This window comes from Protopterus annectens, chromosome 13.part0 (assembly GCF_019279795.1).
Source record: "Protopterus annectens isolate FY-2018-M chromosome 13.part0, PAN1.0, whole genome shotgun sequence".
Classification (NCBI taxonomy): Eukaryota; Metazoa; Chordata; order Ceratodontiformes; family Protopteridae; genus Protopterus; species Protopterus annectens.
The window spans coordinates 63,012,860-63,157,038 of record NC_056747.1 but is presented as its reverse complement, the minus strand read 5'-3'; the positions used below and the strand labels follow the sequence as shown (position 1 = coordinate 63,157,038).

The window sequence follows — 144,179 nt, the reverse complement described above, 5'->3', positions numbered from 1 at the left end:
CAGTGGAGCGGCAGTCTCTGGGAGACATGTTTGTCTCTCCGACATGTTCTATTAATGTCACAGGCTGAGTTAAGGTCCCTAATGCGAGTGGCTCTTGTGCTGTTAGATTTGTGTATGTGAAGCATCAAGCCAGGGTCGGAGGCTGTCCTGTAGGCCAGGCACAACTCTCCTCAGCAGTCTATATGATGCAGAGTACAGTGACAGGGCTTTTAGTCTGTCCAGATATGTCATGGTTTGGAGGGCCTGTATTTTCTTGGTGAGAAACCTCTGTGGTCTCTCCAGCTGCTGCAGAGGTGTCTGTTGAGGCACAGTGCAAAAGGGAGCCTTGTACGCTATTAGTGGTCTGATGAGGGTTGAGTACCGTGGGGCTATAACATCCTTAGACCTGGATGTGGTGCCCTTACTTATGGAGGTGCACAATGTAGAATGCTTTCCTTACCATAGAGGAAACTTGATGGTCAAATTTCAGATTGCTATCTACCTGTGTTCCTAGGTCTCACACCACTGGGTTTGAGCTTAGGAGGGTGTTGTCATTGCTGTAGTTAGCGGGGAGTTCTACTTTGCCAAAGGGAATAATAGTGCACTTTTTGCATTTAGTTTTAGAATATGGCTTTGGCACCAGTCATTTGTCTGTGTTAGCCCTTCATGTAGTATACTAACATCACTGGGGGACTCAGTGATTGCACCCAATGTGCAATCATCAGCAAACTTGGTAAGCTGAAGGCCATCTAATTTAGTCTGGACTTCTGAGAAGTAGATTCCAAACAGTAAAAGACCCAGCACAGAACCTTGTGGTACACCACTAGTGACATGTCTACTGGTAGAGGTGGAGTCACCAACTTTGACAATATGTGTTCTGTAGGTGAGCCAGTTCACTACCCATCTAGTGATGTAAGGTTTAATCCCTAATTTTAAATTTCTTCAAATCGTTTGGGTTTTTAATACCATGACAGGAACGGACCCCACTCCTATGTCAAAGTATGATTAACATTCATGGACTTAGTATTGTTTAAGTCTTTGATGTCAGCCAGAAGTGCTGTTTGAAGCACCCACAATGTGCCCAGGAATGACTCCTTCTGCAATTCGTATGGAGTCACATGCATTGGTAACATATTTAAATATGATTGTAGATTATTTTTTATGAGACCCGTTGCTCCTGCTACTATTGGAATGGTCTGGGTATCTTTCTTATACATTGCTCTCATTTCTGTCTGCAAATCTTTATATGTTATGACTTTGTGTCTCTGTACGCAAGACACTGTAGTCACTGGGTGTAGCGATTTCAATGCTACTTTTGTCTTCTTTTCATGGACCACTATATCTGTTTTTCTTGCATCTTATCTTTTGAACTGTTGGTAATGGGTGATCCCACGTGATATAAACTTCATCATTTTCTATGATGCTTTGTGGCTCATGTTTCCAATGTTTTTTAGCTACTTCAATACCATAATGTTTGCACAATCCCAGTGCAACAGTGTTGCCACATTATTATGCCTTTCAGTATACAGTCCTTCTGCCATTAGTATGTCACAACCAGCAACGGGGTGTATGACTGTTTCCAATTCTGTTTTACAAAACCTACATTTGTCTGTTTCTTCCACATGTGCAGTGGACTTTATAAACCAACGTGTATGTAGCCCACTATCTTGGGCCACCAATATTAACCTTTCTTCTCCTGGTTTGAATTTGCCTCCTTAATCATTCCTGCGTTCGTTCCTAATCAGCATTAGGTTTTCCAGAAGTTTTCTCTACTTGCAACTGTATGCATTTTCCACATTTCTTGCCTTCTCATCTTGTCCTTCACCTTATATTCTTTCTTTTTGTTTTTTGGCATATTCAGTTGCTGCCTGATTTTTATCTACTGCTGGTTTGATTTCCATTCCTGCTTGATGCTGATATGCTTTTGCTAGACAAAGCAGGGATGTCATTTTAGATTTATTCTCCTCATGTTTCAAAACTTTCACTATGTTTTGTTTAATCCCGGAGAGCATTTTTCAGTGATATTTGAGTGGGGGATTGTGTCAAAAGCATTGACTAGGTCAAGATAGGAGGTATGCACTGTTTTACTTGATCTAAGGATGTGGTGACTTTCTTGAAGAAGTTCACCAGGTTTAATAAGCATGATCTACCATTATAGGTTTATAGGTTTATAGGTTAGTACTAGGCTAACTGCCCTTGCGAGCCATTTTAAGCCTGGCCAATTATCCCCTGTGAGATTCAAATCCTGTACTTTGTGTTTGTAAGGCAAACACCTTAACCATTATGCCATCCTCCCAACCCCTAATGTTGTGTTACTGCCAAGTCTTGAACCCAGAACACTATACACTACAGTCAGTGCAACATACCACTATGCTAAATCAGCAGGTTTATTAATGATGCCAGATTGGGTTGGGTGTAGAGTTTGAAGGTCGCCTATGTCCTTGTTGATAAGATCCATGATGATTCTTTCCATGGTCTTGTAGATGAGACTGGTTAGACTTATGAGTCTATAGTTCCCAGGGTCTGTTGATGGTCCCCCTTTGTGCAAGGGGGCTACTGTTGCTGTTCTTCACTCTGTTGGATCAAAGCCAGCTCTCAGGCTATGGTTAAAGAAAGCAGCAAGTGGTTTCACTAGGTCTTGTTTTAAATTGCTTAGTAAGCATCCTGGGGTGTTATGTGGTCCCACTGAGGCCGTGTTTTTGGCCTTGGAGAGCACATATAAGACCTGCTGTCTAGAGATACTAGGCAGAGGACTGTGCTGGGTATGCTTTGAGGTATGGCTGGTGGGGCCACAGGGAGTGACGTTTGCACCAAATCTCTTAGCAAGCACGTTGGGATTTCCTCCATTGCAGTATGAGTGGTACCATCTGTTACCAGTTCTGCACAAAGCTGGGCATTCCCGTTTAGGTTTTGGATATAATTAAAGAATGTTTTATGATATCCTTAGCTAGGGACACTATTTTGACTTCAAACTTGGCTGTAGAGGATTTCACAAGATTTCTGATTTGCTTATTTAAGGTGAGGAGAGAATTCTTCCTCTGCTGAGTCAGTTCCCTCTTATTCTTAGACATCAGTTTCTTCCTCTTGTTATATAACATGTTTATACTTGATGTCCACCTGGGTGGCTTGTTTTTTTGGGAGGACCTGGTTTTGATCTGGTCAGGTACAGATGAGTCTATACAGCTGCTTAAGTGTTTGTACATGGCATCTGAGTACACCTCTGCATAGTAGTCACTGTAAATGTGAGTGCGGGGGGTAGAAAACTTTTTATACTATAGCTTAGTAGTCTGAAGTTAGCTTTGGAAAAGTTTTTCAGTTTTTTTTTTTTATCCTGTGGGGGTGTCAGGTCCAATAGTTACTTCAAACGAGACAGTTATATGGTCCGACATTACCAGTTACCAGGGAAGACATCACACGGGGGAGTGCAGTGACACCTCATGTTGGTGAGTACTGTGTCTAGGACATTTGAGCCCCTTGTGGGTGTGCAGACTATCTGTTTGAGAGCATTTAAATTATCAAAGTCTATGAACATCTGGGTGATCATGTTTGCATTCATATATGTCACCCAGTTGATGGAAAGATAGTTGAAATCAACCATGACTAAGATATTGGGCTGTATGTTGAGTGATTCAATTAAGTCCATGTAGTGTGCTTTTCTTGGTTCATGGTGAGGGTACTATAGCTAACAATGATGTGGTAGGATATTTTGCTTAGAGTTAATTGGACATGGAGTAGTTTGAGAGAATCATACTGTTTGACCAGTCTCAAGGTGTACTTGGCTTTAATGAAGATGGATACCTCTCCACCTTGGGTTCTTTCATGCTCATTTTGAGGTCTGAATGTGTGGAAGGCATTGTAGCCTTGCATGACTGGGGTGCTCTCCATGGCCTTGAACCATGTCTCAGTGGCTGCACAGACATCAGCTTCTTCCAAGGTGAGGCGTGCTTGCAGGGAGTGCAGCTTCTTGTTTAGACTTCTGGCATTAAGCAGCAGAACCTTGAGTTTGCCTCAGGTGGATTTTGTTTTGTCGGAAATTTTGTTGTTTTCACATTGTCTAAAAAGACACAATGGGAGAGGCAAGCACCTTTGCCAGTATCTGAAAGCCTAGAGGGGACAGAAGCAGACCATCTTTAGCAAAGCAGTGTAGCCTGTCAACTATGCCATCACGGACTGACAGATACTGGATCTCCTTGGACTGACACCAGAAGCTAAGCCAATTGTTGAAGTCAATCATTTTCTGTTTATATTGTAGCATCGTGGGGAAGGTGGAATGTGGCTTAGGGCTAAGGGCATACCTGTCTAGGACACATAGTCTGAGAGTTCAGTCATGTCTGCCTTCATATAGTCGAGAGAGGTACATCTGAAGTCTTACTACAAAGTTCTCATCATTCATCATTCTCTTTCGGCTTTTCCTGTTAGGGGTCGCCACAGCGGATCATCTCTTTCCATTTCTTCCTATCCTCTGCATCTTGCTCTGTCACACCATGTCCTCTCACCACGTCCATAAACCTTATCTTAGGCCTTCCTCTATTCCTCTTACCTGGCAGCTCCATCCTTAGCATCTTTTTCCCAATATACCCATCATCCCTCCTCAGCACATGTCCAAACCAATGCAATCTCGTCTCTCTTGCTTTGTCTCCAAACTGTCCAACATGAGCTGACCCTCTAATATACCGATTCCTAATCCTATCCATCCTAGTCACACCGATTGCAAATCTTAACATCTTTAACTCTGCCACATCCAGCTCTGACTCCTGCCTTTTTGTCAATGCCACTGTCTCCAACCCATATAACATAGCTGGTCTCACTACACTCTTGTAGACCTTCCCTTTCACTCTTACTGATACCCGTCTGTCACAAATCACTCCTGACACTCGTCCCCACCCATTCCACCCTGCCTGTACTCTCTTCTTCACCTCTCTTCCACATTCACCATTACTCTGAACTGTTGATCCCAAGTACTTAAACTTGCCCACCTTTACCAACTCTACTCCATGCATCCTCACCATTCCTCTACCCTCCCTCTCATTTACACACATATATTCTGTCTTAGCCCTGCTGACCCTCATTCCTCTGCTCTCTAGAGCATATATCCACCTCTCCAGAGTCTCCTCAACCTGATTCCTACTCTCACTACAGATCACAATGTCATCTGCAAACATCATAGTCCACGGGCCTCCTGTCTGATCTCATCTGTCAACCTGTCCATCACCACTGCAAATAAGAAAGGACTCAGAGTTGATCCTTGATGTAATCCCACCTCCACCTTAAATGGATCTGTCACTCCCACTGCAGTCCTCACCACTGTCACACTACCCTCGTACATATCCTGTACCACTCTTACGTACTTCTCTGCTACTCCCGACTTCCTCATACAATACCACAACTCTTCTCTAGGCACCCTGTCATATGCTTTCTCCAAGTCTACAAAGACACAATGCAACTCCTTCTGACCTTCTCTGTATTTCTCCATCAACACTCTCAGAGCAAACATTGCATCTGTAGTGCTCTTTCCTGGCATGAAACCATACTGCTGATCACTAATCATCACCTCCCTTCTTAACCTTGCTTCCACTACTCTTTCCCATAACTTCAAGCTGTGACTAATCAGTTTTATCCCTCTGTAGTTACTGCAGCTCTGCACATCACCCTTATTCTTAAAGATAGGTACCAAAACACTTTTTCTCCACTCCTCAGGCATCCTCTGACTTTCCAAAATTTCATTAAACAATCTAGTTAGAAATTCCACTGCCATTTCTCCTAAGCACCTCCATGCTTCCATTGGTATGTCATCTGGGCCAACAGCCTTTCCATTCTTCATCCTCTTCATAGCTGCCCTTACTTCCTCCTTGCTAATCTGTTTCACTTCCTGATTCACTATCCCCACTTCATCCAACCTTCTCTCTCTCTCATTCTCTTCATTCATCAGCCTCTCAAAATACTCTTTCCATCTACTCAACACACTCTCCTCTCTTGTGAGTACCTTTCCCTCACTATCCTTTATCACCCTTACATGCTGCACATCTTTCCCAGCTCTGTCCCTCTGTCTAGCTAATCGGTACAAAGTTCTATACAATCCAAACCTGTCATCCTCACAGTAACTACTTATTACTAAATATAATTTTCTCTGAACCCTGAGTGTCCTCACAGGGGCAGACACACTAATATCATTTTGTTTTTCTTGAAAAGCTATTTATTATCTATAATGCACTGTGAGGATGTAAGTGATGAAATTGCAATGCCCTGTATCTATGTTGTCAGATCATAGTCCAATTTATTATGTAATCTACGCCAAATTTGAGAATCCTCAGTAAAAACATCAGTGAATTTTTTGCAGTGACTTTTGCAAATGTCTGTCACACCATTTATGAAAAGTTTATAAAAAGGTACAAAAATGACTGAGATAATATAATGTTTTTTTCAACAATGTTTTTTATTTTTAATAAGAACGATAACAATAGTAACATATTTACAAGGTTGGGTGGCACGATGCCAGGGTAATCCTATGGGCTAGGCTTGTAAAGGCTCCAGAGCATTAGCCTAGTACACATCTATGAACCTATGAACTTGAGAAGAGGAAGAAGAAATATATATATATATATATATATATATATATATATATATATATATATATATATATATATATATACAGAGTCCATAACAAAGTTAAACATTTGTATATGTTCAGGAAATCAATTAAAACTTTTGCAATAATAAATGTAACTTTTCCCAAGCAGTTAATTTGTGTTATGTTTTTTGTTTTGAGCTTTATATTAGAGATTTCTTTATCACATAGTACTGTGGCTAAATAAATACATTTATTTTTAAAAGAGAGTGGAGAGCTGGTTTTGCAATTTTTTGTTACAACTTTCCTTGCAACTACAAGAATTGACCATAATATATGCACTTGATTCTTGGGTATAACCTCTGGTATTGGATGTTAAATAGAATAAGAGAATTAGAAACCATACAATTGTCGTTCCATAAGGCTTTGCAGAAATTTCTGAATTCACTCCAAAATAGAGATAACATTGTACATACAACAATCATATGATACGAATCGGCATCTACTGCTTTGCATCTACAACATTTCATATCATTCTTTTTATACATTTTTGCAATTCTTTGTGTTGTGAAGTAGCACCTATGGAGAAATTTCCAAGTGTAAATCTTCCAAGTAGGGGGAGATTGTTGTTTTTTTTCTATTGCTCTTAGGAGGAGGAGTTTTTTATTATTATTAGTAGTGAATTCTTCTTTATTTATTTTAGTAGAATAATCACAGTAAGAGGCGTCTATAAAACTGAAATCAGATATAATGGTTTTATAGATTAAGGAAATAAATGGGGTGCCTTTTAAAGAGCCATTAATAATGTTAAACATTAGTTTCAGTATTTTAGGTGTATTAGTTTGTAATGTGAATATAATTTTGTTATAAATTAATTCTCTACATGTTTGTATATTTATCCAGTTGTTATTATGCAGGCTACACCTAGCAATTAAATAATTAGCTGGATGAATTTTATTTGTGGACAAAAATTGTTTCCAATGTAACAGATTACTCTCCTTGAATTCAAGCATTTTATTAATATCAAAGGTGATTAAACATTCGTTAGTGTAGGCAATTGGAAAGGCGGATATTAATAAGTTTTTTAATTAACTGGTTGGATTAGGTAAATCTTTTAAAATTGTTAGTATTAAGTTAATGAAAGAGCAGATTTTTTATTTCTTTTTATCTTTTATATATATTTTAATGACCATATAAAGATATTCCTATGTATTTTAATAAGAAGCTCAAGTAGCATTTTGCTATTAGTTAATACATTTTTTCTTGTATTCATTTTCAATATGAATTGTATGAGGAATTTATCCATAAAAAATTGTGTTAAAGACAGCAGCGTTTATATAAGTCAATGTTAGGAAAGCTAATGCCTCCTTTTTCCAACCTGTGGTGTGTCTTTGTAAAGATATCCTAGGATTTTGGGAGTGCCAGAGAAACTTTAATAGAATGTTATTGATCCTTTTTGAAACTTTCTTAGGTGGGGGAATGATCAGGGACTGGTTGATGTAAAGGATTTGGGGTAATAATATAATTTTAATTAACATTAGCCTGTCTTCAAAAGTAAAATAGAATCTATTCCAATTATCTATAAGATTAATGATTGAGTTTATTAAATTGTTGTAATTTGTGGAGACTGTTTCTTTGAAATTCAAATTGGAGACACTTAGATATTTAATTTGTGTAATATCCCAATTAAAGTGTTTGTAATTTCTCATTTTACTAGTGGCATTCTTGTTTATTAAAATGGTCTGGGTTTTGTTATGATTAAATTTTAATCCTGACAGATTTTCAAATAGGTCTAAAGAGTTAAGTATGTGATCTTAAGAAGTTTCAATGTCCCCACTAGTTAGTAATAGGTCATCGGCAAATAATTGAATCTTGGGGGATGGGTACTTATTTAGGTCATAACCTTTTATGTGTACATTATTTCTGATATAGTTAGCTAATGGTTCTACAGTAAGGGTGAAAATTAAGGGGAAAGAGGACAGCCTTTTTTTTTTTACCTTTCATGAGTTTAAAAGAAGAGGAAAGAAAAAAACCTATCTTTATGAAAGAGACAGAGTTTTCATAAAGCTTTCCAATTAGTTTTAGACAGTCTGAAGAAAATTTATATTGTTTCAGTACTCTAAATAAGTAAGGCCAGTTGAGTGAATCAAATGCTTTAGCTATATTGAGACTCATTTAATTAATGGTTAATTCATTTTTGTTTTTGTTTCCTATGTTTATTAAGGATAGCAGTCTTACTATGTTATCTTGAAATTTTCTATGCTTTATAAAACCTGTCTGGTCTTCCTCTATTAGGTTAGGTATAATGGTGTTAATTCTGTTTGCTATTATGGTCATAAAAATCTTATAGTCTATATTTAAAAGTGAGATGGGTGTATAAGAGGAACAGGAAGTAGGCTCTTTGTCTGGTTTAAGTATAGGTGAAACAAGAAAATATTTCCATGATGGCAGAATATTGAATGTATTTTTAACTTCATGAAATGTGTTTAATACGATTCTTAATATGTTATCAGGAAAGATTTTCTATATTTCAGGGATCAGGCCATCTAATCTTGGTGCTTTATTAGCTTTTAATTTACCTAATTGATCTTTTAATTCTTTAAACATAAAAGGTATATCAATTTTGGCAATATTTTCAGGGGATAGCGTCTTTGAAATATTATCTGTTAAAAATGTATCTAGAATTCTGCTATCAACTGGTTTAGGGATATTTATATTCTCACAATGTTTCTTGAAATAATGTAATATGTTCATGTTCAATACTTTTATTTTTTTCTTATTTTCTACATATATGATTTCTTTTATGTGATTTCTTTCATTTAAGCATTTTGAGCTTACTGCAATTTTGTGTAAGCTTGTAGGGTTAATTGAATATGAATATAGCTTAATTTTTTCTAAGTTTATAGATATTTTTTGCTGTAGAATGTTTTGATATTCTTTATTTAGTTTGTTTATCTAGGGCTATCTTATCATTAGATGTAAGATTTTGTTTTAGATTATCTATTTCGTTTTGAATATCATTTAATCTTTTATCCCATTCTTTTCTTTTTTGTAGGTACCAATTCTTGATCTTTCCGTATAACACAACCTTTAAGGTGCCCCATAAAACTGTGTTTGACACCTCTCCATTATTATTTATTTCCATGAATTGATTTATTTCAGTTAACATTCAGTCTTGAAAGCCTTTTATTTTTGTAATATAAGCTGGTATTCTTTGCCAATAATTTAAAACCTCTGTGTGGAAAGCTATATTAAAAGTAATGCCATTGTGATCCAATAGGGGGCAGTATATTAATAGAACATTTTTTTTATTGTAAAGAGCTAGATACTATAACTTTGCCAGTGATAGTTTGTGTCCCAAATCTATATAAGTAGTGGGAAAATTTTAGGGAAGAGGGTAGTTTTATATGATGTAGATTTTTAAAATTCCTTGTATTGATGTAGTTAAGTAAGTGCCTCGCTATAGGGGAAATTTTAAAGGGCTTAGTATTCGTTGTTTCACTAGAAGAAAGAATACAATTAAAGTCTCCTGCTAGTATCATCTCTCCTCTGGAATGTAGGGGTATAATGTCTAAATATTTCCTTACCATTTTTGTACCAATTCCAGGAATCCAGTAAGAGTTTATAAGGGTATAGTATTTTTTCTCAAGTTTAATTACTACTAATGCTAGCATTCCATCTTTGTCTAAGTATGAGTCTATGATTTCTCTTTAAAGCAGGACTAAAATTACCAAAATAAATCATAACCTTCCCTCAGATAATAATGTAGAAATAATTATGTCTAAACTGCAGCTTAACTCTCATAAATCAGTTAACATCATCTGCACCTACCTTCCCCCAGGTAAAAATATTGCAATACTAGAAGGCTTACTAAACTGGCTTTCTAAAAATCTCCCTCAGGAAACAATACTTCTAGGAGACTTTAATATTGACTGGAAATTATGTAGCCACACTAACCCAGCCACCCTGATCAACCTGTTTGGCTTCTCACAAGCTATAAACTCTCCAACTAGAACAAATAAACTTAATAATAAAGAAAGTATCCTGGACTGGATACTAACAAATAGCCCACAACAAAAATATACAACAGGAACCCTCCCAGACGACCTTAGTGACCACTCTCTAATATATATTATCAGACATAAAACAAGTTTAGCTATCCCTATTTCAGTCAGAACAGTCCGTACCAAAAACATTTTGACCACAAACTATTTCAAACTGAACTTACACAATGCAACTGGTCACCTCTTAAGTCTCTCCCTATAAATGAAGCAGTTAATTACTTCAATACCACTTTCCTGGCTATATTAGACCATCATGCCCCAATGCGCTCCATAAGAATGAAAACTAAACCAGCCAAATGGCTCTCAAATCATACTAAGAAACTAATCCTTAATAGAAACAAATCTTGGGCAAAATGGCGTATCACAAGGAATAATACTGATCACCAAACTTTTAGACAACAAAGAAACATAACAAAAAAAACTATCCTACAAGATAAAAAGAACTTTTATATTCAACTACAACAATCATCCCTTCAACAACCACAAAAGTTCTGGACTACTATTAACACACTACTATCACCAGGCAAAGTAGCCACACCTAATCCAATAGGCTCCAACCATGACTGTCCAACACAAACAGCAAATGCCTTTAATAATTTCTTTACTACCGCTATGCTAAATCTTGCAAATCAACAAAAACCTGATACTTCCAAATTGCCCACTCTGAGCTCCACCCCCCCTTCCATCTCGAACCTATACCCACCTCCTATATCTCCTCCTTACTTCAAAAATTAAAACCGACTACCCCCTCAGCTGATAAATTACCAGCAGAATACCTTCAAATAGGAGCCAAAGCTATTGCCTATCCCATCTCCATATTGATTAATAGAACCATAAAAGAAGGCACTATCCCATCTATCTGGAAAATCTCACACATTATTCCTCTTCACAAAGGAGGAGACTCAACTGATTTCTCCAACTATTGACCCATAGCTCTACTCTCTCCACTCGCTAAAATAATGGAGAAATGCATCCACAAACAATTACTAAACCACCTACTCCTCCATAATCTTCTAGCTAACTGTCAACATGGTTTCCGGACATTTCATAGTACCACCACAGCCCTGTTATCCTTTACTAACAGTATCAACAATAATCGCAATAAAAATATTCCTTCCTCAGCATTCTTTGTAGACCTTTCCAAAGCCTTTGACATGGTCAATCATCAGCTTCTCCTCCACCTTCTGAAGTTACTCTCTCGACAATCCTGCTATGAACTGGTTTACATCTTACCTGGAAAACCGAAAACAAGCGGTTCTCTGGCAAAACCATCTTTCAGACCTCCTTCCCACCTCCCTAGGTGTCCCTCAGGGCTCCATTTTAGGACCACTATTGTTTTCCATTTTCATAAATGACCTTCATCTTTCTACTCCACTCTCTACCTGCATTCAATATGCAGATGACTTTACCATAATCTCTTCTGGCACATCCCAAACTGATCTTCATCTCTCACACAAAAAGCTTTCACCACTATAGAACAATGGTTCTCTAACCATTGTCTTCTCCTTAACCCTAAAAAAACAAACTTTTGCTCTTTACACCTTCTTACTTGTCTCCCCCTCTTCATTTCACACTCATTTCCAGTAATGGTACCATTCTTTCACCAGACCCCACCACCAAACTCCTAGGTATTACTATTAACAATCATCTAAAGTTTGACAGTCAGATAAACACCGCAATAAAGAATGTTAACAGAAAACTCGGATCCCACTATAGAATTAAACCTTTCCTAACACCTGAAGCCAGAACCACAATATCTAGAACTCACCTAATCTCTACCCTATTATATGCTTCTCCCATATATACCAATCTTTCTAAAAATAACCTTAACAAACTAGCTAGATCATACAACAATATTGCCAGATTTGCTACAAACACTCCCTACAGGACTCATCACTGCCAGAACCTAAAACAACTAGGCTGGCTTGAATTACCTCACCAATTACAATTCAACCAACTTATAATTGCCCACAAAGCCCTATACCAACCCAACAACACACCAATTCTTACTACCTTCATAAGGTCATATAACAACCTGAGGAATCTATGTTCCGCTAACAAAATGTTGATTTACACTTTCTTATCATATAACTCAGCAGGCGACTCCATATTTTCTAACTCAGTTGGTAAAATATGGAATCAATTACCACAAGACCTTACAACCCTAACCTCTCTCCCACTATTTAAAACTAACCTAAAACATTTCCTCTCTAACCACTGGTTATGCTCTTGAACCAACCCTGACTAACTGTTATTCACTAATTTTCCTGTTTCATTTAAAACAGAATATTCTGAACTATAAACCTCTTTATGTAATTCACTACAAACTGATCTTTCCTCTTAATTTCTAACATTATCATTCCTGAGTAAAACTTTCCATGTTCGATTCTTTAACTAACTTTTTAACGGTGCTTTCTGTAAATTGTGTTTTGGTATTTTTAAATTTTTACAAATCAAAAAATGTAAATTGTAAATTTTTGTTAATCTGAGGATGCATCATTTTATATTAATGTTTATTTTCTAATAGTTGTACGATATATCTCTATGCTTTTTTCCAAGGATGTTTTTAATATGTTTTTAATATGTCTTTAAGATGTTTTTTTACTGGAGCTTTTCTCCTCGGGCCTCCACTGAAAATGGACATGTATCCAGTTGGATTAGCCCGGTCAACAAATGTAAAATAAATAAATAAAAATAAAAATTTCAGGGGTTCTCAAGAACCGCTTTTTCCAAAGAATTGACACGCCCCTTCTTTTGTGTTTAAATTGTGAACTAACTAATACTTTATCATTTTTTAACAAGAGCTTATTTAGGTTTTGTGGTATTAGCTGTGTCTCTTGAAGGAATATTATATCTGCCTTACGCAAGGAGAGGTATTTGTTAACACTTGCTCTCTCTTTATAGGATTATTTAGCCTGTTATAGACAAACATTTATATGTTAACATTATTTAAAGTATTGCATAGTGTGATGCCCGTGCACTGGCCCAGCAATCAAGGAGCCTCAATCCTCACCACTAACACCAGAGAGGGGCGTCCATATAGGGAAGGGATAATAAATACACACACAGTGAAATACAATTTCCCTTAAGAGCACACAGAGATCACCATCAGTCTGGGGCTGGTTTCAACCTTTCTCACCAGGTCCCCAATAAGACTCCCTACTGGCACAGCTATAGGGTCCAGATTTCAGCCTAGTGGCAAGCTAAAACCTCCAGCACCCTCTCTGTCCAACCAGTGCTTTGTTTCCCTGCCCAAGTAGCTGACACACACACACTTTGAGATAAGAGGTTTATACAACCACACAGACACTCCTGGGGAAGGTTGGCACACGTTCTCCAGCTGTGCCCATTTACCCAGACTGTACTGTAGAAATCACTGCCACCACCAAGCTAATATTTATCAGCAACTCAAAGGTCCTTATGAAAGGGTTCCAATTATACTGTGCAATATTATTATCCAAATGATAAGTGCAACCAAACAGTCAAGACTTATTTGGAGCGCTTGGTACAGTATCACTGTATACATGCAATGTACTCTTAAAGCTTAAATTATCTCTACACAAAACGGCCACAGTTGAAAAGTTTAAAAATATTTAATAATAAAAAAAAAAAACAAGACAATACTTCTTACTACACAGTGGTAGTCAAGAGTTCAGAGGTCACAGAGAAATACTTAAAATAATACAGTAGAAAAGTTCTGACATCACAGAAAAACTAGTCTAATCTTCCTATTTCCTAGCTATATATGTAAGAGAAAACACAAGTTCTAAAATCCTACTTACATGTAGACACAGGCAGAGTGGTGAGTTGGATGTTTTCAGGACAAAAGCTCTAATGCTGTCATTCTTTCTGTCCTTAAATTGATAACACAGTACCACTGATTCATTTCAGATTACATAATTTCTTTCTGGTTCCCAGAGGTTAATAGCCCCTTTAATCAATGCTATGGTGGTTGGTAATGATTTGCTATAAAACTCAAGACAGATGTCTAGCCACATTTAATAATGTAAAACACCAAAAACAAAGATTAAACTTAAGCTATTTTATGACACAAAATGACTCTTTGAGTGATTTAGAGAAGTTTAAAACCATAATACTTGTTTGCTCAGGGGCAATGTGTGGTCACAAAAGGTATATTTTGTGCATTTATTTAGAAGTATAACATTTGCTTATTAAGAGTCTCTCCTTAAATGTGGAATTACAACTCAAGATAGAAGCCACAGTAATATATAAATAGATACTATAAACAATATTTTACAAGATGATTAAACTAAGTGCAGTAAAAGGGCTACAGGGTTTTTCTCATATCTAAATCAGAAAATAATGGGCTATAGTTTTGTGAGTAAGACACTACATTTAGAGACAAGATAACATTGTGTTGGTAGTATACATTTATAATGGTTTCCTTCTTTTTTTTTCTTATTTAGATTGCAAATGTCTAAAGTAAATTCTAGCTAATGATTGTTAATATATAGTAAATGTGCATTAGCAAAATATATTTTAATGCTTGCCTTATTTCTAAAATTATAAATGCCAAGTAAAGTATAAGGAACAGAGTATTTTACCTTGTTTTTCTTGTAGATGTCTCTATGAGATCTAAAACAGCTATTTGCTGAAAATAAAAGGCAATCAAATATATTTTTATTTATCTCTAGATTTTTCTCTTCTTTCACAGACCAGTCAGATTTTGTTGCTTGTCTTTTTAATGTAGAAGTGGTATCCATCTGTTCTTCTGTATTTAGTAAGTTTTTCTTCTTTATGAAGGCATTTGCTTCCTCAAGGGTTTCGAAAGTTCTTTTTCCCACTGACAGGCAGAGTCTTATTTTGCCAGGGTATATCAATTGTGCCTTGATGCCAGCTTGTTTTAATGCTTTAATAAGGGGAATGAAAGTTTTCCTTTTTGAAAGGACAGCCGAGGAGTATTATATATCATTATCAGATCTAATTATCTGGTCATTTATTTTCAAGGGAGAGAGAGCCCAGGCAGATTCTAAGATGAGATCCTCGTCATCGCTGGATATAAGTTGTACAATAATTGATCTTGGGAAAGTGTTCTTGCTGCTAGATGGGACTGTATCTGTGGGCTGTTTTTATGCCAAAAGAGAGAGCCTCTGGCAGGTTTAAAGTTTTGGGAAGCCATACTGTTAAAAAGTTTACTACATCGTCTCCTTCCATTCCGTCCAGTATGCCATAAATTCTGATATTATTCCTTCTGGACTGATTTTCTAAGTCATCAGTTTTGTTGATAAGTCTATTATTTTGTTGCAGAAGGAGTTCATTGTTTTTGCCCCTTCTATTGGTCTACAGTCAATATCTGAAACTGACTCTTCTAGTGCTATCTGGATTTTTTTGTTGTTTTAAAATATCACTTAATATTTCCAATGTTAAGTTGTCAATCTCGCCTTCATTCTTGCTTGATGGGTTCGGAGCTGATCCCTCGGCTCCGACCACACGCTAACTCGCGAGAGTCCTCTTTACCAGCTCGAGGCAGCCCCATATCCCATGATGCAAGGCGGTAAGTACCCAGATCTCGTTTGCCGCTTCGCTTATGAGGTCCTCCTTTTACCAGCTCCTGGTAAGTGATTTACTACTTTGATATTTTAGCCCCTTTTTACTAAAAACCCTTTAATATTTAGTTTTAAGTTAATTTTAAAGATTTTCTGACAGAAAATTTCCGGTCTCTTCTTATTTTTTTAGTGAGACTTTACCCATCCCATCCCCCGTTAGGGTGTGTGTGTGTGTTTTCTAGTTATACCTTTTTGGTATATTTAATTTAATTTAATTCTTTGACTGGTGTGTGTGTGTGTTGTGTTACACCATGTCAAAAGAGAGGGTCTCAGGGCTTAAAGAAGTGTGACGTGCTGTCAGAAGATGTCTCTGACAGACGGTCACACTTCTTGCCTGTATTGCCTGGGGCCTCTTCACCTGCAGGACTCCTGTGCTATATGTCATTCCTTCAGCCAGAGAGTCCTGCAGGAAAGAAGAAACAAACTATTACTTTAGGGCCTTTAGCCGAGGGCTCTCTCCTAAGTCGTCGCCCATCTAAAACATTCTGGCTTAATAAGCCTTCGCACCGCTGGCTATCGGTGCCGATTTTTTCATCGACACTTCGTCGGCGTCGGGTCGTCCACCCACCACCATGGTGGCATTAGTCGTGTCGCCTCCCGGACGGTTCTCCTTATTGGCTTTTTTGTGGGCTGTCGCGCCGCTGGCCCGGATGCATCGGATACCTGTCCTCCGGCCCGTGTCGGCTCCCCGACAGGGTCTATAGTTTCATCGGTTCTTCCAGGAAGAGGTCGAGGTCTCTTTCTTGAGAGCCGACTCTTCGCCGCTTCTTCACCTCCTTTCGCGGAGCCAGCCAGGAGATCTTCAAAAATCATCCAGGCTTTCTGACCATGACTTAGAGAGTGGTCAGTAGATTACTTAAGTCACAGGCACTGGCCCAAATGTTACATAGTCCGTCTCAACAGGCGACTATGGTCCACACCCGTTACCGTCTCCCAACAGACGCACTATTGTCCACACATAGTTCCTCCTTCAACTCTACCCCAGAGATTGGAGTTGGAGTCTCGAATAGTTACTGGCTACGCTGGAGGACAGATACCCCTTCTGTTCCTTCAGCCTCTACTCGACCTTCCTTAGAGGGATTCGTGGCCGGGCTTTCATGGTCTCTCCCGGGGGGTGAGTGGCATCGACCCCTGTCCCAACCTCGCTTCTTGGAGCCTCGGCCTTGGTGCCTCCGGCTCCGGTACATCTGCCTCGGAGGCTACCCTTCGGTGGTCCCTGGAGTTCCTAGTTCTTCGGAACGGTTCTCTCGGACCTGCCTGGGAGCCACTGGTATCAGTCAGCAGTCTGTTCCCTTAGCTCCTCCCTCTATAGTGCCTGTTGACATCTCTGGCATTTCTCTTGCTACAGGTCCCAGAGATCCTCCGCCTCAGGTTTCCCCATTGTGATTTCCCCCCTCTTCGGATTCTCCTGATGTTTCGGGAGATCCTCCTAGGAAGAGGACTTGTAAGAGGAAACATGTAGACTCCCCGAGTCTATCACTTCAGATACTGACTTTGATGAGTCAGAGGGATCCCCTAGATCCCCTCTGAGGATGTCTCCTTCTCAGACATCCTACAACTCCTTAAACAGAGGGAAACTGGCCCACCAACAATCCCTCTGAGGATGAGTCAGTATACCTAGAGGCATTTCCTCCACCTCCTGGGTGTCTCCGCCTTTCACCCCTTATGCAGGTTATTGCCCGAAGCGTGGGCAGCTCCTGACTCTGTAGAGCCAGTCCCTAGGAGGCCTTCAAAATTTATCACTGCCCGATGTGACAGCAATTCCTCACTAAGGGTGTCCCCTGATGCCATGGGGTGGTGGCTGCTGCCACCAAGAAGGAACTTGTAGATCCTTCTGCACTCATTCCATCCTCCTAATAAGGACTCTAGGACCATGGATAGGTACGGTGGCGGATGTTTTCCTCAGCGACCTTTGCTATGCTCGCTGAATTACCTTTGTCACTTCACCAGACTCCAGAGGGATATCCTTAGGAGCTGGGTGAAGTAGTACAGGATCCTACAGCTGCAGGGGCTCAAGAAAAATTGCTTTCAGCTAGGAACCCTTAATTCCTTTGCAAACTCCTCCATGCGCTAATATCATATGCTGCTGATGGAGCGGGTAGAGCCGCAAGGTACAGGTGTGCTTCTAGACGCCAAGCCTGGATGCGGCTGTGTGACTTTGCAGATCCCTTTCCTTCACAAATTCTCCCTTTGATGGGTCAGCTTTGTTTGGCCCTCAGGTGAAGGAAACTTTGACCAGGTAGACTCTTTCTGCTGTAGGAGTCCGTTTTTCCACCCCTTCTAGACCTTACCCCAAAGGACAGAAAGGTGGCAAAATGTGGTTCTGCAAATCCCAAGGAGTCAAGCCGGATTCACGTGGTCAGTTTACCCCTAGAGGCAGAGGGGGTAACAACAACAGACGCCGCTCTAGAGGCAGAGGGGGTCCAAAAAACCAGGGAAACAGAGAGCCTCTTTCTGACAAGCCCTTTCAGCATCCCTGAGAAGTTGCCCGGCTGTCCCTCCTTGGAGGCAGTCAGGGGAAGATTATCACTGTACCCAGAAGCCTGGCATTCCCTCACTCAAGACAAATGGGTACAGTCGATCATATCCAAGGGTTACATAATTCCTTTCGAGGAAAGTCCTTTCCCCTCAAATTCCCTTCCAGATGTACCACCCGGTCTAAGGGAAATTGCAGAGTTAGAAGTCTCAAAACTACTGCAAAAAAGAGCCATTCAGACAGTTACAACAGACCATTCAGAGCCCGAATCTACTCAAGGTTCTTTTGGTCCCCAAAAGACGGAGACTGGAGACCAATATTGGATCTCAGCAGACTCAACAAGTCTGTGAGGAAGACAAGATTCGAATGGTCACTCTTCAGTCAATTCTGCCCTTCTTACAGAAGGACAACTGGATGTGCTCAATAGATCTTCAGGATGCGACTATCACATCAAAATTCACAGCAGGAGATTTCTCCGCTTGGGGGGGTCCAGTCATTTCAGTTCAGAGCCCTGCCCTTTGGTCTCACTACAGCCCCCAGAGTGTTCACCAAATGCATGGCAGTGGTCACGGCTCACCTGACAGGTGTTTCCGTGATCTCGAACTGGCTCCTTTCAGCCACCACCAGGCATCAGCTTATACAAGCCAGGATTACACAATAAGTCTTTGTTCTCATTTGGGCATCTCGATCAACTTCAAAAGTCATCCTTATCGCCCTGCCAGTCTATTACTTTCATAGGCGCAACTTTTAAACTGTTTCGATGTCAGCTACCCTTACAGATCAAAGAGTTTCAGACATTCAGAGTCATGTCAGGATCATTCTGGCCAACAAGAAAGTACAGGCCAGAATGGTTCTAAAGGTATTAGGCCTCATGGCTGCGGCCATTACTCTTCTTCCCCTGGCTCGATTCTACATCGTCTTCTTCAGTGGATGCTGTTCACACAGTGGTCGTATTCAACAACTTTCTATGCCACCAGATTCTGGTGACACAGACTTGCAAAGATCATCTTGCTTGGTGGATCACATCTCCTCAGGTTCACCAAGGCCCACTGTCACCACGGATGCCTCCCTGATCGGGTGGGGGTCATTATCAGGGCAGGATGGTTCATGGGACGTACCATCTGCACATAAATGTCCTGGAGATGAGAGCAGTGCTTTTAACGTTGCAAGCCCTCAACGACTTTCTTCCCGTAGGGACAATTGCAGTCCACACAGACAACATGTCTGTAGTTTGGTATATCAACAAACAGGGCGGAACCAAGTCCTACCCCTTGTGTCGAAGCGGCTCAGACTATGGCAATGGGCGATCTCCTCTCATCGGTTTCTGGTACCTGGGAAAACCAACATTGTAGCGGACAGATTGAGCAGAGCTATTCTCATGCCTCACGAGTGGTCTCTCAAGCAATCTATAGCGGAAGAGATATTTCTGGAATGGGGTCGTCCATGTTGCGATCTTTTTGCTACTCCCCAAAACAGCAAATGCCCAGACTTCTTCTGTCTCTTCCCTCTACCAGGCCATCCCCCCAGAGACGCTCTGACCCAGGATTGGCCCCAGGGACCTCTTTATGCTTTCCCTCCATTTCCTCTGATCCCTCAAGTTATCCAGAAAGCTACCGTTTTGAGAGCCAAATTGATTCTCATTGCCCCTTACTGGCCTCGACAAGTTTGGTTCCCGTTCCTCCATCATCACCTTTTGGTGCAGCCGTGGCATCTGGACCCAGTGCCAGATCTTCTGATTCACCAATCGGGTCAGCTGCACCGGTCCATCCCTTCTCTCAACCTCACAGCATGGTTGCTCCACTTCCTTCCTTAGCCAGGCTTCCTTTGATCTCTAACCCAGTTAGAGACATCATAAAATCAAGAAATATAGACAAACTTTAGAAACAGGAAAAACGACAGTGTAATAAAATAAACCCAACTATTTAATAGCATAGCTTGTCAGCGGAGGTAAGATCTATATTTCAAGACCGGTGCAATATTGCAGCTTTCATTTAAGCCAGGTGTATTAAAGGCATCCAATTTGAGCTGCCATTGCAATTCCAAAATTTCTAAAAGTAAAGAAATAGGACCTCCCCTGATGGATTTATGTTTACAATCGATGCCCATGAATACAAAACTGTGCCCTTGGTTAGAAGCAACATGCTTAGCAAGAGCATTTTCACATTTGTTATTCCTGATTGCATTTTTATTACACTGTCTTTATTATTTTGACTTTATAACCATTGCATAGTTTTGGTTAAAGAACAGTCTTGATACACAGTGTGATTTGTGTATATACATATATATCTTTCAGTTATACATAAATCTAAAACTGCTATAGGTAATGAATTTAAAACATGCATTATGAATTTAAGTAAAAAAAATTTTGTTAAACACTTTTTAAATAACAAACAAAAATTTTTTAAGAATGTTTTTTATAATATTTTTATAACATATTAATACTTTATTGATTAAGGTTTATATGTTTAAATAGCACTTTTATTGACTTGTGTTTGAAGATGTTGTAGCCATTAGCTTAATCAGCTTTTGAAATATGTATTTGTTGACATTTTAGCCATGCAAGGAAGTGATGTAACATTTTCCAGCTGATTTTAATTAGGCTGCCACTAGTATAAATTTTGTTTGGCCTGGCTTTTCTGTGTTTGTTTGCCTCTGATGAAGCTACATTTTCTTAGTAGCTTAAAACGCTTTTATGTGGATTATTAAATTGCGTTAAGGCTTTGGCTATTCAGACTGTTGTGCACTCCGTTTTTCAGTTAGAGACATCATAGTAGCTTCGTTAAAATCCTCTACCAGGAGGATTTATACAAGCAAATGGAAACGTTTCTCTTATTGGGCTAAGGCCAAGAATATTGATTCTTTCACTGCCCCTGTTCAGGCAGTCCTGGACTTCTTAGCAGAGATTTTCCATGCAGGCTCCTCTTCTTCCACAGTCAGAGTTCAATTGGCTGCTATCTCCAACTTTCATGTCGGGGTAGCAGATCATAATATTATGTCCCATAGGCTCTGCAGGGCCTTCTTGAAAGGAATTTTCCTACTAAAGCCTCCAATCAGGAATCCTCCTCCTCAGTGGGATCTAAATTTAGTGCTGACATCCTTGATTCTTCCCCCTTCGACCAGCTGTTTCTTGTTCCCTGAAATTTCTTTCTTGGAAAACTTTATTCCTAGTGGCTATTACATCAGCCAGGAGGGTGTCTGAACTTCATGCTCTATCGGTTCGACCCCCCCTATTTGGTTTTTCACAAAGACAGAGTACCTTTGAGAACTAATCCGACCTTTTGCCTAAGGTCGCTTCAAAGACCAATTTGAATCAATCCATTGATCTCGCTGTATTTTTCACAAACTATTCAGACAGAGCTGAACAAAAACTAGATTATCTTGATGTCCACAACTTAGATATTATTTGGACAGAACAAAAAATTTAGAAAATCTGATCAACTTTTTGTTTCCTATGCGGATAATAAAAAGACCTTCCTGTTTCCAAAGTGACCTTGTCCAGATGGCTTTCTTGTCATCTCTGAAATTTATCTGCTCAGGGGAAAACAGCTGTGCTCAAAACCTAATGCACATTCAACTAGGAGCTTAGCTACTTCAACAGCTTTTCAAGCTAGACTTCCTTTAGACACTATTTCCTCACACTTTTGTTTCCCATTACAAATTGGACTTGGCCTCCAGGGACAGAGCCAGTTTTGGCTCTACAGTCCTCAAGAGTCTGTTCCATTGAGCCACCCAGGATAGAGGTGCTAGGACGCGGTCCCCATCAAGCAAGAATGAAGGCGATTGACAACTTAACATTAAAGTTATATACCTACACCATGTTAGTTGTCTTCTCTCTCTTTTCTTCTCTCTCCCTTCCCCAGGCCTGGACAGACCTTGTTATAAGAAATTATTATGCTGAAGACCATTCAGACCTGGTCCTTCTTCCATCCTGTAAGTTTTCTTTCTTCCTTTGGGAAGTGTTTTATGCTTGGTGCTATTGCCCTTTGTCATCAAACGAGATCTGGGTACTTACCGCCTTGCATCATGGGATATGGGGCTGCCTCGAGCTGGTAAAAGTGACTCTCGAGCTTAGCAAGTGCCGAAGTGGGAGGATCGGCCGGCTCCGAACCCATCAAGCAAGAAAGAAGGCGAGAGAAGACAACTAACATGGAACGTTATGGTAGGTACATAACTTCTTATTTGTTTACTTGAATCTTCTTTAATTCTGTCCACTTTTTAAGTTCCAACTTGTACATTTTTTATGTTAAATCCTGGATGTTTTTAAGGATTGAATGTATTTCCTTTTTCATGGAGTTCTCCTGCTGAGTGGATTTGAGAAGACTCATCTTTTTTTCAGTTGTAGTTCTTCCTTTCTTCTTCTGTTGGTTTTGACAGGAAAATATAAAGTTTATGAGTTAAAAAACACACCAGTAGAAAGCTTACAAATTCCCAGTTGCAGATCAACTGTTTTAAAAGTGATTTTGGTTATTTTTGCAAATAATTCCTGTCAGAATAGTTATACCACTGCAGAGCAGAGAATTTGTGTTGCTTTCAGCTTTAAAACACATATATCTGACTCCAAAATCCTTCCACCAGGCTAACATTCTTCGCAATGACAGAAACCAAAAAAAGGAGGAGGTGTAGCCCTAGTTTATAAGGACTCCTTAACAATAAATAAACATCCAAAACCAGTCCCCACATTCAGTGATATGGAAATCCTAATAACATCCCTCCATATAAGCCCCAACAAACAGCTCTGTATCATCACCATCTATATCCCCCCTGGTCAAAACATCCTCCACTTAGAAGACTTCCTAAGTAGGATTAACCAAAATATCTCCCAGGAAACCATCATACTAGGAGATACTAACATCAGCTGGCAAAACCTAACCTCCAAAGCTCCTAATATTAGCATCAATCTCCATAGTTTTATACAACTTATCACAGACCTTACATGTGTACTAAACACCCGAGCTCAAGCTACACTAGATTGGATACTTGCATCCCACACTCACTACTACGCCAATACCAGTACCCTCCAAAATACTTTAAGTGACCACCTACCTGCATTCACCCATAGAACCCAACTACACATCCTCAAACCCACACACACAAATCTATTAGGAACCTTGCCAATTTTAACCAAAATATATTCATCAATACCTTGCAAGCTCAAAACTTGCCCCCACTAAAATCATTGCCCCTAGATAACGCTGTACGTTACTTCAGTAATATCTTTCTTAGTACATCATATAGCCAAGCACTTCTTTGTATAAACTGAACAAAACAAAACCATGCCCCCTGGTTAACTAAGTATACCAAACAAACCCTCCTATCTAGAGACAAAGCCTGGAAAACCTGGAAAAAATGTAGAATTATAGAAAATGAACAAAACTTCAAAAAAGTTAGAAATACTGCAAAAAACTTATAACTGATAAGAAGTCCTAGTTCTCTTCACAGCTATCTTCTCAAAGTAATAATCCAAATAAATTCTGGAAATCTGTATCCTACCTTCTTAACCCAGGCAACATTCAAACCGTATCACCCTCTCCAGACAAAGACTCTTACCAGATAGCACAAATACTTAACTCCCACTTCATTGAAACCATCCGCAAACTAATCAAGGGTCTATCCTCAAAAAACAACCCTAATATCAAAAGTACCACACAAACAGATGCCATATCCACCTCTATACACACTGCAGCCCCCTCTAATAATATACCACCCAACCCACCTTTCTCACTACAACCTATACCTACATCCCAAATTCTAAAACTCTTAACCAAACTCTGGTGATAACCGATAATTCTCCACTGATAACTTACCACCAGAATACTTACAACTTGCAGCCAGAGCCATAGCTTATCCTGTTATTATTCTCGTCAGTCATTCCATTGTTGAATCTTACATTTGTCAGCTGAGGTAAAAATCCATTATCACCCCACTACATAAATGGGGAAATGCTCACAATCTCTCAAGCTACTGGCCAGTCTCCATTCTCTCCCTGCTATCTAAAATCCTGGAAAAATGTTTACAAACCCAACTACTAAATCACCTTATTAACAACAAACTCCAACTCAACATGGCTTCCATCCAGGTCATAGCACAGTCACGGCTTTACTCTCCTTCACTGAAACTGTGAATGACGATCTTGATGCTGTACTCCTTTCTGACCTATCAAAAGCTTTCGACACAGTATCACACCCGAAGCTGTTGCAACACTTGGAGACACTTGGATTCTCTCAAAGGGTGGTTACCTGGTTCTCCTCCTACCTGAATGATAGACAGCAGTCAGCTGGCAAAACCAGTAATCAGAATACCTAGCTAACAACACAGGTGTTCCCCAAGGGTCCATTCTAGGACCATAATCTTTAATATATTCATTAATAATTTAAATAAAGCCACCCAACAAAGCATATTGATTCAATATGCTGATGATTCAACCATCATCTCCTCCTCCAACAATTTCACTAAGCTCCAGGCAGTCACCCAAGATGCTTTTTCCTCTGTAGGAACCTGGCTAAATGATGCCCAATTAATGCTGACCCCCCCAAAAAAAACAAAACTACTATTATTATTCTCATCAAAACCCCCAGGCGCACAATTCAAGGTACTTTCACATAACAAAACTAAAATAGAACAGGTGAAAAATGCAAAACTTTTAGGAATAACAATTGATGATGCACTCTCCTTTGAACAACATATACTGAATACAATAAGAAAAACCCATTTCAAACTAGTCAAACTATGCCAACATAAACTCTACCTCGACAAACAAACTAGGATAAAACTAGCCAATATCTTGCTTATCCCATCCCTCATGTATGGAAGCCCCATTTTCACCAATCTCCATACATCCCTCAATCATAAGCTGGAATCGTGGTACTACAAAATATCAAAATTTGCCTCCAGCATACCCAACCGCTTTCACCACTGCAACGCTATCTCAAACCTGTCCTGCCTAGAATTTTACCACTATCTCTACTATACTCAGTTAACTTTTCCCATAAGCTAATCTTCCAACCAAGTAGCAGTCCAGCACTCTAATCCATCTTCCACACATACACCCCCTACCCTAACCCTCCGCTCCTCAGACAGAACCCTTCTAAATGTTGCTAAACCCAATAAGAGAGCAGGACAATGCTTATATTTTCATAACATTGCCAAACTATGGAATAGCCTCCCCACATCTATCACTTAGCTTGACTCATTAGTAGTCTAAAACAACATTAAAAACCTACTTTTTAAACAATCCAAGTTGTACCTGTGAAATACGGTGTAAACCCAACCCCCTCTTAACTTCAATAAAGTAACCTACTCAACCCTATCTGATACCTCATCTGCAAGCAGTTTGACACACTCCTCTGAATTTACTATTTTATAATATGTATAAACTATACTAGGGTCATTGATTGCTCTCATATGGATGGAATAAATGTAAATATTTTTTTCTGTTATCAGAACGTTTATATGTTAGTAGCCATTTGCATATCTCGATCTTTGCACTGTTTCTGTCTCGGGTTCTCTTATATATTAATAACTGTCTACTATCTTATAACAGTGGATCTTATTGTACTGTTTCTGTACTGTTTATTTTGTATATTAATAACTGTGGATGTTTTCTCCCTGGGCCTTCACTGAAAATGGGTTCCTGACCCAGTGGACTTTCCTGGTCAACAAATGTCAGTAAATAAATAAATATAAATTTAGGTAGATCATTTGGTAAGACCTGGTTAATGCTGGAGTTTGGAGCAATTGCTGAGTTTGGCATGCAGGAGATGGACGAGAAGGGGTTGCACTAGGGCCCAGGGTTGACATTGTCACAGGGCATGTCTCATTGCACTTCCAGCCTCACTGTATAATATCATCTTGCCAGGTGGTTGGGCCTAAGATAAAAACATGGCATGCAGCCCAGCATATGCGATTCAGCCAGCTGCTACCTCTGCTTCCCTTTCCTAACTCACAGAGGGCTGAGGCAGTGTCAAACCCAGGGAGCAATACCGGCATTGTTGCTTAGCTGTGGGTCAGCAAGAGGCACACCAGGGACCCCCCCCCCAAAAAAAAAAAACAAAAAACCTCAGATAAGTTAGTCAAAGGTACTTTATACTTTTGTGCTTACATCATAAGTAACTTTGAAGTGAGACAATGAAAGAGGCAGTCTTAGTGCTTTCTGCATTGCTGTGCTGGATAGAAGGCAGTAAGTTGCATATATACGAAGAAATGGCATTCTGACTTCTGGGATCATTGAAAGAGACAGCTTTGCTGTCAGATGTGAGGGATTGATGGGGCTGGGAGTGCAGGGAACAGGTGAAAGGGTAGGTGCACTATTATGCTGTAGGGGTAGGTGTATGGTGGACATTGTCACAAGTGCAAAGTTCTGTAAAAGAATGGGAAGAAAATGTGTTGGATAGGGAGACAGCTGGTGTTAGAAAGGGTGATTGTGGTGTTCTCTGTGAGAAGAATGAATCATAAAGTGGCATATTTTATTAATAATAGCCTGATGCGCAGAAGTATTAATATCAGATTGAATATTAAAATGGAGACTCCATCCTGGGACAGGTATTATAACCCCTTACACAATACTTACTGTGCTGCACTTATGAAGGAAGGTATGGCCTTGTAGCGAGAGTTTAGCATAGGCTCATAGGTTCATAGATTAGAACTAGGCTAACTGTCTCTTTGGACATTTTAAGCCGAGCCAACTACCATACTGGGGATTTGACTTTTTTGTAAATAGATTAATTAGCAGTCACCACAACAATGGGAAAGTTCCATTCTCCAGTCAACAGACACCATCCCATTGAAAGAGATGGCAGTGAATAGACCAGTGATTAGCCCCTCCTTCCTGTTACTGGCAGTGAGTAACATGACACTGTATGAACAAGTACGGGAACCTTACACTTGAACGCATTCATGAAGAACATCTTTCATTCTGCTGACAAACTGTAGAGCTAATCCAGTGTTGGCACCTGGTGGGCAAAGTAACATTGTATCTTCTGACATAAATCTGTTAAGTACTTCAAACTTCATTGTGTACGTTCCATTAACTGCTGTCCACCCTTGCAGACAATGGCAGAGAACATATTTCAGTCTTTGTTGTACATTGGCCTATCAGAGCATCAAAAGGTAAAATACGTCATCATTACATTTTAAAAGCATATTTCAAGCATGTTTTTTAATGCTACTGCCATGAATGTAAACTGTGCCAAAAGGCTTTTGTAACACTGCGTCATGGTAATGTTAAAAAGCTGGAGTATCGGTAATATTTTTTAATGGACATTAATGAAGAAAGTATAACCCGAATTTACTGAAATACAATTGCTACAGCTGCAGTGTAGTAAATGAAGCATGGATTTATGTTTCAGCACTGGTATTAAATCAAATGGTTGCAGAAAGGGACACTTTAAAACCATCCATTTAAATGGTCATAAAATAGTTACTGCTCGGTTCGGCTGCGCTGAAGTGCTTGACTGAGCTCTATTTAATGTAGTTTTCAGAAGCAGATTTGCAGTGCTGACAGATCATAAAAAAATATTATTCACCTAATATTTGTAGCGACTTTATGGCCTGAGACCTAATATATAGCTTGGTTGCTGAGAACAGGTGTGCATTTCTACAGCTCTGACCATTGCTTTGCCAAGAATTCAGCTGGTGTACCTTCACTGATAGCAGAAAGCAACAGGGAAACTGACAACATGAATGGAATTGCATGACTTAATAGCACGAATGAAACAACTTACCCAACTTATAGACAAGCTTAGACATGGTACGATCCTGAGGGCAGAGGCATAGTGACATAAATCCATGGTGTCTGCTGTCAAATTTGTAATGTGCACTTGGAGGCAGATCTGCAAGCTAAGAAACAAGACACTGAGTCAGAGTGATAACAACTTATGACATGGTAGCAGTTGTCATAGGTTAGAGAAATGGAAATATTGTTTATTTATTTTGTTAACCTAGAGATCCCGTTAAAATCTTCAGAAGACACAATACAAGTAGTCAAGTCACATAAATACTGAATAATATTGATGAATTAAAATACAAAAATGTTAGGTAAAGTGCAACAGAAAGTAATGATCGAATAAAAAAATGAGTACAATGAGAACTGAAGTACGTATGACACAAAAAGTAAAAGGCGGCCTTTATGAGAACTGAAGCATGTATGACACAAAAAGTAAAGGGTGGCTTTTATGAGAACTGAAGTACGTATGACACAAAAAGTAAAGGGCGGCCTCTACGAGAACTGAAGTACGTATGACACAAAAAGTAAAGGGCGGCCTTTACGAGAACTGAAGCATGTATGACACAAAAAGTAAAGGGTGGCTTTTATGAGAACTGAAGTATGTATGACACAAAAAGTAAAGGGCGGCCTCTACGAGAACTGAAGTACGTATGACACAAAAAGTAAAGGGCGGCCTCTACGAGAACTGAAGTACGTATGACACAAAAAGTAAAGGGCGGCCTTTACGAGAACTGAAGCATGTATGATACAAAAAGTAAAGGGTGGCTTTTACGAGAACTGAAGTACGTATGACACAAAAAGTAAAGGGCGGCCTCTACGAGAACTGAAGTACGTATGACACAAAAAGTAAAGGGCGGCCTTTACGAGAACTGAAGTGTGTATGACACAAAAAGTAAAGGGCAGCCTTTATGAGAACTGAAGTACGTATGACACAAAAAGTAAAGGGTGGCCTTTACGAGAACTGAAGTATGTATGACACAAAATGTAAAGGGTGGCCTTTACGAGAACTGAAGTACATATGACACAAAAAGTAAAGGGCGGCCTTTACGAGAACTGAAGTATGTAAGACAGAAAAGGTAAAGGGCGGCCTTTACGTGAACTGAAGTAGTATGACACAAAAAGTAAAGGATGGCCTTTACGAGAACTGAAGTATGTATGACACAAAAAGTAAAGGGCAGCCTTTACGAGATGCCTTTATAAAGGAATGACAAGCCCTGTCGGTGGTATGAACTATATACAAATTGACAGTAATAGAGATCATGTTTTTTTAAACACCTTTATTAAATTAGTACTTGTGACACAGGCAAATCTAAATTTACACAACGGTATCAAACTGTATTAACAAGGTCATGTTTGCAAACATTATACTTTACGTATATTCCTATATATCATATAACCTAAGCAACATTACATAACTTATTCAAATCCTGCCCTTTTTTCTTTTTTTTTTTAAACAATTAACACTTTTATTAAACCATCATTTACAACATAGGTAATCATATATTTATATAAATAAAAACAAACCACACCTGGTTGCAAGCTTTTTACATCACAAACTACACTGACACACTCCCAGTTGCAAACATTATACATCACTTATAATCTACCCAATCATTTTCAGTCAAGCATTACATAGCTTATTTAAGTCCTGCCTTCTTTTAAACCTCATTCCCCCCCTGTATGTATTTTTCCGATAATTCCCATTTTTTTCCTATGTAGTTTGCTCCTACCCTTTTCTAAAGATCTCAGTTCCAGTTGTTTCATAATTATATTTACTACTTCTAATATTATGGTTTAGATTTTGATTTACATTTTCTAGTAATTGCTTTTTTGGCAGCCACCATAATTAAACACAGCAAGGCCTTACCATGTCTGGGCAATTCCAATTCTGTGTCATAGCTCAGAAAAATCATCTCGTTTGTCATACCAATCTGCCTCCTCAACAGCTTCAACAGTGTATCCCACAGGGAATTCTTAAGTCTGCCAACTCACCACATTCCCAGAAAATATGCTCCCATTTACCGCTTTCTTCCCCATCATACCGCCAACATTTGCTGTCTACCTGAGGAAAAATTCTCTGGAGTCTACTTGTGGTATAAAAATATCTATGTAAACATTTTCCAGCAAAAATCCTAAATCTTCCAGATTTTCTTGCATATGTGGGAGAGATACATGTATCTTCCCATTGTTTCTTTGTGAATTGTTTATCCAGTCTCTCTTCCCAGTTCTTTCTAACCTCCTCTAATTAATTCTTATAGTTATCATGGAATATTTTATATGCTCTACTAATTATTGCTTTTTTAATAGTAGCTCCTATTCTAGATTCTGCTAAAAACTTCACCAGTACTGGTCTTTCAATTAGGAGCCCCCTGTTTCTTTCTCTTTGCCTATACTCTGATATTAATCCTTGACAGGGAAGGCCATCTCTAATCTCAGTCCAAATACATTGTTGGTGTCTTCTCATTCTGTCATCGTTCCCTCTCTAGTTATTTGCTCCCAGTTTAATAGGGATCATGTTTTGCAGGAACCTATAACCATATAATAGACTAAAAGGAATCTCATAACATAGGAGGTGCAGTGGTAGTATTGTCACTTCACAGCAAGAGGTTCTCTGGTTCGATTCTCGGCTGGGGTGCCTTCTGTGCAGAGTCTAAATGTCCTCCCTGTGTTCGTGTGGATTTTCTCCAGGTGCTCCATTTTCCTTCCACATTACAAAGACATGCATCTGGAGCATTTCTCCCCGGGCCTCCACTGAAAATTGGCTTTGTTCCAAGTCGGACTTTCCTGGTTAACAAATGTTAAATAAATAAAAAATAAATAAATAAGAAGGAAGATAGGAAAAAGTAAAGGATAGTAAGGGAGAGTAATAAGGAAGAAGGAGGGATCCAAGCAGCATGAGAGGAAAAGAACTTGAATGATAAAGGAAAAAGAGGGAGAATATAAAAATAAAATTAACATCTGTTAAGTGGGGTAGAGCACGCATCCACATGTACCCTTTTCAGGCTCAGCCTGGGAACACACTCCAGTTAAGTGACTTGCCGACGGTCGCATAGTAGGCAAGTGGAGGCTGTGGGAATCATACCCATGACTGGTATTCCAGGGTCTAGGTATATCAGGTATAGTCATAAATCTCTGCCATAAAGTGTCAGGAAAAAGAGGTGCATAACCAAGGAGGAGTAGGTACAAAATTGCATTTTAGAAATGAACAACCATGAAAAGATGTAAACACATTTATATAAGGAAGGACTGCAACAGTCAACTAAGGGGACAGTTACAGGTCCAAACAGCATATGAGCGACAGATAATAACCATTTTGAACCTGACATAGCAGTATGTGGCACAGCTGAAGTGATTTGTTTCTACACTGATCCCAAAGAAAGAATCCCCATGCCTGTCTGAGGATGACTTTATCTGTACGAGTCAGGCACTGTAAGAACATAGACCCACTGCCGTCATGTGCCATATAAGGGTGTTATTCAAATATGGACATGTGTTAGAATCTTTGAATAAATTAAATAGATGCTTTGCCACATTTTGAAGTAGATTTGGTTTAAGAGCAAAGAAAATGCAACTAATTAAAGTACCTTAGTTTATGACAGTTGTGGAAACTAACAAGTAAGCCAACAACAAAGTGAGCTGTTCTTTTATAAGCTTATTCAGTTTTATGAAAAGTCATCAAGGGTATTTTGACTATGAAAAGTCTATATAAAAAGCTAGGGAGCAAAAATTCATAAGAAAAAACAAGGAATAAACAGGAAAACTTGATTAATTTAGAATGTTATTCCATAACTGACACTAACTTCATATAAAAGAGTATACAAGTAGTCAAGGCCAGCTGTAGGAGAATTGGTCCCCCAGGTGAGGGGCACCTCCTTCTGCCAACTCATCCCCTACACATATCCCCTATTACCCCTTGGTTCCCCCTACCCTGGCCTGACATCATCATCCAGGTTATGTTTATCTACCTTTCCATTTTGTCTTACTCTACAGTATTTTCCAGCATCATGTTAATACTCTCTAAGTAGTAATGATTGCAGAGTTACAGCTGTGGAGGAAATAACTTTATTAAGCTGTGAGTTCTGTGGAACTTCTAGGCCTCCAGCAGCCTCATGATGAGGTTGTAGATATTCTGAGGTGCATTTTAGAATTATGGTCTGAACAAAAAATGTGAACAAAGAAAGAAATCTGGTCTTATTTTTTTTTTTTCTTACAAAGGGAAAATAAGTTGTGTCTAGCAAAACAGCAGTTCGGAATAAACTGAGAAGACAAAAACTTGAGAGGATAACTAAATCATGTCTGGGAATAGTGCGTGCTTCCCTGACCTCTAGACGATAGTACTCTTCTATACATTCTTCTGGTTTTAGATTGGGATGAAGGTTTACATGATCATATTCATATATTTCATGACAAAACATGGCATTATAAATCAAAGCTTAGCAGTGCATAACTTTAAAATGCTATTTAAAGAAATAGAGTAATTTAAGTCTGGATATTCATTTGCATTACGTCTTAGCCGCAACAGCAATTTTCGATACTCAAGGGTAAATTTCCAGGCACCACCACATGGGATTTGTGTAACCTGCTCCAAAACTGTGAAAAAAAAAAAACGTGTTATTAGTGGAACAGTCTAACTTGTGCTTAAAAAGGGCATTACAAAGTTTCTTTGTCTTTATGTCATAATAATGTTGTTGTGTTCTTGTCCTTAGTTTTTGTTAAGTTTTGCTTAATGTAAAAGTAAAAACAAAACTCAAGGCTTAAATGACTGTTTCTTTAAATAGCATTTTAAAATTACATGTTGCTAAGCTTTGATTTGTAATGGCCAGATTTTGTCATTTTTTAAATAATATTCATCCATTTATTTATTTTATATATTTATTCATTTTGAAGGACGGTGCAGTGGTTCAGCGGTAGCATTGTTGCCTCACAGCAAGAGGTTCTCCGATTCGACTCTCGGCTGGAGTGCCTTCTGTGCAGAGTCTGCATGTCCTCCCTGCATTCGTGTGGGTTTCCTCCAGGTGTTCCGGTTTCCTCCCACGTTACAAAGATATGCGTCTGGAGTGTTTCTCCCCAGGTCTCCACTGAAAATTAGCTTTGTTCCAAGTTGGACTTTCCTGGTTAACAAATGTTAAATAAATAAATAAAAATAAAATAAACAAAATTCAGAATCATGGAAGAATTTTAAATATATATTTTAATAGTTTTATCTATGATAGTCTTAATTCAGATTAATTCTTTAAATATGTGTTGCATATTAATTAATTATTAATTTAAGTGTTGAAAGTAATAGGATGGATTTGGTCATATGATTTTGTATAATTTTGTATTTAAATGTGTCATTTATATTATTTTTCAGTTCTGATGAAGTCTTACAGGATGAAAGCACTCAACTCTTCTTATCAAAGTAGCTATTTAATTTGATTATCTGGCTCGTGCTTTGTGGTGTTTATTTCTAGTTGGCAATGCTTACTCACTGTGCCACTGTGACCGTGACTGTTTGCTTTCACACATGTCTCTTGCCAGATCATGGTGAAGAGTGTGATGGAAAGGGAAAGAAAGTATATAAAACTCATTACTCTTAAATACACTGCAAATACCCCAATACACACACTAGCATAAGCCGTAAGAGTTTTACATTAATTTCTGCAAATACAATGCAGTAGTGCTACTACTGCCACATCAGATCAGTGACTGCTGTTTACCAATGGCCAAACAATATCAGGGTAAGTCCGTTTTTTCAAAGATGGCCTCCAAACCCTTCAGTTACATTCACTTTATTTTGTATACCTCAGACTTCTGATTGTAGTAAAAAATGGTCATATTAATCAAGTGTTCCATTTTATTTCACACAAATGTATGCTGTTCTTCAAACCCAGGATAGTGACTGCCTAAAGTGAACAAACAACAAGAGGCTTAGTTACTTTCATCTACAGAGAGTTCACACCGTCATCCAGCAGTTGTAGCAACTCCTGTGTGCACTTCAGATCTCTAATTGTGATATTGAGCAAGTTGCAGTAGTCATTGTTCTCCACAGACATCTCCAGCAATTAAATCTAATTAGTCTGTATTTGTCTCAGGTGTCTGATTAACAAATATATGCTCTTTCAACCTCTTTGTGAAAGAATCAGAGACAAAGCCAAAATATATTGGGTACAGATTTTAACTATTGCTCTTGCATACTTAGAGAGTTGCTAGAATAATAAGCATCCATAACAAGCATGTTCTGAGACTCCATAGGATGCATTTTCTGAGACTCCATAGCATGCATTTTTTGAGACTCCATAGCATGCATTTTCTGAAGGATACGAAATCAAAAAAACTCTGTCATTATTTAGTAACTGCAACCCTGTGATTTACCAGAAAACCACAAAATTAATAATGAGCAAGCTTAAAGTATGATACAGACTCCTAAGCAACAGACTTTCATAGCTCTTAAATTCTTTGCTTAAGAATAAAAAAAAAAAAGACAGAACAATGGAGCGGTGAGAAAGGCCCAAAATTAGAGTCAAGTTTTAAATGCTAATCCAATTCACCTAGAAAAGTTATTATATCAACATACTTTGCATTAACGTATTTTCTGAGCAGTAAGAAGTGTGAAACTCTAATACTATATATATATATATATATATATATATATATATATATATATATATATATACATACTATACTATATAATAATAATTATTGAATGACTGTATCCAAAGAATCAAAAATTTTATAAGGTGCAGGGTGGGGCAAAAATCTGAAACAATAAATGAAAGGCAGAAGATTGCCCCTAGCTAAGGGGCGCCTGACATACCTGCCTAGTTCGCCTGTGCTTAAGGGCAGCTATGAATGTATTGTTTTAAAACACACCCTTGAGTACCTCACAGCTGGCCTGATATTTCCACATAAACATTCCAGCATAACCTTTGTTTTTAGTTTTAAAATGCAAAGAAGAGTTTTCTCCTAGCGTAGCATCATGACAGGAGTTTCCTGGACTCAGCTTTGATGACCAAGCACCTTTTTGTGATTCATGTCACTGGAGTAGGGGAGTGGGGGGCTTGCTGTAATTCTATGAGTTGCTTTATTATTAAGAATCACTGGATGCTTCTCAGTGAATATAAGGTAAAGGATCAGATGAGAAAGCAAGAAATGTGGAAAATGCTTAAATACTGGAAAAGCAAGGCGGGGGAGAGAATGGGTGTACATCTCGACCTAGGAATGTATAAGTAAATGGTGGCAACAGCGTGTTGTGCTATATCGTTTATGAACATGGAAAAGTGAAAGAAAGTAGTAGCTCGACCTCTGCAGGTGATGGTCTGAGATCTTACCTTAGAATAGTGATAGATTAGTGAATTGTGTGAGTTGGCAGGCCAGCTTCACTTACTCTAGTCAGTAGTTAATGTCTGACAGTGTCAGAGGCGTTAGACTAGCATAGGAGCAGAGAACCAAAACATGGCCAAGATTTATCTGTGAATGTATGGATTTTGGGAAATCCACAAGAATGTTGTTAACTCAATGGCCGGGGTGAAAACCATGCTGTATGCTAGCCAGCAAACTTTTTATCAGTGAGTTTAAAGACCTGGAGGTATATTTTTGTCACCTTTTGAGAGGCTAGGTATAACAGCTTAGTAGGTCAGAAATTGCATAGATCAGCTATACAAGTTAGGAATCAGTACAATAGCTAATTTCTATAACTTTGGAACATGCATTTAATCAAAGTATCTATTAATTAGTATAATTATGCCTTCTCTGCACTTAGGTGGGTATAAACTGAATGAGATTAAGCTTTTGATTTATTTTCTCTGATGTTGTACTGCCTGATAGCTTTTTACATAGGAAATCATTGCTGAATTTCGGTTTGTGTGTTGACATAGATTCAGAGAGTCTGGCCATTCCTTTTTTTCCATGGCTGTGCACTCATGAAGTTAGTATGTGTGAATACGGGGACACGGGAGCACATTTTTCATTAGCTTCATTGATTCTAAGCTTGGACTGGTTTCTTTTGTCAAGTTGAAGCGTCAGTGAATTCAGACTTGAAGTGTAGGGGAAGCTGTTGTAAGAAGCTGGCATTAGAAGGAAGGAGAATCTGTTTTCAGAAAGTGTGTAGCAGGTTATCAGCCATCACAGAATTAAATTTAAGTGTTGAAATACTATTTTATGGGATACACTTGCACAGACTTATATCCCTGTGGAACATTGTAAAAAAAATAATAGAATCATGGATAAAGTGTCAAATGTCTGTGTAACAGAATGGTAGTAAAAACTAACTGCCTTTGCAGTTTCACCAGGAGATAAAGAAAAGTACTGTTCTGCTGCACCTCGGACTGGAAATACCAACCAAAATGCTGAACAGTCTGCAATACCTTTGCACTGTATAGAGGAGAAGGCTACAACACCACTGGAGGTGCAGGTGCTATAAAAATTAGTATTAGAATGGCACAACTATAGCCCTAGCACACCAAGCCACACAAATCGATCATACTCAGTGCTACAGATGGGGCATCATGCACAACTACAGGATACATATTCAAGTAGTGCCAATGACCAAAGAGATGAGCATTGCACCTAACACAGAAACAGCAGGAAAGTACTTGCTTTCCAAAGTAGCCACCAGAAATGTGTTCAGCAAAACTTGACAAGATAATTCCCAGAATACTGATGGCCTCTTACCACTCAGAGTTCCTGCTTGTGTGGAACACACTTGAAGTTCATCACACAGATAAAACTGATGCACATACAGAAGGTAAGTGATGGGGAGGAATATCTCTGTTGCTTACTACCAGTTCTGTTAATATTACTGGCCATTAACTTCCTCTATGATCTTGATGAAGGCCTTGGAGGGCTATGCTAACTCCCTGTAACTTAGGTTCATAGGATGATACTAGGCTATTACCCTGGAGGCCCTTATAAGCCTAACCAAGAATTTTGCCCATGTTCCCTCAAAGTCAGCACCTGTTTCCCCTGTCCAGCAGGGACACAGGTGGGATCCCAGGGGTATATTTTCTGTTTCCCATCCAGTCGTCCAGGTTCCTCTTAAAGAGGGCTAGAGAGGTACTCTGCTTGACGTGGAGAGTGAGTCTGTTCCACAGAATGGGGAGTCTCTGGGACATAAGTCTCTCCTGCCATCAAGTTCTATTAATGTCACAGACCAGGTTAATGCCTTGCGTACGGGTTGCGCGAGTGGAGTTTGTCTTGTCTTACAAACATATATATATATATATATATATATATATATATATATATATTTATATATGCAGCAACTCCATCAAGGCTATGTCTGAAATGGCCTTGTATGCCAGACACAGGTCACCTCTGAGCAGTCTGTATGAGACTTGAGTAGAGAGAAAGTTCTTTTAGCCTATTTGTATAGGATATTGAATCTATACCCCAAAATATCAGGTCGTAGATTCTGAAAGTGTGGTGATCAAGCCCTTTAGCACAGGATTCCCAGAGGCCAGTCATATTTCTGACTGAGACAATCAGCTACAGAGGTGCATACAGGAGGCAGGTATAGCAGGACATATGACAGACTAACCCTGTCCATTAGGCACATTCTTACACTTGAGTCTCTGGTGTGGTGTCATAATGGATTTAAGTTTGAGAATCATTTGGGTATTTATTGATTAATCCATTTCTTACAGGCGTACTCACCTCTAGTGGATCCTGACTAGTTTCATCAGCTAGACTGCTCCCTGCAAGATGTGGCCTGTTGCAAGCTCCTTCCCCATAACTCGTCTCACTATTTGAAGTGGTAGTTAAGGACTGCATTTTCTGTTTGTCAGTTAGTCATCCTTTCAGTTCCTTGGCAGCTAACTATTAAAACATGATTTTAGTGTATTTTTACCTGAAGAGTACAGATGCTCTCTGTAGAATTAAAATTATGTTTTTGCCTTTCTAAAGATTTCTTCTTACTTGAAGGTACAATTCAAAACCAGCTTGGCAAAGCAGACCTGACCTTAGATGTAGCCAAGTGAAGCAGGACATTCTATGCTTCTCCTGTTGTCATTTTCCCATGAGTCCACACGTGTATACCACACTACTGAAAACACAAGGCTAATTTCTGTATCCTGTTCCCATGTTCTTGAAAGTATATGCTCTGAAGATTTGCTTTTGATTCTGTCACAAATGTAGTGAGTAATAACAGAAGGCTTTCAACCAGAGAGGAGTGGAAAAATTTTCATTTTCACCCCAGGATCAGTCTGGTGGCCTTTCTTCTTCTTTTCCTAAATTGTTAGGTCTCCTACCTCCACACCTTTCCAAGATAAACTGTGTTTTTCCTTGTCTTTAGTATTGCACTAATAGTTTGCATTTTGTTTCTTTACGTGTTTTACAGGATAACTTGTTGCTGAACTCACTTATTGCACATAAAATGACAGCAGTGTTACTGAGTTACATTTTCAGTGTTATGGAACAGCTATGGCTCAGCAGGTTGTGTGGAAACGAGCACACAGCAGCATAATGTCTGTAAATGGTACTCAAGGTCATATTGTCTGCACTGTAACAGTTTAGTTACTAAAATTTACAAGAGTGCAAAGAACAAAAGTCAGCACGAGTTCATAATTGCCTCCCAACTGCCTTTTTAAGAGAACAAATATGTGCAAGTTTTGAGACATTAGAATCAACACATTGAAATGAACTTCATTGGTATTAATACAGAGTCTTCAATATTCACCACTTTCTGCTTTCAGTTATTTTTTTAGTTTAGTTTCAGCCTTTTATATTTCAGCTTTAAGCTTACTGGCCTCAGACACTGTAATGGAATCAGCAGCGATAGCTATGCCTTCTATGTGTGTAATTCTGTTAGTTAATTATATTACATAGGTACCTGGGTTTACCAACACCCTCCCCCTATCTCACAACTGTAACTTCTGTGGGATGGGGAACTGTATTTCATGTTAGGCACTAGATGAGAGGAATAGCTAGAAATAACACGTGCACATTTTTTTTATTCTTTTTCTGTTCCTCTCTGTCTTTCACCTGCTCGCTTTTTAATTTGGTGACTTGTGAGCTTTCTGTGTTATATGTTACAGGACATTTCTTGCAGTTTTGCCTGCATTTTTTTTTTTTCAGTTTTTACTCAGACTTTGTCATGCATATTATCACCTCTGTAGCGCCTGTAGTGACCCAGTGTGCCCCGCACATAAGCAGCATTGCTGTGCCATGTTTTCCAGTGTGCTGTTTCCTGGCACCATTACCCATAACAAGGAAAATGCAGGCTAAAACAACTGAAAACCAAAAAACCTATTAGAACTGGATATTATAGGTTTGCTGTCAAAAAATGAAAAAATCCTTTTATAACTGTTTTGTAATATTTTTATTTCCAAGATGTTTTTATAAGGGCTGTCTCTTTAAATGTAGTTGTGTTAATTAATTTGACTGTGTTATATATATTGGGTTGTTGGCTATTAAATGTATTCTGATGAAGTCAGCTTTGTAGAGCTAACGAAGAGCACTTCAATAAACGTCTGCTACTTACTACCGTTTTTTTTGGTTACCATTACCCATAACTTGTATACTGGTAGCAAGGCTACACATCACACTCTTATGTTATCAACTACCCATTGTATTTGCCCTCTGTTCCTGCCCCCTTATTCTCTGGTGGACATGTATGATAGTCCTGTCCTGTTCTGCAAGCTGTTCTCCAGCAGGAAACTGTGTGTCAGTCTGTTGTGCTCCACACTGTCAATCCCCCCGAATAGTCTGTCCCCTGTTGTCATGCTTGTGGTAACTGTCGAGTGTATGTTGCACGTTTACTGACTGTACATGTGTCATGCTGACTACATTTGTTTCTCCTGTTGTCATGCTTGTGGTAACTCTGTTGAGTGTATGTTGCACATTTACTGACCGTACATGTGTCATGCTGACTGCATTTGTTTCCTCTGTTGTCATACTAGTGGTAAATGACGAGTGTATGTTGCACGTTTACTGACTGTACATGTCATGCTGACTGCATTTGTCAGTTCTTGTGCTCCTTAGCATTTATAGCAGAGTCATCAATGTGATGCTCGTGTGTGTTGCTCTTGTGCTTTTTATTTGCCTGAAGGAATTGTACTTAAGAGGTGAGGCACAGGGTGGATGTTAAGGGTCAAGGGGCAGTATCCAGCAGGTCTCCAGGTCACAGCAGAACAAGTTGTGGTTTGGTATTACCCAGAACTGGAAATGGCAAAGATTTTCCCAGGACTTCCTAAGGATTTCCTGCTTTTGAATAAATCATGAATTATTAGAGGTGTTTACTCATATGATGTCTTTTATTCAAGAAAAACAATTCCCTCTTCAATAAGAAACAAAATTCTCTCAGCTTTGAGTCGGATATATATGAAGAAAAAAATGCCTTTATCTGTAAGGATAACAAATGATTATAGAAAAGGGGAGACACATTTTATATAAGGAAATAAAGTCAAGCAGCAGCCAAGCGTAATAAGGGGACTGGCTCTGGCAGTATGAGTCACTTTAGAAACATGAAATGTCACTCTCCATAGGGTTCTATGTCGACCCCCATCCTAAGTAGAAGAATCAGACAAGGAAATAGCTTTTGTTGGACAATGTCCAGGAGGGCTATATAGTACATGTGGGGGAGGGGGAAGAGGTTGATCCTGAATATTTTTAATGTTAGATGGGCCTGCTTGCAATAGACACCAAATTTGAAGAGAGGTACTGCTGGCAGCTGATGGTCTGCTCTGTAGGGTCCAAAAATACTTAAAAATATCCAGTGTCATTTTTGCCTTCAGTGCTGTACAAATTGCAAATCTCAGGCATGCAAAGTCAGTCTTGAATCAATTTCTGTCAGAGATGGAGAACTTCTCCTAAGCACAAGGAATTTCATTACTCTACACTAGTCCTTCTGCATCAGTCAGAAAGGAAGGGAATAGGGATGTGAGAAAATGACCACATCACTGGCTGCCATATAGTGCTACGTGCAGATCTCCATCTGGCATCTTCACACCTAACCTTCAAAGGAAACTGTGAACCCAAAGGACTTGTACTTGGGAATAAACATGCCAGTGGGTGTGTAATAGATGTAACACAGCAGTAAGGGACTTGTACTTAGGACTATACATGCCAGTGGACGTGTAATAGATGTACATGGGACTAAATATGCCAGTTGGCATGTAACAGATGTACATGCAACTAAATTTGCTAGTAGGTGTGTAACAGATGCACATGGGACTAAATATGCCAGTGGGCATGTAACAGATGCACATGGGACTAAATGTGCCAGTGGGTGTGTAACAGATGTAACACAGCAGTAACGGACTTGTACATGGGACTAAACATGCCAGTGGGTGTGTAATAGATGCACATGGGACTAAATATGCCAGTTGGCATGTAACAGATGTACATGTGACTAAATATGCCAGTGGGTGTGTAACAGATGTACATGGGTCTAAATATGCCAGTTGGCATGTAACAGATGTATGTGGGACTAAACATGCCAGTGGGTGTGTAACAGATGTAATACAGCAGTAAGGGACTTGCACATGGGACTAAACATGCCAGTGGACATGTAACAGATATACATGCGACTAAATATGCTAGTGGGCATGTAACAGATGTACATGGGACTAAACATGCCAGTGGACATGTAACAGATGTATATGGGACTAAATATGACAGTGGGTGTGTAACAGATGTACATAGTACTAAACATGCCAGTGGGCATGTAATAGATGCACATGGGACTAAACATGCCAGTGAGTGTGTAACAGATCTAATACAGCAGTAGTAGAATGTAGGATCAACTGTTGTTCATGGCAGCATTGACAAAATGAGGCATCTGAAGTGTTTGGTCTTGAAATGACAGCTTTTGCTACTGTACATAGGTTCATAGGAGATTACTAGGCTAATGGTTTAAGGGCCTTTACAAGCCTAGCCAATATAACCCAATTTTACCGAATATATGGCCCCTAGGGACAACAGGATGGGATGGCTTTGTGCTTGTGCATTGAGTATCTTATAGATTGCCCCTGTCCATGTGGGACATAGGCACTGCCCCAGGTGTGAATTTGCAATTCACAATACATTGATCCAAATTGTGTTTTGAAGATGGCCAGGGGAAGGGCTCTGCTTAATATGAATAGGAAGCCTGTTCCAAAGAAGGGTCAACTTCTGAGACAGATATCTGTCTTTCCAGCATGTTTTGTTTGAGTTGCTAAGTATAGATCCCTAGATCAGGTGACCCTTGTGCTGTTTCACTTGTGGATGTGTAGCAGCTCCATCGGGGCTGGATTTGTGAGCGTCTTGTAGGTCAGGCATAGGTTGCCCCTTAATAATAGGTAGGAGACAGAGTAAAGTGATAGGGCTTTTATTCTATCTGCATAGCTCACCCTGTATTTTCTTTGTGAGGAACCCCTGAGGTCACTTCAGCTGCCATAAGTGCCTAGTCAAGTACATTCCAAAATGTGCACAGTACTCGATTATTGGTCTAATCAGGGCTGAGTACAGCGGGGCTATAATTTCCTTGGATCTGGATGTTATACCTTTACTTACAAGTTGTGCCACATAAAAGGATTTCTTCACCACTGTGGACACATGGCAGTCAAAGTTCAGGCAACTGTCTATTTTGTACCTAGATCTCTCGCCACTGAGTCCAATCTAAGGGCATGCTATTGATGATGTAATTTGCAGGGGTATTTTGACTTCCCATGGTTCTGGCACCATTCATTTGTCTGATCTAAACCCTCCTGAAGAATGTCTACATCACTGGGGGAATTCAGTGATTGCCCCTAGCTTCAGTTGTTGGCAAACATTGTCATCCAGAGGCCTTCCACATTTGTCTTGACTTCAGAGAAGTATATTTCAAACAGGAGTGGTCCCAGTACTGAGCTCTGTGACACCAATAGTAACTGGCCATTTGCTGGGTCTGGATTCATCTTTTTTAACCAAATGTGTCCGGTCCATGAGCCAGTTGGCTATTCATCTGGTAGTATAGGGATTTATGCCCAGTTTTGTGAGTTTATTTATAATACCCGAGTTGGGAATTGTGTCAAATGCATTGGCAGGTCGAGGTAGGCAGTGTGTACTTTTTCACCCACACTCATGGTCTTATTGACTTTCTCAAAGAAAGCCATCAGATTCGGTAGGCATGACCTGCCATTGACAAAGCTGAATTGGGTTGAGTCCAGTGTTTGGAGGTTCGTTTGTCACTGTTTATCAGGTCAAAGATTATTCTTTCAATGGCCTCACATATAAGACTAGTCAAACTTATGGGTTTGTAATTTCCCAGGTCAGTAGATGGTCCCCCTTTATGCAGAGGGATGACTTGTGTTGTCCTCAACTCTATTGGGACAAAACCAGTCCGTAGGCTGTGATTAAGTAGAGATCCTAATGGACCTGATAAGTCCTGATTTAAGATATTTAACAGGCAACCTGATATATTGTCAGGCCCCACTGAAGCCATATTTTTAGATTTAGAGAGCACAGTGGTAACCTGTTCTTTGGTAATAATTGGTGGTGGAGGGTATTTTTGGATGAGAACTTGGGGTGACAGGGAGGTGAAATCTGAGCTGAATTGATCAGACAGCAGATTTGCTATAGGTGATGCCAACCAAAACTAATTCTGCACATTGTTGACTGTTGCCCTTAAAACTATGGACATAACTGAAGAATGCCTTATGGTTAATCCTTAGCTTTTGAGGCTATTTTTACCTTAAAGTCTGGTTTCAAAGACTTGACCAGCACCCTCATTCACTTGATTAGACTAATGACAGACTTAATTTCTCTGTTGTGCACATTCCCTTTTATTTCTCAACTGGATTTTCTTTCTTTTGTTGTACAACCTATTAATACTAGGGGTCTACCAGGGTGGGTTGTTCTTGTGGTTTGACATGGTTTTATTTCTGTCTGGTACTGCTGTTTCAATGCAGTTGTTTTATATGGTCATACAGAGCTTTTGTGTATGCCTCTGCCTAGGCTTCTGTTTTTTCTGGATTTGGGGGAGCTTAGAAACTAGCTACTCCATCCCTTAATAAGAGGTAATTTACCTTAGAGAAGTTCTTAAAGTTTTGGAGTTTGGTGGGGGACTCGTTTTACCTTTATTTCAAGGGAGGCTGTTTTGTGATCTGATCTTACTAGTGAGGACATAACACTAAGGGAGTGCAGCACTCTTCCATATTTGTGAGTACCAGATCCAGGATACTTGTTCCCTAGTGGGAGTGCAGCACTCTTCCATATTTGTGAGTACCAGATCCAGGATACTTGTTCCCTAGTGGGAGTGCAGCACTCTTCCATATTTGTGAGTACCAGATCCAAGATACTTGTTCCCTAGTGGGAGTGCAGCACTCTTCCATATTTGTGAGTACCAGATCCAGGATACTTGTTCCCTAGTGGGAGTGCAGATGAGCTGCTCCAGGTCATTTTAATTTACAAAGTCAAGAAATCTTTGGACCTGCATGTTAATGGTCATGCATGCTTCCCAATTAATGAAGGGGCAGATAAAATCACCAATGAATATAGTATTGGGCTGGATGGTGGGTGATTCTAGTACCTTCAGGTATGATGTATGGGTTTCCTGGTTCATAGTGGGGGAACTGTAGCTAGTAAGAATATGGTAATGGATTTTTCCCATGGTTAGTTAAACATGTGGTGGCTCAAGTATGGCATATTGTTTGACCAGTCTTAAGGTGTAGTTATCCTTTATGTGGATAGATACACCTCCACCTTTAGCTCTTTCTTGTTCAGTGGGTGTTAGAATGTATGAAAGGCATTATAGCCATGCACTGCTGGTGTGACATTAGCATTCTCCAGGGTGAGGACAGCTTCCAGGGAGTGCAGTTTCTTGTTGATGCTCTTAGCATTGAGCAGTAACACCTTTAGCTTGTCCTGAGTAGCTTTTGTTATGTTGGAAGGTTTGTCTGTTTGGCAATGCCTAAAAAAAAGCACTATAGGGGTGGATAATGTTTTTGTCAATATTCGAAAGCCTAGAGGTGTCAGATGAAGACCATCCCTAGCAAAGCAGCGTGGCCTGTCAACCATGTCCTCCCAGGCTAACAAGTACTGGACCCCTTTGGAATGACAGCAGTAGCTAAGCCAATTGTTGAAGTTGATCATTTTCTGTTGGTATTGTGGTATCATCCTTGCAGATGGTAGGATGCTGCTCTCTGCTAGGCCCATACCTGCTGGTATTGTGGCATCATCCTTGGAGATGGGAGAATGTTGTTCTGTGCCAGGCTCGTACCTGTTGGTATTGTGGTATCATCCTTGGAGATGGTAGAATGCTGTTCACTGCTAGGCTCATACCTGTCTGTTACTCATATTCTGAAAACTCAGTCATGTCTCTCTTCATATAGTCCAAGGTATGTCTCGGGTAATTCACGCCCACATGGACTATAACTGAGTCATATTGGCACTTAACTGGTAAGTGATCTGAGTGCTTGTGTGATCTGGTGAATCCTAGCCATTGACAGGCAACTAACTGTAACCTTTCCCTTATCCAACCTGGTATAAGGGACATCAGTGAGTTTCACAATGGAGTCTCCTATGACCAGAATATTGGGTCATGGACTGTTTAGCTTTATGGGCTTGTTAGTCGAGGCACAGTGAGATGTGGCTTTGTTTTGTGATGGGAATTGTCTTGTTTGTGTACATCTGGAGTTTCTGAGGACTGCATCTGAGAGGCCTTTGAGGTTTGGGTAAGTTACATGTGAGCACCCCCGCATATGTGTGTCTGTGTGTGTGGTCCTGTGTGAGTGCAGTAGTGATATGTGTGTGTAAGCTGCTGATAAGCTGTTTGTTGCTTTTTGTGTCTATATGTAAGAGTCTAGCCTCCAATATCAATGTGTAACTACATCTCTCACACACTGTATTTGTCTGTTCGAGAATTAAGTGGTTGTCAGTGTACATAAGACAATTGTTACATTACCTCAGGATACCCATATCCACCAAGCTGGATGCAGAGATAGCCGGAAAGTGTCAATCCATGGTTACACATCCTAATGTATATTTGAAAGGATAGGGGTGGAGGGTGTTTGTAACCGGATGAGGGAAGTGGGTTTACGTGGTTTAATTTGGAGCTAACCTAACCAGCAATGCTGCCCAATGCCAAATCAGATGCTTTCTGTGCAGCAATAGTCCTGGGGATTATAATAAGGTTACTAGCAGTTAACATTCACAGTGTAAAGAAAATAAGCAATGGTTCCAGATGTTTGTGTCTGTACAGGGCACTGGCACAGCAAACAGCTCCTTGCAAATGTGCTGAAGTTTTACCAGCACTCAAAATACAGAAAACTGACTGAGCCCTCTGGCCAAAACAACAAGCCCCAGCTCAGATAGACCAGGTAAATACCTACTGCCACTAGATGAATAATACCAGTCCTCCTAATGTAAAAGAACAGTAAAGGAGTGACTGGAGTGAAATGCTACCACAAACAAACTTAACGATACTGATACAGCAGTGTACTTTAAGCAGCTTATAAAAGTGTGATTATTTAATAAAAGTACTTCACTTTGTAGAAATGATCCAAGAGCCACTAAACTGTACAGAATTTATAAAGGTACTAAAAACAAGATAAGCTGATTAATAAGCCCTCCAGCCAATAAAATGACATGCAGAAATCTCAAGTGTGTTTCCCCAACCTAAACAGACAAGGCTACCACCCAGTGCCAGTAGATGGAACATCCACTGACCTCTTGATGTAAAAACACAGAAAAGTGCTTGCTAGAGTATAAAAATACACTGCTTTATCTAGCAGCTAGCTAGATAATGAATGCAGAACAAGTAAATCTGTAGGACAGACAATGAGAGGCAGAATGTCTTTTTTCAAAATAAGCATAAGGAAAGGGAAATACATAATTCAACATATCAACAGCAGTGTAGAAAGGGAAGAGCTTATAAAGCTCAATTTACATTAAGGGTGGGCAGCTTAAAATCACCAAGTTTAAAAACCAAATCAAGGAATGGGAGGCTGGATGGGAAAAATAACTATCAGGGAATCACCAACAGTGCTTATAGTGTATTGCAGGCTTGCAGTCTTATAAAAAAAGAGGGAGACACAGACATTCACTGTGTATTTAAGTATCACTCAAGAAACAATTTAATCAGTGAAAAATGTGTTATCAACTAACAAGTTATGCATGAATTATGTCCTTTAACTTGAATGCAATGCAAATTTGTTTTCATGGCAACACTGGAAGATGCACATTACATTTGTAAGGTTTTGCATTCTACATCAAATTCTTCAGAGGTTGTTTTTCCTAGCTATACTAACTGTTATTGCCCCAACATTGTGAGATTGTTTTTCCTACACACATGCATACTTACTGTTATTGCCCCAACATTGTGAGATTGTTTTTCCTACACACATGCATACTTACTGTTATTGCCCCCAACATTGTGAGATTGTTTTTCCTACACACATGCATACTTACTGTTATTGCCCCAACATTGTGAGATTGTTTTTCCTACACACATGCATACTTACTGTTATTGCCCCAACATTGTGAGATTGTTTTTCCTACACACATGCATACTTACTGTTATTGCCCCAACATTGTGAGATTGTTTTTCCTACACACATGCATACTTACTGTTATTGCCCCAACATTGTGAGATTGTTTTTCCTACACACATGCATACTTAATGTTATTGCCCCAACATTGTGAGTGTGTGTTCCTTAGTCACACTTATTGTTGTACAGCATGTTTATTAACCACTTTATGCAGTATGTTATGTAACTTGGATTTGTGTGATTCCTTGCAATGAAAGTACACTGTTACTATAAACTGTATTTCTTGTTATAGGTCATAGAGAACTTTTAGGTAATTCAATATGGAGTCATAACTATCGGTATTAATAATTTGCAATGTCATGTATAGAATCCAATCTTCATATTTTCTGGGCTGTGATGACATTTATTGATTTGCATGATATGATAAACTCTGGTTGCTACCTCAGTCTGATTGTAGAAGTTCTCTCTAAGGGTCACCCATGAAAAAATGCCTCTTCCTTGGTGGGATTTAGCAGATTACTAAAATGAAATAAAAAAGATCACAGAAAAAATATAAACAGCTTGGTATAAATGATTTAATAGTTGGTACGTCTTGCAGCAAACACTGAATTAGGAATAATGATATTTAATAAAGGAAAAGGTGGCAGCTAGAGAGCAGAAGTGAAACATTAAAAACGCTGACTTGTCTTTTGTTACACAATGGTGACAGACTAGACAGAGCTATGTAAAGCAAACAGTGAAGGTGCTGTGGATGAGCATGACAGAACAATCTATCTGTAGATGTAAGGGTCTTCAAAACATCAAAGTTGAAACTAGAAGGGATTTACTATAAGGAGAAATAGGCCTGCATATGTAGTGACATGGTGATATTGAGGGATCATTAAAGAGCATCAGCTGATGACCTGTGACCAATAATGCTGGTACAGGAGGCACAGAGGATGGGTGTATCTTCTGAAAAATATTAAAAAAACACTGAACCTAATTCAGTTCTTACTTTAATCCTAAAAGATATAAGGGACAGTTTGCTGATGACACTCACTTTAAACAATTTATGAGAGAATAAATAATATGGTGGCTGTTATATGGAGGAAGAAGGGTCAGAAAAGCTGGCATGGGGGTTAGGGATTAGCTTAATGGTTAAGGTGCTTCACTTACTGACAAAAGGCACAGAGTTTGATTCTCACTTTTGGGAAGTATGGCTAGGTGAAAAACAAAAGAAAGACCCCTGTGGGTTGTTAGTCTAGTAATCACATATGTTGATGTTAGGGAAAAATTAGGAAATCACTTCTGAACAAATGAACCACTGAGTAGCAAGAAATTAGTCCTGCTTTGAACTTCGAGTAGTAGAGATACATAGCAAGAAGGTTATGTTAGACAAATGTAATGCATTTGACCCTTATGGATTAAAGTAGAGTAGCAGTTGTGAAGGATTTCATGGTAAACTGTATGCAGGGGGGTCATAGCAGAAGAAAGGAAGCTGTAAAACATGGCACATTACTTGGGTGAGACTAGAATTCACTACTTTTAGCTGTCTTCTAAGATCCTCATTGTCCTTATGTGATAATGTAGTTTGACTGAATCTTATTTTTCAGTGAGGATGAAACATTGATATGCATGTGGTGGGTGGCTAGGAGGACAAGGGACTGATACAATTTTAGTAGAATGTATATGCAGGGAAGCAGGCTGATGGCACATATCAAGTGACTAGGTGATATAGCCAGGGCACATTTGGTCAAGTCATGAATTACAAAAATAATATCAAATATTTGGCCAAGGGTATGGGGTCACTGCAGATGGATATTGCTATTTACCCAAAAGGCACAGTTTTGAGAGCTGTATGGAGTGCAGCACTCCCCCTCACAAAAATGTTTTCTTTTCAGTACTTATATAAGTTGATTACTTGTGGTGGTGGTGCTGCGGTAGCGTTGTCGCCTCACAGTAAGACGTTGTCCTGTTCGATTCTCAGCTAGAGCGTCTTCTGTGTGGAGACATGCGTGAATGGGCGTGCCTTCGTTGAAGGTTGAGTCAGGGCTGGCAACTCGGCACATAAAAATCTACTGCCAATCATTACCGGACCGGAGTTCTGCTGTGGCGACCCCTAACTGGGAAAAGCCGAAAGACTCAACAACTTATATAAGTTGATTAAGTATTAATTTATACAGCCTGCCCACTCAGTCACCTGACCTAGATCCATTCATCAGAAGGGAGCCATTGGATTTTTCTTTTAACATTTTGTTTTCATTTTAAAAACGCACAGTTCAGAGCAAGACACTGCATATATCTTTTCACATAACCATCCTATTTAATTCAGGAAACTCTGCTCTATGTTTCAGTACCAGTTATTTTTTTCACAGAAATGCAGTGGCCTACAAGTTTGTTGCATTAAACAGGGAGATGAGACACAAGAAACCCAAATATTTAATCGCTTTCTTTAGATAATGGTTTTCAGGAAAAGACAGTGCTGGAGAAAAGTGTTGGCAAGGGATACTGATGTTGTGTTTTTGATAATGGATTGACCTGCTAGTAAACAAATCAACTCATAACCTAGAGTCATTTGAAAGAAAAACCAAGGGTAGTTGGGACAGACTCAAGGTAAATATACATGAGGTTTCTAGCAAGAAAACAGAGTTGTAAGTAATTATAAGGCACTGTTAAGGCCAGGAGATCCTTGCCAGTCTGTTATACAGGTTAGAACATGCATGGTCCACTCATGGGAATCCTCCCTAGTTTCAAAACTCATTAAGTAAGAGTTTACTCAGTCTAACAAAGTAGGATACTGTCTTGCACAATTATAGAATTTTGTATATGAAAAAACATTGCTTCTCTTTGTATTGCCAACATTAGTCCTTAATAATGATCCCCTGGATATACGAGACACTTACAAGTACTGTCGACATTAGCCCTTAATCCCCTGGATATACGAGTGACTTACAAGTACTGTTGACATTAGTTCTTAATAATGATCCCCTGGATATATGAGCCACTAACAAGTACTGTTGACATTAGTCCTTAATAATGATCCCTTGGATATACGAGACACTTACAAGTACTGTTGACATTAGTCCTTAATAATGATCCCCTGGATATATGAGCTACTTACAAGTACTGTTGACATTAGTCCTTAATAATGATCCCCTGGATATATGAGCCACTTACAAGTACTGTTGACATTAGTTCTTAATAATGATCCCCTGGATATATGAGCCACTAACAAGTACTGTTGACATTAGTCCTAACTAATATGCAGCACTTTTATCATCCTGGCCTCTAATGATTATGCTTGCTAGATTTCCACAGCATTGCATTGGCAGACCACCTCCCTCCCTTCCCAGGATGGTGAGTCAGAGTTGACCACAAGCTCTCATCCTCTCCTGTCCAGTTTCTCTAGCACCAGAGATGTTACTCAGTCTTAGGTAATCTGAGCTATAGTCACATCTTTATTCTTCTGTGCTAAATACCATTTGTTGTTGATGTCTCTGACTTTTCTTTTGGCTTTTTTTGTGAGTTATTGGTGTGGTTATTTATTTTTCTGTTGCTGGCATGATGTGTCATCTTTCTGTGACTGGTGAGTTCTTCTTTCCTGGTTGAACGGGTCTTAAAAGTCCGCATTATTTTCATCAAAATAGTCCTAGTGATGTCAAGGGGGCATAGCTAATGGGCTCAGCACATGTTGACTGTATAGCAGAGAAGAGAGACTTAAAATGTGTGTTAATGTCATTACCGGCTGCTACTGTAACTCAGCATGCAGGATGAGATGACCAAGGCTGCTAGAAGACACTCACACTGACACAAAAAGGTATGAAAATAAGTCCCTTAAAAAACTGTTGGCTTAACAAGAGTTTCAGTATGTCTTAATGTCATCATAAGCTGCGAGCATGATACTGACCCTTGCTTGCAGAAAATACTAAAGTCCTTTTAAACTGGGTGGTCTTTAAGGGACTTTTTTGTATTTTTTTTTTGTGTCCTCGGCCTTGACTATCTAACCTTGCATGGCTTCCAGGGGACCCCTTCATTCACTTTATCCTGCCTACAGAAGCCAATGGGGGGTAGAATCAAAGGCTGTGTGACCATCATCCATTGCTGGTTGTCACATCTGTCTACATATAGAATCCTGGTTACACTGCTGCACAGTGCTTGGCAGACTTAGGAACCCGAATCCTGGTTACACTGCTGCACAGTGCTTGGCAGACTTATAAGCCTGACTCCTGGTTACACTGCTGCACAGTGCTTGGCAGACTTATAAGCCTGACTCCTGGTTACACTGCTGCATATTGCTTGACCGGCTTAGGAGCCCAAATCCTGGTTGCACTGCTGCACAGTGCTTGGTAGACTTATGAGCCTGAATCCTGGTTACATTACTGCACAGTGTTTGGCAGACTTACAAGCCTGAATCCTGGTTACACTGCTGCATAGTGCTTGACAGGCTTAGGAGCCCAAATCCTGGTTACACTGCTGCACAGTGCTTGGCAGGCTTGGGAGCCTAAATCCTGGTTACTCTGCGGCAGATTTAGGAGCCTGAATCCTGGTTACACTGCTGCACAGTGCTTGGCAAACTTAGGAGCCCGAATCCTGGTTACACCGTTGTACATTGCTTGGCAGACTTAGGAATTCAAATCCTGATTACACTGTTGCACGGTGCTTGGCAGACATAGGAGCCTGAATCCTGGTTACACTGCTGCACAGTGCTTAGCAGACTTAGGAGCCCGATTCCTGGTTACACTGCTGCACAGTGCTTGGCAGACTTGGGAGCCCGATTCCTGGTTACAGTGCTGCACAGTGCTTGGCAGACTTGGGAGTCCGAATCCTGGTTACACTACTGCACAGTGCTTGGCAGAAGTAGGAGCCCGAATCCTGGTTACATTGCTACGCAGTGCTTGGCAGACTTAGGAGCCTGAATCCTGGTTACACTGCTGCATAGTGCTTAGCAGACTTAGGAGCCCGAATCCTGGTTACTCTGCTGCATAGTGCTTAGCAGACTTAGGAGCCTGAATTCTGGTTACTCTGCTGCACAGTGCTTGGCAGACTTAGGAGCCCGAATCCTGGTTACACTGCTGCACAGTGCTTGGCAGACTTAGGAGCCCAAATCCTGGTTACACTGCTGCATAGTGCTTGGCAGGCCTGGGAACTCTCCAGTCAGACAGTCTTGCTGCAGCTTCCATTATAACCTTTGTTATGTGATGCTGAGGCAGTAGGCCTGTCCCTCCTTATGCAAGAGAGTCCCTATTGGGCAGTTGTGTCCAGCAAAAAAAAAAAAAAAAAAAAAACATTAACAATGGCAAATGTCCTAAGATTTTAGGACAAAAAATATTTCTTAAGTTTCCTCTTAAAGTTTCATAAAACAATAGTTTTTTAATTTGAAACCCCTTTATGTTATATGAAATAACAGAAACAACTCCGCTTCTACAAGAGTGAACATTTATTCTGCCAAAAGTGAAGTCCAGTTCTTTGCACTTGCTGTATATATGGTTTGTCTTGCAAAATCTCATGTTTTTATAAAAATGTCCAACTATAATCATTTAGAAAGTTGGGAACCATAAATGGGACTTAGTGCTGAATTTACTGTGCATTGATTTTTGCTGAATGCATTGTTTCTAAGTGAGCTGAATGTTCATAACCGAGGTAATGAGCTGATAAGCTTTCCATCAGTAATCAGCCCCTTTCTTGGTTCTTGTGATATGAGCATCCTTTCTGTCTTGAGGTGGGATGGCAGTGTGGTAGTAAAAGTGCCAGTTTTTGGACTGATGGTGTCATTAAACTGTTTTATGCTTTCTGTTATGTCTGTTGGTGTCACTGATGATACAATTTTCTGCACATTTGATAAATCTTTAAATTCCATGGGAGCCTGGCTTTCCATCTCTTTCCTTTCAAGTGATTCCTCTCAGGAGGTTGGAATTACCTTCATGTACTGCACTGAATTTTTCCAGGAATGACAATGTTTTCCTTTGAGACATTGATCAGGATTTGCAAAGGTAGGTACAGAGCTGTCCCTTGACATCCTCATCACTGTTAATGGTGTACATGTTGATGATAATAAAATGGTTTCAGTTGCTAAACCCCAGAGACAGAAGGCTAGGCAATGTTCACTGAAGTCACGGGGAGGTTTCTTAAGCTAATTGATAACATTATTCCTGTTGGAAAAGTCAGTGTCATTGCGCACATTTCTTCAGCAAGCTTCACATTCCAAAAGAATGTGAAGCCTCCACTCTGTTTTGTAAACCAATCTTCATCATGCATTCTTATCTTGCTAAGAGCAAGTAACTTTTTGCAAGCTACTTTATCATACAACTGCTCTTTGTGATTGTTCATTGTACTGGTTGTCATTACAGTAGAAATATTTAATTTAGCAAAGCTCGTCTACTTTTTTTAGCTCTTCAGCTACAGAGAAGTTTTTTTTTTCTAGAATTTGATATCTGCCTAGGAGAAGGTGAAACATTCTAGGTTAAGGTTGCATTTTTTAGCCTCCTTTGTTTTTTGGGTAGACAGACAGGGTCTGAAAAGGACTACATGCAGACAGTGGCAGCTGTCTGATTGCTCCCCTGTGTTACTCCACACATTACTGCCAGCTACTGTCTGATTGCTCCCCTGTGTTACTCCACACATTACTGCCAGTTACATGTGGATATGTTCTTGGAGACTGCTGCATTCACATGTAATGTCACAGTTGCTATTACTCTGTTTGTATCATTTAACATTTTGATGATGCTACCCTTGGTAGAAGTTGTGCATTTCTTTCTTTCTTTTTCTTCTTTTTTTTTTGGGGGGGGGGGGGGCATTCTGCAAACAACAACTGCAAACAGCTGGCACACTGTAAATCAAGAACCTGGTGTGGAGAGGTACCAAGGTAGATGGACAATCCTTTCTTTTGTTTTTACAGTTCTTGAGATCCTAAGATCCTCTGACTGATTTACCATGTGCATTTTTACAGGTTGGACCATTCTTCGCATGGGACCTCATTTCAGATGACTCTTCTAGAGCCTTGAAACTATAGACAACATGGTCATGAAGATCACTGAAACACACACATTTTATCCACTATGACAAGGTACAATTCCAAGGGAAGGTTAGGTCCAAGTGACCAGTACAACTTGAAGATAGGTAAGATGACTTGGGCCATTATAGGGAAATACTTTTTCATACAGAGAGCAAGGAAGAATTATTCAGTCTTCCTGGGGATGAAGTTGTTTAACAGAGAGTGCAAAAGTGCATGACTATATTATATACACATAAAATAGTCCTGGCAAGCGCCAAGGAGACTACAGATTAATGGCTGCCTTAAATCAACGGTGTATGACTGCTGTATCTACCCTGCTTTAAAAAGCACCTTTTGCCTTTTATTGCTTTTGAAACCTGCTTGGTTGCATCTTAAGGATACATGGCATTTACTGATCCGGAGTTACAGAGACAAGGTATCTGTGCAGCGTCTGTGGTGCTTGAGCTGTACCCAACCAAATGATATGTGTTAGAAAAACCCCATCATGGCTGTAATATGCTGGTACATCAGCATTATTCCAGTCATTTCAACTGCCTCTCTGCAGCCCAGATGCAGGTACCTGCAGTGGAGAAAAACAAGGGAGATGTCAAATTGCCAGGACATGATCAAACATTTGTAAATTAAATGCATGCAGGCTCATGATTCTAGTATTCATCAACAATTTAAGATCTGTTACTCGTACTGTTTTTATGGCCCTACCTCATGAATTATGTACTTGTCTTTGCACATGCTATTAAATTATCTTTACAACAGAATTATTTCTGTTGTAAAGAAAATGTAATAGCATGTGAAAACCTTTCAGAACAATACTGTACAGTGGCAGAGGTACAAATGATATATTCCAAAAGTGGGACACTAAAAACATGAACATTGGCAAAGTTGTGGGCAAATATAAATTAAATTGAGGCACACAACACTGGCATTTCCCAGTAATTGTAACTCAAGACATTCAGTATTTATCTTAGGCCCCATATTGTTAACAATTATGTTCTTGCAATTTCTATCTCAAAAATGATTTTGCAGTCATATTAAAGTTATGTTCCAAAACAGACTTCAACATTCACAGTGACAAAATACATGAGTCAGGGTGACATAGATGGCAGAGTGAAAAGCTGGCATTGAAAGACAGTAAAACTTGCATAGTTATCAGCCTACCTTTGTAAACTAAAATTCAGGCTCATACCTTTCACAATTATCAAAGTTATATCTGACTTTTGGAGTTCTTGCCATAAGGTCTCATCTCATTACCTGAGGCAATAGCACTATGCATCTGTGTTTCAAATGGTGGTCTAGGGATACACTCTAGAAAATTCTAACATTTTTCAAAAATTGATCCATAATTATCTTCTAGGCTACCTAATACAACATAATTTACAGTTCCTATCCTGACAGTATTACAAGTATTTTTTCACCATCTTTTTTGATATAGTTAATTTTAATCTTAACCAAGACAAAATTAGTGAATCCATGTTCTTAAATTTGTCTAAAGCTTCTAACATAGTATCCTATGTAATACTCCTAACTAGACTTGCAAGTAGGTATGCCTACAGCTTCACTTAACTGGTTCAAACGTTATCTTGACAGAAGAGGTCAAACAGTAAAATACATCTCCCATTTTATCTGTGTAGGAGTTCATCAGACTTACCCCGCAAAACATGTATACACACACGTACCAGAAAGTATAACATTACCAAATAAAATTATACTTCTATAAAATGATTAGGAGTCATCACTGATTACAACCAAAATGTGATCAACATACCAACTGTGTCAACTTCCAAGATAGCTGAACATTGACCAACAGGTTGATTAGAGCTCCCCCAGTGTGAAAACTACAGTTGTGACAAAAACGCCAGTAAAAGATATCAGTTTAGGTAAAATTCAGTTGCTGGCTAGTAATTAAACTGCCTAATTGCCAGTGTCACGAAATGAGATACTGCCAGCCCAGCTGTCTGGAATTTTGTAAATTAATTATATGTCATTTGTGAATATTAATATGGTTTATATAAAAGTGTAACAAAAGGAGATACTGCCAGCCCAGCTGTCTGGAATTTTGTAAATAATTATGTTATTTGTGAATATTAACATGATTTATATAGAAGTGTAACAAAAGGAGATACTGCCAGCAGAACTGTCTGGAATTTTGTAAATGGTTATGTGTCATTTGTGAATGTCAACATGCTTCATGTAAGATGCTTTTGTTACAAATGTATTAGAACTGTATGTTATGTGGATATCAAACTGCTGGTACAGAAGTGTGTGTTGAAAAGAGTTTGTAAAGTACTGAGCTTAAAAATTTAACCACAGTGTACGCTACTGGATTAGAACAGAAATGTACCAGTACTATTGTAACTGTTTAGATGTATATATTTTAACAATGGAAACTGGCACACAAGGGGTTAATTTCAGAAAAATAGCTGAAATTAAATTACTTTATGACAGCAAGAGACATGATGTCTATACTAGGGAGCTCTCTGTGTTGTCTTGAAAGAGAAATAATTACTGGCCTTGTGGAAGTATTTTATTGTTTTATGACTTCCAGGATCCACCTTAGATGTAAGAAAAGCCATGCCTATGTATTTTCACAGGTAGATGCTAAGTGCTATCGGCTGCATCAGTGGGGGGTTTACCTGGGATAGAGTTAGATGACAAGAAATTATGTCATTCTGCAAGCTATCCCCACAGTAATATTTGAGATATTAATTTAAGAACTCTCTGAGAGAGACTGAGTATTCTGTATTTTGTCTTTGACCTGAGAAGAAGATCCATTCACCACACTTCTGCCTTGCTCTGTAAGTAAGCCTAGGGAACAGTCTAATTCTCTTAGATACAGTCAGGAATATAGCAAAGCTTAATTTAGATGCTTTTTCTTTATTCATTTGAGATTGTACTGCAATGTTGTTTTAAATAGTTTGTGTGGTTTTGAACTCTGATGTTACTATGCTTATATACTGAGTATTTTTTTGTTCTTTTATTATTTATTATTAAATATATTTAAACCTTCCATGGTGGCTGATATTTGGGAGACATATTTAAGTTATGAGAGTGCTTGCTTATTTATTTGGTGACACGATGGGCCACTCCTAATAGTCTTGCTCTTGGTCAGACTGCCATTTGTATTAACGGTAACATTACACAGTAAGATTGGACACCCTTTGTTAAGGTCCTTAAAGTAGCTGATAAGGAGCTGGCTGGTGGCATTGAAAACTACCTTATAATCTGGGCAGAAGGGGGGCATAGCTAGTAAACCTGTGTCAGCCTTTTCCAGATGTGTGTGTGTGTGTCTGTAAAACAAACCTCAAAGAGTATGTGTGTCAGCTACTTGGGTAGGGACACGAAGCACTGGTTGGACAGAGAGGGTGTTGGAGATCTTGGATTGGCCACTCAGCTGAGATCTCAACTCTATAGCTGTGCCAATGGTGAGTCTTATTGGGGATCTGGAGAAATAGGGAGAACCCAGCCCCAGTCTGACTGTGGTCTCTGTGTGCTCTTAAGGGAAATTGCAGTTAATGCAGAGAGCTGCATCTGGTAATATTGTGTGTGTACTTGTCATCCTCCCAATGTACGTCCCCTACTGGTGGTAGTGGTGAGAATTGAGGTTCCTGGATTACTGGGCCAGTGGTGCGGAATCACAGTCAGCAAAAGGGAATTTGGAGAAGGTAACAGAAAATCAGCTAGAGAAAGAGAAGAAATGCTCTAGCTGGGAAGAGGCTTCAGCTGTTCAGCACAAAGCAGTTCACATTTCAGCTTTGGTATAGGAGATGGCTTTCAGTAATTTAGAGAAAAAATAAATCAAATGCACTCAGAGATGTTTAAAATAAATGAAACACTGATTGACTATATGCACTCAAAGCAAAGAACCAAAGGCTGGAAAAAAATAGAAAGAGCTTTAACTAGCTATTTAGATGAGCTGATAAAAACTGCAAAATCTTAGAGGCTGAAATGAAGAAAAGGCTGGCTGAGCATAAGATTGTATAAGAAGAGCATAAACTAGTGTTAGAAGACAGAACACTCATTGAAAACCTGAGACTGTCTGCTATACCTGAGAACCTGAAAGGAACACACTGTATTCATTTTATGAAAGTACAAATAAGTAACTGTAAAGGTTTTCCACAACAGGATTTCTTAATTGAAATGGCACATCCACTGTATGCTCCAAGCCTGGCCATGGGAAAGCTAGTAGAAAAGGTTGCTCCTGACAAAACATTGGGACAGAAAGTTAAAGTATTAAAATTGTAGACATTTGAGTTTTGTAGAAGTATAATGCTATTTCTTCCCTGTACACCAGGCAGAGAAGAAGCAAGTTACTCCCAGCAGTCAGGGGATGTGCAGAGGCAGGTGAGAGATCCAAGCTGCTGTATCCAGCTGTCTTCTGAATACTTTTTCCCTGGAGGATGAAAGACATTTTTGGATGCAGGCTAAGGAAATAAGTTTATAACCAACAAAAGGTGAGCCAGCAAGCAGAAGAGGACTCTACTTCTCATTCTTCTGACAATCACAAAGTCCAAAGAGCTCAAGTTATTAACAGTTGTTCATCAGACAATATGAAAAATAGAATATTTTCATGGTTACATTAATAATACAAAAATAGACTGTGATACTGCTATGTTGGGATGTTGTATTTGGGGGGGGGGGTGTTAGTATAAAATTACATTAAAAGACAATATAAAAGTATTCTGGTATACATGTCTTTTTGATAAAGCAGTTTTAACTGCTAACTATATTTTCATTATTGCATTAATTTCATAAAAACTGTATGACTTATAGGTGAATAAATGCCATCTTATACAAAACATTGTCACACTGTTACCACTGATACTTGCCATCTAAGACAAGTAGATTTAATATTGTTTTGAAATATTAACATAATTGTTATATGCAGATTCTGCAATATCACAAAACAGCAGCATGCTATCCCCTCTTGTCATATATCAAACAGGTGAACAATTCTCTCAATAATATAGTGGAGCTATCTTTAACACTTACAGAAATATAATCTTCTGTTATACCATAACAGTAGTATTTTTGGCATGAAATGTAAAACCAGCATCAATAGACTGAACCTTGATACTAAAACCAGTGTAGGGCCATTGTCTACCAAAGAGGTATATGTTACGTTTGTACAACTCACGTCATTTATCAGATATTATAATTTGAATTAGGTGTGTTTTCAATGAAAGATTTTGGAGAAAAGCTGCCAGGAAGCAAGTTTTTTCCTAGCTTAGAAGATCTGGGGAAGTAAAGTTGTTAATTAGACACCTGCTGTTCAGGATTAAATGAGTTAAAGGAAGGCTGTGCTCTATTTCTTAAGGCTACAAGTCAATGTTTACTGAAAGCATGTAGGCTGTTTTTCATATCTGAAAAGGGACTAGAGATAAGATATAACACATCAATTAGTATAAGTGGGAAAACAGTTTGTAACATGCACTTTTGTATGGGTATTCTTAATTGTAGAATATGTAATGTCTGTGGGTGCAACCATCAATCTGCATTTGAGGTGGAAATGTTTTATCTTTTTGAAAATGTACATAGTTTTATGTGTTTTGTAACATAAAAGAGGATGAAGGGGTTCTAAAAATGGATTTAGTTTTTTTTTAATGTTTTCATTGAAGAAAAATATTGGAATATGTGACAGGTTCAAATGGATATGAACAGAATCTACTGCAGACATTACTGTGTGCATGAAAGCTAAAAGCTAGAAATATAAGTGGATGGGAGATCATAGGTTTAACCTGGGGTATCACTTCTGTGTCACTGTTAGACAGAGGCACAGTATACTAACCTCGAAAAAGAGCATAGCAAAATTAATTTAAAATGGGTGGCGAAAGCCAAACACACTCTGGCTAGGCTTATAAATGCCCTAGGGCAGATAGCCTAGTATGAGGTATGAACCTATATACATTCAAAAGATCTGTCATATATTATATAACAGGTGGGACTAACAGCATTCTATTATAATGGCTACTGTGCCCATGTTATCTTGGAATGTAAAGACCTTACAGGTATATACAAAAAGCAAAAAGTGTTGAATTATATTACGAAATATATGTACAAATAGCAGTGCTGCAAGAGGTACATTTGGATAGAAATGAATATGTGAATTTAACAATGATTGGACTTCACGGTGGAGTTTCAAAAGTATATGAAGGACAAAGGAAAATGGAATAATCATAATGATGTCTAGAAAAATTTCAATTAAGGTTTGTAAGCATAACCCAATCAGAAATCAGTAAATCAAAATGGAAAAGTTTGATAATGAAATGGGAGGTATTCAGGAAATAAGAACAGAGATAGTAAGATTTTGGATGCAGGCCTTTAAGGAGATTTAAAGCCATACAGAGTATTATCCTCTTAAAGCAGCAGAAAGTATGCTAAGAACTAAGCCAACTCAGGAACAGAGAAATGTGGCTCAAAGGATTGCATAGAAACAAACAAAAAAAAAAAAAAACACAAACCAAGGAATCCAAATTGGCCCAATCAAAATACAATATACCACCAATGGTTATCTTGACCAGCACAGCTTATTTAGCATGAACCACAAAAAACAAAAAAAAAAAAATAAGAAAATATGAAAAATTAAGAGTTAAGCACAAATGAATAAAATCTGTATACGCTTTCCTCCCGATACAAAATGGGACATCATTAGAACTTGAGCTGAACTGTGAAAAAGGATTTTAACGGAATTAATTAAATAAAATTAGGTCACATGATCAAATGTAATCTAGTTGTTTGAATACATTAGCACCATTGTGAAAAAACAAGTAAGGGATGTGGGAAAAAACGTATACATCAACAAGCAAGGGAGCCCGCAGGATTTTTTGCAGGGGGGTGCAAACCCAGAGCCCCGCCTACTCCCCCCACGCAGCCCCCCCCAGTGTCCTATTACTTGGCTATTTCTCCCCAGTTGCCATACACACGGTTCAAAACTCTATGTGCATACTGTTTTATGCTTTACTTCCACAATATTACAAATATTTCAATTTGATTTACAATTTTTTAGCACAAACACTGATAGATATTTGACAATGAAAACAGACTTGGCATTAAAATGTATCTACCTTTGAAAGTCACATTAACTGAAACAGCACTGAAACCCATATTCAAAGAAAATGCATCTGCCCATTGGCAGTTTAAGTTTACCTTTGGGCTGTTTTCAAATAATTGACCCCTTGTACAAATTTTAGGACCATGCAAAAGTTCTTTAATGCAATCAGGAAGGTGAATCAATTCTAATATATAATAATTGAATTATATCCCTTGTATAATACAGCACCTTTTGATAGAATGTATTTCAAATTTAGAGTTTTGAACATTTTCACCCATTACCAACAGTTCAAAAGATAACTGCTAGAAAACCGGATATAGTGGTCCAAGAAAAGAAGACAAAAGTAGCATTAATCATAAAAATCACCACGCCCAGTGACTACAGTGTCTTGCATACAGAGAGACACAGTCATAAAATATCAGGATTTGAAGGCAGAAACGAGAGCAATGTGGAAGAAAGATAGCCAGATAGTGCCAATAGCAGTAGGAGCAACGGGTCTTATAAAAAAAGATTCTATAGTCATATTTAGATATGCTAATACATGTAACTCCATACAAATTGTCAGTTGTAATATCAGTTGTAAATACAGAATCATGTCAATTCCTCAATTCTTCTTCTTTCGGCTTTTCCCGGTTAGGGGTCGCCACAGTGGATCACCATCTGCTCATGATTGGCAGTGGAGTTTTACAGTGTTGAGTTGCCAGCTCGACGCCCAACCTAACACATAAGGCACACACATGCACACACTCACTCCTAGGGTCAATTTAGTGTGTCCAATCCACCTACAGCATGTCTTTGGGATGTGGGAGGAAACCGGAGCACCCGGAGGAAACCCACGCGACCACAGGGAGGACATGCAGACTTCGCACAGAAGGCACCCCAGCCGAGGATCGAACTGGAGAACCTCTTGCTGTGAGGCAGCAACGCTAACCGCTGCACCACCATACTCTTTTAATTATGACATTATTAATCATGACGTGAGCTTTCTAGATGCAGCTGTTAGTAAAACTTTCACATTATGGGGAGCTACACAGGTATGTATGCAAACAACATTCCTGAATTATTTAGAAACTTTAACCCAAACACCACCCATTGAAAATACATATTCGCTATCACTTGTTACTGGCTACTGTGTCTATCGCCCTTGTAAAATAAGTTAATATTTTATTATTATTTCTCAAGTGTTGTCTCTTTTCCTTACATCTATTTCAATTATATATTTTTCTTTTATAATTCAATTATATTTTTAGTTATCATTTCATTTTACTAAGAGCACCAGGGCTGTTGCTGAACTGACATCCTGACATCATGTACACACAAGTGGGGAAAAAGAGGGTTGCGAATGTATGGATGGATCAGTGCTGTTGAAAAGTCAGATGTGTGTGTCTTGTAACCTATTTTGGCTCTAAATAAAAAAGAATTTAATTGACACTGTGGCCAGTTTTTGACTGCAGTTACGAAGTCTTTCAATAGGTACTTCAGCCCAAGTCAAACTTAGCATCACTGCAAACAGTATTAAGTGGAGTATGCCATCATCCATGCTGTTTCGCTTTATCTTATGGTCTCAGTTAAATGTGTTTAATTAGAGCTTTGTGTTTGCTTGTAGTATCGCTACTGCTCTTTACCCAAAGCGATTAAGAGCTTCTATGACTTGAATGTTTTATTATATTACTATACATTATTAAGAGCAATGCGTGAGTTTGTGCTGCATTACTTTGGTAGGACACCAGCTCTTGTTAAAAGTTAATATCTGGATATATTATCCATCTGTTAATATCAGAATTTAATGTTATCAGTACAGCACTAGAAATACACATTTGCAATATAGTTCTGACAGCCGCACTGTTTTACGATAATTTAGCCACCAGAGTTATTTTGGTGACTGAGAACTGTCGGAAGTGCAATGTAACACACTTTAGGTTATTTGGTCTTCTATCCTGTGCTCTTATAGAAAGAACACAAAATAAAGTTGCACGAAGCCAGATGACTATGTTTTATTAGTGCATTTAAACACCATTGAATGAAGTATTAAAACTGTTTTGATGGTCATCACAGTTGTTGAGCTACATGACAAGCCGTTTTCTCAACCCCCCCCCCAAAAAAAAGAAATGTTTCACAAGTACAGGTAAACCCAAACCTCTTGGTCATCTAAACATCAAGCACCTTGTGATTGATTCCCTTCACTTTCCATTATGGCAGCTTGTTATAACTTTCATTTTTGATATATATATATATATATATATATATATATATATATATATATATATGTTCAGCACACAGATTTCATTGGGAGTTTCATTTTGTGCAGGAAAAGAAGCACCCACAGATGCTTGGAAAGTTGGCCGCACCTGTGTCCTGCCTAAGAATAACTGAGTTGCACAAATTATGGTTGGGTGGGGTGGATAATATCCCCAAACACAGTAAAGGGTGCGTATGCATAATTATGTGAGTAGAGCATTTCCATTTCCCCACTAAAGATCCATGCAGAATTTAAATATTGCAAAAGTTTCATTATTATTATTTAACAGAGAGAGATGTAAACATAAACAATACTGCCAGAGACAGACTTTGTAGACCTGTTCCCTTAATTTGTCACGGAATAAGGGTCATTGGACGGAAGGCCCATCCTGAAAACAGGATGTTAAGGGACCTTTGTAAATGCTTGTATTTCAGTGATAGCATATGAATGTTATCAGTCACAACACTGATAATACGTTTTAACTTACTTTTGAATAATGACCATATGAAAAACTAAAAAATATGAAAAACTAAAAATATAAACTAATTGTAATTTACTAAAGATGATAATATTAATTATAGTGCTGCCACCTTTTAAGCTAAATTTGTAGCATGTGTAATGACGACAGGCTTCTTTCAGACATGTGTTCTTTCTGTAATAGTTTGTGCAAAAGCGACCTGTTCTATAATAACTCACAGTTTTGCTTTGGGACAAAATAAGTCTTTTTTTTCTGTTCTTCATTAAACCTTGATATAATTATTCTCTAGTATCTATGTTGAACTAGCTATATTAATAATATCACACAGTCTACAGTTTAGTAAAAGTGTTGTTCACTTTCTGTTGGTTTCAAGGATTGCTGTGGAAATGTATGCTGGTGGCGTTACATGACCAAAGTATATACAAACAGCACAATATTATTTTTTTACACAATGGATCACACTTAAGTGTGACTGCTTGAATAGTTGGGACTCTGGGCAGTAATTCTGAAGCTATATACTAAATGTTTAGACTTGCTCTTCGCAGAGCATTTAGACAATTATGTTTTGAAGCAGTGCGCTAAATGTCTGTTAATATCAACATTTAATGTTATCAGTACAGCACTAGAAATACACATTTTTTTTTCTGATTGGCTAAGAAAACAACCATAATTTAAACGTGAGCCAAGAATATGACCACCTGACTTTACCAGCCAAAATAACAGTAACAGTCCAGCCTGTTAAGCGCCATTATGATAGCTACCTGAATGGATAGAATTCAAAATGAATATATAAATTATTTAAGGTGAGAACTAAGAAAATCATTATCCATTCCATGGTCAATTAAAGAATACAGAGAACTGTATTCTGCCGGAGAAAAATGTACTGCTTTTTTTGTAAGTAGGTCGATAAAATACAAGAATTAGCATTACCTCAATGCAGATTACTCCCCCACTGCTGAGGAGCAGTTTCAAAGTTGTTAGCCCCCCTGTATTTCTATTTTAAAATGAAATTTCTGACAAAGGGTTAACTTTTACAATATCACAGTGACCGTTCTTCTCACCAAAGCACCTAAAATTACGGAGATGCAGCTGGAGGACCGTTATAAAAAAAAAAATCATCTGACCGAAACCTCCACTCACATCCCCGATGTATTTGGCATGTTTGGTGACAGGGTTCTTTGGGAAGATGTTTTTTTAAATCAGGTACAACTTAAAAGGGGCAGGTATGCATCCCTGCCTAAATCCATCATTTTCTTAACTTAAGAAAATCCAGGGGGGTGCACTTCCCCCTTGCACCTGCCTGCGGGTGCCCTTTTCAACAAGCAATAACAATGAACATGAATGGTATGCAGATATGTTATAACTTGTTTAAAGACTATTTAACAACTTAATCACAACCTACCAAAAATGTGAAGATGTTATAAGTATGTAATTTAAATATGTTAAAATCTAATTTATTTAAATATGTTTACATTATAAATATACATACAAATACAAAATACAAAGAATAGATAAAAATTACTACTACCAAACTAAAAACCTACTGAATACTCTATAAGGCGAAAAAAAAATAAAAATAATGAATAATTGTATAACTTTGCTGCTCTCAGTTTTAAAACTGGGACAATAGAAGTATTATCATTTAAATTGCCAATATAACTGTTTATACTCTATATGAGGGGTTAGAATCATTCAGTGATGCACTTATTAAATTTTCAGGCCTAGACAGTGGTCAGACTTCTCTACTGATTAATTTAATGGACTTGGTATCATCTAATAGCTTTATATATTTTGAAGGTGAAATTTATAAACAAGTCTAAGGTGATGCAATAGGTGCATGCTCTGCACATTGTTATGCAAATTTGGTCATGTGGTTTTTGGAGACAAATTTTATTTTCCTCTAAATATTACCTTTTTGTGAAGTTTACTTGAGGTTTCTTGATATTTGTATTCTTAGGAATGGTACTGTGGATTTTATATACGAATTTATTGATTATATAAATAGCACCACTGATTTTTTTAAAAATGTACGTACACCTACCATTCTGATATCATTAACTATTTAGATACAACTATTTTTATTGATAAAGGGAGTTTTGAGTCCGTCTTTTGTAGGAAGCCCAGATTTTCTAATGCATACCTTCACTATGATAGTTTTCACCTCCCACATTATAAGAAGAATTTGGTGAGGGGCCAATTTATTAGAATGGCTAGGATGACCTCCAAGAAGGCGTGTTTTACTAAAGAGGCTAATGTTTTAGAGATCATTTTCCTTGAAAGGGGTTATCCTATATATTTTGTAAGGCCTATCAAATTGGAGGTGATCCAAGGGCGGGGCGTGAAATACATACCTCATTTAGGACATTCTTTAGATAATATGAGTGTGGATGCAAACACTCCAAGCCCAGTGATTTTTGAAAGGGCTTTTGTCCTTCCATATAGTATAGGCATGGAAAAGGTTAGGAATGTAACTGAGAAAAATTGGATGATTTTTTGGGCCAATCATGACCTTTATAAGTTATTTGGTGTCTTATCCCATTTTGTGTACAAAACCCTATTTAATCTTAAAGCTATTTTATTAAAGAGAGCTAAAAATGATTTAAACAGTGGGAATGATGAAAAGAAAGGTACACGTAATGTGGAACAGGTAGGCAATGTAAATATATATTGGAAGATTCAGAATACATTTAAAAATATTAGTGGGCACATTAATTTTAACATATAGCAATGGAAATAGTAGTGGTCTTGTTTATATAGCGAAATGTATTACATGTCTTGCCTTCTACATTGGAAAGACGGAGAGACCATTAAAGAAACATATTTATGAATATCTTTATGATATAAAGCATCATAATATAAATAATGCCCTATATAAAGATTCTATTTCCTGTGATACTTTTAAATTATTTTTATTTGGACTATTGGATATTATTTCTTGGAATCTTCAGGGTGGGGGGGCTTGGGACACTCATATTGAGTATAAGAAGTTATATTGGCAATTGAAGATAAGTGCCACTATACCTTTTGGAATAAATGATAATACTTTTCTGCCCTTAGTTTTAAAATTGGGACAGTAGAAGTTATAAAATTATTCTTTATTTTTATTTTTTCACCTTAAAGTATTCAGTAGTTTTTTTTGGTTTTAAGTAATACTTTTTATGTATTCTTTGTATTTTTGTGTCTTGTATTTTTTCTGTATTTTTCTGTATATTTATAATGCAAACATATTTAAATAAATTAGGTTTTAAAATATTTAAGCAACGTGTTTTCTATTTATACCATCTTCACATTTTTTGATAGGTTGTGATTAAGTGGTGAAACAGTTTTTGAACAAGTTATAACATATATGTATACTGTTTATTTTCATTGTTATTGGTTGTTGATGTATACATTTTTCCATGTATTCCTTGTTTTTTTACTATGGTGCTAATATATTAAAACAACTAGATTATATTTGGTCATGTGATCTAATTTTACTTAATACTGTTATAAAATCCATTTTTTTTAGCAGTTTCAAATCAGGTTATGATGAAGTGTCTTTTTGTATGGGGATGAAAGTGTATACACATTTTATTTATTTGTGCATAACTTTAAATTTTCTTATTTTCTTATTTTTGTTTTGTGTGGACTATGCTGAACAAACTGTGTGAGTCAAAATATCCATTGGTGGTACATAGTATTTTGGATAAATGAGATTTTACCAAAAGAAATGACTGCAACAGGGGGTTAGAAAATGGATAAGGATAGGATGGAATTTACTGGAGAAGATTAGAAAAAGAACCAAGATATTGGAAGAAAATTACTAGGGAAAGAAAGGTAAGAGAGTAGAATAAGGCCAAATAGAAGTTTGGACTGCAGGTTAGAGACTGTCTTCCTTACAAGTGTTGATAGCAGAGTACAGGCAAGGAGAAATGGATAAAGTATTGCTAAGTAAAATACCAGCTCTGACAGAGTTTTTAGTTAAGTCTAGAACAGAAGCTGCTCTTAAAAAGAGATAATTAGTATGGTATATAAAATATTGTATGATAACTGTAAGAATCAATCAGAGGAGGTCAGGAAAGATTGGGAAAGAGAATGTGCAAGCAATTTACAAAGGAACAATGAGAGGAGAGCTCTGTAGCTGTCAGCTGCGCAGTCCAGAAGCATACACATTTTGTTTAGGGGTGTTTTCAAAAGCATTTGGGTTGATTGCAAATGCTCGTGGTGTCGTGGGGAAAAGAGAGGTAATTAGTGACATATTTTTGGGGAGTGCAACACTTAGCAGATTGTAAAAATTCCTTGCAGAATAATTTGTCAGAAATGGGGGAACTAAGAAAATAATTGTTTTGCTGAGCACAGGATTTGAATTGCATAGACATTGTAGGGCCTGACTAAGTTTAATGCTATTGGCAACAAATACTAGAAAATAGAAATCACAGTTTAAACCATCTTTGATTGAAGTACTGAATATTGTAAAGGATATAAAAACTTGATGGTGGTCATTAGGAAAAGTGAAGGAAAATATATAGAATAAAATGGAATTTGTGAAAGCAATACATAAAGAATAATGTTCAGGAGAAGGAATAAGGTAAAGGGAAGGCAGGAATTGAGCAATTATGTAATGCTGGAGTGAATGACAAATACTGCTTAATTTTCTGCGGTCTAATTGAACTTGAGAATATCTGCTTCATTGCTTCAGTACTTCATCCATAAATCATCAGGGTCTGCTTATTAGTCCCCCTCAAGTGTTTGGCAGTACACTATATAGAAGCTGACAACTTGAGATGACATTTTTCCTATAAAAGCACTATTGTAATTTTGCCAGTATCTAGTTGTACACAGCACAACTAATTTGCTGTGACAAGTACTGACCCTAGAATTGCAAACTGGATACTCCTGACATTACTTTATATTCTCACTCCAGCTGTCTAGTGAATTAAAAGGGTCTGTTGCCATGGATGTGAACTTCCCCCATCTCTGTTACCAGCTTGGTGAGTATGGGCATCCTGAGGTAATGTAAAACTTGCCTCATGTTTACTGGCAACCACTTAGTTCTCATGGAAACTGATTTGGTACGTGAGACATGTTCTTAGGGTCATAGGTGTGTACTAGGCTAATGGCCCTGGAGCCTTTGCAAGCCTGTCCCATGGAAGTGCCCTGGCATTGTGCCGCCCGTCATTAGTTCCCAGTGACTCTATCAAGCAGAGCCACTGGAAAGATCCCCGGGGTGAACTTTCTATTTCCCATCCACTCATCAAGATTTCTTTTGAAGAAGGGCTAGTGAGGTGCTCTGCTTGACATGTATGGGAAGTCTATTCCAGAGCATGGGCAGTCTCTGGGTTATGAACCTGTCCCTCCAGCATGTTCTGTTAATTGTGGTAATGAGGTTGAGATCTCTGAAACGTGTGGTGTGGAGGGACTGGGAATTCTTTAGATGTAGCATTTTTAACAGAGCTGGGTCAGACATGGCTTTGTAAATCAAGCATAGATCACCTCTTAGTAGACAATATGAGACATGACAGCTGGTATTTTTTTAATCTGTCCGTGTAGGACATGTGTTTAAGGCCTAGGATCCTCTTCGTGAGGTACTTTTGTGGCCTCTCCAGCTGTTGCAGGTGTCTAGTGAGGTGCATGCCAAATGGGGCATTATACTCTATGATTGGTCTAATGAGGGAAGAGTAGAGTGAAATGATGACCTCTTTCTTCCTGGATGCAAAACCCTTGGTAATGAGATGTGCCACATAGAAGGATTTTCTGACCACAGTGGCAATGTGGTGGTCGAAGGAGAGGTTGCTGTCAACCTTTGTCCCCAGATCTCTTATAGCGCTTTCAGTGTTCATTAGGCTTCCGTCAGTGTGGTAATTAGTGGGAACTGAGTTTTTCTGAAAGGGGATGACAACGCATTTTTTGGCATTAAGCTTTGGTCTCAGTGAGGCTTTCCTGTAGGATGTCTGCATCGCTTGGGGAGTTAATAATGGCTCCCAGCTTGCAGTCATCTGCAAAGTTGTCAGCCAGAGTCCCTCCGTATTGGCCTGGACTTCTGAGAAGTAGATGCCAAACAGGAGAGGACCCAGGACCGATCCCTGTGGGACTCCACTCGTGACTGGTCGGCAGTCTGACTTGGAGTCTGCTACTTTCACACTGTGGGTTCTATCTGTGAGCCAGTTTGCAACCCACCTAATGATATAGGGGTTGATGCCTAGTTTGCTGAGTTTATCAATAATTCCTGAGTGAGGAATGGTATCAAAGGCCTTGGCCAGATCAAAGTAGGCTGTATGAACTGCCTTACCTTCATCCACTACTGTGGTGACTGACTGAAAGAAGTCAACCAGGTTGAGCAGGCATGATCTACTTTTCATGTATTTGCTCAATGTCACTTGAGGCAAAGCTCTCACATAAAAGCACTCCTGATGTCAATAAGGTTGTCAGTATTACACACACTGCATCCATCATGCACAATTCAAAGCAGACATATCGACCCACATATGCTGAGGCACTTATATGTTACCTCCCTAAACCCTTAAGGCCTCCTAGGTGAAGTACACATAACAAATATCTTCAGCAGCCCTGAATACACTCTTTCAGAGCAACATTCACATCATCACAGACAGCCACATCTCATGGAGCCTCTACTTCTAAGCCCATAAGACAATCGCCACACAATCCAACATTCTGGTCATTGGAGACTCAATTTTGAGACACACTGATGTCCCTCTCATCAGGCTGAGTAAAGAGAAAGCCATGGTCAGTTGGTTATCAGGGGCCAGGATCCACCACATTATGCAGTACATGCACACTCAGGTTATTAGACTGTAGGTACCATTATGACACAATCCTAGTCCATGTAGGTGTAAATGACCTGAGACATATATTCCTAGATAATATGAAGAGAGACTTCATGGAGCTCTTGGACTATGTGTCCCGGGAGAGACTTCATTGAGCTCTCTGACTATGTGTCCCGGGAGAGACTTCATGGAGCTCTCGGACTCTGTGTCCCGGGCTGGTATGAGCCTAGCATTGAGCAGCTTTTTGCCTTCTCTAAGGATGATGCCACAATATGAACAAAAGATGACGTACTTTAATAATTGGCTTAGTTTCTGGTGTCCTTCTAAGGGAGTGCAATATTTGTCAGCATGGAAGGAGTTGGTCAACAGACCATGCTTTTGCCAGGGATGGTCTGCACCTGTCCCCTCTAGGCTTTCAAATATTCACTAAAACATTGTTCTCCCCATAGTGCCCTTTTTTAGGCAATGCCAAACTACAAGTACTTATAACCTAGCAAATCAAAACCAAGACAATCTAAAGGTGTTACTGCTCAATGCTAAGAGTCTAAACAAGCAGCTCCACTCCCTACAAACTCTCCTCACCCTAGAGAATGCTGACACCTGCGCAGTCACTGTCACATGGTTTAAAGTTGCAAAGTGCACACCAGCAGTGCAAGGCTATAATGCCTTCCACACATTTAGACCAGCTACTTCACAGGCAGAGACTAAAGGTAGAGGTGTCTTGATTTACATCAAAAATAAATATGCCTCAAGGCTGGTCAAAGAGGACAATGCACTAGAGCTTTCCATGTTCAAATCACCATAGACAATATCCCATACCACTTCCTTGCAAGCTATAGGGTCCCCCTCTATGATCCAGGAAACACATACCGTGTATTTAAACTGATTGGAAACACTCCTCATCCAACCCAATACTATATTCATAGGTAACTTTAATTACTCCATTATTAACTGAGAATCATATGGCACCAAACGTACAGGAACAGAGATTCCTGGATTTTGTAAACGCAAACTCCCTGGATCAGGCTGTTAATACACCAACCAAGTATACTGGATCTGGTCCTTACTAGTATAGGAGAGTTCTGCACACCCTCTAGGTTAATGTCTGTTTTGGTAATGTCTGATGACAAAATGGACTCCTTTCAAGTAAAAATAAAACTCGGAACCCCAGCTAACCCTACTACTCTAAGCCTAGCTTCCTACTATTAAGTGATATTTTGTCACACTACTACCACCTCCTCAAGTTCCTCAATCCACAACTGGATACCAAATGTTGTCCTTATTGCTTTAGAAATAAATGGAGACCACGTACTGAAAAACAGGAATAATTTATTCTAGCGCTTTTGTGATACCACCTTCATGGAATAAAAAATTACAAAAAAGCACACTCTTTATACTTCATTCTTAATTACACCTCATAAATCAATTAAACAATAAACGGCAACAATTAACTTTTTAAAGCAAACATTTCCAATTCAACTCATTATTTAAACCTTTGGGAGTTAATGTATTATATTTTAAAATATAAATACTTTCCTTATACAATAAGTTTTGTTTTAATATTTCATCTGTGACATCTATGCTAACCCTACTAAGCCTAGCTTCCTACTATTAAGTGCTAACCTGTCAGAATTTCAAACTCCCATAAACCCTGAGAACACTGCTGCCTACATGGAACTGTTCACAGAAACACTATACAAGCATATTAATAGATGCATAGAGACAGGTGTACCCACCAGGAAGAAGTACAGAACTAACTCAAAAAACAAGCCACCCTGGTGGAATTGCAACATCGTTAGGCTGTATAACAGAGGTAAGAAAATCATGGCAAAAATTAGGAGGTGCAGCACACAGCAGGATAAAAGCACTCTCATCCAACTAAACAAACAACTTGAGGACAAATAAAGTCTACCGATGCCAAATCTGAGGTAAATTTGGCCTACCAGGCCATGGCTAACCACAAGGCATTCTTTAGCTGTCTGCAACCTCAAAGGCAATATACAATTGCGTGCACAGCTCATGGTTAATGAATCCACCTATACCGAGCCATAAGATATAGCAAACCTACTGGCCAACAAATTCAGCTCCAACTTTGCCCTTCTCTCCCCCTCAGCCTTCCCTCAGGAAATACCATCAAATGTATCTCCACCTGCTATCACTGGGGAGCAGGTCCTTAATTCTGTTTCTAAGGCCAAGAACACTGCATCAGTGGTCCCAGATAATATTCCAGGATGCCTTCTAAATAGTATGAAACATGACCTGTTGGGCCCTCTAGAATTGCTATTTAACTGTAACCTACAAACAAGCTTTATGCCTCATGAATGAACAGCAACAGTCATCCCTCTCCACAAAGATGAGCCATCTACAGACCCTGGAAACTACATATGAGGGCAAAATGGTTCACATCATTTCACCTCCTTGTAGGGAGCTTGTCACCCCACAACCTCTCCACTTAACGTGTGTGTGTGTGTGTATATTTGCAAATATATATATATATATTTGTAAATATATATATATATATACACACACACACACACACACACACACACACACACACACACACACACACAAACAGTATATTTGTAAATATATATGTGTGTGTGTGTGTGTGTGTGTGTGTGTGTGTCTCATATGTAATTCCATGGTCACATTACAATGAAAAAAGAAGCAAAAACTGCCAAACATGCACAGCCAACTCACACAGTCCAACTAAATCCAGTAAAGCCTATCATGATGTACAACATTTGATCAATGCTGTTTGATGACTATGCTTTAGTGGAGTGTACTTATATCAGCACATGCATCATTACTACAGATATATGTGAGTGGACAGAGAGAGAGAGTTGTGGTAACTGGTGTTTGACTGTGGCATAAATTGTGATTTTTTTTTTGTCAAATGTATTTTCCTAAAGTTTTCAGTGTATAGCAAAAACAAAAAAGCAAATATAGCCAAGTAGCCAGAATGTATAAAGAAACTTGCTCTATTTGACTGAGAGCAAAGGAGCCAAACTGAACAATGTGCAGAGTATTTAAAACAGATGTAAGAAGTTCTTCAGGTATAGCAGTTGCATGGAGGATACATATCAAAATGCAGGTTATGATAATACGATGACAATTTGATGCAAACTTCTCCATAATGCTTGTAAATCTGAGTTTTTTCCCCTTAAACTTAGAAGACAGCTTGTAATCATTTAAATATTTAGTTATACAGAAAGACAATTAGATGATAAAATCGTGTCCACTGAGATGTTCCTTGTCTCTGAATAATCCTCAGGAGTACCAGATGCAGAGAAGATCAGCTGAAGCCTGAACAGAACCTGCAGTACAAAAAGTAAAATGTAAGATCCCTTGATCAAGATCTCCAAGGTAATCCAGTGCCTACATCTGCATCCATGTAAATGAACCCAGAATGGCAGTCTGGGAGTCCAGTGTACCGGTCTAGTAAAAAAATAAATGACATTAACAGCATATCTATCAGGCAACACAAGCAATCTGATTGTGCCAAGCTGTTTAAAGTATTTTTTTATCAAAATCTATGGTGCAGTGAGGAACTGAATGTGTATCTCCAGTCACATAGCAAAAGTGCCTTTACTGGTTCCTGTCCAATGAAAATAAAAGGTTTTGTTTGACTTCAGTTTGATGTGTAAACATCAGTTGTGACTGAACATTGTGAATTTGTCATGCTTTTAGTTCCACAGCTGTTCCCAGCGCAATGTAAAAATATAAAGCCTTCATTTTTTACCCCTTTTTGTCTAAGCTTGCCTGAGATGCAATATTGGGAAAGTTAAATGAATGTATTTGTGGACTGTCCAGTGTCTATATAGTTACGCAAATTGCTTTGCCAGGGATTGAGAAGGGAAATTTATTTTTCTCATTACTGTTGTTCAGAGCATAAATCATGGTTAAATGTATTCTTGTGACTATTACTTTTGCTGAAAATTTGGCAGCTGTTCACTAAATTCTTCTGTGTGTGTAAGTCTTCATTCTTTAAAAGGTACCCCCGCCCAATCCCTAGATAAGACCCCAGTGTCATATTACTACTCAGCATGAGCCTCGTGGCTTCTACACCTGTTCTGGTATAGAAAGGCTCTGTGGATTCTGCATACATAAGAATGAATCATCAAAAAGGTATTTGAACTTTAGTCAGAGCCTTCTTATTGTGAGGAATGATAAACACATATGCAGAGTAAACTATGGGTGTATTGTACACACAGTGGACTGCTGACAGGTTTTGGGGAGGGAAACAGAAAAAAAACACCTGTTTGACAGGCATTAATATAAGTGAACACAAATATACAAGTGTATTCCACAGAAAATATTTGGAGGACTTTATTTGCATTTTTGCATGGTATATTGTTCCTGATCGTGGGCTCCATTTGATGTTACTTGACTTGTTACAATTTGTTTTGTTTGTATGTTACTGCTGACTGACATCAGGATGAGCTAATAATTCTCCTAGGCTGTACATAAAGGTAATATCTTGTGCTGGTAGGGAGGGAAAGAGTAACTGGGAAACAAAGAGGGAATGGAAGAAAGCTGGATAGAGGGAAGCAGGAAAAAAAGAATGGACAGGAAGAAGTTGACACATTAAGCTGGGACTTCTAGCGGATTAGTTTAGCTTCTAGAGGGCACTGTGATACCCTTGATGCTGATAGGTCCCCATTGCACATCAGGATTACTGAACAGACTTGTAATTGGATGTATCTTCTATAAGAACAGGTTTCCAAAGCAGCCGTATGGAAGAATGAGGCAAAATTATTGATCTCACATTTGTGTGATTAAAGGTTTTGGATATTGTTTTATGTCATTATAAAATGTACTCATTGTAACAAACTCTGATTAAAGTACTTCACTGTACTACCTTTAACATGAAAGAGATAAATCTTACATTTGACACTTAGGAGGAAGTAGATTCAGTGAGGAGCAGAGGAGGATTCAAGAATGTAGGAAGAAGCTGACTGTACTTATTACTGGTAATTATTATCTTCTTGTCAGTTGTATATACCTCCCCGTGGGAACACAAGCCATAGAACAGTGAGGCCCCTGTCATTCTGATGTAGCTCAGGAGACTGTATTTTTGAGACCAGTGCTCTATTCTCTGAGCTACAAGGCCACTAGTAGTTACGAGGCCACTCTGTGTTACTGCTGAAGTTGCTTGCTTGCACCAAGACAGAAATAGAGCAGAACGTTCTTCTGCAGAGTGCCTCAGTTTTCAAGCAGCTTTCTAGTCAGTATTTGAGAAAAGTCTGTATTTAGATATGTCACTTGTATCTCCTACTCATGGCAGGCTCATCCTTGATGAAAAGGCTTGAGGTGATGTCTCATACAGAGATACAGCCTCCAACAACCTTACTGATGGATCAGGTGGATGATAATCTCAAAAGCTGACAAAACAAATGAAAGCTGCAACAAAACAGAGATCTATAAACAATATGGGCTTCCCTGCACTGGCCTATTGATTTTTAACTTGTAAAGCCATATGTGTCACTACTAAGACACCAGCTTCCCCACACAGAATGCAGAAGTTTGGCATAATGATTGGGATGATTTGAGTGCTGTAATAATGTGGCAAGGCTATTGGGGATTGTGCAAACATTATAATATTGAAGTAGCTGAAAAACACTAGAAACCTGAGCCACAAAGCATTATAGAAAATGATGAAGTTTATATCACATGGGATCACCCATTAACAACAGTTCAAAAAATAGATGTGAGAAAGCCAGATATAGTAGTCCATGAAAAGAAGGCAAAAGTAGCATTGATCATTGAAATTGCTATACCTATTGACTATAGTGTCTTTCATACAGAGACATAAAGTCATAAAATACCAGGATTTGCAGGCAGAAACAAGATCAATGTAGAAGAAGGGATAACCAGACAGTTCCAATAGTAGTAGAAGCAACGGTTCTTATAAAAAAGAATTTACAATCGTACTTAGATTTATTACTGATACATGTAACTCGGTACGAATTACAGAAGGAGTCATTACTGGGTACATTGCGAGTGCTTCGAAGAGCACTTCTGGCTAACATCAAAGATTGAAACAATACTAATTTCATGACTTTTAATCATACTTTGATTAAACACTAAAACATCTACCACTTGAAGAAGCTGTATTATATTTCAACACCAAATTCCTAGCCATCCTTGTTACCCATGCATCTGCACGTTCTATAAGAACTAAAACAAAAATTGCTCCATGGCTTTCAAAAGAAACCAGACAAATGATCTTACTTAGAAACAAAGCTTGGACCACTTGGCGTACCACAAAATCCTCCCTTAGATCAACTTAGATTTAGACAACTGAGGAACAACACTAAAAAAATCTACCACCCTAGATAAAAAAAACTTTTACTGCCATTTACAACAGAAGCATCTAAACAATCCACAAATGTTTTGGGCAGGCATAAATAAACTTATTCACCCAGGGCAATGCACAACTCCTACCCCCTTGGCTACCATCCAAAAACCTTTGGAAGACGTTGCCAATTCCTTTAATAGTTTCTTCACAGACACTATCCAGTCACTAGCTAACCAACTATCTCCCAGTTGCCCAAGTCCTAATGCCGCCGCACCTTGTTCTCAACTCCCCTTTAACTTACAACCAGTTTCCACATCACGTATCTGTGCCCTAATCAAGAAACTAAAACCTACCACCCTTGCAGCGGATCTCCTCCCAGCTGAGTATCTACAAAAAACTGTGGATGCCATAGCATATCTCATCTCTGTCCTGATCAATAGAACTATATCAGAAGCCACTATCCCCTCCATCTGGAAGACATCCCATGTTTTTCCACTCCAAAAAGGGGGCAGTTCCACTGAACTGTCAAATTACAGACCTACAGCTATTTTGTCATCAATGGCTAAAATTATGGAGAAGTGCATCCATAAACAACTCCTGAGCCATCTCATTCAGCACAATCTCCTGGCCAACTCGCAGCATGGTTTCAGACCATTCCACAGTACAACCACGGCCCTCCTCTCCTTCTGCAATGTTATTAATCAAAACCGAAACAACAATAAGCTTTCTTCTGCCCTCTTTCTTGATCTCTCCAAAGCCTTTGACATGGTCAACCACCAGCTACTCATACACACACTTAAAGCTATTCCCCTAGATGTCCAGGCTATCCAGTGGTTCAAATCTTATCTGAGTGGTAGACAACAGGCTGTACTATGGCAAAACACACTATCTTCCCTTCTACTTATCACCTTGGGGTCCCTCTGGGCTCTGTATTAGGACCCCTATTATTTTCTATCTTTATTAATAACCTGTACACAGTCATCCCAACAGCCACCTGCATTCAGTATTTTGATTTGCTCTGCCACCTCTGTTATAAGTCTGCAGACTCTATTCCAAAATCTTTTTAATACTGTCAAAAATTGTCTCTGTAACCGATGTCTCCTATTAAATCCTAACAAAGCGAAACTACTGCTTTTCTCCCCCACTAGTAAAACCTCCACTCCAACCTTTACTATAAAATCTAACAATGGCACTGCCATTGTCCCAGATCCCTGTACCAAACTCTTAGGTGCAACAGTTGATAGTAACCTCGTTTGATATGCATATTAATCAAACTATTAAAAAAGTTAATAAAAAACTTGGCCCACTATACAAGATAAAACCTTTCCTCACTCCACTAACTAGCATGGTAATTGCCCGTACACATCTACTTTCCACCCTCCTTTATGCATCCCCTCTCTTCACGAACTTGAGTAAGTCTGACCTTAATAAACTTTCTAGCTGCTTTAATCATATTTCTACATTTGCCACTGGAGCAGCATACAGAACACACCACTGTCTGAACCTAAAGAATCTAGGGTGGCTAGAATTGCCTATACAGCTTCAGTACAATTAGCTAATAGTAGCACATACAATTCTCTACCAACCTGAATACATACCTGTAAGTACAAAAATGATCACCCCGTACAGCAACCTCAAGACACTTCGCTCATCCAACAAATTACTAGTCCAAACCCTCAAAAGCAACAACTCATCTGGAGACACTCTGTATGCCAATTCTTTTGGCAAAATATGGAACTCACTCCCTGCTGAGCTTACTTCAGAATCCGTTCTAACCCAATTAAAAAAAAAAAATCTAAAACAGTACTTTAAAAGGCAATGGCTATGTCCTTGCTCTAATCCTGACTAACTCTGGCAATATAAACATGTGCTAAAGAGGTCTTTTGGCCACCCCTACATTGCTTCCTAATTGATATACTATAACAAATCAGATCTAATTGATATACTATAACAAATCAGATTTATATAGGGCACCCACGGTGGTGCAGCAGTTAGCACTGCTGCCTCACAGCAAGAGGTTCTCCAGTTCGATCCTCGGCTGGGGTGCCTTCTGTGTGGAGTCTGCATGTCCTCCCTGTGGTCGCGTGGGTTTCCTCCGGGTTCTCCAGTTTCCTCCCACATCCCAAAGACATGCTGTAGGTGAATTGGACACACTAAATTGGCCCTAGGTGTGAGTGCGTGCATGTGTGTGCCTTCTGTGGAAGGTTGGGTGCCGGGCTGGCAACTCGACACTGTAAAACTCCACTGCCAATCATGAGCGGACGGTGATCCACTGTGGTGACCCCTAACCGGGAAAAAGCCGAAAGAAGAAGAAGAACAAATCAGATTTATATATGACAGAATGAGAGACTTTTATCCTGTGTATTGTATCTGTAACAGTGCTTTAACTTGTTTAATGTAACAGTTTTTCTGTATGTACGTATGGAGCTTTTCTCCCCGAGCCTCCACTGAAAATGGAGAAGTATCCAGTTGGACTATCCCGGTCAACAAATGTAAAATAAAATAAAATAAATAAATAAATACTTTGATTCAGGAATGGGATCCATTCCCGTCATGGTATTAGAAACCCAAAAGATGTAGAAATAAAAAAGAAATGCAGAAGTTTCCCTGGAACGAAGTCATCCCCACAAACCTTCAAGTCTTGTGCTAAAAGATTAGTGCCAGTGAATGCAGGATGAGTGAATCTGTCAGTCCCTCTTCTGAACTGTGCATGTACACAGCAGAGGTCAGTCTCTCTTCAGAAACCTGCATGTACATAGCGGAGGTCAGTCTCTCTCTTCAGTGATCTGCATGTACATAGCGGAGGTCAGTCTCTCTCTTCAGTGATCTGCATGTACATGGCAAAAGTTTGATGCTTGTTAAGTCTCATGGACAAGCAAAATGGGTGCTGCTTATCAGTTTCTTCTGTGAATGAACAATCCATTTTAGAGATTTCCTGTGCATTCCCCATGTGGGAAGGAACTGGAAGAGGTTTCTAAGCCTAAGGTATGTCTCCTTCACCTAGTTGCTGTGGAACATAGAGGTGATGTGATATTCTTTATTGGCCCACATATGTTTTGCAGTGTAGCTGCATGAGCTTTCAGACTAACTTGAGCCCTTCATCAGGAGTTAAACTCCTATCAGTCCAAAAGCATGAGTAGCAATGCTATGAATCCTATGTTGGTCCGATAAAAGGTATCACACCACGTCTGTGTTTCACTGCATTCTTTTAGTAGATCAGCAGAGCACTTTCTTCTTTTGATCAGATAGCTACCTGAAGTCACTCTGGCTGCTCTTCAAAAAAAAAATGATTTCTTCAATGTGAAACATTTTACAGTCTCTGGAGCAACCAGTGTAATGAACAGCTAGAAATATTAACATTGGTCTGACTACACATCAGGAAACTTGCAAGAAGTAGCAGACATCACAGTCCAATGTGAGGCAAAAAGGCTGAATAAATTGTGTCAGCAAGAAGGTGAAATACTTTTTTTCTTCAGGAAAGGAAAGATTACTAAAAACAGAGTCATGGCATATGTTTTGCCATCAAAAACAAGCTCAGTGACCTATTTACACAGTTCCTTACTGGCAGCAGTACACATTTCAGAGCCATCAGACTTTACCACAATAGTCATCATGTCACTCTTTTCAGCACATATACCTCAACACTTAATGCTGATGATGCCATCACATAAGAGGTCGTCACCATCCTTCAGAATATTCCTGACAATTATCCCAAAGTGGGGAAAGAGAGTTCTTCATGTAGATACACTTTTAAAACTAAATGGAATTCAGATTCTAGAATGACAACTTTCATAAGGAATGCATATGAAAGCAAGATCCAACTGCATATGGTTATTGAACAGATATTGAGCTATCTCTAACTTGGCCATCACAAATACTGTCTTTTTTTTTTTTTTTTTTTTTTACATATACTATCTTGAGACAATAACAAATAGAAGTCTACTTGTGGGCACCTGTTTTATCTGAGTTATTTCTGTACCACAAGGAGCATTTGAACAGTTGCTAATTGACAGAGACACCATACGCCATTAACTTGTCATAGACTACCGATCCTCTAGACTTCTCTTCTGCATGCGTATATTCCCGGTGATGTGCTTGTACTGTATCTGATCTGCAATTGTATTCTTGTTGTATGTCTCATACAAGTTGGTAGAAGAAGGCTGTTCACCTGGTTAGAGGCTTGAGCAAAACACCTCCCCTCCATAAAACCTGGAAGAATAATGCCTCCTCAACAGTGACTATCTAATTCAGCATTCTAAAATCAAGGCCAAAGCTGTTCACCTGGTTATAGGCTTGAGCAACCCCTCCCCCCCGTAAAACCTGGAAGAATAATGCCTCCTCGACAGTGACTATCTAATTCAGCATTCTAGAATCAAGGCTAAAGCTGTTCCCATCCTGAATGTCACAAGCTGTCAGTTAAATAATAGTGTCTGTCAGGTGCTAATCAGCAGTGTTGCCTGGAAGCTAAATGCCTTTGCTGTAGTTCTGTTGGGCATCTGCATTTTAAAGACGAAAGTTTCTAAGGCATTGGTCATTAATATTTCAGGAGACTTCTTGACCTGAACTATATATTAGTTTCTTTTAGGCACCTTCCTTCCACTGTCTGTTGACCATCAGCCCCATCCTGGCCAAGAAGGACCAGTTGGAAGGAGCCATCAGCAGTGGTCTGCTGCAGGGCGTGTCCCTTCACTAATGCAGAGGGTGTCTTTCCCTTGCAGTACGAGCAGTGATTCCTTGGATCAGTCTCCTCCAGGGAGATTACACTGGCCAGTTTTCCCCCAAATGCATGCAGCCCCCCTAGATATGAGTGGGTTTACTCCTCCCTCTCTGTCTGCCTGGCTCTTCCACTGCCATGACTGTGAATCCAGGCGTGGTCACCAGGGATGCATTCAGGGCTCCATCTCTCTATGCCATGGAGCCCACCAATTATTTGACATAGTTAATGTTAGGATATTTAAAAGTTGCTGGATAAGCAGATGAGCTGCAAGGTATATAGTGTTTATCAGTGTAGGAAAAATAAATCCAGATCCTTTCTAAGAGATTATCAGCCTGACATAATACAGGGATGAATGCTATTTCTGCACACAGCAGGTGTGATCTCCAAGCTGCATTGGATGCATTTGCAGACATTTATAGAAGTCTGGGTTTGTCGTTCAGCTTTAATGAATGTAAGGTATTTTTCTGCTATCTTCTATGCCTTGCAGGTAATCCTTTTTCCTGGATTGGCAGTTTGAGTTGGATGAAGCTGCTCTACTTCACCATGTACAGACAGCCTTCCACCGAAATGAATCGGTGCACACTGCCGAATACCGCCATACACATATGCATATACATTTTTTGTGGTGCTCTGTGGGTTACTTGTATATTACAGATGTATAGGACTTCCATACTGTACAAGTGTGGCACACACTGGGCTTCACATCACACATATTACAGGACACTACAGTAAGAAAGAAGTGCCACCTCTACACTTATAGATCCATTCGATGTTCCAGGTGTTGGTTGTAGCTTTTTTAAATTAATTTAAATGTAAGGTTTTCCTGACTGGAATGAGAAGTACAAAACACAGTTAGCACACAAAAAATACAGAGCTGTCTAAATCTCCTCCGTTCTAATCCTTCATCTTATACACTTCCCTTGTTCGGAAGTAACTGACCTCACTTCTTGTAAAAATGTGCATATGGTGAATTGATACTTTTAGAAGACTTTATGTGTGAGCTATAATGTTCTAAATGCATGATAGGCTGCTCTGCTAGATAGAATTGTAAACTAGCAGTCAGGTGATATTTGTCTATTACATTCCTGAAGTGCAGATCATGACAGCAGGCAACTATATCACCATTGCTTGCCAGTGCCTTGTCTTTTACACAATGACTATTGTAATGAACATTAATACATATAGGCAATGTAAAAAATCTTCCCCACACAAGCCCAAAATGCAAGGCAAACAACAGTTCAGTAATGATAAAATACACAAGAGGCTGAAGGTAACCAGAAGTGAACTACTGTTTATTAAAGTGGTGGATTTTATATGTACTATGGACTATTCACTTCTGGTTACCTTCAGCCTCTTGGGTATTTTATCATATAGGCAATGTATTTATTTATTTATTACATTTTAAGGTACTCAGACACTAGAAGACATTGTTCTCAATAATTGTTTGTGTAACGGACTTCCAAGATGGTTGAACACTGATCAGCAGCTTAACTTCAGCTGTTGCAGTGTGAAAAAAGAAACGTGAGAGATAAGGGCCAGGAACTCTTCCACTTTTAGTAAATTCATTTACTAGCTAGTGAGTACACTGCCTGGATGCCAGCAAAGAAGAAACTGAAAGAGCCTGAAATAAAATCAGTTAGAAAAGGTGAAGGGAAAACTGATTGGAAAGAATCTTGTAGCTGTTCAACAAAAAAAGTTCAAGCTCCAGCTTTGGTGCAAGACATGGCTTCCAGCAGTCTAGAGGGAAAAATAAGTCAAATGTGCTCAGAGTTGGTGAAAGTAAATGAAACACTGAAGAAGTATATCAAGTCAATCAAAAAAGTCAGGAAAAAAGGAAGAAACTTTAAACAGAATTTCAGCTGAGCTGTTAAACTGCAAAAATCCGTGGTCAAAATGAAGAAAAGGCTTTCTGAATATGAGACTGCTCAAGAAGAGATGTTTAAAAACATAAGAGAATTGGAGGACAGAGCACAAGGAAAAACTTGAGATTTTCTGCTGTACCAGAGAAGCTGGAAGGAACAGACTGTATTAATTTTGTGACGGCAAAGATAGCCAACTGGACAGGTATTCCACAGCAGGATTTTTTTAATTGAAAGGGCAAACCATGAACATGCTCCAAACCTATCCATGAAAAGACAGCCAAAACATTTTTTTTCTAGTAAAGACATGGTTTCTTTACTCAAAAAAATAAATACATACAAGAAAAGCACCCTTGCTAGAAAAGCAGGACAGATGCCCTAGGGAGGAAATCCATTAGTTTTTGCTTTTCTGTTTGATGGCCTCCTGCTCCTACTGCCCCTGACCTCCAAAGACAATGAATCTGGTAGGTCATAGATGAGAACAGAAGAAGAAGAAATCAAAAAATTCAAAAGTGAGAGTCTGGCACAAAGAGAAGATTGGCAATGGCATGAGATAAGTGTGTGTGTGTGTGTGTGTATATATATATATATATATATATAGTACTTACATATTATCGCAACCAGATTTTCGCTGTTGTGAAACTCGCATACTAGAAAGGAAACGAGTGAAGGAAACTTTCTGTAAGTCGTTACTCCTAAGGAATAATTTTGGACTACCTTAAGGACGACAAGTATGCACTCACACATGAATTCACATGGCTGCTGTCTTACTAATGAAAGGAATGTTTCCAGTGTGAGGAACAAATCCTAAGAATGAAAAGACAGACAGGAATCATGCTTTTTGGTAAACGTGTTCTTTCTGACAAGTTGAAAATATGCTTGAAAAGAACCCTTTCAATGACAAAGTTGCAGCAACTGATGTTTTTCTAAAGGGATGGTGGATTATGTGGACAGCTTATTCTGGGGTTGTTTTCCATGGAAGAAGTAGGCAGTACTACTTTGGTTTGAGTTGCAATAAGGGATATGCGGCAGTAAAGTGCATAAAAAAACTACAGTACTTTTTCAACTTGTTATTGCCAACACTGACCAAAACCAATGGTTGTGGTAAAGAAAACACATTATATTACATTTTTACAGCATTCATGAACAGATTCAAGGACTGGGAAGCAACCGCTATTACAGCAAAAATCTGGTTGTGATAATACGTAAGTACGCGCACACATTTTTTTATTGTTACTGACAGACAGCCAGATCTTTTGGATGTCTGGGGACTGTTTAGTCATCAAATCTCCCTGGTTTTGCAGAACATGCCTATTTTACCATATACAATAATAAGCATTTTGGTTTCAGGCTTCATATCCTTCAGAAAATGCATGCTCATGCAAATCCTGTTCTAGCAAATTTCTAAGTTTATAAGAACAATATTTAAAATCTGGCTCTAATTTTGGCCCCCTTCAATTCATTTTGACATTGCCCAGGTTTCTTGTGTTGAGAGATAAAGAGGCATGTCCTGCCTATATTTTAATCCTTAAACCACTGAGGATTATAGCCAGTCAAAAATGGCAGACATTACACTTGTATGCTTCTTTCCAGAATATGTTTGCCAATGCAAAATCTGTTCTACATAAAATGATGTCCTGCCTTTGGTGGAATATGACTAATGGCTGCGTTTTTGCTCATTATTGTAAATTTGGAGAATTACTGTGGTTTGTGTAAGGGGAAGTTGGACTGCATCAATGTGTGGCTGTTGTTTCGATAGAACAAAGCTGAAATACAGTCCATGGAGGACATGTTTAATTATAACTGCTGGGTGCTGGTGGGAGCTGTCTGCAGAAAGTAACTGGCCCTTTTGTTTATTTGTTTACAGAATCATTGTCTGGCTTTGCTGGACTGCTGTTCATTTGCAAGATTGCTGTCATTTATATGACGCAGCTTGTAATACTTTAATGTGTGGCTATTGTTTCCATGGAGCAAAACTGAAATACAAGGCATAGTTTAAATGTCCCAAACCATTTTCTCACATGTTTGGGAGTGGCTTTGAATGACTTATGGTGACAGGAATGCCTATATGCAGCAAGGGGACTGCTGCCCCCTTTCCACAGCACCCCACCATGTATACAGTGTCAACTATTACGAATGCACCTCTTTAAAGCATTATGTTCCTGGATGTTCTGGGGTGCATTTTATGCCTTATATTTTTGACAGAGAGTTTAAGCTGAGCAAGTCATAAAAGGGTCATTTAGTTCCTGTGGTAGGAGGAGCAAGGGTGAAAGCAGCTCCTGATGGATGTTATACCACCTGTCATTTTTTACAAAGTAATGGAGGGTATGACTGATTACAGGGCAAAAGTAGGATTTGCTACTTGCACACCCTGTGTAATGTGTAAAGTAAGTTTTGCCAAATGCAATACATGGCTATAGTTTTCAGCTATAATTGCAGATGAGGGGCTGCCTACAGAAAGTAACTTACCCTCTTGTTTTCTTATTTTATACATTCACTATCTAATTTTGTGGGACTGGTATGCATTTGCAGAGTTCACGTTAATGTCTGGCTACTCTTTGCATGGAAATTGAGAGAGCTGGAATGCAATACAGTTATATACATGGCTGTCGCTTATTAGAAACATCTGAAGTGCATACAGAAGTAACCATAATTGGAACTTTTTGTTGAAAGAAACTGATCTCTTGTCCTCATTTTTCAGTTTAAACAGTCACGGTCTGGCTTTCAGAACTAGTATGTATTTGTCTGAAGTAAGCTGCACTGGACATCTGACATATACACAGACAGAGTAGCTATAAATTTAGGCCTGTCTGTAGGGAAAATGACCAGCTGCCTGCTATTACCTGCTCGTTATTGTGGCTTTGCAGGACTAATGTGGCACACGTGGCGCAGGTTAGAACACATTTAATGTACGGCAACTGTTTGTGTGAATTACATTACATGGCCATCCTCTTCCATAACAGTCAGATGTCTGAACTGTACACTGAAGTGGTTATAGCTGCCTTTTGAGGGTGGAGGCTTTATGGTTGAAACTGAATGACCCTTTTGTGACGTGCTCAGCTTAAACTCTGTCAAAAATATAATGCATAAAATGCACCCCAGAACATCCAGACCCTCAGGCTTCTTGGGCTCGTAGCCATTGTGCATCAAGATTGTATAAGCTGAGTTTGACACAGACTTAATAGTGGCATCTGCCATGAGTCCCGCCTAGTCTAAAACCAGCCCTGCTATGATGTGTACACAGAAGGTCACTATAGCTTGTTGTAGGAGCTGGGGATGATGTCATTATTTTTTCAACTTTATCAGATTCTATCTAAGTGAAAGCACTGAATTGTTTATATAATTTGCCATTAAATGTTGCCTCTGTGTTTCCTGGCTCATATTTTTTTGTGTTGATGTTTACTTTGCTGCAATTTGAGTGATATTCCCTTATTACTTTATTTCTTTAACTTCACCCAAACATCTGAGGTCACTATTCTTGTGATGGGCTGGGGACAGTGTGGTCATTTTTTCTTTAACTTTCCTCACAAACTTCAGAAGGGTGCACAGAGGGTCAACTAAGCTTTTACAGGAGCAGTGTACTGTCTAAAAGTAACAAATTGGAAATGTTACTGTAATTTTTTTTTTTTTTTAATTTTCCTCACAATCAAACAATCAGATACATATACAGGTGTATCTATATGTGTGTGTATGTATGTATGTATGTGTATATATATATATATATATATATATATATATATAATATATATTTATAATGGGTCTACTTCTGTTCTTTGAAAACACACTTTATCGAAGAAAAGAAAGCCGAACCCACTTTAGGGAAAGTGCACTTAAGCAAAAGTGCACTTTTGTGAATGACAGTTTACCGAAGCACAAAAACAAACAGCAAAACATACTAGAAACACATTTTTGCAGTCCCCGCTACTTAAATATACTAATTGTGCTTCGGTAAACTGTTATTTGTGAAAGGACTGGAGTTTGATTTCCAACAGTGAGACTATATCTGGGGGCCTAGAAGGGAAAGTATAATAAACATTTTTGAAATTATTTGGTATGGAAGACGGGCATGAATTCAGTAGTAGAAACTCTGAGAGAATTTACATATTATTCCTCAAAGTACAATAACTGAGCTAGATTAGACATAAATTATATTTCACAGGAACATGTGCATTTAATTTAGAGCTTTGACAAACATCCAGTAACTATTTCAGACCACGTATTAATAATAATCAAGATAAAAAATGAAGCGTAATGAAGTAAAAATGAGACACTGGAGCTTCCCAACCTTATTAAAAACCGAGGAATTTAAGGAATGGTCATTGGAAATTATTTGGGAGCTAAGGAAGGTAGAAAGTTCTTCAGAAGTTATAGCTAGTGAGTGGGATAAAATGAAAGTGAAGTGTAAAAATGGGGTAGAAATAAAAGAAAAATAACATGGTTAAGTAATATGGTTAAGAAGTAACAAGAACTATTTAGAAGGGCTGACAAAGGTTAAAGTATTGCAGAATAAGGGGAATATCACAGAACAAAAAGAGGCACAACTGCAGAGCGCTAAAGAGAAAATAAGGGACAACCTGGATAAAATGCATGAGTTTAGAAAGATTGTTGTTAAGCAACAGTTTTTTGATAATAATTTCAGAACACAACAACTTTTAGCACAATGACTTGAGCAACAGAAAATAGAAAGGATTGTTGCCAAAAGTCTATCAAAATGAAATAACCAGAGATTCTGTACAGGTATTAGAGGCATTTTGGAAATTTTATGAAAATTTGTATAAAGGAAAGAAATGTGCAAATCAAGAAAAAGCAGAAATGGAAATATATATGGAATACTTAAAAATGCCCAGATTAGAGGAAGATTAGGTTCAACAATGAACAGCTACAACAGGAGGAGAGAGGATAAAAACACTGATGTATAACCAATCTCCAGGAAGAGATGGTATTCTGGTGGAAATGTGGAAACTAGGAGGGGAGAAAGTGGTAGAGATTTGAAAGGCTTTGTTTAACAGTAGTTTAAAAAGAAGGGAAGTACCAACATTATGGAGAAAAACTGTGGTGGCTTTAATACTTAAAAATAGTAAATACTCATCAGATCTGGCTTTATATGGGCCCATTTCAATTTTAAACTATGATTGTAAAGTTTTTTATGTTTATAATGCCTAAAAGAGTGGTGCAGGGTGTTGCCAAAAGTGATAGCTATGGATCAATGTGATTCTGTGGAGGGGGGACAAACACTTGATAACATTAATAGAACAGTGATGATCCAGAGGGAGGAAGAATGTAAGAAAATACTGCTGTTGTTGGTGGGTCTTGATACAGAAAAAACGTTTGACAGAGTAAGTTAGACTTTTATAAGCAGGGCAATGGAAGTATCTGCATTCCCTGATGCAATAATAATGTTAATTAGGAGGATATCTGAGGCAAAAATCAAAGTGGAAGGATTCCTCTCTGATAAGTTATGTCTGAACAGAGAAAGCAGGCAGGGGTGTCCTGTTTACTCGTTGATATCTGCATTATATGTAGAACCACTGGCAAATAAAATAAGGGAATCAGAGATTCAAGGATATAATTGGTATGGTAAAGAAGAAAAGTTGGATTCATTTGCAGACAATATTAACTTCTACCTGATAAAACCAGAAAAGGACATCTTAGTGTTGTTAAACATTCTGACACAGTTTCAAGTGTTTTTTTTTTTTTTTCTGGGATATAAAATTAATGAATAAGAAAACAAAGGCTATAGCTGTAAGGTATATACCCACACATTAATTGTTTTGGCAATACCCATATTTTTAGGGTATTTAGCAGTATGAGTTAAAAAGCACTCTGTTTTGGCAGCTAAGGGTATGTGGGTAGAGACTTAAAAGATAATACAAACACAGAGAAACTGAAAGCTGTTGTCCATAGATATGGATAGCAGGATACAAGCAGTAAAAATTCTTTAGTCCCTTTAGATTTTTACACAGGTCAGACATATTTTTATCAGCCAGAGGAGAATTTGTGGATAGTAATTAGTAAAGAGTGCAAGGATTTTACCTGGGAGGGGAAGAGGGCAATAGGAACGTGGGATGTTGATCCTTCCAACAGGAAAAGGTAGTTTAGGATTACCTCATCTGAAGGGATATTGTAGAGCTACACTGTTACGTTTCGTACATAACACAAGTAATAAAGATTCACCGTAGTCATTCTTTGTTTTGGTCTGTTAAGTTCTTATGACACTAACCAAGGCAACCTGTTGGAATATGTCAATGCAATATGGATTGAATGGCAGGACATATACTTGACCACAAAGGATGGGACATTTTAGCTTGACTGAGGCAGAAAAATGGCTGTGAGCTTTACAAAAAGCAATACATGGGGATACTACTAATCAGATTGATTATATATCCTTGTCTTTCTTTCAATGTCATGAAAAGGGCTTGAAGAGGTGCCACCCAATATATCTGCATGTATGGTCTGCATAATGTGGAAAACCACAGCACTAATGTCATTTGTCTTTCTGAAACCACTGTTACCTGACTCTCTGCAATGAAAACATTCAACATCAGATGTCTGAATCCAGATTCCTTAAAAAGACAAGGTACATTAGGCTAAGGCTGGTCAGGGATCCCGTAGTGTTTAAAGGAAACATTACAAAGATTTACTGAAAGTTTGATTCAGTACTTTTAGAGGCATTACAAAGTGAGTGTCCCTGGCCATCAACTAATATTAGGGGCACTAAAGGTCCATAAAGGAGGGGAGGCTTTGAAGATAAAGTACCTTGCTTTGAAAAATTGTGAAGGAAAACTAAAGGAAAGAAAAAAAATGCAGCCACTGTTCTGCCTCAGTCAAGCTGAAATATCCCATCGTTTGTGCTCGGGTACATGTACTGCCATTCAGTCCATATGACATTGAAACATACTCAGCCTGGGTCCCAGGCTGCTATTAACTCATTTATGATTGTGATCATAAATGCGTGAAAGCTAAGAAAACAGACACAAACGAGTGTTTTTACAAGTGGAGGGAGTAACCCTGCACCCCTAATGTGGGAAGCTACACCCGCACATCTTCTTTACTTATATATACCAGTTCTGAGGTTGCACCATCATGAGAAAGGAGAAATTCTTGGTAAAGTGTCAGTTTAACCTTCTATGAAAAAGGCCAAAAGTCATACACTAGGGATTGCACAACTGAATGCCATTCACTAGTATTGCATAGACAGGCCTGTCTCCCTTGCAACTTTAATGACTGAATCTCTTGTCTCTGAATTGAATTACTAAGTGATCTCAGGATCTGTTCGTTTACAATGGAATAGCTCTATTTTGGGCAGAGGGGCAGCTGGCAGTAATTCCTTTTGTTTATCTGAAAATGTAGTTCATATTTTCACTGAGTCAGGGACCGTAGCTGGGAATCCTGTGCCTTGTTTTCTGTTAATCTCTAATACATAAAGGTATAGTATAATGCAAGAATCAAGCATATTTCATCTGTAATCCATAGTTTAACATAAAATTGCAGGTCATACGGTTTGTGTGCTGTATATACATGCACACATATACAACATGCAATGATATACAACCATCAATGTCAATACTTTGAAAACAAAACATATATATATATATATATATATATATATATATATATATATATATATATATATATATATAGCTATATGTTAAACATCAAGAATTGAAAAATGAAAATGATTTAATTTTTTTCACTTAACCCTAAGCCTAACAATGACTTCAAACTTAAGTTGCCTAAATAGTGATACTGTTAGAGAAAGGGGGGTTTCAAATTAACATGTAGAGTTAGGGTTAATATGCATAAGTAAGTTGGATATGGGGGCACATGCACACACATGTACAAGAGTGTGTGTGTGTGTGTGTGTGTGTGTGTGTATCTACACACACACACACACACACACACACACACACACACACACACACACACACACACACTCTTAAGCCTAAGGTGGTCATTTGTGTAATGTATTAGGGGAGCATAATGATTTTGCATACATTCTGACAACAGCACATTGAATATGTGCTTAACAAGCTATAATAGTATAACACCTTATATAATACTGCATAAGGGGGCCAGTATCCCTGTTAATACCTACTCCTCTCCTGTACACCATTAAAAATAAGGATTCTGTAGACTAAGTGGGCACAGCCTCCCCTCTTGTAAAGTGCATAAGAAATACTTTTGCAAATGTATAGTAATTAGATGCTATGTAAATACCATGGTGATGCAGGGGCGTAGGCAGGATTTTCAGATTTGTACTCACAGATTCCAGACTGCTGCCCCCAACAAGCCACACCCACATGAACACATTTCTGTCCTTGCACTTCCTTAAACTGCTGACCAAACCATGCTCCTTTCACAGTGCTACTCACTGAATGGATCATTGACATCCATATGCCAGGGTGGTAATTACGTGCATGATGAAGCAGCACGAGCATTTCATTCCAAAAGTGCATCATCGTGGGTCAAAAAACAAAATGCCTTCCCGTTTACCCCAATCACACGCACACACAGCACACCACACATGTATACTGGTTAAATAGAAATACCAAGGCATTATCAAATAGTCCCATGTGCCAGTAAGCACACCTAAATGCACAGTAGTCTTGCAAAGGCAGAATTATAACAGTACATAGTGGGACCACTCATTTCACTTACAAACAACCCCCCATACCGTTACCTATGTAGAGTAGGTAGTTTGGCCTTGCCAGTATCAGTAATAATGATTTCATTAGTGTACTGAATTGATGTATGCAAATAGTCAACTGTTTGCATTCTAGCTTGTTTCACCCAAATACACATTGGTCCTGTAAAGTCAGAATTATTACACCAAAGCTACAGTGCAAACATTTCATCCACAAACAGCCATCATATCAATTGCCAGTCTAAAGTATCTGCTTTGACCCTGCCAGGATTAAAATGAAAAATAGCAATGATTGTAATAATTTACTCTGTTGCACAGGAATGGTAGTTGCAGGCTTGTATGACAGCTGACTTTACCCAAATACACGTTAATTTTGCAAAGCCACCATTAGAACAGTAAACATCAAATGCAGAAACAGCCCCCCCCCCAGTAGCTTTTTAACTTGTCAGGATTTCTGTTCCTTGAGGTTAAAGCCACAATGACTTCTGGGCATCTTCAGTGATACTTGCATTACTTTCATTTTGTTGACAGAATATTACAGCTTGTGTGTGCCAGCCAAACACATATTTCATTGTATTTATTTTACTTTTATTTACCTGGGGTTTCTGCAAATAGCTTTAGTCGAAAAAAAAAACTTTTCAGTATATGTCCAGGAAGAAAAGCTCCAACATGTTAGAAATATTTTTAAACAAAAATGCAGTATATAGATGAACAGATATGAAATAAGATACACTAAGAATTACTCATAAACATGGTAATTATTTTACATCCATCTTAAAGTAAAGACAGAAAAGTGTTACAGTTTTGCAAACCTGGAATTAAAACAACAGTAAATATTAGGGCCAGTTGTTTCTTTCACACATAGCCCCAATATCCACTGCCTACCCCACCCACGGTACCTGATTTGATCTTGTGAGGTTAAAATCAAAAACAACAACAAAAAATTATGACACTGTCATTCAGGTAAGTATTCCTTTTTTTCACATAAACAATACTCAGAGTTCAGAGGTTGTGGTCAGTCTTACTTCACTCAAATGCACATTACTCTTCCAAGCAAGCCGGAACTACAGTCATTCCATTCACACATAGGTTTTGCCTCCATCCCAACTGCCTACCCAGAGAATCTGCTTTAAGCCTACAACATTTAAAGTAATGAAAATAAAAACCACGCTTACGTTACTGTTTTCTTTCACATCACATAGCCAGGAACTTGCACATGATCTTACTTCAGCTCACCAGGACACACTGTACTCATGCAAGAGTAGAGTTTGTTTCAACAACAAAACATTGACAAAGCATCCTAATGTATCTTGACTAACCCTGCAAAAAGATATTAGGTTAAAAACAAAAACATGTCATCTGCAAATGCCCCTCAGAACACACTGCATACCTAGTATCTCTTTGAAACCTGACAGGATATTACATTAAAAAAAAAATGAAAGAACGTCATCAACAGCCCCCAAAAACACACAGACCACTAGCATCTGGCTGATGATGCCAGGGAAAAAAAAATCACACTAACCTGATCACTGTCTCTCCACTTTCTCACTCTCTCCTCACAACTAAAGTGCGGGAAGAGAATGCGAGGGTAATAGGGCTAATCAGCAGCCACTTCACGTATGTGACAGGTTGCTACCTTCACAGTCCCATCAGTCAACTTTCTGTTCCTTGAGGTTAAAGCCACAATGACTTCTGGGCATCTTCAGTGATACCTGCAGTCTTCCCAATCCGGACTGTTTTTAAAACAGTCCGGAGACAAAACGTTTTTTTTTTCTTTTTTTTTTTTTTTTTAAAAGTGGAACTTGAGTATGCATGTGCACTGCTCCGAGTTCCGCTTAGAATCCGATACCACGAGCCGCCTAGTGCCTGACAGATTCGACCCCTCACTCCAGGTAAACTGTTCTGAATTGCGTACACTGCATATGCCTACTGACATCCTTGTGGTGATGTTACCTGCCAATGGCTTAGTCAGTAAGATGAAATCTCTGTTAAGCTACGGCTGCCTTTCTGCAATACATTGTTGGAGTGTTTGTATTTACTTGGCCTGGGTTATTGCTGAAAAAGTTCTGATTAGATCAGAAATAACCAAGTATGTTGACTTTTTATGAGCTATAACTGAAAGCAAATCTTTATTTATTTACATATGGCAACCAAGCATCAGCCCTGATGCAGGCATAGAAGAATAAAAATACCCAAACTTTTGGTTATGATGACAGGAGTTTATATCAGTAACATGAAGCAGTTTTTAAGTGATATTGTGGTTAGATTAGAAGATGCTTCAATAACATTCGACTTCAAAGCCTTGTGTTGTAAATATAGAGGTTGAAGAGGGTCTTCAAGCAGTCAGACGAATTTTGAATACTTAGAGTGACTGCTTAATAAACTACTTGTTACATTTGTTATTTTGAATCCTGATACAATATGTTCTTTTTAATGCACATTTTTTTGCTTAAAAAAAGTCATAGCCACATCTGTGTACAAGGAAGAAACATATTCATTTAACATCTGCATTTGCATTGAAACTGTTTTAAGAAAAAACATATTCCAAAGTCTGATTCCTTTTTAATTTAAAGAGCTGAAACATGCTAGTGGTTGGGATGGCATGCACTTTAAATATATTGAGGTCTCAGCTTTTGTTCTGATTTTTCAGTATAATGATTTGCCTCTCCAGGCTGCGTTTGCTCTCCCTTTCTCCAAGGAAATGTAGTTTTCCACCCTCTATGTCCCTCTAGAATAGGCATGCCCATCCTCCCATTTTAGCACCAGCAGTTGCCCGGGCTTGTAATCAAGCCCCAGTCACCTGAATTATAGTTAGGGCTTTATGCTTCTGTACAGGTGGAGCTGGCTGATTTTTCTGATTGACTTAATAAAGGACCAGCTTGTTCTGTAACCTGTTTGCTAGGCAGTACATGTATCTTATTATTTTGAACATAGTACATTCTTTTAACTTGTTTTGTGTGCCTAAATATTCATTCTGAATTATGTAATGTGTGAATGTTTGTCAGAAGGTTCTATAAACAACACAGATACTGTGGATGAACTTCTAGCTTACATGTTTATTCAAACTGCCTTCTGTAAGAAATTTGCATCATGTGACATATGACTCTAACTAAGCATTAGCATATTGAAGCTAAAAATGCCCCCAGGAAGTCTCAGCCTTAAGAACATATGACATATGTGTGCAACCAACACCTACCACGTACAGATGAGCTTTATGCTATACAGCTGGAGAGCAAAATTGTGACTACACTGGCTTCCCAGGATTTGATTTGATGCGTTCTGAGCTCAGTGTCGTGCAGTATTATCTTGTCCTTTGATGTTACACACACACACACACACACACACAATTTTCATGACGGACTAATACTTCTTTAGTGCTGACACCCTTTCCTGCTTCTACATTACCACACTGTCATTACCTAGGCCATTCTGGCACTCCATGGTCACTGAACACATTTTAAAATGATAATAGACAATAAAATCCACGAACTTCAGGCTCCTTCTTTACTTTGAAAACTTTAATTTTAGATTTAACTTTAAAACAGCAAAGAACAAGTAAAACCACAATAAATCAAGCACTTTCACCCAGGCTTTTTCAAGACAAGTTATAAGCCATTTTCTTTGACCTTTTATACAGGAATGTTATGTGCAATCATGTGATCAATTAAACATTTAATTATTTAATTGTCACAGTTAGTTAACTCTTTGTTTCCAGAAAAAATACTTTTTAAAAATGTCCTGTGTGCTGATTATGTTGAATACCTGAGTAAAGAACTACTAGCAACATACAGTTCTTAGTTTCAATATAACAATAGTTTAGTTTATGGTGTTAAATGGTTAGAAAACCTTTAAGTTGTTTGCATATTTGCATTTTAAGTATAATAATGTGTAAACCTGCCATCAAATTATTACGTTGCAGTAAAATTTCATCTCATATAACAAATGTATAAAAATATTTAAAACATTTAAAATGTAATGATGCAAATAAAATAAATATAATAAATGTATAAATAAATATATAAATATATAAAGAATAAATATATTGGCTGTTTTAAATACTTAAAAACTGTGTCTCAACAGCCCTGTTAAAATACATATTGAAAATACATGCCATAAATAAGGATTAAAAATATCCATTATCAATACGCTTAGCAAATACCTGTTGAAAATGTGTATAAAAATGCATGTCAAAGAAATACATATTCAAAATACATTAAAAGTACATTAAAAGTATGCATCCAAATACATGTTAAAAATACATGTTAAAAATATAAGTCTATATATAAATATAAGTCTGAGTAGTGCACTTAAACTCAGAAGGGCAAAATTATAACATAAACATACTATAAGACTATTCAAAGAATGTTCTAGGTGGAGTTTTTTACCACAACAATTTTTTACATTTAGTTGTATATAATCTACAAATAAGTTTTTTCATGCAAGTATTTTAATAAGAAGAGTGAGGCTATGGCTATCAAACACTGCAAGATCCGGCACACATACTTGGTACAAGATGTTGACATTATAATTACAACTCTAATTATAATGTTTATTTGTTCACATTTTGGACTTACACACAAATTATTTCTGACATGTATTTTTAACATTTATTTTGATGCATACTTTTAATGTTTTTTGCTTTGGAGAGGGCAGCCTTCACCTGAGCATCAGAGATGTTTGGGAGGCAGCCCTCTGCCGGGATAGATACTTGCTCTTTTGGGGGGGAGGGGGGGGGAGAAGTTTGCACTGAACCTGTCTGCCAGGATATTGGCGATGTCTGTAGGTTCAGTGTATTTTTTGTCATTTAGAATCAACTCAGAACAAGTCTGGGAGTTGCATCCCAGGTTTCTAACATAACTGAAAAAAGCCTTATGATTGTCTTTGGTGTCCTATGCAATTTTTCTCTCGAAGCTGGCCTTGGAGGATTTTATGAGGGATCGTAATTTTTTGCTAGTACTGATCAGAGATGCCTTCCCTATTAGGGATTTTGCTCTATCATCTAGTAGCTTCCTCCTTCTGTTGTACAGTTTATTTATGGCAGGGGTCCACCAGACTGGACGCCTGCCTTTGGATGATTGGGTCTTGGTTTTGTTTGGGATAGCATGATCCATGCATTCTTGGAGATGTCCGTAGAATGCGTTCATATAGGATTCTGCAGTTTGGGCCGTAGTTTCCACTGGCCCTGGGGCCTTGAAGGATTCCACTTCGGTTTTGAGAAGTGAGAAGTTTTTCACTATGGTTTTCTGGGCTGGGGGTGGGGTCGGGATGTGGACATCCAGTGCAATTAATTTATGGTCTGATCTTACCAATGAGGGATATACTTCTGGTGTGGAGCATAGAGTCCCCATGTTGGTAATGATCAGGTGTAGTATGTTGTCCCCTCTTGTGGGAGTGGTGACTAGTTGTTCCATAGCATTTGAGTTTATAATTTCCAGGAACCTTTGGGCTAAGGTGCTGGGGCTTGAGTAGTGCTTCCAGTCAATGTTTGGGTAGTTGAAGTCGCCCAGTGTAATGGTGTTCGGAGAGATCTTCATGTTCTCCAATGTTTTCAGGAAAGCCGAGTGGGATTCCTGACTTTGAGAGGATGGTCTGTAGGATGCTATAAACTGAAAAGCAGTCTTGCCCACTGTTAGTTGCACATGGATGGTCTCCAATACTTCGTGCAATGCCACTAACCTGGAGGTGTGGATATCCTTGATAAATATGGAAACTCCCCCTCCTTTTGTGGTTTGGTCCGGGTTTTGGGGCTGAAAAGCATGATATGAGGTATAGCCTGGTAGTGCTGGGGTGCTCTCTGGAGCCTTGAACCAGGTTTCTGTCACTGCACAGATATCGATGTACTCCATACTGAGGAGAGCTTCGAGTGCGTGCATCACAAGGACATTATAGTACCTGCTGCCCCTGAATATCCATAGTAATTATTTCAAATGGAACTTCACTTGTAGGTATTGGAATGAAATAAATGAGTCATAAAAGCCTAGTTAGAAGTTGTCCTTTAACAATCAGAATGCCTAGCATAATAGTTTTCAATTTCCTTTAGGAAACCTGTATAATAAACCCTGGTTAAGACACTAGCTTTTGTCCTTGCCCGAATGATAATTATATAATTATAGGTCATTTTCTTGACCACCTGCCAAAATGGCTTAGGTACCAACAACATATACTCTCCTGTCTCTCTCTTTCTGTCCTCTCCTTAGCTACCTTAAAAAACAGATCACTGTGCAGTTTGAAATTAGCATGGGAACCCGCTTTTACTTCCCTGGAATTTTTCTCCTTGCAAGGCTGAACATCTTGTGGTCCGAATGAGCCCTTCTGAAGCTTAACTAGCATATCTGGAGATAATATGAAGTGAGATCCTTTTCTCTTTCTATGTTTCATGAGGTAGATGGCTCTGCCTCTTCTCCTACTAAGCAAGAAGAGGGACTCCATGTCCCACTCTTCCTCAAGGAAGAGCTGTTCACTCCAGTACTCCAAAGGATTTTCTTTAGGAAGACCTGGAACAGCACTCTCTCTCTTTGTGGCTCATCACCCTTTCTATCACCTTATATTGGTTCTGGGGACCTTGTCTTTCCCCTGGGTGCTTGGCAGTCTCTCTGCTGACAGTCCCTCTAGTACAGCACTAAGGATTCCTCTCCTTTTCCATACTTTGGTCTGCCTCTGTCATTAACTGTTACCCCGGGGCTTGTGAAGCCACTGCTTTCACATGGCTTTAAGCAGGTGGGGTTGTCTCATTCCTGCAAACTTCTGATCTGCCTCAGTGTCAGCACTTTTACATGTCCTGCACTGGGGTCCAACTGTTACTACCTTCCCAATGTTTCCAGAGTTTCTTGAAAAACAGGAAGGCTTTCCTAATTTTTTTAAACATGTTTACTGAATTAATACTGAAGACCTAGGCAAATATAAAAGAAAACAAACATGTTCACAGTTGCAAACATTTATACATCCCATACATTCTTTTATACAATTATCATCAATACAACATTACATGAATTGCTCAATTCCTGCCTTCCCTTAAACCTCACTCCTACAAAGCATTCTTCTGCATGTATTGGTCCCACAGTTTTCATTTTCTGTCTATGTAATTTGCTCCTACCCTTTTCTAAAGATCCCAATTCCAGTTGTTTTATCTCTGTTACTATACTCACTACTTCAAGTACAGTTGATTTAGACTTTGACTTCCATTTCCTTGTAATTGTTTTTTTTTTTTTGGTAGATACCAGAATTAAACTTAAGGGCTTAATATGTCGAGGTAATTCAGATCCTGTATTCCAACTCAAAAAAAAAAAAATTTCCGTAGTTACATCCATTTGCTCATCCAGTATTTCTGACAAGGAATTTTTAAAGTCAGTCCACTTATCACAGTCACAAAACAGGGTTCATAGGACGTTACCAGGCTATTGGTCCAGGGACCTTTATAAGCCTAGCCATGTTATACCTTTGTCCCTTACTGACCAAGCTGTATGGTCTATATTTGCAGCCCGAGTCTATGATCAGCACCGACTGCCCTTATCCAAGTGGGACATGGGTGACACCCCTGGGGTAAATTTATGGTGTCCCATCCAGTTGTCTAAGTCATGCTTAAATAGAGTCATTGGGGTCATTGAGGAGCTCTGTTTTACTTGAACTGGGAGTTTGTTCCAGAGGAGTGGCAATCTCTGGGAGACATGCTGTAGCTCCAGCATGTTCTGTTAATGTCGCAGGCTAGGTTAAGGTCCCTAGAGTGAGTGAATCTTGTCCCATTTGTCTTCTGGATGTGTAACCATTTCCATTAGGACAGGGTCCAAGACTGCTCTGTAGGACAGGCACAAGTTGCCTCTCAGCAGTCTATGAGATACAGAGTACAGTGACAGGGCCTTCTGTCTGTCCTTGCAGGTCATGTGTTGAAAGCCCTGAATTTTCTTAGTGAGAAACCTCTGAAATCTCTCCAGCTGCTGCTGGTGTCTGGTGAGGTACATACAGAAGGGAGCATTATATTCTATTAGTAGTCTGATGAGGGATGAATACAGGGAAGTTATAACATCCTTAGCTCTGGATGTGATGCCTTTACTTATGAGATGTACAGCATAGAAGGCCTTCCTTACCATTGTGGACACATGGTTGAAGTTAAGGTTGCTATCAACATTTGTTGCCAAATCTCCTACAACAGGGTTTGAGCTAAGGGGGTACTGTTAATATTGTAATTTGCAGGGACTTCCCCTTTGCCCAAAGGGATGATGACGCATTTTTTTTTCATTTAGTTTATGTCTGTTGCTTTGGCACCAATCATTTGTCTATGTAAGACTAAGCCCTTTTTGTAGTATGTCAGCATCGTTGGGTACTCAATGATTGCACGCAGTTTGCGGTCATCTACAAATGTGGTAAGCCACAGGCCATCTATTTTCACCTGGATTTCTGAGGGATAGATTCCAAACAGTAATAAGCCTAACACAGATCCTTGTAGTACACCAGTGGTAACTGGTCTGCTAATAGAGGTGGAAGCCCCAACTTTGACTGTATGTGTTCTGTTGGTGAGCCAGTTGACTATCTGTTTGGTGACATAAGGGTTAATTTCCAGCTAGGTGAGTTTCTCAATGATGTTTGAGTGGGGGATTGTGTCAAAAGCCTTGGCTAGGTCAAAGCTATATATACTATTTTGTCTTCATCCAGGGCTTTGGTAACATTCTCAAAGCTACTCTTAACGAAGCCAAATTGGGTCAAGAGTTTGAAGGTCACCTGTGTCTTTGTTGACAAGGTACATGATGATTCTCTCCATGGCTTTGCAGATAAGGCTGGTTAGGTTTATGGATCTGTAGTTACCAAGGTCAGTTGATGGACCCACTTTGTGCAAGAGAATTACTGTCGCTGTTTTCCACCCTGCTGGGACAAAGCCAGTGCATAGACTGTGGTTGAAGAGGGTGCCAAGTGGTTCTGCTAGGTCTTGTTTTACACCATTTAGTAGGCAGCTGGGATGTTATCCTGTCCCATAGAGATTGTGTTTTTGGCCATGGAGTGTACGGTTATGACCTGCTCTTTGGAAGTACTAGGTAGAGGACTAGTGCCAGGTATGCGTTGGTGTATGTCTGCTGGGGACAGGGGGTGAAGTTTGTGCCAAATCTGTCTGGTAGCAGGTTGGCAATGTCTTCAGGGTCAGTATGAGTGGTACCATCCACTACTAGTTCAGCACAAAGCTGGGCCTTCCCTTTTAGATTTCTGACATAGCTAAAGAATAATTTGTGATTATCCTTAGCTATGGATGTTAGTTTAGCTTTGTAATTGGCTTTACAGCACTTTACAAGACATCTAATTTGCTTGTTCAAGTTGTGGAGGATGTCTTTCCTCTGTTGAGTCAGTTTCCTCTTGTTTTTAGATATTAGTTTCATCTTATTGTATAACCTGTTTATGCTTGATGTCCACCAGGGTAGCTTGTTTTTTTTGTGAGGACCTCGTTTTGATCCGTTCAGGTACAGCAGAGTCTATACATTTATATAGGTGTTTATACAGGGCATTTGTGTACACCTCTGTATAGCAGTCATTGTTGACATTGGTAGCAGTGGGGTTGAAACTATTTATGCCATTGCTTAGGAGGCTATAGTTTGCTTTAGAAAAAATGTTCATCCTTTTTGCTCTTGAGAGGAGGTCAGGTATGATCATTACTTCGAATGAGACTGATTTATGATCGGACCTTACCAGGGAGGGCAACACAAAGGAGATAGTGCAGAGAACCCCTTTGTTGGTGAGTAGTAAGTCTAGGACATTCAAGCCCCTTGTGGGGGTGCAGACTATCTATTCCAGATTATTTGTATTAAAGTCTAGGAACCTTAGGACAAGCATGTTTATGCTCATATATGACTCCCAATTGATGGAAGGATAGTTGAAATCACCCATGACCAAAGTGTTTGGCTGTATAATAAAGTAAGTCCATGTAGGCAGAGTGGTTCTCGTGGTTCATGGTGTGGTACCTATAGCTAATAATGGTATGGAAAGGGGTTTTACCTACAGTTAGTTGGACTTGGAGTAGCTCTCGGGAGCTGTACTGTTTGACCAGTCTTGTGTTTGTGTCTTTAATGAAGATGGATACACCTCCACCTTTGGTTCTTTCACACTCGTTTTGAAGTCTGAGTGTGTGGAAGGCATTGTAGCCTTGCATGGCCGGGGTGCTCTCTGCAGCCTTGAACCATGTCTGTATGACTCCGAAGACATCCAAATCTTCCAATGTAAGGAGTGCTTCCAGTGGGTACTGTTTCTGATTTAGACTCCTAGCATTAAGCAGCATAACCTTGAATTTGTCTCTTTTGGATTTTTTATATCTGGAATTTTGTTGTTATGACATTGCCTAAAAAAAAAGGCACTATGGGGAAGGCAAGTAGCTTTGCCAGTAACCGAAAACCAATACATGACAGGTAAAGACTATCTCTGGCAAAGCAGCGTGGTCTGTCAACCATATCTTCCCAGGCTGACAAATGCTGGATCCCCCTGGATTGACATCAGAAGCTAAGCCAGTTGTTGAAATCAATCATTTTTTTGTTTAGATTGAGGCATCATCCTGGGTGAAAGTAGAATGCTGCTTAGGGTTAGGGATATACCTGCCTGGGACGCATAATCTGAGAACTCAGTCATGCCTCTCTTCATATAGTCCAGTGAGGTATGTCTCAAGTTATTCACTCCAGCATGGACTATGACAGAGTCATAACGGTACTTGTTGTTGAGAGACTTGAGTGCATGCATGATCTGATGGATCCTGGCACCTGACAGGCAGCTGACTGTGACCTTCTCCTTGTCCAGCCTGGTGACAGGGACAGCTGTGTGTCTCACTATGGAGTCGCCTATGACCAAGACATTTGGTTTTGAGATGTTTTGTCTTTGGGGCTTATTGGCTGAGACACTGTTGTGTGTATTATTATGTATAGTGGACTCTGCTGGGTCTGCAGTGTGTGCAGTAAGTTTGCACTTAGGAGGTCTCTGATCTTTAGGTAGGCTTCTAGTGAGTACCTCTGCGTACGTGGGTTTATGTGTTGTGAGCTTGTTATGTGCAACAGGTGAAGTTTGTGTGCTGACAACCTGTTTGATATCTGGTTTGTTGTTATGTGAGAGAAATGATTCCAAACTCACGGTATAGATACATTTCTCACATGCTGTATTTGTTTTAGGATTAATTGGTCCTCAGTATACATGAGGCAATTGATACATTGCCTCAGGATGCCCATGTCAATCAGGCTGACTGGAGAAATGGTGGGAAACTGTCAATCCATTATGGCAGGTATAAGCTGTAGTAACTAGTGGGGAGAGGGCTAGATGGGCCAGGTTTTATTGTAAGACTAACAGAAAGTGGCTATTCTATGGAGAGCTGGGGATAGAAAAATGCATCACTGCTTCACAATACACAACTGAGTTGCTGTCAGGGCAACAGTGCACAACTGTATTGCGCACAGTGAAACAGGGGAGCTTAGGAGGGTTCCCCTAGCAGATATCTAGGGAAAATTTTCTTTCTAGGCATTTGTTTTTATGCACAGCTATGCTAAATCCCATTGCATGATGCGCAGCTATGTGCAAATGTGAGGCTTAAATGCAAGTGAAGTTAAATGATTTTAAAACAAAGTAACCAACGAGGGAGCCCAAGACTGAGCCTTATTCCAGCAGTCCCCAACTCAGATGGGTCCTAGGCTGCACACTTTTGCCACAAGGGTGCAGGAGGGCCTTCTTAATGTAAGATAGTTGGTTTCCATGCTCAAGTGATACAGCAAGTCTGAATCTAGCCTCTGTTAGAAAATGCAGAAATACTAGAAATTCAAAGTTAAGAAACTCAGTCACAACAGCAAAAAACAGTTTAAATAAAGCGGCAGTTCAGTAGAATACTGTTCTCAAAGTGTAATGTAGGTTTTAAAAATACTTATTTTTCAGCAGATTTCAATGGATGCCTTGGATTTAGTTCCGATTCACTCCAGATCTCTGGCTAAAGTAACCAATCTCTGAGCAGTTCCGGTAAATTAAGTGCAAACCCTTGCAAACATGATGTTTAATACAAACAAAATTAAACGATTTTAAACAAAGTAACCAAAGGAAAGCCCAAGACTGAGCCTTATTCCAGCAATCCCCAACTCTCGAGTCCTTGGCTGCACACTTCTGCCACGAGGGTGTAGAGGAGCATTCTTAATGTAAGATGGATGGTTTTAGTGCTCAAATGATACCAAAAAGTCTAGATTCAGCAAGCTTGAGTCTAGCTTATGCTATAAAATGCAGAAGTATTAGAAATTCAAATTGCAGAAGATTGCAGTTACAACAGCAAAAAAACAGTTTAGATAAAGCAGCAATTCAGTAGAATAATCCCACAAGTGTTTAAACCACAAACCTTCCTAGTGTGAAATAACTGGTCTAGAACCCAAGTGCTTAAACCAGAACAAAGACACATAGAATAACTGGCACAATAAACTTTCACCAGCAATTTCCAGCTTAGAAGGGTATAGGCTACACTGTCCTGCCACAAGAGTCTAGATCACAAATCTTCCCAATGTAAATTAACTGGTTTGGAGTACAAGTGCTTAAACAGGAAATAATGTTCCCACGTACCTCTTTTTTCCCCATCACACCCTCAGCATTTGCCTTCTACCTGAGGAAAAAGTCTTTGGAGTCTACTTGGGGTGTATAAATGCCTATGCAAACACTTCCAAGGAAAAATCTTAAATCTTGTAGAATTTGTTGCATATTTGGGAGCAATATAAATGTCTTCCTGTTGTTTTCTTGTGAATTGCTTATCCAGTGTCTCTTCCCAATCTTTTCTAATCTCCTCTGATTGATTCCTATAGTTATCATGCAATGTTTTATATGCCCTACTAATTTACCATTTTTAACAGCAGCTTCTGTTTCAAATTTAACTAAAAACTCTGCCAGAGCATGCCTTTAGCTTTGGATTCCCCTATCCTTTTCTCTATGCCTATACTCTGATAATCAAGCCGTGATAGGGAAGGCAGTCTTCTAGGCTTCTTCTCATGTTATTACCTTTCCCTCTCAAGTTATTTGCTCTCAATACCTTGGTTCCTTTGCCAGTTTTCTCCAGTAAATTCCACCCCCCTCTTGCCTATTGCCTGCACCTCTAATTGTAGTTATCCCAGTCAGCAGAATCTCCTTTCTCCACTCTCGTTGTCTTTCCTGATTATTATGCTGATACTGAGATAAGGAATCACAGTTACCAGATAGAAGATTTTCCCACCATGAATGTGCACCTCCATCTCTATAACCAGTTAACATTTAGCCCACATAAATGTATAATCCTTCAAGTAGGATTCAATGGGCAGGCGTTTTTACAAATATACTGTGCCTTCACTAAAGTAATCATACAGTCAGAATCTATTAGCCCATCCATTCTTATTAAACATTTTATTAGCTTTGCATAGCCGCGGTGGTGCAGCGGTAGTGTTGTTGCCTCACAGCAAGAGATTCTCCCATTCGATTCTTGGTGGAAGCGCCTTCTGTGTGGCATTTGCATGCACTAAAAACCAAAATGAACAACCACAAGGCAGCAACCACCGACCAGAAGAAGAATATCCAATATGTTTGGATATTCTTCTGGTCGGTGGTTGCTGCCTTGTGGTTGTTCATTTTGTTTGTTAGTTCATGTGGTTGTTGTACTTTCGACATGGAGAAACCGGATTCCAATTCTCATATAACAGAACTGTTACAAAAAATCAACCAACAATTGACGGAGCATACAGCACAGATTAAACCTCTAGTGGACAGACAGCAGTCTGTGGCTGCTAACAATATATTTGGCAGTTTGGGTTTTCCCTTAACCCAGCCCACTCCCAATTCTCAAGCCCCTGGTCCTGCTTTGGGTGAATCTAATATCAATGCTGGAATGCACTCCCAGGCTGGGGGTAAGTCTACTATGGACAAGGTCATAGACTTTGATAAAGTGCAATGGAAAAAAAACAATTTTAACTTTCAAATTGATATGAGCAACAAAGAGACTATTAATGTTAGAGTTAACATGGCACTAACAGAGCGTAAAAAGTGTTTGAAAATAAGTTGTTTGGTATGAAAAATTTACAATTGGAAAATGGCTATTTACTAAGAAACATTGAGTTAGGGTTGGTGCCACGAGGTTTGCGGCTATGGATGTACCCTAACAGAATAGAGGGAAATAGCGAAATGTTGAATGAAGTACACCAGTTGTTTGATCGCACAGGTATAGACATAATGAGAATCATGATGAAATATAATGATCAAGTGATAGCACAGTGAATGAATGAATTAGAACGTGAAAATGAGGTGATATTGAATTATTTAAATTTTGGACATTATCAAACTAATTATAGGAATATGTTGGATAGTATTGATAATAGTTGTCACACCATTTTTCAAAGGAAATTACATAAAATAACAAGGGATACTGAAGAGTATGGTAGCAATAAAGTGTATCCCTTATCGGGAGGTAACCATAGTAACCATATGGAGTCAACCAATTATGGTGAGCGACGTGAACAGGAAGTGACATCACAGCGAAACAATTATAACCAAAGGCAAGTGGAACACCCTTTAGAAGGAGGACCCAGGCATTCCGAGGGGATACACAGCAGAGGACAGAATGGTCAGCAAACGAGAAGGGAAGAGAACGAATTATATGCGGAACAAGGAGCCCGGCCAAAAAAGTGGAATTATCAACAGAAAATGTACAACAATCACCAGACAACATGGAGGTAGATGTGTGTGGGGACTCGTTACTGCAAATAAGTGTATATGAAGTTCCTGATTTATCATTGGACTTAGTAACAATCAGTTATTTTTAGATCACACACATTTATGTAATTCAAGCTTTCAAGTGGGTGTGGTGCAGAGTACTTTTGGTAATGTGACTATTCAGTACAATGACATTTTGCCACTAAACAATAGTGTTAGTCAAAATGTGAACGTGAGTGCTAATGGAGCAGCAGCAGCTTCAAATAACCATTACGGGACACGTGAAGAACTAAATAATGGCAAGGTTGTTGATTCAGTGAATGAAAATGACTGTGGGGACATAAACAATATTACTTATTTGGCCGGATGATGCAATACAAGGAGCAAGTTGTTTTGAAATGTTTAGTAACCCTGTTGTGATTTCCAATGTGCATGGTGATTATAAAGTGTATAACTATTCTAAAAAAGAATTTGGGGTTGAATATGCTGAATTACTGTCTAAGGGATTTACGTTTGTACCAGGTAGGAGGGGTATGTTGACTGAAATGTTAGTGGATTTAAAAATGTTAGTTCGGAAAATGAACATTAGGATGTGGTTTACAGATGGTACTAACCAACATGTTAACATCTTGAAAAAAACAAGTAAATTTAATCCCCCTGCCAACTATATGATAACTTTGTTTGAAAGGGCATGTGAAAATGACATAAGGGAAAATATGAAAAAAAATTAAGAACAATAATTATTGTAGTAACATGACCAAGAATGAAGAGATTTTATTAATGGATCTGGTGAAAGACAAAGAGATATGTTTAATGAAACCAGATAAAGGTAATGGGGTCGTGGTCATGGATAAAAATGATTATATTAATCACATGCTGAATATGTTGGCAGAGGATACATATGAGGAAAGTAGTTTAAATGAAATTCATGTTGCTTATTCAAAAATAGATTTATTGATTGATGATTTATTATTTCAGGGGCAAATAAATTAAATAGATTATAATTATATGAAAAATGATCGTCCTATGGTTAGTAACATTTTTGGTATACCCAAACTGCATAAAGGTTTAAATAATATTAGGTTCAGGCCAATCGTGGATAGTAAACGTCGTAAAACATGTTTTATAAGTATCTGGACCATCAGTTGCAGAGAGGGTTGACCAAATTTGACTATATTACAAAAGATTCTTGGCATATGTTTTTCCCAGTGAATATAATATACATATAAAGCAATATACACGTTTTTTGGATGACATTTTTATAGTTTGGGAAGGTAGTTTAGAAAGATTAAAGGCATTTGTGGAATATATTAACAATACAGTAGGGTTCCTCAAATTCACTCATGAATATAGTAGCACAGAATTGTCTTATTTAGATGTAAATTTGAAAGTGGATAGAAATAGGAAGTGTTTGACATCTGGGATTCACAGGAAGGCCACTTTTTCTAATTATTATCTTGATTATCAAAGCTGGCACCCTAGCTATCAGAAAAAATCGATCGTTAAAGGTCAAATGGTGAGGGCTGCCAGAACGGTTAATGAACATCAGGAATTCATTAATGAATTAGATTTCATAATGAATATGTTCATTAGAAGGGATTACCCAGTTGCATTATGTACGTCCATTAAGGGCGAGATTATTTGTAAAAGAGAAATTGGTATTTATGAAGCTATTTTAAAGTGGAATTCAGTGGAGACAAAAGAGGGTAGTTTACAACTGGGTAAAAGGAAACATTTCAGGAAGGAAAGAAATGAGCAATTCTATTTTATAACCACTTATAATTATGATACGGAAGCAATTACAAATATTATTCAGAAAAACTGGGGTTTATTAAAGTTAGATAGTAATGTTGAGATGAAGATGGGGATGGGCCCGAAAAATGTATTTAGGAAAGACAAATCATTTAAGGATTTGTTGGAAAGGGAGCCTATGACAATACTCCCAGTATTAGTCGACAATTGGGTAATTTTAAATCTGGTAGATGTAGCTTGTGCAAGTATATCATGACTACTGGGTGTAAAATTAGTGTTGTGGGAACCTATATAGGTATTAGAGGACATTTTAATTGTTATAGTAAGAATGTGGTATATTTGGCGAAATGCAGTCAATGTCCTGCATTTTATATTAGGAAAACTTGTAGATGCCTTAGAGAAAGGGTAAGTGAACATACATTGGATATTAAACACATGAAAACCACCAATGCATTGGTTAGACATATAGAGCAACATCCGGGACATAATTTCAAGTTTTGTGTTATACAACAGATTAATAAGGACAATCAAGGAAACATTCTTGATGTGCATTTGGATATTTGTGAAATGAAGTGGCAGTTAAGATTAGACGCCACAAATTTTCCTGGTGTTAATGACAGTATCAGCATAGCTCCAATATTAAAGTTGAAGTATATTTTAGGCTGAAGTCGCAAGAATGGTTCATTAGTTGGTGTTTTTAAACAGATGTTAATAAATCTTTTTAACAAACATTTATAAATATTTTATTATAATCAAATATATAAAATGAAATATATTATACTACATTTATATAGTATTCAGTATTTTGAACAAATTTTACAGCATTTTTAAACTAGTTATATATTGTGTTTGCAATGAATACACAATTCAATACACAATATGTGATTATCTAATTAATGGAGTAATTGGGAGAGGGTGGATATATAAGGGAGTGTTGTATTAGTGTACATTGTTCTGAGGAAGTCTTTACATTGAGATGAAACCTAGGTCAACTTCTGTTTGTGGAATAAAATTGGTTCGGCACCTTGACACAAGTGGTTCTAGTTTGTTGGTGTTTGGATATTCTTCTTCTGGTTGGTGGTTGGAGTCTGCATGTCCTCCCCGCGGTCGAGTGGCGTTCAAAAGACATGCGTAGAATGGGCATGCCTTTGTTGAAGGTTGGGCGTCGAGCTGGCACCTCGGCACCCATAAAAAAAATCTACTGCCAATCATTAGCAGACCGGAGTTCCACTGTGGCAACCCCTAACTGGGAAAAGCCAAAAGAAGAACAACAATATTAGCTTTGCATAGCAGAGTAACAGAATGCAATTTCAAGTAACTGGGTTGTTGTCTGATTGCATTCCATAGTCTCTGTACCTCAGTCACCCCTGATTCTTGTTTGTATAGGATTTCTAGTTCAGTCTTTCCAGCACTGTATTTGGTAATATGCTGTTATTTACCCCACCTAAAGCAAAGAATAGAAGAAATGGTTATTTTATTTAATTTACTGTGTTTTTAACGACTTTAGCAAATGTCTCCTGAAACATATGTTCATAGCATAGTTTCTGCTAATGCTACAAAGTTCTCAGCATACTGTCTTTTTCAAACATCCATTTTTAATTATTGTCAGAAGAGTTCATTTTAATCTATCGCAAGTGTTTTCATCATTCTTTCCTGCTTTTTGCTTTAATGCCCTCTGATTCTAACCAAAATGTCTTAGTATATGTTAATTGAAATAGTTGTTCCCGTACTGTTTTACTCCTACAAAAAGACCACTTTGAAACTTAAGGATTTGAGTGCCCATAGTGCCCACTTTCTTTGACAAAAAACTTTTCTTTATACGTATTACAGTCTGAACTAGGGGTGCCCATGTAGACATAGAGGGGCTCCCCAGTGAGATGTACTGCCGGTATCTGGCTGCAGTTGGTGTGGTCCCAACCCTCCTGGATGGTGATCCTTTCACTTGTTACCAAATAGGCTTCCAATTCTTGAGTATAGCTGGAAGGCTTGATGGGGCATGGCACTTGGTTTCACCACTGATTTGGCTACCACCATCACCCCTTTAGCAGAGATAGCTGTGGTTTGTAGTAGTTGTACCATGGTGGTCATCATTCAGCCTTCTACCTTGATTGGATCTCTGGTGGTCATCTTTTAGCTTTCTCCCTGGACTGGATCTAGGAACTTAAGCATAATTCTTTTCAATGCCAGGAACTCACAACAACAACAAAAAGTTCATCTCAGTTGCTATGGGCAATTAGATATAGTCTTTGGCTGTGGCAGATGGCATTGGAACTTCGAGTTAAGGTAAGAGGTTTTCAGCTATTCATCACATCCACTTGATGTACTTTACAAGCAGCAGACATGCCATGCCTCTAGTAAAATAGTGTATTTTATTGGATGCAACACAACCAGTCTACTTTGCCAACATGTAACTGAAAAAGATATCTACAGGCGAAATAAAATAAGCAATACAGTTGTGAAACAGTTGCACAATTTAGTCCACTAACCACTTTAGAGGTCACTCAGTACTTTCCATGGTTGTCAACCTTTAAAATGCAGTAAAACAGTAAAAAGTCCCTTCCATGAAACATGTGAACCAAGCAACAGAGAGAATCTTATCATCCAGTCTTTCATGGGTGAAACAAATAAGTATGTTTTTTTACCAGTAATTCCCTTGTAAAGCAACCTCAGTACCCCATTACCAGGATTTCCAGTGGCAATAGACTTCAAACTGGACTCCTGTCTCAGAGTCAACTGCTCCACCCTCGGTCTGCCTCTTTTTTCAAAAAACAACTCCAGACTGCTGGATTCCTACTCCAAATTACATTCTGCTATACTAGGTTTGCCCTGACCTTAAAAAGGAACAGCTGGTCCCCATTACCTAACCCTTGGCTATCTTGACTTAATGGGGCCGGTCTACATTTCTTTATTTAAGTTCAATCTCCTCATAGGTTCATAGTGGTATGTTTATAGGGTCATAGGTATCTACCAGAGCCTTTATAAGCCTAGCCATGCAACCTAACCCAAATTTGCCCCTATGCGTCGTGGGTGTTTATTAGGAGGGGGTCTGTTAGGAAGTTTCTAGAGGTTATGTTGGAGAGGACATGTTAGTTTGTGCATAACATTCTGCCTCTGTCTTTCAAAGATATGGGGGGAATCAGACCTGGGGTAAATTTCCAATTTCTCATCCATTGGTCAAGCTTAGGCTTAAATAGGAATACAGGTGGACTTTGCTTCACATGGATGGGAAGCCTGTTCCAGACCATGGGGATCCTCTGAGACACATATCTGTCTCACCAACATGTGTTATTTATCTCACAAGCAAAAGATTTTCCTTGAATCTAGTGGTTCAGTGGTTCTAATGCTGTTCATTTTGCAGATGTGCAAAAGTTTTATCAGAGCTGGATCTAAGGATGCCTTGTATGACAGGCATAGATCACCATTCAGTAACCTGTTGGAGGCCAAGTATAGAGATAGGACTTTAAGGCAATACAATGTGTTTCTACCCTGGATTCTCCTGGTAAGGAAGCTTTGTAGGTATTCCATCTGTTGCATATATCTGGTCAGTTACATGCTGAAGGGAGCATTATACTAAATTATGGATCTGATAAGGACCATATAAATTGGCACTATGACTCCCATGGACTTGGATGACATGCCCTTACTTATAAGTTGGGCAACACAGAATGATCTTCTTACTACCTTGGCTACAAATTGGTCAGCAGCTAGATTACTGTCAACATATGTTGCTACATCCCCGATTACTGGGTCAGCTGTTAAGGATGTCTTATCAATGGAATAATTAGCCTTTCCCAAAGGGCGCTATAATGCATTTCTTGGCATTGAGTTTTAATCTGTAACTGTGGCACCAGTTATTTGTCTGTGTTAAACCCTCTTGTAAGATGTTTGTATCTATTTACATTGTGTGTGCTGAGAGGATCACACTTGGCAAACACTAAAGAATGAAGCAATACTAATTTTGTGAACTTTAATAGCATCCTGACTCAGAAATGGGGTCCATTCCTGTTATAACATTTGAAGGAATTAAAGAAAGACATTTCTGATTTTTTCCCCATAGGCTATTGTATCATTTGCTGTAGGGCAGACTTTCTAATTTGCCAGCATGACACTTCCAAGCCTCAACTCTCCTGCATGCTATGGATACTTTGTATGACTTAATGAAGCTCTCCTGCCTTAGGACACTAGCCCATCCCATACTACCAATAATAGATATTCCAAGGAAGTTGAAAATGGTCACTGCAGGTCACAGATTCTGATTTGAGGGACTAGATTCCTGTATTTCCTGTACACATATGCTGTACCTTCCAAAGGATTGGCATGAAGAGGGCTGTGCAATGAAAGTACATGCCTCATGTCACATGATGAGGGATTAGATTCCTATGTTTCCTGTACCCATATTCTGTACCTTCATTGGGCTGGTGTGAGCTATGCTGTGTAATCAAAGTACATGCTTTTGCATGTGACTTGCACCTAGCACAGTCTGCTTTGGAAATATATTCTCCACCCCCCAAAGAGAGGGGGGCATTCTAGGCATTAGTATATGCCCCCCCAGTCAGCCCCAACAGATACCAAGCCACTAATAAAACTCAGGTCTCCTGGTTGTAGTCCGGACTTTATCCCTACACACCAGTGGAATGTCAGGACTTTATCCCTACACACCGATGGAACACCAGGACTTTATCCTTCCATACCAATGGAGCATCAGGACTTTACCCCTCCACACCAATGGAGCATCAGGACTTTATCCCTACACAGCAATGGAGCTTCAGGACTTTATCCATACACGCCAATGGAGCTTCAGGACTTTATCCATACACACCAATGGAGCATCAGGACTTTATCCATATACACCAATGGAGATTCAGGACTTTATCCCTACACACCAATAGAGCATCAGGACTTTATCCCTACACACCAATAGAGCATCAGGACTTTATCCCTTCATACCAATAGAGCATCAGGACTTTATCCCTACACACCAATGGAACATCAGGACTTTATCCCTACACACCAATGGAGCTTCATAACTTTATCCCTACACACCAGTGGCGCTTCAGGACTTTATCCCTACACACCAATGTTGCTTCATGACTTTATCCCTACACACCAATGGAACTTCAGGACTTTATCCCTGCACACCAATGGAGCATCAGGATTTTATCCCTTCACACCAATGGAGCATCAGGACTTTATCCCTACACACCAATGGAGCTTTATGACTTTATCCCTACACACCAATAGAGCATTAGGACTTTATCCCTACACACCAGTGGAGCTTCATGACTTTATCCCTACACACCAATGGAGCTTCATAACTTTATCCCTACACACCAATGGAGCTTCAGGACTTTATCTCTACACACCAATGGAGCTTCAGGACTTTATCCCTACACACCAATGGAGCTTCAGGACTTTATCCCTGCACATCAATGGAGCATCAGGACTTTATCCCTACACACCAATGGAGCATCAGGACTTTATCCCTATACACCAATGGAGCATCAGGACTTTATCCCTACACACCAATGGAGCTTCAGGACTTTATCCCTGCACACCAATGGAGCTGGCTTCTTTTGGGACAGTTTCTACTTCTTTTGATTGCTATACTCCTTATGGTCTTTATTTTCTTGCAGCAGTGCTAGTTGTGATATTTCTAATTGTTCTTCCTTGAAATTCAACGCACAAATATCTGTAATGCCTCCTGTGCAACTTCCACAGATAACGTTTATTTGGCTGCTTCTGATTAATATGGCAAACATCACCATAATGTTTATATTTTTACTTTACCTCTTACTTGTAAATCTCATATTCTGCAGTTTCTATCACACTGTTTCTGTCTCTTCTGATGTCTCTCCTGTATTTCCTTCACTTTTTTAATGAATTTCAGGCTTCTATAATATTTCTGAAGTAGACAATTTGCTTTTCAGCCTTGAATCCATTGACATTTGAGCTGATAAAAGACTGAGTCTCTTCAGCAGAGGATTCATGTGTTCCAAAATTATGAGATGACCATCCTCATAGCTGCTGTTACTGTTCTTTTTCAAGAGAATCTCCACTGTATTGATAATTTCTCCAGTTGCACCTGTTCATCAAAATAGGTAGATTTGTTGTGGCAGGCTTGAAATCTCACTGGAAATCTTTTGAATTCTTAACTTTTATATTGTGCACCATTGTCAAATATGACAATATCAGGTATTTACCTTCCTAAGAGTATACATTTAAATATAGTAATCAAATTTGCACTTGCTTCTGTCTTTTTGATCATTTCAGGGAATTTGGAAGTATAATCTTCACATATGACTTTTAGAAACTGAAACAAATCATTGCTCACTCAGCTCCATTGATTATATAGTTTCATAGGTTCATACTAGGCTATCTGCCCTAGGGCATTTATAAGCCTAGCCAGAGTGTGTTTGGCTTTCGCCACCCACTTTAAATTAATTTTGCTATGCCCTTTTTCGAGGTTAGTATACTGTGCCTCTATCTAACAGTGACACGGAAGTGATACCCGGGGTAAACCTACTATCTCCCATCCACTCATCAAGATTCCTCTTGAAGAGAGTCAGTGAGGGACTCTGCCTAACCTGGACTGGGATTTTATTCCAGAGTGAAGGGAGCCTGTGGGTTATGAATCTGTCCCTCCAGCATGTCCTATTTATTTCAGTGCTGAGGTTCAAGTCTCTCGAGTGCGTAGCTCGATGGGATTTGGATTTTCTGAGGTGCAGCATGTCCATTAATTCTGGGTTGGACATGGCTTTATACGTCAGGCACAGATCGCCTCTGAGCAGGCGGTATGCCACTGAGTAGAGCTGGAGTTTCTTTAACCGGGCAGCATATGGCATCTGTTTGAGCCCTTTGATCCTCTTGGTGAGTTACTTTTGGGGTCTTTCCAGTTGCTGCAGGTGTCTGGTAAGGTACATCCCAAAAGGGGCATTGTACTCAATTATGGGCCTGATGAGGGATGAGTAAAGAGGCACTATGACCTCTCCTGATCTAGATGTGAATCCCTTCATGATTAGGTGGGCTATATAAAATGTTTTTCTAACCACTTTGGCCACGTGGTTGTCAAATGAGAGATTGCTATCAACTTGGGTCCCCAGGTCCCTAATTACTTCTTCCGTACTTAATGGATTACAACCTATGTGGTAATTTGTGGGCATTTTGTTTTTGCCAAAGGGGATGACTATACACTTCTTGGCGTTTAGCTTGAGGCCATGGCTCCGGCACCAGTTGTCTGTTTCTATGAGGCCCTTTTGGAGGATGCTTGTGTCGGCTGGAGAGTCGATTATAGCGCCCAGTTTGCAGTCATCTGCGAACTTGGTCAGCCACAGTCCTTCCGTGCTGGCCTGTACCTCCGAGAAATATATACCGAACAGGAGAGGTCCCAGGACTGAGCCTTTTGGGACGCCACTTGTAACTGGTTTGGAGTCTGACATGGCTCCAGCAATTCTAACCATGTGGGTTCTGTCCTTGAGCCAGTTTGCAACCCATCTAGTGACATAGGGGTTTATATTTAAGCTGGTGAGCTTATCTATAATGCCCGAGTGGGGTATTGTATCGAAGTCTTTTGCGAGGTCCAGGTAGGCTGTGTGGTCACCTTCCTCTCGTCAATGGCCTTGGTAACTGTTTCAACGTAATCGACCAGGTTTAAGAGGCAGGATCTGCCCTTAACAAAGCCGAACTGGGTAGGATCCAGTGTCTGTAGGTCCCCAATATATTTTTTTATGAGGTCCATGATGATCCTTTCCATAGCTTTGCAGACCAAGCTAGTCAGGCTTATGGGGCGATAGTTTCCAGGATCCATTAAGGCACCACCTTTGTGGAGAGGGACCACTGTTGCTGTACGCCACTCTTTGGGTACATATCCTGTGGTAAGGCTGAGATTGAACAGTAGTTTTATGTTTGGGTTTAGCTCTTCTTGGAGTTCATGTAGGATGCAGCCCGGGACACCGTCTGGTCCCATTGATGCTGTTTTTTGCTTTGGAGAGGGCGGCTCTTACCTGAGTATCTGAGATGTCAGGGGGGCAGCACTCTGCTGGGATGGCAGGCATGGCTTAGTGGTAGGTCATACAGACTAATGTTACCAAGGTCCGGGGTTCGAGACTGGCAGTGGGAATTTATTTCTGGTTGGGAGGGTGGCCTAATGGTTAAGGTGTTTGCTTTACAAACACAAGGTGCAGGGTTCGATTCTCCCAAGGGATGATTGTCTAGGCTTAAAATGGCTCGCAAGAGCAGTTAGCCTAGTACTGATCTATGAACCTATAGATATTTGCCCTTTTGGTGGGGGGGATGAGAAGTTTGCACTGAACCTGTCAGCTAGGATGTTGGCAATGTCTGTGGGTTCGGTGTATTTTTTGTCATTTTGGACCAATTCTGAGCATATCTGGGAATTCCCACCCAGGTTCCTAACATAACTAAAGAAAGCCTTGTGATTATCCTTAGTGTCCTGTGCAATTTTTCTCTCAAAGCTGGCCTTAGACGATTTTATGGGTGCCCGTAGTTTTTTGCTAACACTGATCAAAGATGCCTTCTCTTTTTGGGATTTTGCTCTATCATGTAGTAGCTTCCTCCTTCTATTGTATAGTTTGTTTATGGCTGGGGTCCACCAGACAGGATGTCTGCCTTTGGAGGATTGGGTCTTGGTTTTTGGGATTGCATGATCCATGCATTCCCGAAGGTGTTCATGCTACTAAATATGCTAATATAGCTTCTTTTGAATTGCTGTTGCAGCATGCAATGCTATCCTGACCAATACATTACATCTGGGTTTTATTTTTGTTTTGTTTTTTTTTTTTGCACTTTACCATTCCCAGATGTGGTTCATTGTCATGTTAAGCATTTGTCTTTTCACCTGATTGGAAATAAATTTCCTGTCAGTTTTAAACAATAAGCTTTGGACATAATTTCTTCTTTGAAAATAAAATAAGTGAATTTCTTTTTTTAATGATGATTTTGCTCAGGCCAGTTGCTCACTGTAAATTTTACATTAACTAAATTTCTAAGTCACAAAGAAACAAGTAAGAGTGTGTGTCCATGCAGCAACAAAGAAAACTGATAAAACAATAATAAAAGGAAATTTGCCCACATAGTGCTCACACTAGGAGGTGACACTCGAAGGACGAAAGTGCTTGACCATATGTTGTAATTTTTACTTATTTATGTACCTTCTTAGAGTTTTATATATTTTAAGTAAACCTTTGGGATTTTGTAAGAATGAACATTTGCAAGACTTGTTTTTCAAGATTATACCTCATGTTGCCAGCATTACATGGGCACATTTCCTTTTGGTACATTTCTAAGTCAGTATTAGCACATCTGTGAGATTGTTTTGAGTTTTCTTCTGTCATTAGTAACTGCAGAACTGCAGATAAGGCATTACATAGATTCAGCTCGGATTTTATAAGTAGGGCAATGGTAGCATCTGCATTCTCTGGTAGAATAATATGGTTAATTAGGAGAATATATAATCAGCAGAGGCAAGAATTAAGGTGTGAGGGTTCCTCTTCAACAAGATGTGTTTGAACAGAGGAACCAGGCAGGGGTGTCCTCTTTCCCCTTTGCTGTTTGCTTTATACTTAAACCATGGCAAAGAAAATAAGTAAGGGACCCCCATATGCAAGGATATCACTAGCGTGATAATGAAAAACAGCTTTATTCAAGTATATCACTAGCATGATAATGAAAAACAGCTTTATTCAAGGATATCACTAGCGTGATAATGAAAAACAGCTTTATTCAAGGATATCACTAGCGTGATAATGAAAACAGCTTTATTCAAGGATTTCACTAGCGTGATAATGAAAAACAGCTTTATTCAAGGATATCACTAGCGTGATAATGAAAAACAGCTTTATTCAAGGATATCACTAGTGTGATAATGAAAAACAGCTTTATTCAAGGATATCACTAGCGTGATAATGAAAACAGCTTTATTCAAGGATATCACTAGCTTGATAATGAAAAACAGCTTTATTCACATGTGATATTATTTTGTACTTGATAAATTCAGGAAAAGGACATTTCAGTGTTATGGAACATTTTGAGACAGTTTCATGTCTTTTCAGGATATAAAATGAAAGAAGATAAAACAAAGGCTATAGTGGTAATAACTGGTTCAGCAATACCAAAAATATATGGAGACATGATAAGTTGAAGTGTGTAGTTACATGGATTAAAAATGTGGGAAGAGACTAAACAAAAGATAGATCAAAAATTGAAAAGTTGGAAGTTCTTGATTATGGATATGGATAGCAAGATTTAAGCAGTGTAAATGTTTGTAGTCCATTCAGTTTTATATTTAGCATATCTGTATCAACCAGAGAAGACGTACCATAATTAATGAGTTGAAAGAATTTATTTGGGAGGTGAAGAAGGCAAAGATTAAGTAGATTTCGGAGAATGTTTCCACAGGTAGATAGCAATTGTTGGAGGTGTGATGGGAAACAGAGAGGTAAATGGGAACATGTTTTTAAGAATATAATAAGCTTGCAGATTTAAAAAATTTCCTACAGTAGTGAACTTTGTCAGAAACATTGAGGGAACAGGTGGCTGTATTTATGGAAATGATTCTTTTGATCTGTGATTTGGGATTTGAATTGCCTAGACAAATTAAGACCTTGCTAAGTTTAATGCTATTGGCTGCCATAATGGTAATTGCTAGAAAATGGAAATCAAAATCTAAACTGACTGTAACTGAAGTATTGAATATTGTAAAGGAGATAAAAGAATTGGAGGTGAGATCTTTAGAAAAGAGAAGGGGCAGGTTACATAGAAATAATTAAAATTGTGGGAACAATGTATACAGAATAATTTTCAGGAGGAGGAGTGAAATTTGAAGGAAGGCAGAACTGGAACAGTTTATGTAATACTGAAATGAATAATAATTGTTAAAAAATTATGTATAATGCATGGAGCTAATGAAAAGTGTTTGCCAAGGTTTGTTTTTTTTCCTCTGGCCGTATGTGTACCTACGTCATTGTTTCATGTATGAAGTTAATAAAAGTGTTTTAAAATTGCTTTCTGAATATGCTTAGCAAAATATGCTTTGTGGTCTGTTTCCATCTATGATTCAATAAAATAAATCTCTTGTAGTTAGTAAAATACCATCTTTAAAATGTTATATTTTAGATTGACAATATCTAATTGAGAATCTATCAGTTTTTTCATTGCTTCTTATACTGTTACCTAAGGGTTTGATAACTAATGCAAACAGTAGAGGGGACAAGGGACACCCAAACTATTCTGGAAATGCAAACTCTTCTAAAGTTTTAAACAAGTAGTTTCAATCTACATAATCAAAAACTCGCTCAATATCTAAGCTAATTAGGGCCAATTTCTTGTTTATTCCTTTTGCTAAATCTAAGATAGTTACTACCCTTTTTATATTATCATACATTAATCTATTAACTATAAATCCTGTTTGATCTTGATTAATTAATTTATCGGCTATATCTCTAAGTTATGTAGTGAAAATGGAAGTAAATATGTTATAGTCTACATTTAATAATGTAATAGGTCTGTATGAGGAAACTAACTTATTATCCTTTCCTTGTTTAAGTATAGGTGAGATTACAGAAAATTTCCGTGAGGGAAGAATTATTTTGTCACTCTGAATTATCCTAAAAATGTCAGTTAATAATTTTAAAATATTTACAGGACCAGACTATACAATTCCATACTTTAACCATCTAACACTGGAACTTTAGCATTTTCCCTTTTTAAAGCTTCTTTAACCTCTATCAGGGTAATAGGCTTATTCAACAGAGTTACTTGTTGGTCATTAAGTTTATTAGCAACATTTTTCTTTAAATAATTCATTTTTATAATCATCAGGATTTTTTTTTATTAAAATCCTCATGGAATTTTTTAAAAATATATTAAGCATGTCTTGTATGTCTGAAGTAAGCTTATTAGTGTGAGGATTTCTGATGTTATTGATTTGTATCTTTTCGCTTAACATCTTACTTCTATTAACTATTCTATGTAGATTTTTTGAAGTCATCACATAACTGTGCAGTTTTATTTTTTTTTTCCTAAGGCTATCTCCACTTTATACATTGAAACTGTTTGATATTTTGTCATTAATTTTTAATCACTTCAGTATTGTTCTTTGTTTGTTGATCAAACCTTGCTTTGTGTATTTAATCTTTTATTTCTAACATTTCTTTACTCCATTCTTTCATTTTATTACTATCCCATCTTCCCATTCTATCTTTAAGGAATCCCATAATATGATTTTACTAACCTGACCAGTATCATTCAAAGATAAACAAGTCTCAATTTATTCCTTAAGGTAACTTTTAAACTCTTTTAATTTCATCATATATACTGTGATTCTATAAATAATCTGAACTTTCCTTATATCCATTACTATATAAATACAGCTGATGTTGGTAATCTTTCCATTCATCACTGATGGATTTGGTTCCGAGCCCCTTGGAACCGTGTTGGCCTAATACCAAGCTCACGTACACCAAAAACTCTCAAGCTGAGCTGCTACCCACAATACCCTTCTCCCTGTTACCTCAGATCTCATTTGCCGCATAGCCATATAGCAGCGTTTCACCGAGCTTTCAAGCCAAGTGTTATTTTTCTTTATACTTTTCGTATTTTTGGATATTTATCCCTTATTTAGTCACTTTCTAAATCTTTTCCCTTCTGTTTCACTCGTTTTACTGTTATTATAACTTTCCTAACTAGCTCTACCCATTGGGTAATTCTTTTACCATTGTTGGTACACCCTCTCTTTACCCTTGTGGTATCGCATGATACCATCATTGGTATCTTCTTTCCTTTGCTTCTTCCTTCTCTTGCCTTTTTAGATGTTTCATATTATTGTTCACTAGTGATTTGTGTGTGTGTTTGTGGAAATGTCTGACAAAAAAGGGACTTTGGGGTTTAAACATTGCACCTCTTGCAATGGTAAACTCCCAAACAGTGACTCTCACGATGACTGTGTTTATTGTCTGGGGGTTTCTCACCTCTCTGTTAAACCCACTTGTCAAATTTGCCAAAGTTTCAGTCAGCGGACGCTGAATGAAAGGAAAAATAAATTGATTTTGAAAGGCCTTCTCGCTTCTCCTTTCTCAGAGGCCCTTTCTGTGTTGGAGGTCTCAACCCCACCAATAAAGGACAAGAAATGTCCCCATTCTGATACCTCTTCACAGGCTGGTGATAGGAGTAAGACACATAAACATAAGGCTCACAAAACGTCCTTGGAGCATAGACTTGCTACTTCTGCTCTGACTACCACTACTGTTCCAAGCTCTGCTCCGATTACTACATTGACTCAAGCCATAGACATTACTGGATTCTCGACGTGGGCGCCACCCTCGGCACCGATCACTCCGGCACCGTCCTTGCCTTCCACTTCAGCTATGGCACTGACCTTGCCTTCCACTTCAGCGACGGCACTGACCTTGCCTTCGACTACAGCTACAGCACCAACTTTGCCTTTGACCACACTGAAAATGGTTCTGACCCATGCAATTTCTTTGGAACTGATGACATCAACTCCAAGCGCCTCTTTGGCACCGAGCCCTTTTACTACTCCACTGATTCATTTGCTACCTGTCTTCAAATTAGAGACTATGATGCCACTAGCTCAGACACCATGGACCTGATACTCCCCTTCCTTGGATCCATTCCTGGATCAAATGTACAGTCCCTTTTTGGACCGACCCGACTCCCCTTCAGGAGTGTCCATGAGGTCCACCAGGAGTCTGTCCGAACTTGATGCGGTGCACCTGTTGGATCAGCTGTTGACGGCCAGAGGGATACCAAATGTTCCTAAGACTCATCCCCCTCTGGGACTTGGGTCTATCTCTTTCAGGACTCCGATGTATACTCCTCCTTTGGACCCATTGGTTCCAAAGCCCATTGCTCTGACGTCCTTCATGGAACCCCTTCCTTGGTGCCAACAGTGACTGTCACTGAGGCTTCGAGGCCACCCCTTTGGTTTTCGGTTCCAATGGAACCATCCCTTCCTCAGACTCATGGTTGGGGGACAGAGTATTCAGTCCAGGGCACGGTTCCAAGTGTTTTATTGGTTCCACTCTCGGATTCGGGGATAACGTCTGCCCTGATCCTTCTTGAGGCTCCATCCCTAGGAGTGGGTCTGACCCTGGTTCCAAGGTTGTCCTTCTCGGTCCTGTGCTCCCACTCCACTTTGGGTGGGCCTGCTTTTTGGGTGATGGAGAGGGCGCTTGCTTGAGGAAGCACTCCTCTGACGTTGGAACTTCACCCTTCTCCCTCTGAGCTACAACTACCACCAGCCACCTCCCACTGGGAGGAGAAACCTCAGGAAACCCCAGTTTGGGGTACCCATCCTTCCGAGTCTTCCTCAGATATTCCCCACTGAAGAACCTCCTCGGAAGAAGGTGTGCAAGAGGAAGCACATTGACTCTCCTGAAAGGTCTTTAACAGAAGACATGGACAATGATGATGGGGTTGGATGATGTCTCCTTCAGAGATATCCTGGAAATATTAAAACAGAGGTGTGGCTGGAAGCCCTCCAACTCTTCCTCGGAATCCGTGTTCCTGCAGGCTTTTCGCTCCCGGCCTTCTACCTCTTGGGTGACCCCACCTGCCGATGAGTTAATCCAGCTCATCGTGCAGCATGCTTGGCAGAACCCTATTCCGCGGAGACCTGATAAGATTCTTCCCCCCTGGAAGAGCATCCACACTGGTCCAGAGGTTTGCCTGTTGATTCTATGGTGGTGGCAGTGGCCACTAAAAAGGATCTAGTGGAAGAAAGTCCTGCTGTTCACCCGCCCAACTGGGAGTCCCGGGCTGTGGACAGGTTGGGGAAGCAAGTTTTTGCTTCAGCGACCTTTGCTGTCAGGTTCCTGAACTACTTGGCACATTTCATGAGGCTCCAAAGAGATTTGATTACCGAACTTTCTGGATCTCTCGCGGGTCAAGTTTCTGACAAGGCACAGGACAAGGTTGCCTCTCTACTTGCCACCCTTAAATCTATTTCCAAATTGTCCATGAGGCTGCTGTCCCACGCAACCGAAGGGGCGGTCAGAGCTATGAGTGCACGCATAGTCATGAGGCGTCATGCCTGGATGCATATCTGTGACCTCGTGGACTCCTTTAAGTCCTCCTTTTTGAATGCCCCAATTGAACCATCTTCCTTATTTGGTTTTAAAGTAAAGGACATGCTGGCCGGGTGTGAGCAAGATGGAAAGACTCTGCCATTGGCCTATGTTTTTCCAAGCCTCAACATTCTTTTTCCAGGAACCAGAGGAGTGGGAAAATCTGGCACAAGAAATCTCAGGGTCCTTTCCATAACGCAAGTGGCAAGGATTCCCCCAGAGCCAGAGTGGGTTCCTGTGGTGGAAGATGCCCCTTTAGGGGCAGAGGGCGTCCCCGAAACCAAGACTCCAGGGATTCCTTCTCTGGGTGGTCTTATCAACGCTCTTGAAGCATTGCCCAATTGCTTTCCTCTGGAAGCAGTTGGGGCTAGTTTTTCTCTGCACCAAACTGCCTGGCGCTGTATTGCAAATGATTGATGGGTGCAGAGAATAATCTCCAGAGGCTACTACATCCCTCTAACCTCCCATCCAAAACCTACAAAGAACCTTCCCAATGTTCCACCAAGCAAAGGGAAGAAGTAGCTTCATAGATAAGAAAGCTGTGTCAAAAAAGAGTCATCCAACCAGTCCCTGCAGACCAATGCGGATCTGGGTTTTACTCAAGATTTCTTTTTAGTGCCAAAAAAGACCGTTGACTGGAGACCCATTCTGGATCTCAGCTATTTAAACAAATCAGTTGTACAAACCAAGTTCTGCATGGTCACTATTCAATCCATTCTCCCATTTTTAAGGGAGAATGTGTGGATGTGCTCGATAGACCTCCTGGATGCGAATTACCACATCAAAATGGACAAATGCTCCAGGAGTCTCCTTCGCTTCTGGCTAGGAGCCAATCATTACCAGTTCCGAGCCCTGCCATTCGGTCTTTCGACAACCCCCAGAGTGTTCACAAAATGTCTAGCAGTGGTGACAGCTTATCTGAGACTTCAAGGATTCCAGGTGTTTCCATATTTAGATGATTGGCTCCTCTCCGCCCCCACCAAGTGTCTTCTGGCTATGGCCTTCCAATACACCCTTTCACTAGTGGAATCCCTAGGCATCACTGTACACTGGGAGAAATCCAACTTAGAACCTACTGAACAGCTGGAATTTATAGGGGCAGTTTTTGATACCCGATCCTGCCTGGTATCTCTGCCAGCTCACAGACTTCAGAGGTTAAGATCGCAAGTGTGTGTGATACTCTGTCAAAAAATGATATCAGAAGGGAAGTTCTCCAGGCTCTGGGGTCCATGGCTGCAGCCATTCCGATAGTTTCTCTGGCAAGGTTACACATGAGACTGTTGCAGTGGCTTCTATTGTCCCAGTGGTTTCCAAATCATCATCCCCTACACTCACAGGTGCTCATAACCAACTCTTGCAAGACAGATCTCCTCTGGTGGATGAGGCCAGATTCAGAACATTGGTTTTGCCACTTTGAGACCCCTCAACCCAATGCCACTGTGATCACGGATGCCTCCCTGATAGGGTGGGTGGGCCATTTTCAGGGAAAGACAGTCCAAGGCACGTGGTTGAGCTTAGAGTCCAACCTGCATATCAGTGTTCTGGAGTTAAGAGCGGTGCTATTAACGTTGCAGGCATTACATCTCCTTCTTCCCCCTGGAATGATTTCAATTCAGTCAGACAATTTGAAAGTAGTCTGGTACATCAACAAGCAAGGAGGAACCAAATCCTACCCCTTATGTCGAGAGGCCATGCGAATTTGGCACTGGGAGATAGCTTCCAACCGCTTTCTTATAGCAGCGCAGATCCCAGGGAGTTCCAACGTGATTGCAGACAGGTTGAGCAGATGCATTCTCCTTCCACACGAGTGGTCCCTCAACCCCAAACTGACGGCAGAAATTTTCAGCCAATGGGGCCAGCCCTGCTGTGACCTATTTGCCTCCCTTTCAAACAACAAATGCAGCAGCTATTTTGCCCTCTTTTCCCCAGAGGCAGAGTCCCCTAGAGATGCTCTGACTCATGATTGGCCCACAGGTCTCCTCTATGCTTACCCCCCAATTCCATTGATACCTCTGTTCTTAAAGAAAGCCACTTGGTTGAGATGCAAGGTGATCCTCATTGCCCCATTCTGGCTACATCAAGTGTGGTTCCCTTTCTTCCGGCCTCATCTGTTAAAGCCTCAATGAATCCTGGACACTCTTCCAGACTTAATTTCTCATCCCCAAGCGTTGACTCACCCGAATCTGTCCGCTCTCAAGCTGACGGCTTGGTTTCTCCACTTCCGTTAGTCGCCAGGCAGGAAGCCCTTTCCTCACCTGTTTGTGATATCATTCTGGCCTCCCATAAACCATCCACTAGAAAACTTTACAGAGATAAATGGAAAAGGTTTTCTCTTTGGTCTATAGAATGGATGCTAGATCCCTTCTCCGCCCGGTCTCTGTCATCCTTCAATACTTTTCTGAGTTCTTCGAAAATGGAGCATCAGCCTCTACTGTACATGTTAATTTAGCAGCAATTTCCAATTTTCATAACAGAGTACAGGGCATCCCAATTATGTCCATTCGTCTGTGCAAAACCTTTGTCAAAGTAGTGTCTCACAGCAGACCTCCAGTTAGACATCCCTTAGTGACGTGGAACCTTTCTCTAGTACTACAGTCTCTCTCAACCCCTTTTGACCCTGCTGCTAAATGTGATCTCAAATTTCTGTCATGGAAATCTCTCTTTTTGGTAGCTGTCACTTCATCTAGACGGATCCCAGAATTATAGGCCTTATGCGTCAAGGGACCGTACCTGATTTTTTCATAAAGACAGAGTATCTCTACATACTAATCCATCCCTTCTCCCCAAAGTGGTTTCTGATTTTTCTGTAAACCAATCCATCGAGCTCCCAGTGTTTTTCCCGAACTATTCCAATAAATGAGAATACTGCCTGCACTCCTTGGATGTGCATAGGCAACTGTGTCTTTACCTAGACAGGACTAAATCTATACACAAGACAGACCAGCTTTTTATTTCCTTCTCTGGCCCAAGGATTGGATAAGCTGTGTCAAAGGTCACTTTATTAAAATGGCTCAGAGATCGTATTTCCTTTTCATACTTGCGTACAAATGAGCCTAGACCACACAATATCAAAGCACATTCAACTAGAGCTATAGCAACCTCTGTAGCTTTTCACTCCAGAGCCTCTATGGACGACATTTGCGCACAGCCATTTGGGCTAAACCACACACTTTCATCAAACATTACAAGTTGGATATGGTCTCCAGGGGAAGAGCAGCCTTTGGCTCAATGGTGCTCAGGAATGTTTTTCCATAAGGGCCACCCAGGTTTCTCAGGTAGCTTGGGATTCTGTCCCATCAGTGATGAATGGAAAGAAGATTAACAACATCAGATAAAGAAGTTATGCCTTACCATAACGCTCCATCTATGTTGTTGATCTTCTTCCATTCATCACATCCCACCCTCTGTCCCCCACCAAAGGCTCCTGGTGGATCTCATGGGTCCTTGTGGTGTGTCAGGGTTTTTGCGCAGAAATGAGTGAAGAACAATGATTTATCCTCTGCTTTTACTAGTAAATCAACTAAATTATTATTACTAATCCATCTATTTAGTACTTTAGCTGATGGCAGTAATTTAACTTTCTTTTGTTCGCTTGTATCTTCTCTACTAGAAATGCAGTTAAAATCCCCTGCTAAAAATTAAACTACCCTTACAATAACTTTGTAGTAAGTTTAAGTGATCTTTAGCCACTTCATACCTACTCCAGGGATCCAGTAAGAATTAGCTAGTGTATTGATTTTTCCATTATATTTTATTATTACAAATGTATATATTCCTTTGGGATTATTAATGGTTTCCATAAACGTAGGCATCACAATAGATTTTCTCCTAGTTATAGCAGTTTCTCGCCTCTTTTTGTTAAAAGAAACAGATGATCCATTTCATAACCTAAGTTATTTAAACATTGCACATCTTTATCTATCAAGTGAGTCTCTTGCATGAATACAAGGTCTCTTCCATTTAATTTTAGATATCTTGTTAATGATTTCCTTTTAATCCATTTACATTAAGAGATACTAGAGTAAAACTATTCATAATGTTTATTTAAAAAAGATTTATTTTAAGATAGTATGACACTTTTATCCACCATATTAATTTAATTGTATATGACTCTAATGCATTCCTCCAACACTATCTTAACATTCCACATTTATTTTGGATTTCTTCCTTTCTACAAACTAAATTTCTAAAACTCATAAATAACAAAGATGAATCCACAGCTATAACTGCATATAAAACTCAGCCTGCAGTGGATACCAAATTTCCTAATTTGGCTATCTATGTACCAACACCTAACAATTCATCAAAAAACTAGCCAAAAGCTAGCGTGACTTACAAATAATATAATATTATATATAGATCTAAAATAATAAGCAACTATTAATTTAGTTATATATTTTGCCATTTAAACATACTCCCCATTACTCATGCAAGTTTAATAATACTCTCCTGTTAATCACAAATATTAAATAATCCAACAACTAGTATATCATATACACCTATTTATATAATAACTTACAGGTGACAGGTAATCTTATCATACTAAACTATGATACAAAAAGGAAATCAATGCACATAGATATGTATTGTGCTAAAAGAGGCACACATTTTATAGATCAAACAAAATCTCTGAATTCATTTTTAAAGTACAGGTATCTAGATCTCAAAATTGTGTAACACTCAACACCACAAATATCAAAATATTTAGCTTATTAAACTAATTCATAAAAATATATACATTACTGAGGTAGAAGAGAATGTCTTGCTCTTTCTGTGGAGTCAGTCTATATATTATTCAAATGTTACAGAGTGTTCCGTTCATATCCCATTCTTCCTTCCCGGATTCAAACATATTGAAAAATCTGATTTACTGTCTATCAAAATGGATGTTCTAATTCAACAATAAAAGGCTCAAATTTCAGCTTTGATTTATGAAATGAGTTATTTCAGGTAGTCATAGTGAATCTAATAACATACAACATGTAAAAAGCTTTAAAGTTCACATGATCAAACTTTAAAGTTCGGCTTTCAGATTATTTTCAAATATTTTTATATGATTTCTATATAAATTATATGAAATCTTGTACATTCACATTTCTGCCATATGCAGGTAATTGTAATACACATTTTTCTTAAAAGCAGTTTATTTAAATATATTTTTCTGTCTTATTTTCCCACTAGTATTCTGCCATATTTTATATATCTTGTATGTCTAAAATCTCCCATGAAAAAGCTATTTAATCATCATCTCTCTATTAAAGAGTATAGTATATGTTCATATTTCTTAACTTACTGATAGTGCTCCTTTATTATTCTTATGTAGTAGGTTTTGCATTTCTTGTACATATGCATATTATTTATAAGATGTTTACTTATTAATTCTAGTATTACAAGCAATCTTGACTATGTATAAAATAATTCTTGCTTGTTTAATTTCAATATGTGTTTTTAGCCATTGTGAACTGCTGCTGTAATCTAAGCTTCACATACTGACTTCAAAATGTGAAAATGACAACTCACAGCCCACAGCAGCTGCTGATTTCCTGTGTAAGTTTCTCATTCCTCTTAGTTCTGTTAAAATGTTCTAATTAGTAACAAACATCAAGCTTTACTTATTTCAATTAATATGTACAGTTAATATGTATAACACTATTGTATAAGCTATTAATGTGAAATGTAAGCAAATTATACATTATACCATCTCAGCGTAAAACATTACTTTAGCTTTTGCCTTACCAATTCTAAGAAAAGAAAAGATGTGTTATTTTGAGTAGATTTCTCACTATATTCTGTAAAAAAAAAAAAATAAAGAAAAAATTATTTTCTTTTTCTGCAGACATCAATGATGAGCTTTGACCTAGATTTTCTTCAAGATGGCTCAAGATGGGAAGAATACAGCATTCTGACAGAAATGGAACATTCCTTTGTTCTCAAACTTTCTCTAAGTGTCAGTTGTTTCAGAAATTACCTGTGGAAAGAATGTGTTACACAGGAACAAAGAGAACAAAATCACCAGCATTTAATTCTTCTAATTAGCATATTTCTTAGATCTGACATTCAATTAAGCCAGATCTGATGAAGTTCTGAAGTGGTCAGGATGAAAGTGCTTATCATTTGTTTTATTTTCTTCAATAAAGTCCAGAATTGGTTTTATTGAATTTGGCCTGAATAGGTGCATTTTTACTGTGGAGTGGCTCATCCTTTTGTTGCTGTTTGACATCTTCGTGTTTTGCGACAGTTTTTCCTTTTGTCTTTTTTCACAAATATTCAAATCTGGAGCCAGTGTTACTAGAAAACACACTACTCAGGATAAATTAATCTTTACATTAGTGGCATTCATTCACTTTGATGCTTTAAACTGTATTTTATAAGCCAGAATAATGGCAGTGAATATTAATTTTGTATTGTATAAACAGCTTAAGATATCTCAGTAACCATTCAAGCAAGACAAATGCTGCCTGCAGGATTTTATTCATACAGCTGTGAACTTTCATATAAGGCTATACAGTTCTGTCTGTGTTATTTAAATGTTGAGATATTTAGAGAAATATGAAAATTATTACAATACAAAATAAACAGTATACAAATAATATTCAATATCTCTTGCTCAAATATCAATGTGATTGTGTTTGCCTCTATGTATGCTTGATGATGAAATCTTCTGATACTTTGTATGTAGCATGATTTTGGAATTATTAATGCAAATATGAACAAGAAATGTTTGACACCTAGAGGCATCAGGAGAAGGTAACTACAGAAATGCTGGGAGGTACACTTGGCTGTTATTTATTTATTTATTTATTTATTGACATTTGTTAACCGGGTTTGTCCAACTGGGCTTGTGACGCATATTCAGTGGAGACCCGAGGAGAAAAGCTCCAGTAATACATTTTAAAACAAGTACAATTTTAAACAATATTGATATAATAGCAGTTATAGCAAAACGATTCACATATGTTGGGATACATGCATAAAGTTAAAGTTGCATTAAAAAGAAGCTAAGTAACAATTTTACATTGATATAGTTCAATAGGTCAATAATGAATATTTTTTGTTTGTATAAAATTGTGCAAATGCATAGTAGACACATTGGAGAGAGAGGTGTAATGAGGTACTAAGTATGGTCCTTTTGAGGGTACATAAAGGGAAGGAAGACTAGGTAGGGTTATGGCAAGGGCAGGTTCTGGAATTGAGAAAATAAGCTTTTAGTTCATTTTTAAAGTGTGAGGTGTGGGAGATTGAAAGTAAGTCAAGGGGAAGTTTGTTCCAAGCATGGGCAAGGGAGTGTTTGTAGAGTAGTTTGCCTGCTGACCTTTTTGGGTGGTAGATATCAAGTAATTGTTGGTTAGAAGTACGGAGGGTCCGGGATGGGATGTAGATCGAGACTAAGGAAGATAGAGATGGACAGAAGGAGGGTTTATAAAGAATAGAGTGTAGCATATGAAATTGATAAGATAGCAGAAACTGGGGAAGTTCAAGCCATTGAAGAGTGTTTAAAGAAATGCAGTGGTGTGAGTTGTTTGGGGAGTTAGTAATGAATCTGGCTATTTTATGGTAAGTCTGTTGCAGTTTGTTTAGAGTGGAGGCCTGGATATTGGTAAGAACTGGGGTGGCATATAAGAGGGAGGGGAGGAGGAGTGCTTGGCCCAGGGTAAGTCTAGATTCAGGGGTTAGGAATTTTTTGTTCCGATATAGCAGACCTAGTTTCTGGTTTGTTTTTTTTATACATTGGAGTATGTGTAGTTTGAACTTGAATTTGCCATCGATAATGACCCCTAGGAGTTTTGTGTGGGTGTCAGGTTGGATATTTGTATTGTTAGAAGATGTAATAAAAAAGGAGGTTTTGTGATGAGAAAGAGAACGGGGAAGGAAAAGTAGGAGTTTGGTCTTTTTGGGATTTAGGATCAATAGGTTGTGAGAGAGCCATTGTTCAGTGGATAGTAGGGCCTGTTGGGTCAGGGAGTGTATTTCAGGAATGTTATTTGAGATGGATATAAGTGTGGAGTCATCAGCATACTGAATAAGGGAGGATTCTTTGCATGAGGTGTAAAGATCATTGGTGAAGATGTTAAACCAAAGGGGTCCCAAGATGAAGCCTTGGGGAACACCAGTGGATATGGGAAGGAAAGGTGAGGAGGATGAGAGCCATTTGACAGATTGTTCCCTGCCAGATAGATAACTATTAAACCAGGCAAGTGCGGAGGGGGATAGGTGGAGATTTGCGAGTTTGGATAGTAGTAGAGGATGAAAGACAGTATTGAAGGCTTTGGAGAGATCTACGAAGAGACAGGAAATGAGTTTATTGTTGTCTAGGGCCTCTGCAATGATATGAGTGAAGGAGAGGAGGGCAGTGGTGGAGCTGTGGTGAGGACGAAATCCATGTTGGGTAGGGGTTAGCAAGTGGTGTGTGAGGAGGTGATTGAGAAGCTGTGAGTGAATACATTTTTCTAATATCTTGGAGAGGGGGGACAGAATGGCAATGGGTCGGTAGTTTGTGGGGTCAGTGGAGTTTCCACCTTTATGAAGAGGGATAGTGAAGAAAAATTTCCAAAGGGTGGGGACAGTTGATTCCAGAATAGATCAATTAATTAGTATAGATACAGGATAGGCAATTGAGTCAGCAGCAAGTTTGAGGAATGTAGGAGATAGATTGTCAGTGGAAGGAGAGCAAGGTTTTAGCTTGAGTAGTAGAGATTTGATGTAAGTAATGGGGACTGGCACAAAAGAAAACAAAGTTGTGTTAGTGGGACTTGGAGAGGTGGGTGTCGAAGTAGAGTTTGGCTTAGAGGTTACCAGATTTTGGATGGAAGAGACAAAGTGTTTATTCAGGAGGGTAGCGGTTTCCTAAGAGGAAGAGTTAGGGTGTGGGGAGGGATTAGAGGGCTTTCCAGGATAGAGGATGTTGTTGAGAGTTGACCAACATTTTTGAGGATTGGATTTGTTGTTAAGCCGAGCAGAGCTATAGTATAACTTTTTGTCATTAGTTGTATGTTTTTTTGCAAGGTTCCTCAGTTGCCTGTATTTTTGAAGAAAAGGTGGTTGTTTAGTTTTAGTCCAGGTTTTCCAAGCATGATCTCTTTGTTTCATAAGGGACCTAGTCTCTTTGGAGAGCCAGGGAGCATGGTTTGATTTTACTCTGATCTTCCTAGAGGGAGCTAAGGAGTTTAGAGTATTCATGAAGATGCTATTGAAAGTGCTTACAGCATCGTTTAGGGGGAGGTGTTTTAGAATGGACCAATCTATGTTGTGGAGAATGGAGTTAAATTGGGATGAATTGAAAGTCGATAGTTTTCGACAGTCTTTGATAAGGTGGGGTTTAGGAATATGGGAGCAGTGTCTTAAGATGGTGGTAGGGAGATGATCACTGAGGGAGTCAGGTGAGGTGGTGGGATTGTGGTATTGGTGGGAGGAATTGGTAAGGATCCAGAATATGATGGAGCTGGAAGAGGAATTTTTATGGAAGCGAATGAGAGATGTTATAAGTTGGTGGAAGCTGTGTAGGTGGATACTGAATTGGGGGGAGTCAGTTGTGAGTTTGGACCAATCAATGTTGACATCACCAATGATAATCGTCTCATATGGTATGTTGTGGGAGAACCAGGATAGGATGTTTTCAAGAATGGGCAGATTGTTACCAGGAGGAAGGTAGATAGAGGCAATTGCAAGTTTTTTGTGGGGATTCAGATGGCAGTTAAGGATGATTATTTCAGCTGGGAGGAAGTCAGGAATTGGGGAAGGGTATAGTGAGAGGTTAAGAATGTTTGAGTAGAGGATGGCTACACAACCACCTTTCTTTACAGTTCTATCAGATCAGAAGATATTATAACCTGGTGGGAGTATTTCACTATTTGAGATGTGTGGCTTGAGCCAGGTTTCAGATAGGGAGAGGATGTGAGGGGTATTGAGAGCTATCCATGAGTGCAGCTCAGTGACTTTATTTGCTAGACTCTGAATATTCAATGAGTAAATAGTTAAGTATTTGGATGGAGATGATTGTTGTGACTGAGGTTGGTGACTGTTAAAGGAGTAAGATGGGGGCAGTGTAGAGGTAGTTTAGGGGAGAGAAGAGGGGCCAGGGTTGGGATGGATATCTCCAGAACAAAGTAGGTTTTTAGTGAGGAGAGAGTGTGTAGTAGATGCTAGATGGAGTTTGCAGTAATGAGTTAACAGTAGGATACCTTGCCAAGGAAGGGTACACATCCATGATCTGTGCAGTCCCACAGCAGGCATTATTATTAATATGTTGCCTTGTGAGCTTTAATTCCAGTTGTAATGCAGTTATGCAGGTGCATGTATTTATGCTGTGCAAAAGCAGTCTACAGGTTGCTAACCCCGCCTACCTAAGGCAGGCCTTGAACATGCTAATCACACTCCTGCACTTCATAAAAGACCTATGCTGTATTGCCAACATCTATAGCACTTTTTTCAGGGGGAGGGAGGTAAGGACTCTTTTATACATATATTACTGCAGTATGGTGGAGCACAGGTGGACAGTAAATGTTTAAAGGAGAATGTACTATTGCTTATGTGTATGCACTTTGATTACTTGACTGTAGCTGAAGTTAGATTGAATTCCTCCTACAAAGTGCATATTGAGAGTGCTAACATACATGTAGGCCTGAAATACGTATATCTGTGAACCTGCCTAAGTCATTTCATAGCAGAAATGTACCTCTTTCTCCTACTTAAGGAGGTATCTGTAGTATCATTGATGTACATCGGCCCTAGACTAAGTTCTGTCTTGATAACTCAGCTGCTACACCCATCTGTATGTATATGTATAGTGTCATATTAGCCATTTATGGTTAAAACTTTATGCTGTGCCAATGGCACTCATAAAATTATTGCCAACCAAAACTAATATTAACAGGTGAATCAGCGGTGTCAGGTTCCAAAAGATAAAACTAGAGCTGAATGAAAAAATTCATGTTTATTATAACGTCAGGTTTAGCGCTTTCATCTACTCATAGTAGACTTCCTCAGAACACCATATTTAGAAGCAACAGACTTTAAATAGGAACAGTCTTCCAATCATGTTACTGCATTGATTAAACTCATTAATATTCATCAATTTACTTCTAGCTACTGCAACCTAACAGTGCAAATACGTGTAATTGGTAATTTAAAAATATATATCACTATAATTATAAAACACTATAAGCTAATACACTCAATACATATATGTTAACAAGTTAAAAAATGTAAAATTTATACAATATGTGATACAATATATTACAATGGGAAACAATGATATAATGAATAATGATAAGCTAATACTATCACCTATAATAGTGTTGTTAAAAATACATCTATACATACCCCTTTCCTGCTCTTAATAGGGGTTTAGTAGAAATACTGTTGTTTAATCCTGGGGGTTAGCTGCATTCAGTAATATTTGCATTTCACTTCTCTCTCCCCAGGTTTAGCTTTCATATCTCCTCCTTTAGGGTCAGTCTTGACACATTCTAATATAGCAAATTTAAAAGCATTACAAATCTCACTATCTTTTAGATTTCTGTATAGGGCATTATTTGTATCTTTTTTTCTTATACAGTAAAGGTGGTCATATATACGATTCCTTAATCTCCCCTCTGTTTTTCCTGCATAAAAACTTGGACAGTTGGTACAAGTAGCTAAATAGACCACATATTGCATCTGACAATTACCCTTTTTAAACCTAATAACTGTTTTATTAATGTTATCCAAAATACAGGTATTTTCTTCACTTATAACATAGCACTGTTTACAGTGTCCACATTTACTTGTACCTTCTGTCCTATAATTCATTATTTCCTTATGTTTATCACTGTTTTGAATTTTGGTTTTCAAATTCAATCCAGTTTTATAAACAAAATGGAGTTCGTCTCCAAGTTTGTTGTGCACCCCTTCATCACATCGCAAAATATTCCACTTCTTATATATAATGTTTTTAACTTCCTTAACATAAGGATTAAACTGTAAAATACAGGCTCTGTTGAATTTTATATTATTATCCATATCTTTTGTATGAATAGACCCATTAGTAGTGTGCATATCTACACCCAACAGGTTGGTTTATACTTTTTCCCCCACTCTCCTTTAACATACCCTGTAACATCACTAATGAGTTCATTAGGGTACCCCCCCCTCTCTGAACATATTTCCTGTATTATCAATCTCTATTACCATCTCGGAATAATCTGATGTCATCCGGGCAGCTCTAATACACTGTCCCTTGATTATACTTTTCTTCTGTTTCCTTGGGAGATTACTAGAAAATTCTAGGTATGTGTTGCTGAAGTTCTCCTTTCTATGTATTTTAGATTTAAAACCCCCCTCATTGGAATAAATGTAAGTATCAAGGTATGGGATACCAGTACTACTGTAACTGTACGTGAATTTTAAGTATGTACTAGAATTATTAAGATGTTCCAAAAATTTTACAATTTCATCCAAAGTACCTGTCCACAAAATAAATATATTATCCAAAAATCTGATGTAACAACTAATGAGCTGGTACCATTGGCTCTTGAAAATATGTTCTTCTTCCCAATCTAATAAGACAAGGTTCACAACTCATAAAATTATGGTACTCAGCTCTGGAGTATTGTAGCAAGACATTGCTTAACACTGGTAACTGCATGCAGGCTTGATATGGCATTTGTTCAATGGCCCTTTTTGGGAGGGGGGCCACAATACAACAGCTAAACAAGTACTGTCCATGGGTATGCAGTGTGTGTGCTACAGCCCACAGAGATACATAACTGACATCTACTTGTGGTACACCGGGAACCCGCCGAGTGTATTGGAGGTATATAACAGCTACTGATGTACTTTTCCTTTTCATTTATATAGCAAAATGCCAAGAAAAGGATAGCAAAGGCAATGCAGAGCCTGTCATGCTACATTCCCTCCATCTGAAAGGTTGATGCATGATCGGCCATAAGAAATCTGACTGGTCCTTTCACTACTGTGCCTAATGGGGTATGGTAAATTATATGAATGCTTTTGGTGGCCTGGGCCAAATTTATGAGTAAGTTAGATACCAGATCACTGATATGATCAGTGCTTCAAAAGCTCATGCTGCCCAGTTGGCAAAGGAGCCGAGAGCAAGGAGGTGCGCATCAAGTGCACTTTTACATCCATCCATAGAATTTGATAAGGTTACGTGAGTTGTACTTAAAAGCATACTCTTTTCTTGTTTCATATACTAAAAGCTCTTCTATAGTGCCTTATTAATGGTTCTTGCAGATTTCTACACTGATTGATAGTTATAATACAAACTATTCTGTAGTGTCTTATTAATGCCTCATGCATACTCCTTCAGTGATTACTTCTTATCCTACAAACTGTTTTATAACGTCTTACTAATGGCTCATGCTTACTCCTTCAGTGATTATTTCTTATCCTAGAAACTGTTCTATAATGTCTTACTAATGGCTCATGCGTACTCCTTCAGTGATTATTTCTTATCCTAGAAACTGTTCTATAATGTCTTACTAATGGCTCATGCGTACTCCTTCAGTGATTATTTCTTATCCTACAAACTGTTCTGTAATGTCTTACTAATGGGTCATGCATCTTCATTCACTGATTATTTCTTTTCCTACAAACTGTTCTATATTGTCTTACTAATGGCTCATGCATCCTCCTTCAGTGATTATTTCTTATCCTACAAACTTTTCTATAATGTCTTACTAATAGCTCATGCATATTCCTTCAGTGATTATTTCTTATCCTACAAACTGTTCTATAATGTCTTACTAATGGCTCATGCATGCTCCTTCAGTGATTATGTTGTATCCTACAAACTGTTCTATAGCGTCTTACTAATGGCTCAAGCATACTCCGGTGATTATTTCTTATCCTACAAACTGTTCTATAATGTCTTACTAATGGCTCATGCATACTCCTTCAGTGATTATTTCTTATCCTACAAAGTGTTTTATAATGTTTCACCAATGGCTCATGCATACTCCTTCAGTGATTATTTCTTATCCTACAAACTGTTCTATAATGTCTTACTAATGGCTCATGCATTCTCTTTCAGTGATTATTTCTTTTCCTACAAACTGTCCTATAATGTCTTACTAATGGCTCATGCATCCTCCTTCAGTGATTATTTCTTATCCTACAAACTGTTCTATAATGTCTTACTAATGGCTCATGCATCCTCCTTCAGTGATTATTTCTTATCCTACAAACTGTTCTATGATGTCTTACTAATAGCTTATGCATACTCCTTCAGTGATTATTTCTTATCCTACAAACTTCTGTAATGTCTTACTAATGGCTCATGCATACTCTTTCAGTGATTATTTCTTTTGCTACAAACTGTTCTATAATGTCTTATTAATGGCTCTTGCATCCTCCTTCAGTGATTATTTCTTATTTTACAAACTGTTCTATAATGTCTTACTAATGGCTCATGCATACTCCTTCAGTGATTATTTCTTATCCTACAAACTGTTCTATAATGTCTTACTAATGGCTCATGCATACTCCTTCAGTGATTATTTCTTATCCTACTAACTTTTCTATAATGTGTTACAAATGGCTCATGCATACTCCTTCAGTGATTATTTCTTATCCTGCAAACTGTTCTATAATGTCTTACTAATGGCTCATGTATACTCCTTCATTGATCTTTTTTATTTTATTTTATTTTTATTTTACATTTGTTGGCTGGGCTAGTCTAGCTGGATACATCTCCATTTTCAGTAGAGGCCCAGGGAGATAAGCTCCAAGCATTAGTAAATTACAAAAAGATTACAATAGTTAAAAATGACTAAATTCAATTACAAAGAAATTTAAAAAAGATTTAAGAGAATCAAAAAATTGTTTCTGTGAATAATAGCTCGCAGGCTGTGCAAGGTTTAAAATACAGTTGAGTACAAGGACACTCAGAATTCTGAAGTAATGATTAGTAGGTCTGAGAAAGAGAAAGAGAGAGAGCAGAAGAAGGCAACAATCACAAGGGCTAGAATAAGGTTAGATTATATTGGTTAAAGCTGTAGAGGGGACAAAGGTTAGAAGGAAGGGGTATAGAAAAAAGAGCATTAAGGGGGAAAAAGTAGGGTTTAGTCTGGTTTAGAAGAGGGACAAAGCCAATGAAATTTCAGATGTTCTTTGAGATGTTTCTTGAAGAGTGGTGTGGATGAGAGAGACGTGAGTGTACTAGGAAGATTGTTCCAGATTTTACCCACAATGTTAGTAAAAAGTGAGTCCCCAGCTTTATTGTTTGATTTAATATTGGAGATTAATAGCTTATTTGCTGACCGAAGTGTTGCAAGATTTCTATATGGGGAGATCAGGTTAGAGAGGATTGGGGTATTGTTTGGGTGATGAAGAATATTATGTGAGATAAGCAGCTGCTTATACAGTAGATGGTCTTGTAGTTCTGACCATCCAAGTTGTTTAAGGTTGTGACAGTGGTGGGTTCTGAAAGGGGTGGCAGTGACAAATCTAGCTATGTTATTATAGCTAGGTTCAAGCTTGCTTAGATTGTGTTTTGACAGATTGATGTATATGGCGGAAGCATAGAATAGAGTAGAAGTTAGGTGAGTCTGGGCAATGGAGGTTTTAGCTAGTGGTGTGAAGAAGGGTTTGATTCTACACAGGGAGCCTAGTTTTTTATTGACAGTCTGTATGGTATTGTTGATATGTTCATCGAAGCTGAGGGTATTATTTATGGTTATGCCCAGTAGACGTGTAATAGTGTCAGGGGAAATAGTAGTTCCATTGTTGGAGATAATTGTGAAGTGGAACTCTGGTGACTTTTGAGTGGGGGCAAAAAGTAATAATTTTGTTTTTTTAGGGTTATGGAGGAGGTAGTGATGGGTGAACCAATTTTCAACGGTGTTAAAAACTACTTGAGTAAGGGTCTGAAGAGAGATTGATGACTTAGCAGTACAGATTAAAGTAGAATCATCAGCGTATTGTATGCATGTGGCTTGAGGAACAACAGTATTTAGATCATTAATAAAGATGGAAAATAGAAGAGGGCCGAGGATTGAGCCTTGAGGGACTCCAATGTTTACAGGGAGGGGTGTGGAGAGATTATTGTCCCAGAGCACTGCTTGTTGTCTATTTTTTAGATAGGATGTGAACCAAAGTATTGCTTGTGGGTCAAGAGATTGGGCTTTTAGGACATTGATTAGTAAGTCATGCTTAACCATATCAAAGGCTTTTGAAAGGTCAATGAATAGTGCAGCAGATAGAGAGTTATTATTTTGATTCTTGTTAACACAGTCAGTAAAAGATAGAAGGGTGGTAGTTGTACTATGAAAGGGCCTAAAGCCATGCTGACAGTTGGCAAGTAAGTTATTGTGGAGCAGATGTTGGAGTAGTTGATGGTGAATACATTTTTCCATTATTTTGGCTAATGGAGAGAGTAATACAATTGGTCAGAAGTTGGAGATATCAGTGGATTTGCCTCCTTTATGTAAGGGGATTATATTGCTGACAGTTGGCAAGTAAGTTATTGTGGAGCAGATGTTGGAGTAGTTGATGGTGAATACATTTTTCCATTATTTTGGCTAATGGAGAGAGTAATACAATTGGTCGGAAGTTGGAGATATCAGTGGATTTGCCTCCTTTATGTAAGGGGATTATATGGGAGACTTTCCATATGGATGGGATGTTACCTTCTATGATTGTTCATTTTATAAGGATGGATACGGGATATGCTATGACTTTGGAAGCTATTTGAAGGTATTCTGCTGGTAGGTGGTCGGCAGAAGGGGTGCAAGGTTTGAGTTTTTGAAGTAGTTTGCAGATAAAGGATGTTGGCACAGGTTGTATATGGAAGGGAGGCACTGAACTGTTTGTGTTTTGTAAAGTGCTGGGGGAAATGGGAGATATTGTGTTTGCAACAGTTTGTATAGTTTCTGTGAAGTAATTATTAAAGGCATCTGCTATTTGCAAAGGGTTATTATGGGGAACTGAAGATGGGGCTGGAGTTTTGGTATGTCCTGGATGGAGAATTTTATTAATGCCTGACCAAAACTTTTTAGGGTTATTTGGCTGTGATTGTTGAAGGTGGAGATAGTAGTTTTTCTTGTCTAGGATAATGTCATTTTTGATTGCATTTCTTAGCTGTTTAAAATATAGGTGGTCAGCAGAGCTCTTAGTGGCTCTCCATCTGGCCCATATTTTGTTCCGTAGGAGTATTTTGTCCTTTGTTTGTTTTGTGAGCCATGGGGTTCTTTTAGTCCTAACTCGGGAAGAGCGAAGGGGGGCATGGAGATCTAGGATTTGTAGGAACTTGGTATTAAAGTAAGAAACTGCTTCATCTAGATTGAGTTGTTTCAGGGGTGACCAGTTACATGCCTTTAATTCGTTCTGAAAGCTCTCTGCTTTAAAGTGTTTTTTGGAACGATGGGTTATAAATGTGTTATTAATAGGCGTATGAGCCTTTTGTTTTGTTATATAGGTAAGAACATGGTCACTAAGGTCATCTGGAAGTGTTCCTGAAGTATAGGTTTCAGGATGACTATTTATAAGTATCCAGTCAAGAGTAGCTTCTTTATTACTAGGTTTGTGGAGTCTTGTGGGGGTGTTTATTACTTGAGTGAAGCCATAAAGATTTATGTGGGTGTTCGGATTAAGAGAGTGATCCTACAAAACTGTGCTATAATATCTTTCTAATGGCTCATGCATACTCCTTCAGTGATTATTTCTTATCCTACAAACTGTTCTATAATGTCTTACTAATGGCTCATGCATACTCCTTCAGTGATTATTTCTTATCCTACAAACATTTCTATAATGTGTTACTAATGGCTCATGCATACTCCTTCAGTGATTATTTCTTATCCTACAAACTGTTCTATAATGTCTTACTAATGGCTCATGTATACTCCTTCATTGATCTTTTTTATCCTACAAACTGTTCTATAATATCTTACTAATGGCTCATGCATACTCCTTCAGTGATTATTTCTTATCCTACAAACTGTTCTATAATGTCTTACAGTGATTATTTCTTATCCTACAAATTGTTCTATAATGTCTTACAAATGGCTCATGCATCCTCCTTCAGTGATTATTTCTTATCCTATAAACTTTTCTATAATGTGTCACTAATGGCTTATGCATACTCCTTTAGTGATTATTTCTTATCCTACAAACTGTTCTATAATGTCTTACTAATGGCTCATGCATACTCCTTCAGTGATTATTTCTTATCCTACAAACTGTTCTATAATGTCTTACTAATGGCTCATGCATCCTCCTTCAGTGATTATTTCTTATCCTACAAACTGTTCTACAATGTCTTACTAATGGCTCATGCATACTCCTTCAGTGATTATTTCTTATCCTACAAACTGTTCTACAATGTCTTCCTAATGGCCCATGCATCCTCCTTCAGTGATTATATCTTATCCTACAAACTGTTCTATAATGTCTTACTAATGGCTCATGCATCCTCCTTCAGTGATTATTTCTTATCCTACAAACTGTTCTACAATGTCCTACTAATGCCTCATGCATATTCCTTCAGTGATTATTTCTTATCCTGCAAACTGTTCTGTAATGTCTTACTAATGGCTCATACATACTCCTTCAGTGATTATTTCTTATCATACAAACCCTTCTATAATGTCCTACTAATGTCTCATGCATACTCCTTCAGCGATTATTTCTTATTCTACAAACTGTTCTATAATGTCTTACTAATGGCTCATGCATACTCCTTCAGTAATTATTTCTTATCTAACAGACTGTTCTATGATGCCTTACTAATGGCTCATGCATCCTCCTTCAGTGATTATTTCTTATCCTACAAACTGTTCTATAATGTCTTACTAATGGCTCATGTATACGCCTTCACTGATCTTTTTTATCCTACAAACTGTTCTATAATGTCTTAATAATGGCTCATGCATACTCCTTCAGTGATTATTTCTTATCCTACAAACTGTTCTACAATGTCCTACTAATGCCTCATGCATATTCCTTCAGTGATTATTTCTTATCCTGCAAACTGTTCTGTAATGTCTTACTAATGGCTCATACATACTCCTTCAGTGATTATTTCTTATCATACAAACCCTTCTATAATGTCCTACTAATGTCTCATGCATACTCCTTCAGTGATTATTTCTTATTCTACAAACTGTTCTATAATGTCTTACTAATGGCTCATGCATACTCCTTCAGTAATTATTTCTTATCTAACAGACTGTTCTATGATGCCTTACTAATGGCTCATGCATCCTCCTTCAGTGATTATTTCTTATCCTACAAACTGTTCTATAATGTCTTACTAATGGCTCATGTATACTCCTTCAGTGATTATTTTTTATCCTACAAACTGTTCTATAATGTCTTACTAATGGCTCATGCATACTCCTTCAGTGATTATTTCTTATCCTACAAACTTCTATAATGTCTTACTAATGGCTCTTGCATCCTCTTTCAGTGATTATTTATTTTCCTACAAACTATTCTATAATGTCTTACTAATGGCTCATGCATCCTCCTTCAGTGATTATTTCTTATCCTGCATGTTTTATAATGTCTTACTAATGGCTCATGCATCCTCCTTCAGTGATTATTTCTTATCCTACAAACTTTTCTATAATGTCTTACTAATGGCTCACGCATACTCCTTCAGTGAGTATTTCTTATCCTACAAACTGTTCTATAATGTCTTACTAATGACTCATGCATACTCCTCAGTGATTATTTCTTATCCTACAAACTGTTCTATAATGTCTTACTAATGGCTCATGCATACTCCTTCAGTGATTATTTCTTATCCTACAAACTGTTCTGTAATGTCTTACTAATGGCTCATGCATCCTCCTTCAGTGATTATTTCTTATCCTATAAAGTGTCACTAATGGCTTATGCATACTCC

At 38.8% G+C, this 144,179-nt stretch overlaps 1 long non-coding RNA gene across 1 annotated transcript; it reads left to right on the top strand.

The window, feature by feature from the left end:
* Positions 1-27,514: 27,514 nt before the first annotated feature.
* On the top strand, positions 27,515-130,701 carry LOC122817585. The gene is made up of 3 exons (XR_006367300.1): positions 27,515-27,756; positions 129,786-129,880; positions 130,170-130,701. It is a non-coding gene; the product is annotated as an uncharacterized LOC122817585 (long non-coding RNA).
* The last annotated feature ends 13,478 nt before the right edge of the window (positions 130,702-144,179 follow it).